Raw genomic sequence first — 144,179 nt, 5'->3', positions numbered from 1 at the left:
ACAAGGGTACTGAGTGGAAGACATTTACATTATGTTTTTATCAAAAGTAATCCAGCCCTCTCCTAACCTTCATTTTAGGAGGCTATATCAGTCAACTCATGGAAATGTCTTTGATTTGCCACTTCCTCTGTGAGCAATTGCTGTATGTCCCTGGCACACTCTGCTTGTGTCCCCCAGGCACGCCAGCCTGCTCACTTTCCCAAGTTCCTTCTGTGGTATAGATACACCTAAGAACATCTGGAAAGCTTCTCCTGCTGAACCTGACAACCTTCTGGAGACATCTGTGCTGCTTCAGGCTAAGCTGGATCAGCAGCAGCTAGAAAACAAAACCTCCTTCAGAAGCATCAGGTGCATTGGTGGCAATGTGAAATAAAAATCGGAGAGGGAGCGTGATCCCTTCTATTTAAATCATGGGCGCTGTTCTTCATAACTTTCTGCCTAAGGGTACATGTAAAAAAAGTTCAGGCAATATTTTTTCTGCAGAACCAGCTATAAGGCCTCAGTGCTGGGGTTAGAAATAGAGAGGTCAGCACTCAGTCCAACAGCAGAGTGCCTCCACAGGTACGGGTGAATTCTGCACTTATTTCAGCTGAATGCCAAGTCTTTGAAAACTGGATTTAAGATTGCTCATATAAGCATTTGCCAACAACTGTTAAAAACCGATCTGCACTCTGCTTTTTACCTTGTTTATCTGTACTCAGGTGTTTAGAGCTCTCAAGCCAGACAGGTCCTACATCCAGATACCTTTGCCAAAAATCATGCCTTGGAGAAAAAAATAGCGTTATTTTTTCCCTTTCCTAAACTTCTGCCTATCAGTTCAGTAAAGGGCAGGGATGTTACTAGCTGGTGACAGGACACTACCCTTCCTTTGCCACGCTGCTCGCAGGCTGCCACCTTCTACTAAACTCCCAAGGTATCATATTTTGAAAGTTGAAGTGCTTTTTTATGAAAGAGGTTTTAAAAAGATTTCTAATAGTTTATTCTAATTCAGTGAGAAACAGCGTATCAGCTCACTTGTTTCACTAAGGTATGAGCCTCAGAATCAACTTAAGTCATTGATACAGGACAAGAATACAAGCTTTGGTTTCTAAAGAAGCTGACAAATCAAGTATAAATTAATGGGAACAAAAGATATATTTACCTAATTTTCTTTCTTCTCAACTACATTCTGTAAGTGCTGGGGCTTTGTTTCATGCATTTTCTCTGGTAGTGAATACTGTCAAAGATGTGGTGATAAGAGAGTGAGGAACTCTCCCGCAGTGTATACCAGTGGTGCTTTTTTACATATACCAGGCGTATCATTTACTGAATGTAGGTTTTTAGACTAAAATATAAATTTGGGTATTTAAGGCAATATAAGTAAAAAGCCCTTCAAGGTAACTAAAGGACTCCTTTTTAATTATAGCTTTATTATGACAGGTTTATTAAAATAATTCTCAGCAAAATTTATTTCCTTCCAAGGAACAGAACACTGAATTAAAAGAAAAGTAATTCTGAATCATCTGCTAAGAAATTTAATCAGCAAGCATTGCATCTAATGAGTCCAGTTGCGGAGCTACCCAATTAATGTATCCTTGTTACGGTGGAGTTAGTCTGAATTAAATACATACTACCAAGGAGGAACTAGGTATTTAATCAGATCTATTAAGATACTAGTTGTTTTTTTTTAACGTATTACTTTCTAAAGCTGCTACATAATGATGAAAATATATCTGTCAGTAAAGACAAGAACCTGATATCAAAGACTGAGACATCTGTTTTACTACAAGTATCCAAACGGCAGCTAAGTTGTGTTAATCAATTACAAGGTAAATTTTCTTTGGTATTGTTTTATCCTAAGTAATTTTTTTAAAGACAAAACAAACAATTGGATGAAACAAACGCTTGAACAAATGACTCCGACGAGCTAACAATGAAGAAATCTTACCAATTTAACATTGTTGAATGGGTTGAGTGGCAAAGCAGCTTGGAAACCAGAGTGAGAGAAACAGAAAATTTGAAAATGCTCTAAGCTTTAAATAAAACATAAAAACACTTTGTGTGTATGTGTGTGTGGAGGACCATTACACATAAGTCAGTGTTTGATATGTGGCGTGTAATTACAGGAAGTTTGTAGAAGGTGCCATGATACCTGTCAATTATCAGCAGGCAGAAAATGCAGACAACATACATAATTCATCAGCACACTGCCCTTTGTTGTTAAGCTGACTGATTTAGCTTCATAACTGCTTATTCAAAACAAGACATTTACATTCAAATGAAATACTGTTACCTCTTCAAAATGTGTTCAGTTATTATACTGATGCATATATATATATGTGTGTGAATTGCTAAATGTTGGCAAGGAAGACTACAACTACACAAATTTATGTGTGCACACAAATCTGTTGTATTATGGGGAAAAAAAGAGGTGTTATCAACATCAGTCAGCCCTTATATATTCTTGCATGAAAGAATATGTTAGTGAGTCCTGACTTTTAATAGAAAACATTTAACAATTAATATTATTTTAATGTTCTTAATATATTTGTTATTTTGCTAGTCTCACACAAATTATTGTAATAATTGCAAATATACTTTAAAATGGATTTTTAAAAAAACAGTGTAGAGTTCAATTCAGCTTGATTTCTCCTGCTATAGCCTTTAATTGTGTCTGCTTGAAGTCAGATGGATCATAATAAAAAAGCCATCTATCCAGACAAGGACTAGCAGTAAGTACCGATCAGGTATTGTGTGGAGGATTTTCATGCTTTTTTCTAAGTGCCCTCACTTAAGATAAAATATGTTAAAAACCCATCTACTGAGATGAAAAAAGCCTAATAGAAGTATGGAGGCTTTTGAAATTATTAGTATCCATTGCTTGGGCATGAAGAGACAGAAAACAGTTAAATGTTTGGAGGGAGACAGATCTGAGATAGAATAGAAATTTGTGTACAGTACAAAAAACAAAGAGGAAAGAAATTAACTGCTTTTATTTACTATTTCAGAATATGAGAAGGAGAAGACGCATTGTGAAATCAAAAGGATGTCAAATAGAAAACCCATGAAGGGAAATGCCTTCTACATAAAGAAAGGCTTTCCTGGTTGGAGTTCACTCCCACAAGGTGACTGGGAGCAAGAAGCTCTTTTTTCTTAGTAGGATTCCTACAAAGTTTGAATTTTTATGAGTGATGAGTGCATTGACATGCATATATGCGGAAGCTGTGAATGTTTTCATGGTGTAAGAAGGTCCATGATGCTGTACCAAAGCTGCCACCATCTGATGGATGCATTTCCCTTTCGAGGAGGTTGTCTGCATTTGCTGGGTCTGCTGGGTCTGGTTCTGGATAGGCAGATGTCCTGTGCACCCGGAACACATTACATCCTGTGCTGTTAATAAATAAGCATAAAAACCTTCCAAGAGGCTAATCCTTTTTATTCACAAAATTATTCTCCTAGGAAGAATAACAAAATTTAGTAAATCAGATTGCATTTAGAGATATGTGACACGGAAGTGATCTGAAAAGGTAGCAAAATTGGCAAGGGGTCTACCTTCTCCTCCTGGGCTGCAGTTAACCAAAGACCCTGGCTGGCAGCTTGGCCTTGGCCTGTGACCTTTTCCAAGCTTCTCTGTTTCCACCACTGGCCTGAATAAGGCCTTGAACAAGAATAATATCTCTCACAGCTGAAGGGGAAATCCTACCAGTGCAGCTTCATAAAATGTTTTGGGTTAAGTTTTCAAAAGGCTATTGATGAGAACAGCAAAAACAAGAAGCAACTGACAACATCCCAGTTCACAGCTTAAAAAAAGGCAGGACAGGCTGCAGAACTAGCTTTGTGGGAGGAGCTCAGGCTGACTCCCATCCCCACCTCTGAAGATTCCCCAGGAGCCCAAGCACTTCCATCCCCAGCTGCCAAGGTGTTTAGCCTTGCTGCATGGGTTCAGGAGCCAACTGATAACTCAGTGGCAGGGGCATCCTTTGGCTAAACCCAAGGAGGAGTTGCAGGTGTTGTATCTCATTTTATATTTTATCACCCAAAGCCTTCTCTGACATAAAATGCTGTCTATTTGTTCTAGAAAATGCAAAATTGAATATCCATAATTAAGATCAAGTTTTGGATATGGTGCTTTGGTTAGCTGCAAATAAATTCAAATCAATGTGTCAGCATGTAAAACAGTACAAAGTGTTGCCACATTCGTGTCCGACACATAACACACACTATTACTCTATCCATAGTAGCACTGCAAAAAGCAAGCAGCATATTTTGAAGCACATGCTGAACAGTCATTTCTCATAAGCAGGCAAAGCTGTATTCAATCATATGCGCTGCATCGTCAAAATATTTATTGTACTCACAAATTATCTGCATACCCTAAATGTACAAATGAATGTACTACCAATTATTTCCCCTGAGTACATATAAAATAGAGCCAAAAGGTAGAAAATTAACAGACTAGTTCAACCACACCTCAGGCTTCCTGCAGGCTCTGTGAGACATGATCTCCATACATTTATTTGTCTTTGTTGCCCTTTCTCTCACCCCTGGTGATCGCTTTGCACACGTGGCCACCAGGTAGGAACAAGATGGCAGGAAGATGACGAGTGACAGAGCTGGAAAGCAGCTGCAGTTTGGGATGGGCAGAGGAAGTTTGCCCTCTGTAGTGAGATGGGAGTCACCCAAGTATGTCGACAGAGGTCAAACAGCAGTGAGGGTAAAGGCACTGGCAGGCTGAGAAAAGGAAGGAAAAGGGAACTTTGGGGAGGATCTTGCTTAAGTTTTCTACCAGCCCACAAAGGACACTTTGGCTGTGCTTGATGGTGTTTTATTTACCTAGGGTCAGCTGGGTAATTTTTGTCATGCTTCTGTTTGTACCTCCAAAAGCCTTCTGAAGGGCAAACGTGTCTCTTCCACAGGTACTAGGCTCTGTTGGTTGATGCAGCCACAGCTATTGCCCACAGCGACTAATCCAGGATCTCCTTAACAAGTCCCATGACTGTAGCAGAACTTGACACATACTGCCAAAATCTCTCTCCCATTTGGGATTGTAAACACTTAGTGTCTTCAGATTGGTGGTTCATAACTCCTTTTTTACATATTTCTAAGAAAATCTGACAGTGGGGGAAAACCCCAAAATATTTCCCCTGCCCTCCTGCCAACACCACCACCATAACTGGAGGGTTTAAATCTTAGTACTAGTTAAAGTACATAGTAGGGTATTGAACAAAAGGGATGATGCAGAGGAAACACAAAACAACCAGACCTAGAGATACAAAAGATGACCAGCAAAAAAAGTTCATCTCCTAAAATTCAGCATTCTGTCATTTACCAGTGCTTCTATTCATGCATAGCAGGGAAAGTTACTGTTAGGTCTAGATGAATGTAAAGTCTTTGCAAGATGTAAAGACAGTCAGCCCAGTGGTTTCTGAGGAACAAGCTGGAATAAAAGTTTATTCTTCTTCTTGCTGATCTATGTAAGGATCTTTCTTGAGCACAGACAGAAACTTCTGTCATGCACTAAAGTGTCTCCACTGGGCAGCAGTCATAGAATATGTCCGAGCCATGACTGAACATGATTTATAGAAAAGGTGGTGTTTACAGCTATGCTCTGTTGTTACTGTAAGAAAGAGCACAAGTATGTATAAATTTTAAAGTAACAGAGAAAATTTGATGTTTTATGGCACAAGTAGTTCTTTACAGGCAAAATTGCACAACATACCCTAGCAACATAAAAATGCTGATTTGATCTGTGTGGAGAGTTAAATCAAGACCCATAAATAAAGAAGACACATTTTCTTCACACTTATAGTGATAGGTACTTTATTTACAGTATCACATTACGGAATAGGTCAGAGACCATGTTTTCCATTAAACACTTTACTAATTTTTACCATATTATTGATATAAATAGTTGATATCTGTGCAATCTCATATTATTTACAAGTTCAAATGGATACCAAACATCAAGTAATGTTCATATGGCATAACAATGGATACAGAAATCAAAACTTAAACACATTAAAGTAACAAACCTAGGTTTAGTGCTCTAAAATATTAATACATATGATATATGTAATGTTCATGGTCAGGATAAAGATAGGACTAGCTTCTACCAGAGACAAACTCACAGGCTTTGCCAAGGGAATATTGGCTTTTGGGCCTCTCAGCAAAGTTGTGGTCAAGGACTACAGCAGTCTCTGTTCAGCTTCCATTTTTGATAAAATGCAGGACACAATCCCAGTTACTCAGATGCAGGACAAAGAACTTTAATTCTTCAGTATGCGGTGGTGTGCTGGAAGCTAAGTAACAGGTATTAAGACTCAGACACATACTAAGCACTTATCATTTTTCAGATTAGTTAAAGTATCAGCTGCTTTTTATTACAGTTTTCAGATGCAGAACCTCAGATGGCATAAATTATCAAATCCATTGAAGTCACTGGAACGATGATAATTTACACCAGATGAGAATCTAAGCTATCATTGGAGATACAGCCTCTCTACAGGAATCTTAAATGAGAAATGCTGCCTTGTGGATATAGCAAAAAGTCTGGAAAATCATTTGATCTGATTGTGTCAGTCAGCCCATATGTTAAAACCAAGGTGTGATAGTCTGGGGAATGCCTGCCATTTTGTGGATATGATTTCATTGTAATTTAAAGTGCAGACTAGACTCACCATTTTGTAGCAGAAAGAAGATTGTATCTGTGGAGCTAAAACACCCTTCCAGAGTACCCCAGCCAAGTACTTTCAGCCTGGAAGAGCAAATAAGATTCCTGCCACAAACAACTGACTGTTACCACAGCACTTTGACATCAGCCTGGTGGGTATCTCAAGAAAATCTCACCAGAAATCTAAAAGACTTGGGCTCTTTCAGAAGAGAAACTTCCTTCAAAGCAGACAGAAAGAAAAACAGTGGGAAGAAGGATGGACAAGGTTTTGCCTCCTTTCCCCATAGTTACAGATCAAAATTGATGTCTTCAAATGCCCCAAGAGGGGAATGATGGTCATGTTGTTGTACATAGACCAGTAAATGCTGTGCTGCTTTGCAAGGTCTCTTGTGACTTTGTCGCAACACAAACAACAGCAGCTGAGAAACAAGACTCCAATAGAAGGCACAAATCAGCTGTGGAGGTGTGAGGTACTAAGCCATGGTCTCATGACAGTTACACTCTGGAGCCTCCTGTCTCAGTGAGAGTTGCCAGGCAGTCTTTATCATGGAGGGGCCGCACAAAGATCCAAAGTTGAAGACAATTCTTAAAAGCACTCAATCCGAAACTGGAGTTCTCAAAGCACAGAAACACAGGACCACCCACTCAGGAGGTTCAGACATATTGACATAAGGCCTACTTAGAAATTTGATGCTTTGCTTACCTGTAGATTTCCAGAGTAGTTTAACTCAGCAGCTGTCTGATGCAAAGATGGGTGAGGAAGCAGTGACACATCACATGTACTGGTCAGTGAGTGGTGACCATTGAAATTACAAAGAACACACAAGACAGTCTGATGAGAATGTGAAAAACTACTCCTAAAAGAGAATAAAGCATCTCCATAGTAGTAAAATACTGTTTGGGAGCTTAGTGAGAAACCTGCTTCATCTGAATAGAGGCTAAGCCCTGGACCTGCTGATACCAAAGGGCAGCAATTAACACAGCTCCATCCTGATCAGTGCTGCAAGGAGGAGGTGACAAGTGCTACCTACTACTTCCATGACACTACTGTGAGTCTTCCTTCTCTTGGTTTCTTGAGATCAGGCAATTTATTAGCTTCTTCAGCATGGGACAGGAAAACACAGGGTCCTTTGTAATGCTTTGGTTTTTTTAAACACATCCCTTCCTTATCAGTATCAAAGTAATTAAAGAAGTTGGGGGACTTGTATAGGATACCAAGGCCAACTTTGCACCAAAAACCTGCTAAGGATTGCTATCAGGTATAAGGTTTCAGCTTGGAGGAAGCTGGAAGAAAAATTCAGATGATCAGTTATACAGAAAAAAGAGCGGCAGCAAAGATACAAATATCCAATTCTTGTTAGGGACTACTTGGAATGCTGATCTCATTGGAACATGCTCCCCCTTGTTTTACATTTCTTACGTAATTGCACTCTGTTTTCAAGTTCTTGTCACTGCACAGAGTCCCTTTTATATATGTTCATATTCAGGTCGAGTTCAGAGAGGTTTCATAGCCATCAGAGACAAGACATTGTCCTTCTGCCAATGTGTTTTTGCCCCAAGCTGCAGGAAGGCTAAAGGAGCCATTGTAAGGGATATTTGCATTTTTTATTACTTGCAGAAAGGAAGTTTTCAGTCAAGCAAGGATATCATTTTAGTCTTCTATGCACAAAGACAGAATTGCTTTGCTGTATATAATGATAAGCTAATGTTACTAATTACTTCTGCACTTTTTATTTGAAGGACTAAATAGCACTTTACAAACAAGAACCCAAACACCCAAACACAAGTTGCAAGTTTTGGACAAGCTAAAAAAGGAAGTGTCAATATGGACATAACTTTGGTGTGTTTAAAATCATACACGCATACAAGAGTTAAGACATGAGCTAAGTCTGTTGATCCAAAACAGTATTCCACCTTCTCTATATGACCACAAGCTTATATAGTGGCAGAGAATCACCAGCTACACTGTTAATTCACAAGACTCTTGCTCAGAAACTGAAATAAACATGAAAAAGGAGTGCTAAAATTCCCTGTCTGGCTAGCTGTTCTCTGTGTACCTCTTTAGAACAGGCTTTTAGGCAGTCTGGATCCCTTGCCACACTATAGCATTTACAGACAATTATGGCCTTTTTTAAACTGCTGCAGCTGCACTGAAGTTCCAGTACAAATGCTAGCATCCATAGGCAAAAAAAATGGATCATGAAGTAAACCCATAGCAGAGCTGAAAGAAGAACCAAAACCCCCTTGGTCTCCATCAAATATAAGGCCGCAACATCCACTCTGAAGATCTGGCTCATCTATTTTGCCATAGAAGTACTTGATTTCCTGAACTACCGCCAAGTTCAGCTAGAATATGCCTTTTAAGAAAAACATCTCTTTAGGTTTAAACTACTAGAGATGGAAAGACCATTATAACTTACATTAAATTGTTCCAATGGTTATCTGCTCATTAGGGAAAACCTGTACCACTTGGTTCTAGTCTGATTTCGTTCAGCTTCAACATCCAGCAATTAGATCCTGTTATGTCTTTGTCAGCTAGATGGAAAAGCCAGGTATTAAGTTTCTGTTTCGTTGCGGATACTTTTGGACTGCAGTCAATACACTTTCTGTTAAGATAAACCAAACAGAAACACTTTCTTGTATCACACCACATGAATCAATGATTTTTCTGGCTCTTTTCTCACCCTTTTCTGTCTACCAAGTCTTCCTGAATCCTAAACCGGACAAAGCAAATTCCAACAAAAATTGTTTCAGTGCCAAACATATAACTAGTATTGTCTTTGTGGTCCCTAGAGATTTCTTTTTGTATAGCCAAGAATTACATGAGGCATTTGGACCAAAGCACTGTATTTAAGACTTCATTCATTGTTATCTTCCTCAACAAGTGCCTCTGTACCTCTTCATTCCTCCTCCAAATCCCCAAATAAAAACTCTGTAACAGAAGAATTTCAACTAGCATTTTCAGTTCTTCCTCAGTCCAACAAAACACACATTTCTGAAGACGAAAAAGGCAACAGCAGCATTAGCTTTGCCGTAATGTGACTGTTGATTAGACTATGGGAATTATCTGCAGACATGGTTTTATTCCTTTATTTGTTACAGCTTTGCCAACACATGTGAAAAGGCTATGCAAGGCAGAGAAAGGGTAACAAAAGTAGTGACGCATCCATGGTATAGGACATATTTAGAAAGACTGGCTCAAGGTTCAAAAATACGGTCAATCTATAGCATGGGGACGCTTTAGCATTACTCTGAGATGCCAAAATAAAGTTGTGTAAGCATGTAACATAACTGAACACCTTAGATATGATCAGTCATGATATACAAGGAAGCTCAGGAGTTTTAGACTTCCTGAAAACAAAAGGCTGTGTTTGCTACAGAATTTTATTTTGAGAACACCTTGCTCAACTGACCTTCAATGGCTCCAAATTTAGTGTCTTCTCGATTCTTGAGCTCTGGTATTTGGTGGGCAGTCCAAATGTGCAGGTGAAAATGTCAGTCTGCTTTCATTGTTCACAGATGTATTACTTTAATAGGTATCCACAAAACATTTGTAAGCTTGCCCCCAACTTATTAAATAATCTAGACTGCATTAATCACTTATATTTGTTCATTACAGCCCCAATCTTATGGGTCATCTATAATTAATAATTTTGTACCATGTTTGATGTAATTTAAAACATACATTAAGTAACACATGGCCAAAAGCAATTCCTAAAATAACCCTAATATAAATATACTTGCTCAGTTAGAATCCTTCATTTACTGTTTCGGTTTTGGCTGTCAGTTAACCAATATTCTATTAATTAACAGGTCATATTGACCAAAGTAGCATGACATATAAAAAACTGCCATCCAGTGGTAACTCAAAACCTCTGGAAGAAGTCTATTACACAAACACTATTGTTGTATAAACACTGTATTTTTTTAGCAAGTGTGTTGTTTAACAAAACTGCAGTGTGATCTGCTTTTCATATACCCATCTTGACTAACATTAGTTCTACTGATTTCCTTTAATAGCTTACATATCAGTTATGCATTTTTTTGCTTACATGGATGCTGGCCGATAATAATGGATTGTCCTCTTACCCTTTTTACTGCCAGTTCTTTTAACTTTGTCAAATCCTCTGGATTGTGTTTCCCTGTTCCAAATTTATTGAAAACAAAAGTAGTGATACAGAGAGCTGTTTGATCAGTTTGAATATAAACACTGAATTATCCAAATATGTTACTTTAAACCTAGCTTTGATGACTAACACGGTCCCGAGTTACTGCTGGAATAGCATGCGTTTTCTCACTTTGTGAACTGATAGGAGTTTGGGGGTTACCCACATGCTTCAAACATAGAAAAAATACATAATCACCCAGTCTTTTGTGTTTTACCAGCAACACTTCCATAACTTCTATAGATCCATATGATTCTTAGGACTAACATAACTTTCCCTAAATGTACCACCTCTATCCATGAGGGCAGCAGACATGAATGATGCTATATTCTTTGCAGACATAATTGCTATTTACAGCACTGACTTACGGAAAGTCTACATAATATATTCCATCAGACTGGCTGATGTGTTATTCCAAGATGGTGTGTTGAGGCAATAAAGAGCAGTCACTGTTCTGAGCATCTGTTGAAAGGGCAGAGTGAGCTTAAAATCTATACAACTTTCAAAAGTTTGTTAAAAGCAGTTCTGTAGTTTCCTACACATCTCCTAAATGACTTGTGAAGCTTGTTTACAGAAACATGTCTTCCCTGCTATGTGACAGATGGACACAAAATAAGAGACTGACTTAGGAACAGCGAAATTAACCAAAGATAAATGTGCAGGCAAAGTAACCAGGGAATTATTTTTGTTCAGCATTACTTGCAACAGCTAGCATGACTCAAATGAGAAAGGTGTAGTTATGTTGACTCTGCTTCTGTCAGAATGAAGTGACCTGTGGAGAGACATAAAGAAGCAAGCTATAATTCAGTCTGCTTCCATTCTGCCTGACCACGACTTCCCATACAAAAGACTTCTGCAAGGACATCACAGGATGCAACAACAAAAGGTATTTATTAGACTAAGTTTATCAACAGTTTATACCTGGGACAGCAGAGGACTAACTTGGAACTAGAATTTCCTTTTATGTTCCCCTCCTCATTCCCATTCATCCCACATGCTTTTCTTTACATGCAGACAGTAGAACCCTCATCTTGTCTAGGATTTGTCATGTTTTATTTTTTTTTCCAGGTAAACTTGGAAAAAAGATTTTAACTATCTCTGTACTACAGCTGAGCATAAAGGGTTAGTAGTATTTGTATTTTTTTAAGTATACTTCATGCAGAATTATGGTTGTTAACTGGGCTAGTCAGAACCACCACTGGCTATTAATATTTATACCATTATGCCTTCACTCATCAAGGTAAGATCTATCAAATGATACCACAAATACTCTTGCTGACATCAGTGTAAGCCAGAGCAATAAATTTTGCATAATTTTCACAGATGCTGAGGTGTATTTCCATCCAGACTGTAGTCTGGAAAATTATTTTTCACTTCTCAAGCTACTTCCAGACAGTTGTCTTCTGAATGCTAATTTTCAGTGTTGTGTTGGCAGATCCATACTGAGCACGTAATGAATGTTGCCATGGTTATGCTCTCCATTTAGTAAACAGTATGAAATAAACCCACATTCAATGGCAATAATGCAACTTAGACCAATCCCCAGGTACTCTTAAAGTGGTTCCTCTTCATTTACACTTCTTAAAATCTGAGTAAGCAGAGATTGCAGTTTCATTTCCAAGTTGCCAGTACAGGGAACACATCCCTTTTAAGAAGTGCTCAAACTCAGCAAGCAATTTTTCACTCCTAAGACCATCACTGCAGACAAGGCAAGAGATTTTGAACAAAGGGAGAAAGTTGCCTTCCTCTTAGTAGATGTGGTGACTGCGACTCATGAGCACCAGATGGAGGTTGTCACCACAGCATCAATTATTGGGAGAGGAAACCGCAACTTTTGCAAGGCTCAGAGCTATTTTCGGAGGATTTTCCTGACACTAGAATCAGTGCAGGGTGGATCCCATTTCCCTGGCAGTAAATGCCATTTAGAGGGTGGAGTTGGCAAGGGACTGGGTTTATACATTCATCTTTCAAATCTCACTTGCATTAGTTCTGCCCTTCTCTTCCTCAGTTCTTCCACTCCTAACTCATATCCTAGTGATTTCTTATTTTCTTTTAAAAATAAAAGATCTCTAGCCTTCCCAGAGAGCTTCAAAAGCAGCCATTCAACTGCAGTCAGTAAAATTTCATTTTAAAAAACAAAAATCAAACCCTTTATGTCTGCAGAGATAAAATGAAAAGTTGAGAGTAGGCTGCAAGTCTACTTCGTACTGGTTGCCCGAGTGTGCATATGGAGAGCTTTGGTGCCTATGCTGCTGCCCTGAGGTGCTGCTGCTGCTGCTGCTCAGAACCACTGAAACCAAAACCAAGGTGATTTTTGTTCTGTCTGTAACAAACTTTGGAGAAGCACATACTAAAATTACTAACTAGGAAGCAGTTTTGAGTGAGGGTACTGGAGAAATTCCTCGATCTCCTCAGACTAGGGAAGCTGTAACATGCATCAGACCTTCATTACATCTGGATGAAGTCAGAGGGTTCGTAGAGACCTGTCCCTGAAAGGCTCCATTTTTTGGAACCACTCAAAAAATGTATTTTACATGAACACCAGAATAGATTTCTACCCCTCCTCCAAATGGATCACAACATCTGCAGGATGACTGATGATGACATCTACCTAAGCTCACAGTCACAGCATCTCCTGGAGCATTTGAAACACACCACACACAGTGCCTATTTCTATTCCCTCTGAAGGTCCCCTACAGCCCAGCAGAGGACAGTGTCTAGCAGTAAGACAGCTGTCCCATGAGTCCTGCCCAATTTACTGAAGCAAAGAAGTATGGATATGTATCAAGCATCAAGGGGTCCCTTCCTTTTCAGTAGTAAAACTGTCACATCCTTGCAACTCCTAATACCCCCTGGAACAGGCTCAAAGCAGTAACTTTCTGGAAATATATGAGTACATTGTGACACTATTTTCCAAATGGCAAAGTAAAGCAGAGGGATACCTCTAAGCTCATCTTTATCCCTGGAGCACAAAAGAGGAGAAAGAAGAATGCTCTCCCTTTCTGTTGATAGCAACTTCAAAACTTAAAACATTGATATTCAGGGCAACTTCAAGAATTAGATGTTGTTTAGTGACAGACCAGTAGAAAAAAAAAAAACAAAACACACATTAAATCCCTGCTCCAAGAAAAGGGATTCCACTGAAACCTTTGAAGCTACTGAGGGAGAAGTAAGTACTGGTTTCCCTGACAAAATTTTACTGCAGAGCTCTAACTATAGCTTCCCTCTTCTGAATTTGACTACAAGGCCTAGCTTGAGATATTAGCTCTGGTGCAATTTCACAGACTGTAGGACAAGAAAAATAGGAAGGAAGAAGGTAAGCAGATGGGAAGTTTACAGGGCGTTAGTGGGGACAAAGCAGTACAGTGTACAATGAACTGGCAGCACCAAAGTGTGGTCAAATGAAGATGGGAAAGAGAAAGAAAGCATAGAAACAGGCAGACAGACAATGAAAACACAGATGAGGTATAAAATAAAGGTGCAAGAATATCAACATGACTCAAGATACACTTGGGTAAACTGTGTTTAACTCCAAAAGTTGACTGCTCCAAATGGATGCAGTATTCCACAGCTCAGTCACTCAGTGTTGCAGGGACAACTTGGTAAAGCAAGTACACGTCAGTCTAATTAGTACCTGGACTACAAAATTTCAAATGCTTTCTAAAGCCCTGGGACGAATGCCCAAGTTTTACTTAGTTAAACCCGCAAAAGTAATTAAAAGGCACTTTGCTTAGAGATGAGAGTTGACACCAAATGCTGGAGATACAATCAGAAGATGAAATGTGGGTGGGAAAAAAAAAACCCAACCTGAAAAAAACTCCTGGAAATGTTACACCCCAACATTGGCTCTTTATTAATTATTCCTCAGTGCATAGCCCTCTTTGACCAAATGAAATTTAACCAGATGGCACAGCGTAATTTTTCTGCCATACAGAAAAACACGTGGCTGAATTATACAGAAGCCCTCGTATTTAGAGTACTACCTCGTAAGTTTCTCTCTGGTACAACCCCAGAAAAGAGTAATCTGTAAATCCCGGCTAGGTGTTTCAGAGCCAGGAAAGATGGAGACAGGTTTGCAATATTGTTCAAACACTTGTAAAATAAGAATTTAAGTACCACTAGAAATCAAATTTTAAATACACTGTTAAGAAAAAAATCTTAAGCTTAGTTTCCTCATCTTGCTAAATGCAATCACTGGTGACTAAGTTAGGGGAAGCAGACATTGTACCCAAGCTTTTTAAAAGAATGCCAGTTGTTCAAACAGGTATCATTTAAGTGTTGCTTAGCTATCTCAGCCTTTTCTCTGCCTGCATACTTTTTGTGCATCCTCAGTTATCATTTATAAAGGCAGAGAATTTCACAGAAGACTGGCAAATACCCAAAACAATTGCTGGCCAGCATCCGGACAATTTACCTCTATACTGACTCATGGATGGTGGCAAATGCCCTGTGGGGGGTTGCAGCAATGCAACCAGAGTAATTGGCAACGCAGAGGTAAACCCATCTGGATTGCTGCATTATAGCAAGACATTGCAGCCCATGTGGAGAACCTGGTTGTGACAGTACGTTACATTGATGCCCTCGTACCTGAGAGTTGGGCCACTAAAGAAGGTCAAAACAACCAACAGGTAGATCAGGCTGCTAAGACTGAAGTGGCCTAGGTGGATTTGGATTGGCAACATAAAGGTGAATTACTTACAGCTTGGTGGGCCCATGACACCTCAGGACATCAAGGAAGAGATGCAACATATAGATGGGCCCAGGAAGAAGGGGTGGACTTGACCATGGACGCTATCGCACAGATTTTCCATGGATGTGAAACATGTGCTGCAATTGAGCAAGACAAGCAGTTAAAGCCTCTCTGGTATGTAGGACAACGGCTGAAATATAAATATGGTGAGGCTTTGCACACCAACTTATCAGTCCCGCAGACCTGCCAGGGCAAGCACCACGTGCTTACAATGGTGGAAGCAACCACCAGATGGCTGGAAACATACCCTATGTCCCATGCCACTGCCCGGAACACTATCCTGGGTCTTGAAACATGGGTCTTGTGGTGACATGGCACCCCTGAAAGAACTGAATCAGGCAATGGAACTCACTTTTGAAACAATCTCATAGACACTTGGTCTAAAGAGCACGGCATTGAGTGGGTATATCACATCCCTATCATGCACCAGCCTCTGGGAAAATTGAACAATGTAATGGACTGTTAAAGACCAAGCTGAAAGCAATGGGTGGTGGGACTTTCACACACTGGGATACTCATTCAGAAAAAGCCACCTGGTTAGTCAGCGCTAGAGGACCTGCCAACTGATGTGGTCCTGCCCAATCAAAGCTTTTACGTACTGCAGAAAGGTTCCTGTAGGGCACACAAGTGTGCTGGGGAAAACAGTCTGGGTTATTTCTGCCTCAGGCAAAGGCAATCCCGTCCCTGGGATTGCTTTTGCTCAAGGACCTGGCAGCACTTGGTGAGGGGGAAGTTTGATGTGTGCCCCAGGGGGATTTGATGATGGGTGAAAATAGCCAATGAATCAAATTGTGTGATGGTAATTGCTACATGACACTGTATATGCCTATTATTGCACTGGGTGCCTTGTGGTGCCCATCTCTACCACTTTTGATTTGGGGATCTGAACCTGACTCCCTTCCAATTGATACACCAACTAAGAATGACAAATGAAACCACACCAGTGCAGCAGTGATAAAATCAGAACTGGCTTCAAGATGCAACAGTCCAACACCTCATACCATCTTCCTGCCTTGAAAGGTTGTTATGACAGATGGAGCCCAATGGCATGGACTAAATGAACTCAGCAGACCTTTAGAGGGAAGGTCCATACACTAAGGGAATTATATTGGTGTGTTTATATTAAAACATAGGAAAGGTGATGATATATTGGAAAACACAGCATGGATGTAAATGGTATGGAATAAGGGGTTGATACTGTCCTGGTTTCAGCTGGGATAGAATTAATTTTCTTCTTAGTAGCTGGTACAGTGCTGTGTTTTGGATTTGGTGTGAGAATAATGTTGATAACACAAAAGTCTATTAGCTGGGGGGGGGCAGTTGGCCAGGCCAGGCTGGTCGCTGCTCAAGGACTGTCTGAGCATCAGTCAGTGGGTAGTGAGCAATGGCACTGTGCATCACTTGTTTCTCCCTTCCCTTTCGATTTTATTCCTCTCCCCTTCTCCCTCCATTTCATTACAATTGTTGTTGCTGTTGTTACTACTATGATGTTATTGTATTTCAATCATTACATTGTTCTTACCTCAGCCCTCAAGTTTTACCTTTTCCCAATTCTCCTGCCCATCCCGCTGGAGCAGGGGTGGGTGTGGGTGAATGAGCAGCTGCGTGGTACTTAGTTGCTGGCTGGGGTTAAAACAAGACAGCCAGTTAGATATACTTTCCTCCTCCTTGCACTGCTGTCTTGGCTGTGCTGGTGGAGACAAGGGGGCACAAGCACAACAAGGGTCCTACTGCTACCCACCACATCTTTACAGTGCATGGGCAGGAGCTCCAGTTTTTGGCATATTTAAACTGTTCCCTTTTAAGTACAGCTCTCTTGCTATCACGAATGAATCTTAACTCAGACTTCCTGAAATGGGAGAAAGAGGGCTTGGGGTTTTTTGGTGCAAAGAAGTCTAAAGTAAAGTGCAGTTTAAAGGGACGAAGCCCAAGAAGACAAAAAGGAAGTTTGTTAGCGTAGGATGCTTATCCACAAGACGGCAGTCCAATAATGTTTCCTTTTAGACTTACCAGCCCACTTTCTGTACGTTACATGTACTGAGGTGTCCCTACACATGCTGGCAGACCAATCAGTGGCATTTTGCACCTTATTAACTTCTGAAATGGCCTATTACATTTTTGGTGGAGGACGTCTGACCAAAAGAGGACAAAGCTTTGAGTAATCTTTTTTTTTTTTTTTTTTTTTTAAACTACTTTACCACAGTTAACTGCATGTGTCTGCAGTAAAGAGAGAGGACACCTATAAGAGAGTTATTTTGAAACCTGAAGCTTTCATCAAATTTGCTTTTATTTTGATATCGGAAAACATAATCCTTTAAAAATAAATTTACAAAAGCCTGTGAGAGGAATAACACTGGTTTTACTTTGAGTGTTCATGAATTTTGCAACTCAGTTCTACAGATGGTCACAACAAACCCAGAGGGACTTTAAATATAGAGCCCTCTCAGAGATGCGGTTTTCTGCTTCTTACTTTCAGCAAATGGTAAGTTAAAACTCTGAAGAAAGGTGAGAGACTTTTATTCTTCTATTCCAAGACTTTGAAATTCTGAACCCTCTAAATTGGTTCAACATGTTTAATTTTAGTAAGTCGCTTGCACATTATCATTTTACTTGTAACAGTGATGCTTTTATCCCTAGTAACTTAGATGTGAGCTAAACTGTCCCAACAGATATCTCAACACAAGGCTCCTTATAAGAAAGAAGTAATTCAGTCACAGGGTCTATTCTCAATACATGTAAACTGAATGTGCTCGTTCCTTGAGGAAATACAGAGCAGCATTAATTCACACGGCTCTGGGGCTATGGCACACACAATGCCCTCCCCTTTAGTCCATCTCAGAATGACTTCATACGTCAAGTATCAAGCCACAAAAAGGCAGAGGACACAGAAATGAATGTCAAGAGGATTTAGCTCAAATTAAGATGTTAGTCTCTTCATTATTCTAGAATACTGGTAAAGCACCCTTAGTATTTCAAGTACATTTTCCTAAATAGTTTTAGATTCTAGCCTCTGACTCCAGTTTTGGAATCATCATGGAATTTAATTAGAATGAAAAGCTCCGCTCTGAAAGGGCTCATTCAGTGCTGCTGGTTTATTTTCACTTTAACAGAGAGATTCTAAAGAGCTGGCAAAATTTATCCTAGAGTACTTGATTTGAAAGGCTAGTAGAAGTCAAATGTTCTGTTTTTAACTCCTTAAATTAAAAATAGTTTCTGAACATAAAGAAGAAAACTATTTTAAGAAAACACTGTAAAACTGAAGATACTGACCGGCTACACTATTTTCTTCACTGAAAAATCTTACGATAACCTTGACGCTCATCACTACTGTCCATTTTTCCTGTATTTGGATTTTCAGAGTCACTACACTGCAAAGTACAGTGATACTCACGACCTCTACCACCAGCAGCATAAGCTTTCAAATGAAAAATGTTAGAATACATTTGGTATCCATAAAACCTGTAATTTTATTTTAAGAACTGAAGTGCCTAGTTATCTAATAAAAAGCTTGAAGACACAGGATAAGGATTTGGTTTAGCACTGCAAATTCAAGTGTTTCAGTAGGTCCAAGAGTCTTTCTTGTATTTGATTAGTGCTGTCACCTCAACCAATTTTTCTTGTTTTTTTTCTTTCTTAAAGCTCTGTCTCTGAGAACTCTCTTGCCTCCCTTCTCCAGTTTCCTCCTCTTTATCTCTGACCTCCTACCCTCCCAGTGTTTAGAAATATTTTATGCAGTGCATGAATCCAGATTCTTGTTCAGCTTCAACGTAGGAATGCTGAGTTTCATCTTTCCAGATAAGTTTTAACCACTAGGGTGACTTCTGTTGGCCAGCATTATGGTGTCTGCCATGCATTTTCCTACATTTAGACCATTATTTGCTTCAAACAAAGAAGCTGTGCAGCTGCATGTGATCTTTCTTTTAAACTAGCACAACTGGTAGAATGCTTAGACTCTGGATGTTTTACTGGAATGAGCAAAAATGACTGCACGTGGACTAATGCTTTGTAAGATATTAAGAAGGCATTTCACTGAGTGGTGGCCAAGGGTATTTTTCCATACAGCTCATAGAATAGCCTTTGATTACATGCAGGAAGTTAACCAAGTATAAGGTTACTGTTTTGTAGCCATTCCTTCCTCTCTGCGTAGCTCTGGAGAATACAGACCTCCCAAAAACATGAGGCAGAAAAAGCGGAAATGAATGCTCAGCTCAGCAAGGTCTTTCCACAAGAAGAACATCCACTGAAAGAAAAACCAACTAGAAATTAAAACACAGTTCAGGTATGGCTTTAACACATTTTAATTTCTTCCCTGGAGTTAACACATCTCGCTTGCTTTCAGGCAGTTAAAGGAACTTAAGGGGAAAAACTGGCCTGACAGAGGAACTTCGGCCTTGGATGTTATTTTGCAAGCTGTTACAGTGCTACACCACTGCAGAGGGAGCCCATGGAGAAGTATGCTTACCGGGGAATGATAAGAGCAAAGATGCCATTACCTTTTCATGTCCTCCCTAGTCCAGAAATAAAAAAGCTTCACCAGCATCCTGCGTAGCTATTAATATTCACAGACTTAATGGGAAGTAGCTACTCCTGCTCAGCAGTAGACAGGTGGAAGAGGTGGATATACGGGCCTTTCACCTGCTTTTCTCTGGGATTTCTTAAGCAAATAAATTCTGCCCAAGATCTGAAAAGACAGAACAACTAAGTTGAGGTAACTGACACATGGGCTACTTCTGCTTATTATGGGTGTTTTGTTGTTCACTGGCATTCCTCTCACTCTTCTTATTTCTCAATTTTTGCTGTAAAGCTTCTTCACTATTACAGGAAGATTCTTCTGGTGGCATTAGTGTGTTATTTTTATTGCAGCAGCTGGCTAAGACCTGGTAAAGAACAGCCATTACCCAATTTAGAAAAGCATTTTTGCTGACTTGCTAGACACTTGTTTAAAACAGAAATAGAACAACAGGGAAGAAAAACTGCTTTGAGATGTGAAAAACTATTAACAAGAGTAAGTGATGGGATGAAAGTTAAATATAACTTTCCTTTGCTGTCATGCAATGCAATCATGAAGTTCTTCTTTCTCCACCTTCTAAGTATTCCATTTCTCTGGCTGTCAGAAGTACTGAAATTGACACCATATTTTCAGTAAAAGAAACTACTGCATCCTCCTCCCTGGCCTGTAGCATTCAGGCTCCCTAATGCCTCCAAAATTTAGTTAGAGGTAGGTTTAGAAATCCAGCAGGTCACCTGTAAAATGAGGGAGAAGCTAATTAATACCCCAGCAAGCTCTCTGTGGAGTTATGAAGCCGGCACCTCAAGAGTAACGCTCAGAAGCACAAACATGATCCCAAAGAAAAAAAGAACTCATAGTATAGACAAAATATAAGCTATGCAGAACACAGTTCAGCCCCTGTCTGTAGTCCACAGTTTAAACTCCTTGGTTCAAAAACTTCGGTCATTTTCTTAGTATGAGCAACTGACAGCTGAAAAGAAAAAAAAATAAATTTATACCGAGATGTAAAACAGTTCTCCTCCGGTGAAATTTCAACTTAGTGCTACTGTCTAAGAGCTGACAAACATACAAAAAAGCCAGTAGTTGCATATTCTACACCAGGGGTCCTCAAACTTTTTAACCAGGGGGCCGGTGCGCGGATGAAGTAGCAGGCAGTCATCTGCGGCTGCTTGGTTCCCCCCAACCCCCGGCGGGGAAGGGTGTGTGTGTGTGTCTGTAAACACCGGGGGCGGATTGAGGACCCTGGGGGGGCCTTATCTGGCCCGCGGCCCGTAGTTTGAGGACCCCTGTTCTACACCATCGTCAGGTTTCTGTGGATCCTTCTTTAAAAATCAAAGCCAGCTTGTCTGACACGGTTCATTCATTTTTTCATTTCCATTTTTAATGGAAAACGCAGCTGCTGCAAAGCTCTTCAGTGCCCTGCTCAGGAGATACGCTGCTGCTCCGGTCTGGGCTTTTGGCCGCCCAGTTTCAGGTCCGCCCGGTGCGGTTTGTGCTGCGGAGGCGCCGGGCGCTGCGGGCACGCGGCTGCCCCGCCCCCCCGGCGCCAGGGCCGGAGCCTCGGCCCGCGATTGGCACCGTCATGTCCGAGCCCGGTAACCGGGCGCCGTTTTCAGCGGCCAGTCGCCAGAAATGCCGAGTCCAAGCTAGAGTTTCGACGTGTTTAATCAGTAAGAAGTGCTGCTCGTCCTGCAGCGACACAGCAGCCCGGCCGCGGGAGGGGCGGTGCGGCTCTGCCGGCCGGGCCCCCGCGCTGCACACCCCGCCAGCGGCCAGGCGGCCCCCGGGGACAGCGGCCCCCGCACACCCCCAGCCGGCACTCGACGTTCACCCAGCGCCGCGCAGGAGCCCGCTGCCCTCCAGCCTGCCGCCGCGGACACATTGCTATTTTTTTTTTTTTTTGAGCGAGGCCGTGTAAGCTGAGGGGTGGCCACGATCCCGAAGGGTACGTGTTTGAACGCACACAGGAAAACGAAGAGGACCCTTCCGACGCCGCTCGCCCACGGCCCTGCGGGGCAGGCGGCCCGCACCGCCCTCCTCGCAGCCCTCCCGACACCGAGGCCAACGCACCGCCTCAGCTGCGGCCGGCCGACTCACCGCGGCTCTGCGGCGCCCAGCCCCTCCACCTCGGGCTGCGGGGGGCGGCTCCGCGCCGGCCCGGCTGAGGCGCGCCCCGCACCGCGCCGGGCACCCCCACGGCCGCGGCAGCCGCATTCCCTCCCGGAGAGGGCAAAGAGCCGGGCGCGCCCCACCCAGGCACCTCAGGGGCTTGCTGCGGGCACGCGTGGGGACATCCGCCCCGCGCGAAGGCGGGAGCCCGGGCCTATTCCCCCGCGTGGGTGCCTCCTACCAGCCCTCCGAGGCTCCCCCGCCGCAGCTCCGAACTCCCGCAGAGGCCCGGAGGAAGGCGGGTGCCGCTCTGCCCCTCGGGTCCGGTCCCCCGGGCGAGGCGCCGAAGGCCCCCGCCCTTCCGCGGGAGGCGGCGCCCGCCCCAGCAGTTACCGTACTTGCCGGCTGCGAGGCGCGGTGCTCCCCGCCCGCTGACTTTCCCGGCAGAAGTGACCGGGCTGAGGCCGCGGCGGCCCCGCCCCCGCATTCCATTCCCTATATGGCGGCAGAGAGCGGCGCCGCCGGCCACGCCCCCTTTTCCCACCACGCGCGCGAGGCGCGCCCGGGCTTGAGCGCGTGACATCAGCGGGGGAGGGTGGGGGGTGGGGGGGCAGGAGCGCGAGCCACCGCCTCCCCCCCCCCGGCCAGCGCAACGAGCGAGCCTTCCTCGGGCCGTTCTATTTACGTTCGTGGAAGCTATTTGCATAAAGCAACGCCCCCCGCCTTCGGCGAGGCGTCCGGCACCGCCCCGGCTGCCATATTAGGGCAGGGGGGAGTGTCCCGGGGGGCTTGCGGCCGCTCGTTGCCTTCCTGGAGCCGTTTATAGGGTACAGCCACTTCCGCTGTCTGCTTAGAAGCGGCGCGATCATGGCGGAGCGCGGTCACCTCCCTCCCCCCGCCAAGCGCCTCTGCTGCAGACCCGGCTATGGCTCGGGGTGCAGGCCGGGCCAGCGGGCGGGCGGCGCCGGACCCGGCAGCGGGGCGCTCTGCGCCGGACCCTCCTCCGCAGCTGCCGCCGCCGCCCTGGGGCTGCTGCCACTTGGCAAGACCCAGAGCCCCGAGTCCCTGCTGGATATCGCGGCTCGCAAGGTGGCGGAGAAGTGGCCCTTCCAGCGGGTGGAGGAGCGGTTCGAGCGGATCCCGGAGCCGGTGCAGCGTAGGATCGTCTACTGGTCTTTCCCCCGCAGCGAGAGGGAGATCTGCATGTACTCCTCCTTCAACACCGGCGCCGAGGACCCCGTCGCCGCCCCCGCGGGGGCCGCCCCCGCGCCCGGCGGGGCCGCGGACGCCGCCGTTGCCGCCGACGAGAGCCGCCTGCCCTTCCGCAGGGGCATCGCTCTGCTCGACGGCGGCTGCGTCGATAACGTCCTGCAAGTCGGTGAGTCACCGGCCGGGGCCGCGCTCCGGAGCCGGGCTGCCGCCACCCGGGCAGGGCGCCGCCGGCCTCCCCCGCCGCGGGTCTCCCCTTGCGTGTCACCTGCCTGCCGCCCGGCGAGCCGCCCCCCGCCTGCCCTCCCTCCGCGGCCCCTTGGGCCGGAGCCTCCCCCCCGCCCCGGGGCGTCCGGCGGCGCGGACAGGGGGCTGTCCGCCGGGGCCCGGCCCGTACGAGCCCTTCGCTCCTCAGCTGTAATGCGGGCCGGGTAACTTCCTCCGCCGGTCTCCTCCCCCTCGCACCCACGACACGGAGTAACTCCCTCGCTCCGTGACACGGCCGCGGACCCCGCCGCCGGGCGGGCCGCCCCCCTGCCTGTCCCTTTAACTCCCACCCCACCCCCCCGCACCGCGCCGTGCCTGCTCCCGGTAATCCATCCCGTGTAATCTCGTTTGGCTCTGCCCCCTCCCAGCGCCCACCCCCGGTAATCCGGGTCATCGCCTTACCCCGAGCCACAATAGCGAGGAGATGCCCCCCCCCCCCCCCATCCCGGGGGGGACCGCCGGTGGAAATGAATCAGCAGAAGGGCGGCCGGCAGGGGAACGGGGCGGGGGGGGGGGGGAGGGATGGATGCGCCGCCGTCCAAAATAAACACATAAAAGCGGTGCGAGACCCCAGCAGCGGGTGTGCGGGGGGGGGCGATCCGCGAACAAAGGCATTTCTAGGGCAGCGGCCGCGGCGAGCCGGAGGGAGGGGGCGCGATCCGCCCCGCCTGGGGGTGTGTGTGCTTTGGGATGAGCCGCTTCGTGACAAGGGGGGGGGGAAGCGCTGCCCTTCCTCCTCCTGGAACAATACCCGGCTCCTCTTCCTCCCCCCCAGCCTTGCCGCCTGCCGCTGCTCTTCACCCGCTGCGGGCGCCCCTGGTTAACTCCTCCCTGCCTGTGTTTAAAGGGCTGCAGAGGTGGGTACCCCCAGCTTTCGGGGGGCTGTTTGCCGGAGGCGGCTCGCCCCCTCCGCCCCGAACGCGCGGGGAGCTGCCTGCGGCAGACAGCCCCCCCCCCCCCCCCGCCGGTGGGTGATGCTCTTTGTGCGGCCCGGCCACTTTGTTCTCGTTTTCATGTTTATTTGTGTCCTTTTTCCAGTTTTCTGTCGCTTCCCCTCCTCCTCCCCCGAAAAGGGGAAGCCAGACAAAAGAGGCTGCTGCTCGCCTTTTGTTGGTGGCGGCGGCCGGGGTGTGTGAAGGGGGCGCCGGGATCCTCCCCCACAGCCCGCCCCCCCTCCCCCCCCCCCGCCTCTTCTCCCCAAAAGCCTGGTCCTGCCCGCTGCGGGTTTGACTTGGCGGGCAGCTTGCAAACGTGCCATCAGTTTTTTTCCCGAGGGGAAGCAGTGTCCCTGCTCCTAGGCTGAGTGCCCTTCCTTTCTGCCTAGGGGGATTTAAGTCTTTTTTTTTTTTTTCCTTTTTTTTTCTTTTTTTTTTTAATCTAATTAACTTTCTTATAAGTTTTATCTTTTGGCTTAATGTTTCCAAAGGTCTGAGATGTATCTGTGGTTCCTCAGGACTGGCAAAACCAGAAGTAGGGCTTTTTTTAGTTTCGTTGGCAGTGCTGCGATTATTAATGATTTTTTTCCCTTTTGCTTGCACTTGATTCTGTTTGTAAGCGATGAGGAATGACAGGAGTGCACATAGGGAGGGTTTCTTGGCTGATTACATTTAAGCCAGGAATTCACTGTGAAAATAAAGCCAAGGGGTGATAAATAAAAGATGCAATCTTCTGTAGGAGACAGAGACCCAGCGTGGGCTTTGCTTCGTTTGCTTTCAGCAAAATAGGCCTGAGTGAGTAGTTGTGAAAGCAAGAAGTAACTTTTTGTATGGCTTCAAAAGGGGAGGGGGCATTGAGAATGTTGGCAAGGGTCAATGTGAAGAAAGAAAATATGCATAAATACAGCTGAAGTGTTGACTGCTGCCTCTGAGGCCCTTAAACACATTCCAAACAAATGCTGTACCTACTGCTGAAAATAACATTGGCTTTGTGGTTTTGTTGTTCTCTGCACTCCCTGCCACTGCACACACCCCACACCCCCCCCATGTGAGTCCTCTTTGGAAGGCTGTAGAAATCGTAGAGGAACTTGGTGATATGAAATATGTCAGTTGTTACACAGAGGCCTTTGGCTTGCATGGTGAGGGAGTTGTGGAGCACTTGGGTATGGCGGGTCCTGCTACAGGAAAGTTCTTGTGTAATTTGGGTAGGTGGCTGTGTCATTAGGGATGGCTCTTGCCAGCAAGGTATTTCTTGTGAAGCAGAAAGGTGCAACTGTTAAAGCCAATCCAAATGGAGTGAGTTGTGTTGGGCAGAGGATGGAATTGGTTCCATATAATACATCTGAATATGTAACATTGAGGAAAACTTAACCCTGAGTTTATGTAAGTGCATGTTTTGTGACCATATAAATGTGAACTTATGTTCTTTGCAGTATGAGTAATGGAAATTCTGTAAATGTTTACTATTGTACTATGGAAAAGTGCAGTTCTTGGACAAAGTACATTTTATTACATATCAGTTCTAACAGCCTTACTTGTAACCCTAAGTGTGCCTATAAACAGGGAATGCAGAATTTGATTTCTGAGGGAGCTGCATAAATTTCAGTTCAGTGGTAGTTAAATGGTTCCATTTGCTTCTGAATTTTACCCTTTTTTTTATTATCACTATTCAGTCCATCCCTGAATAAACATTCAGACAATTTTATCATGGCAGCTCAATGCAAGTGGGAGAATTACAAAAACCTTCTGTCTACACTCAGTAAAAAACTTAATGTGATCCCACTTCGTGTGTTGTGCCCCCCCATATGTGTGATGAAAAGAAAATCCTAAATAAAAGGAAGATGGCACATTAGTGATACACATAAATAATGTTCTTAATAATCAGGCAGTAAAGTTGTCTGCTAGCCTGTTTTGAAGTTGAATGATATTGTCCTGGCATAATAATTACCATTACTTAATTTTGAAAGATCTTTCTCCAAAGCAGTTGGCTTCAAAATTACTTTGCATCTAATTTACTGATTTTTTTTTTTATAACTTTTTGATATGTGTCAGTTAGACATGAAGGATTTTCTTTTTTCTTTATTAAAAAAAAAAAAAAAGCCAGAATGTGGGCTTCTAAAGCAAACCTTTTCAATTGCATAAACCAGAGCTTTTCTACTGTACATGTTTTTCATTTGTTTCAAACCAAGTATTTTTAGTAAAAATAACAGTCTAAACATGAAAGCACTTTGTGAGTAAATACAACAATCTGGAAGGAAAATTAGAAATTGACTGTGTTTCATTTGACCAAATTTGTGAAGATGCCAGGAGCGAGCAGACAGTTTTAGATGGTGAAGTGTATATTTGGTTTCTGAGGTTAGTTCTGAATTAGTATACAGTACTGTATTGTCGTCACAGCTGTGGCTGTCAAGGTTAGGAAGAGGTGTGATCCCTCAATAGCACAGTTGACCTGGCGAGAGCCCTTAATGCAGCTATTCTAGGAGGAGGGGAAAAAAAACCCGCTGTGCCTCTGCTGGTGTGACTTTTCCTGCTTGGGGAGAGACAGACTGCCTCTGCTGTAGTGCTGTAAAGCTTGGCTTTGCTGCTGTGGCTGCATTCACATTAGAGGTACTTGAAGTTTTTTTTTGATATGTCATATAAGTACTCCTAGAGTATCCCTCTCTCTGTAATTTGAGGTCTGTTTGTTGCATAGACCCTGCTTGCTCATGCAAGGTCATCTTTTAAGGCTTTATAGTCCTTTCCAGGGCAGCATGAGGCTTTGTAGTCATGGTAGTTGTGCCTCTTGGGTATGAATGGCAAGGGAATGAGTTGGAGGGAAGAGACTCCTAGGGAAGGAAAATAATGTAAAGAATTAATTGACTGACACTTACCACAGCTCTAGAATTCAGTGTTAATATTGTGAGCTAGAAAACTGCCTTCCCTGTGGAAGAGGGTTCAGCTGAGCAGCATTCTAAGTGCTGAGCTGCAGGCTTGTTTTTCTGATGCCCCTCAATGATGCGTGATCAGAGGATGCAACCAAAACACTACTTAGAGAAAAAGAAAGTGAAACTTCTCAAATGTAAAATAATGGTTGGAGCTCCCTAGATGAAGTTAAAGACCTGGAATTTTTCCCCCCTCCCCCCTAATTTTCTTCTACTGAAAAGTAGTTTTCTGACCCAACTACTTTTATCATGTATCATTGTAGCTTGTTATTCCCCCCCCCCCCCCCCCCCGCCTTTTTTTTTTTTAACATAAGAGCTCAAAGTTTGTGATTGTTTTTAAAACCAGGACAAGCCATTTTTTTCACTGGGAGGAAGAGAAAGCTTTTCAAGACCGTGTTGGTAACTGCTACATGTAATTCAGGTTGAATGGTCATCAGCAAAGTTCAGATCCTTTTAATAGATGATGGTTCTAGTCAACAATTCTTTGTTCTTTTTGAACATCTTTACTCAAAAAAAAAAAAAACAACCCAAAACCAACACCCAACCCATAAAGCTGTGGAGCAAGTAAAACAAATGTAATTTCTCTTAATTTCAAAGTTTAGTTGTTTGAGTGCCAACAGTATAATATGAAACACCTGTTGATAAAATCACACCAAGTACTTCATTTGCAAAGCTGACAGAAATGTTTTTGGGCTGTGAGTTGAAATGCCCCTTTTAGCAGACATGGTCTTCACTGATGCAGAAGATATATATGTGTATATGTATGTAACTGTTGATGAACCCTGTAGAATATGTGGATTTAGTAAAAAAAAAAAAAAATTAATGAAAGTAATGCTAAGTTGTGTGCAAAAATGAAGGTTATCATTTGTGGGGATGCCAGCATTGTGTTTTGTATTAACTTCTTGTTCTGTGTTACCAAACTGACGTTGTATTTGTAGTGACCTTTTTCCAAGGGGCAAACTTGGAAACTGCTTATTTCAGGAGGAGTTTCTCTGCTGACATGCTGAAGTAACAAGCATGGTTTCTTCTGCAGTCAGCCTGATGTTGGGGTTTGGTTAGGAATGTATGACTAAAACAAGTAATCCAGACTTTGTTAATACAATATTGTGGTAGGGGAGTAAACAAATGATGTCTGACTTCTTGCTGGACTTCTTTTGGCTTAGTTCCAAGATTAGAGTCCTGTGAAAATATCGTCATTGATTCCAGTTTCAGTGTGCTCTAAGAAATAACTACCGATATTTCGAAGTTGCAGAACGGAAACAGTAAATGCATTTTTAAATACTTTTTCCTGAAACGGAGATATCTGAATGCATTCCAGTTCTTTTGTTAGATTTGGAATGCAATGCATTAATTAGGGAACACATAAGCTATTTTCAGTGTATGTGCTCTGATGTACTGTCCTTGACCTTGAATAATTCCTTTGGAAAACGGGGCGGGGTGGGGTGAAGAGGGGCTGGGGGAGAGGGAGAAGGAAAAAAGCTTTCTTTCAAGACCTGATCACTAAATGTGGAAAACCTTGTAAACTGGCTCCTGCCTTTTCCCAGTCTTTCTAAAAGTATCTAATCTGGATTTCAAGAGAAAGTATGCATTTTAGAGTGATTTCAAGATACGGAAGTAAAACTTTATACAATCTTTCTATGTAACAATGAACAGTAGGATAAATGTAATAAGGGAGTGTCAGTACTGCTCTAGAATTTTAGTTTTTAAGAAGAAAATTAATTGTAAAACACTTCCCATCACAGTTTTTAGAACAAGGAATCTTTTTGTTTTTAATAGAAAAGTTTTATATTGGGTTGACCTAAGAAAATTTTTCTTTGTTTGTTTTGGGTCATGTTTTCATGTTTCATTCTTCCCCTGACTTCAAGGCTTTCCTCACTTCCAGGAAAACAATTTTCATTTTCAAAGCCTGCTTTCTGTGTTATAAAGTGATTCTACCTCTGTATATGATGAGATGTTTTAGCAATTCTTGAATTTGAGTCAGTTGTCATGCCAGCAACTGATGCCTGCGCATGGTTCCTCTCCATGTAGTCTGACTTCCGGAGATAAACAACTAATTAATAGCAAAATCTGTCTGTGAGGGTAGGCTAGAACTATTTAAAAGTCAGCATTGCACAAACTGGTTTCCTTACAAATCAGTAGCTAGTTGCTGCGTTTTGCGGTATCACTTGCTTTTTTTAATGAACCTGTTAAAATTGAACTCTTGCTAAGACTCTGGTAAAGCTCTTAATTTAAAAAATATAACCTACTTTGAGTGAAAAGTAGTATATTATGATATACAGCATTTTTTATGGGTTAAGGATAAATTATATTAGATGGCATGCTACAAGATACTTCTCCATGGGTTCAATTTTAATCTCATGTGCAGTTTAGGTAATCTCGTTATGTGAAGACAAATCATGAAGTCTGTTAGTAGTGTAACAAAATGAGTACAAATTTATGGTAGTACAGGAATGCAGCTGACATCCCTTAACTAGCTTTCTCTTTAGCTGGTTTTCTTCAGGCATCAGGTGGGAGAATTTACTGCATCTTAAAAAACAAAACAAAACAAAAAGAACTCACCCCAAAACAAACAACAAAAAAAGCCCAACAAAACAAGCAAACGAAAAACAACACACAAAAAAAGAAGGGAAAAGGATCACACTATTTTAATTGACAAAAGCTATCCTAATTTATTAATATGCTGGAACATATGGACAGGAGCTAATTGAAATTTTAAAAACTTCATGTGCAACAAGGATACAGATTTAATGCGAATTCTGATTGCCTGGAATGCAGTCAGCCTGACAGCACGTGAATACTTGAGTACTGTCCAACACTGCACATGTTGTTCTGGGAGATTGTCTCCTTGAACTTCCAGTTTTTCCTCTTCTTTTACTGTGTAAGAGTACCTATGTAAAATGCATCTCTTAGCTGGATGTTTATGCAGCCCTTGACATGGCTTCATAGCCTTCTGTGACCTGGATCACTGGAGATGTCGGCTGGTACTGTGTGCTGGTTTGCATTCTCCTTTGCTACATGTCAATTACCATGATTTATGTGATGCCCTTGCGCTGCATTACCGTGCTGTCCTCCGATGAAGTAGCAGTACGCATCCAGTCCTTGTCGCCTTGGCCCTGCTGTTGAAGACCAGCAGGTCTAGAAAACTTGTGATGTAAGTCACTATCTTAAAATAATTTTTTTTCTGACTTAATGCTGCAAATGTGTGAACAGACCAGTGGTGTGTAGCCTTCTAATAGTAACTACAGTGTAAAGAATTCCTTTGTGGTTAAATCAGAACTGATAAAAAGCTTGCTGTAGGAGCTGAGTAGTCATACAAAAGACCTTTTTTTTTTTTTTTTTTTCCTGGTTTGACACAATTCAGTATAGACTGAAGTGTCTTCTAATGTGGGCTTTTTACCAACACTTTATTAAACCCTTCTGAAAAATGAAAAACAAATTGTGAAAGAGGAGAATCTTTAACAGTATTTAAGGTAATATGTTAAGGTAATTGTGATGTGCACCATCACATGCTTTAAAAAGAAGAGCTTAATTTTTTTTTTACTTTTTTATTATTTTTTTTTTTTTTTTTTACTCTAAGCTTCTGCTCCTTGTTGCAAGTGAGTGCATTTAACAGTCTTGAAATATCTGGAAATTTTTGCTTTGGAAATGCATGGGCAATGGCTGAGAAGGTCTGACGTTGATTGGAAGGATGCCGTAAAACCTGTCAGGAAGTTTAAATTCACACTAGTAGAGCTGGCTGATCAGATTAATTCAGTAAATGAGCTTCTGATTTATGTGCTAAAAATTCAGGTGACTTACCTTTTGTCCTCTTTATTTAACAATCTGCCTGTTTACATAACTCATCTTTCATAGATAATTGGTGTCAGACCTTTAATACATTATGGAATTGTTGGAAAAATAAGTGGGGGGAAATGGCATAGTAGGAAGACATTTCACAGAAGTAGGTGTTAATATTTCTTTATTGTGTCTTTTTTTGGACAAAAGTTAATTGCATTCAAATGATTGTTTTAAAGGCTGGAAAAATCAAATGTTACATAGCTGTATGACTTCTAAGAAATTAGACACTTCGTTGTACGCATGCCAAGTTTAACTGCTAACTGTTTACTGACAGCTGGTAGTAATGCAAATACAGTGCAGGAACTGTGCAGGAATTGTGGAGCTGACTACAATATTTATAGTGACTAATGAAATAAAGAACATTCGACCATTGAGACACTTAAAATTGGATAAACTTTCATACATATAGTGTGGGACAAATTTTGAATCTAACAGAGTAGAGGATCAAGTTTATATGTATTCTAATTTTTGTTTTTTTTAACTTGTGTTAAAAGTAAGGTTTTTGGTTAAACGCTTTTACGAGCACTGGCTCTCAGATTTGTTTCCTTATGCTTAAAGTTTGACTCTTTCTTTCTTTATACTAGTGGCCTGCCTTCTCTCTGCATAGTGGTGTTCAGCTATGTGTGCAAGGCATAGTGGCAGCACAGACTCTCTTCAGCAGATTGGTTTCTAGCTTACCTTTGTTGAGAGCAGCTGGTGAGCTGCTTTATTAGTTTTTAATGTTTACATTCAGCTTTGATATTTTGACTGGCCTCAAGTCCATAGAGCACCAATCCATATTCAGTGATTAATGATGGGATAGATAGTATGTTTATGGAAAGTATAAATAAATGCAGGTAGTGTGATCTTTAGGGTTTCACATGCTCAGTGGCTGGTCATTTTTGCTGTTTACCTGCAGCTTTGTCTATTAAAGGATGGTAAATCACATGTCTGTGTTAAGTATTCATTAATAAATACATCTGTGGATGATCTTTCTGGAGTCTTCTGGAAAATGTGAGTTAAGCAGCAAACTTGAGCAGAGAACTTCACAGTAAGCTATTGATTACTTGCATAGCAATTGCTTCAGTGAAGCACTTGTTTTGCTTCTCCTGTTTATGGAATACAATGCACTACTTTGGGTTGGTGAAAAGTAGTCTTAGTAAAACACTTGTTTGCATATTTACAAAGCTGGCCTCAGTGACCATGTTAAGCATGGGTTATGCCTCTTAAAGACAATTCTTTTGAGTCTGCTAATTTTAAAAGTTCAAGACCAGGGAAAAAATGATAGCCTAGATTAATTGTTTAATATAATAGCTAAAGGAAGGAAACCTGGAACACTTTTATTCTGAAATACTGTGTTACGAGCAATGACAACTGGGACAACTGTGCTGCTGTTGTACATGCAAAATGAGTCTCAGTTCCTCCATTGATTTACGTTGTAAACTGAAACCTTGCAAATGGACTACAGTTAGTGTCTTGGATAAAATATCAGGTCCATTATATTCAGTGTCTGGATTTAGTGTAGCTGTATTACACAGAAGGATGAAACTTAATTTTGCTTCTTCTGGAGCAGATGGGGGAGGATGACATAAAATGTGTACTTTATTTTTAGCTTTTTGTTCTTGGAAGCCATGATAAGCAAGAGAGCTATCATGCAGCTTTCCTGGTCCAATTTAAATGCATGAATTAATAGAAGTGACTTCAGCTAGATATGCTACTAATGCATGAATAGCAGGTAGTGACTAGGAATGGGACTTGTAACAGATGCTGTGGCAGTCTGATGGGATAAGGAAGCTGAGGATAACTTGATTAGTGCTACTTAAAAGTTCTAGAAGCAGCATACCACTTTGGTCACTGGAAACTGTCAGTAAACCTAAATTTACGTTGTTATGTATCCTGGCAATAATTTACAGGCTTGATTTCTAGGTAATTATGTATATAATAAATGTGAGTGGCTGTTTTGGTGGCAGGAACAGAAGTGTTCAGCAGTAAACAAGAGTCTGGTTCATTGAATAAGATGTACTTGAAGACAAAAGATATAGTAAAATGCTAAGTTGACCTTTATAGGTGAGAAGTTAGGAAGGGAGATGGGGAAGTGGTCATGTGTGAGATAAGGTAGAGGTCAAATACCATAGATCCCTGAGGAGATGCGTTCGAGGAGGATCTAGTCTGAATGACTGCTCCTTCTTATGTAGTCTGCTTTCAGTGAGTATTGGGAAAGGCATGGAAACTGATAGTTTCCTACAAAATGAAACAATGCTTTCAAAATGGAAAGCAGGTTGGCAAACTGTTAATTAGCTGTCCTGCAGCTTTTGAAATTGTAAAATGTGTTTGAAGTTATGAAGTGTGTGTTCTTTCACTCTCTCATTTCAACCGTATGCCCCAGTTTAAATTTTATAAATAAGATGTATCTTATGCACAAAGGAAATACTCTGTTTTCCAGAAAGTGCCGACTTCCTATTTGAAGGGTGCTTGTCAGATGGTACTTCAGCAAAAGCTGCTTCTGTTGAGTTGTGGTGGAGGCTCCACCATTACAGTGGTAAAACAAAACCATTACTTCGTTTTGTACAACTGTTTGAAACAGATTTATTCATAGTTAAATATGCATTGATAAGATCATAGAGTATAACTGAATTTGTTTTACTGTAAGCCATAGTCAAATTGTGGTTTAATTCTTTTCAACAGGCAATAAATGCCTTGGTTTTAAAACATTCTATAATGCAAAAAGAATAGATGTGTTTTCTTATCTTATTTTCCCTCCTGCAGGAGTGAATAGTTGTGGTACCTAAATTTGTGAACAACAGATTATATTTTTTCTATTATTTTTTTCCCCAGGGCTGTACATTGTGTGACCTGGGAATAAGGATAGAGTACAGTGAGGAAAGACAGGAGTCTTGGTGGGGAGTGATGCACAGCTTTGTTAGGCACTTCTTTAGACAAAAGTGGGAAGGGGAAAGAGGAAGAGAGTTGAGTTGCTATAATGGCTATCAGAAGAACTGGACAGTTTTTCCTGTGGATAAGTGGCCATGTGGAAGACAAACCTGACATTGGTGGGGTAGAAGATTAAATAGTAAAGTTTGGAAAAGTAGAACAAATAAAGCATTGTAATCTCAATAGCTAAGAAACCAAAGTGCTGTTGGGTTGAAAAGGAAGGACATCTGTATGCACAGGGGGACAAGGAAGGGTGCTGATGTCAGAAAACTGACTTCCAGCATGTAGAGTAAGCTTGAAAGGAGCAAGATGGCAGTAAGATCAAAGCTGCTACTTCCTGATTACTCAGTGTGATGCAGTAGCTAGTGAAATGTTAGACTGGGTGAATGGGAAGAAATGTGAATCATGGGCATGTGCTTCAGTGAATCCTGCCTGTTACGAGGTCCATCTTCCCCTCTCTCCTTGAATAACAAAAGGAAGTTAAGAAGTAGAGATAGTGTTGAGAAGTGCCTACTGAAAGGAGGAAGCAGAGGAGGATGACTGCAATGAGACACTAAACTGTGATATATAGGAAGTAAAAGGAGAAACAAAGCCAGTAAATGTTTAAAGTTCTGGGAGAGGAATCATCGATTTATGGAAGTGCTGAAAGGTACAGGAATCCAAGTCCTGAAACACATCCAGAGAAGATGTCCACAAGGGACCTTGGTGAGAGCCATTGCAGTATGGTGCACTGCACTGAAGCCAGGGAAGGCCCAATGGCAGAACCACATTCCAGGCAAGGGCCTTGGTGTACTCAATGACTTGGCTGTGGGAGTGAGAAGGTGGTGATGTGGGACAGGTGGTATTGTGATATAGCACAAGCCCCTCAGGCAAAACTTAATGGGTGACTGAGGTGGGAGAGTCAGCAGTGTAAGAGCGTGAAAAGAAGCCTGTGCATTAGCCTAGCATGCAGGTAGCTTGATTGGTAGGTGTGGGGGGTTACCTGTAACTGTTTTGGGCCAGGCAGCCTGGGAGGGATAACATAGCCTTCAACCTTTGTGAAGGAATCAATGTCCTGAGCCTGGGAGCAGGGGAGTGTGGTGTGAGCGAATAAGAAACTCAGAGCAGATCCACCGGTATTGCAGCTGGTAGTGGTTTGAAGTGCCAGAAGGAGAGTGGGAAGGGTATGTTTGCAGGGTGGGCTAGAGGTGGGACTGCTGTGGAGGCAGTGTGCAATTTAATCTTCCATCAGTAGCTGTGTACAAGTAGTGTAAGTTGCCAGCAGCATGTTTGGCACAGGCTGGAGGGACCTTTGATGGGCTTGTACCCCTGCAGAGCTCAGTGCCCTTGCACCTTCCTCTCAGCACCGAGCAGCTCCTCTTCCATAGGTAAAAGGACATCTGGGCCTTTGGTCAGTTTGTTTTCCAGCAGGAATTAATATATTTGTGAGCCAGGGGCTGTTGTGAGGATTGGTAGCAATAAGTCCTGTAGGTGTCTAATAGCAGTGTCTAGCATGGTGGTTGCAGCTCCTTAGCCCTGCTGCTGTGATACGTGGCCTCCAGTAGCTTCGGCTGTGCATGGGAGCTGTTTAGAGGCTCTTGTACTGGCCTACAAAACCCAGGCTGTGTTGTAAAGGTGGTGTGCTGACCAAAGGCTGAGACCAGTAGTCTATGGTCTTTGTAAATATGGGTTTAAAGCTAAAATACAAGACTGATATTTAAGGCTGGTAACCTCAGGTTATAAATGACAAAGGCAATAAAGCTTTACTCTGAGAGAAGTTGAAAGTATATTTCCAGTTACAATTCAGCAGTGTTACCACTCCTGCCCCTCTCTTTTTCTAGGGAGGGGGCACATTCCTGGTTGACCAAGGCTGCTGATACAGCAGCACAGTGTGGTTATGAGTGCGCAGTCCTCCAAGAGCCCATTCCAGCAGACCTGCTCCCTCTTGTCACTCAGTGAACTCCTCCAAGGACGGACTATGAAACAGGCCTATCAAGTAAATGTTCTCAATTGTGAAATACTCTAGTCATGAATATGGTAAATAAAATAACTGACTCATTTGCAGTGCTGTGACTCATTTACTGCTCTGTGCCTCATTGTGTAACTCTTCAAACAGAAAATGCACATTGCTGTGCTCATGAAATTGTATTTTGGAAAGGTTTTTTGTGATTTTCATTTGCAAACTTCACCCACTGTGGTGACCGCTGTGTGTTATTCACCCTGAAGTTACGTGGTTGCTTTAGGCTGGCTTAAATGCAGGCTGCTGTCAAAGGGACATAGCAGTTCGCCTCAAGCTTGCAGCTTGTGCCAGGGCTTGTGGAGCTGCATGGTGAGCCAGAGAACTGGTCTGCTTATGAATTCAGGTCTCGCTGGGTGAGTTTTACCTGGTTTATTGGCCAAGAAAATGCTACTGTTGATTCAAGGGAGAGGAGATTGCAAGAGGCGGGGGGGCAATGAGCAGGGCAGGGCTCTGTTGTGTCAATGACACTTTGACTGGCTTGAAGTGATCGTGAAGCCCTGATTGCTGCCTGGGCAAAGGAGGTGGCTGCTGTGCTTGGGAATTCATCCATGGCAGAAGGTGGCCTGTTTGTTCCAGAGACAGCAGCATGGGCCTTTCTTGAGCCCAGATTGTGTGTTGGGCATGAGTGAGCAGTCTTCCACATCTCTTCATCCACAGTATTTTCCTCCAGTACAGAACCTTGGCCAAGTGATGAGTACCCCTCCCACACTCCACTAGTTAAAAGAAAGCTACGCAAATGTTTACTTAGAGTTCAGGGAAGGGGAAGGAAATACCTAACTATTTATTCCAATCATACGTGTTCTTGTCTCCCTATATCTGCATAACTGTTGCAAAAGGTGCTTTTTGTTTCCCAAGTTCGTATCTTCCCTCTTCTTTTGAGAGGATGCTGAGCTTCACTGTACTTATGCACAAGACAGACTTTCAAGGCAGTTTTTTCTACTTACTATGGGTCATTTGGTGACCAAATAACATGTTCTATGATCATTTTTATTCATAGCTGTTGACTTCAGTTGCTAAAGTAAGTGTTCACAGCTCTTGTCTGGTTAGGCCTGCTGAGCCAACTGAGCTAAGAATGAGCTGGAGTCTCCTCTTTGCTTCTTGCACTTTGATCTGTTGCCACTCAGTAGCCTCACTGGACACTGCAGGGTCATGGTGGTATAGCAGAGACTTCAGTTGTCCTGCATGGTCTGTATTACTAGCAGTAGTGCCTGAGAAGGAAATGGTGGAGCATGACTGTGATATCTCAAGCTGAGTTTGTATGGCTGGCACATAGCAGGGAAAAAACCTTTATTATTCGTAAACAGAGTACTCATGGACTCACTAAGAGTCTAAAATAGGTTTGTGGGTTTCCAGTAGCATTACTGCTTCCCCAAGAACAGCAATTGAGCCAAATGTTGATGCTTTTGTATAACTTGCTTAGTATGGAAGCTAAATGATAGACAGCTGCTCCGGTAAGTGAGGCATTTTTACTGAAATTATCTGTTTCCAGGACTCAAAGCCAATGTGTGATCTGTTCCAGATGGACCTAAGTAATGCAAAACTAAGGTTGCCCATAACTGGTGGATGGGAAGTATGTTGGAGACCCTGTAGCATGCTCAACAGTGCAGGCAAGTCTGTTTTCAGGGCAGAAATTGCTTCCCTTTGTCATGAAGAGAGATTTCATGGGGATTTATGTGGGCCAGTCTGGGAGAGGATGCTTTGGCTTTCTCAGCTGCTTGTGCTGGGGGAGATTAAAGCTTATTACTGGCTCACTTTCAACAGTAGCTTGTTTCCATGCAGAAGGATTGATCTGAGTTCCTTACTTCCTAGAGTCCTCCTACAGTTCTGCCTAGACAATTGTGGCTGTTTAAGACTCTTTAAGGCATGCATGAGTGAGAGACCAGGTCCTTAAGTTGTACAGAGCTTAAGCAGGGTAATTTACCTCTCTTTAGTTGACTCCTGCTGGAAGGGAGCCTGCATGATCTCTAACCCTAATTGAAGTGTCTAGTTCCTTCCTAACCTCTGCAGGTGGTGTTTATTGTACATGTTTATCTAGGCTTCTAAACTAAATATTTCATATATGAGGAAGATGAAGTTACTTAGTCTGGTATTTTTCCTGCTCCACTGCTGCACTACTGACTCTCTTACCAAATTAAATGGCTCCTTTCTGTCAAATCATGTTTTAGGCTGTTCACAGGTGTTTAATGTGATACTTTTGTAAGCCGACCATGATTTCTGTAAGCCAGGTTTGTTAAAGAAGTACCAGCTTGAACTCCTCTCCACCTCAGGAGAATGGAAAGCAGTCAGGTGTATCAGTCCTTCAATTTTTGTACCAAGTAGTGTGGTTTCACAGCTGTCTTCCTTTTAACCCCTGCATCTCTACCCCTACTTCCATTTTCCTATTTTGAAGACAAATACAATCATGGGAAACTGGCTGTTCAGAACAGGGTATTGAGCTATACACAGTGTGGTCGCTCACTTGAAGCTAACAAGTAGGAAAAAGAACAATCCCCATGAGTAATGCAAGAGGTTCTTTAACACGGTCAGATAAAATGGTGTGCAATTTTGAAGCTTGGGTAAGTTATATTCAGTGTAGTAAGTACTATTCAAGGAAGGATCAAGGCTTATAGGACCTGAGTGGGGGAAAACAGTGCTTGTCAGGCTTCCTTTATCTTCATGAAATTCTTATTTCATCTGCTGTGGGTGGTGTGTACTTTAATTACTATATTTGCATAAATCCAAGATTGTGACACAGATTCACGTTAGAATAGAAAAAGTATTTTAAGTCAGATTTTACTCATAACTGCGTATGTTTTGTTTTTAATCTGGGGGAAACCCTTTTTGCCTAAGTGAAAAAGCATTATTTTATTGGAGAGGCAGTTAAAAGAGGGCTGAAATCCAGTGATTTTAGTGTACTGCAGTTGAGTGAGCCTCCTCAAACCTGCCAAACTTTGAGATTGATGTTTCTTAATGGAACAGACAGCTCAGAGTAGATGTTCTTACAACAGCTCTAGGGCAGTGTGAAAAACAGTCTACCACCAAAACCCAAAAGAACCTACCTAGCTCTTAGCACACAGATTTGCTCACAAGTTCAGAATTTTGCAGAACTGGTTCAGGAATCCTGACTTGCACTTGCCATCTTTGCCAAAGCCCTCCAGAAGCATTACGTAAATACCTTCACACCAGCTGGAGGTGAGAATGCTGCCTGTGGGTGCATGGCCAAAGGGGCTGTGCGTCAGCTGCTCACTCTAATTTCCTCTCTTTAGACCTTTATCTTGCACCTTCCTGAAAGACAGCTGACCACTTTCCACGAGGAGTGAAGTCCTGTGGATTACTTTCAGTTACTGTTGGGAGACTGTCTACACAGGGCAGTTTCTGTGGAGCAATGAAATTGCCACTAGCTGCCTTTGCATAGTTTTTGTTGCCGCAGCAATGTGTGAAATTTTGTGAGGTTGTTTGGCCTAATAGAGAAGTCTTAAGACAACGCTTGGATTTTAAGTTTTGAAGATACGAGGAAGTGGTCGTACTGAGTTTAGATAACTACAACTACTAAAATTGCTCATGTAGTTTTATTGGTGTTGGTGCTGTTAGAATTCAGGCCGGAGTTCTTGTCAGTTATGCTGTGCAGACAGCAGGTTGAGTTCATCTAGTGGTGTCTTTAAGTGTATTTGTCTTTAAAGATAAAATAGTGTGCAATGTTGAAGCTGGGACTTGGGAAATTACTTTCCGCAGAAGTTTTGTGCTAAATGCATCTCAGAAGAACTGTCTTACGGTGATTTGGTAGGCTTCCATTGAGTTGACTCTTGTTACAGATTCAGGATGCAAGTACTGGATCTGTTTCAGCTCACAATACTTTGCCTGAAACAACAGACACAAAATTGACTAGGTTGTCTTTCAGAGGTGCCCTTTAATAGTACCTTCCTAAAAATAGCGCTGTACCAGGTAATAAAGAAATGGAGGATGTTCTGTGCATAATGATTGGAACTGTGGCTATTGCGAGGCCTCAGAATGTTGTTCACTCGAATTGTGTATGAAACTTCCTTTTGAATAGGAGTGGCTAGTCTTGACTTCGATGGTTGTGAACACTTAGTAAATCAAGAAAGTAAAAGCAATGTGTCAGTTTTGGAAATACTGGCACTCTTACAAGAAGGAAAAATCTATACTGAGTGATGAGTTATGGTGAACATATAGGTCCACACTGTGCTTCATTGAGCTTCATGGTTTGAATTAATTTCCTTCTCTTCCTCTTCCGTGTAATAGTGATGAGAAGGAAGGACAAAGGCAAATCTGACTCCTGTGCTGTGTATTATGAAGAGGCAGTTGATATTTCAACCACTGTTTGTAAGCAGAATGTGGCATTGGCCTCATGAGATGCAATGGATTCTGAAATCCTTCAATTCTTAATTGCTAAAAACTTGAAGTACATTCCTGATGATTGCAAACTTTTAAAAACCTTTTTCCATTCTGGTTATTCTGAATATCAGTTCAGCACATCTTGATTAAGCCTGTTTTAATTTGATGTATACAGAGAGAGTGAACAGAACACAAAGGAGAAACCTCAGCTGAAAGCTGGAATAGCTTCTTCTCTCAACCTGGTCACTTAACAAAAACTTCATCAGAAGATGGGGTAAATTGTGTGCTGTCTCTTGGTCATCAGTTGAAGTTTATACCTGAAATAAAATATAAAACTGGGAACTGCACCATAATTGGCAGGCTATTTTAAAGACAAAACATAGCTGCTGAAGGGAATCTGTGACTTAACCAGTTCAGTGAAAGTTACAAAAGTCTTGAGCATGCCTGGAAAGGTAGAGTAACTTTCCTTTTGTTGACAGTTTTCAGTGTTGATATACATCTGCCCTGTTAGATTTATATCTACCCACCTAGAGTTTCACTTAAAGCAGGCACAAGGCCTGTAGGAAAACCTTCATTAACCTTATGTGCTGCTGCTGACTCCTGCTCCTTTTGCTAATGTTGTCACATTTTGTGTTTGCAGGGTGGTAGCCTATTTTTGGCACTTTTGAGGTTAATTATGTTTATCATGCTGCTTACACAGACTGATTTTGAAGGCTTATACAAAATAGGTCTGAGAGGGTGGGGGAATAATCTCTTGGAATATATTGAAATGCTCATGTGTTCTGGAGACTTTCTTCCTTTGTAAACACAGAAACTACTTGCCAGACTTCATTTTCTGCCCCCAGTAATAGGTTTTCCATACATCCACAGCTGTTTGTTGTGTGAACAGCTGACAAAAGCTCAGGCTTTCAGGGGTAAGGTGAGCTGGCCTCTGGGTAGAGCAAAGACCTTTAGTGGGGGGGGAAAGTAGTGGTTTTTTTCTTCCAGGAGCACAAGTGTAAAGGCAGCTGGCAGCATGACTGCAAATTGGAAACATATCTGGAAACTTAATTCCTCCAACTGTGGTGTTACCGAAGTGCAAGGATTCATTTTTATCTTACTGTCTTTAAAGATGTTAATATTTAGCAAATAAAACTGTATGCTGTTTTATGCTGGCTGCTCTTTGGGTTGTAAACATTGCTGTAATGCACAGAGTAATTCCGTTAAAACAGAGGGAAAGCTGTGCTTGCACAAGTGGTGTGATTTGTGTTGTGGTGTGGAATGGGGGGGGGGTCGCTGAGGTTAAACTAGATTAAATAAACAAACCCTGTAGGTTTTGGAGCTCTTGGGTTTTCCTGAATTCAACATTGTGTGGGAGTGTTATGGAAATAGTCATTCAAAATAAGCATCCCCTGGTGTTTGTAAACCAGTATCTTGATGTGCTTGCTTTTGTAATGCTCCTTCCACAGCCATAGTACCTCTTATTTTGCATATGTGTTATCACTTAGATAACCTGAAAGAATGCTACTCATCTCCCCCTTAGTTTTTCTTTGTATCTAAACCATTACCGCAAAGCCTTGATCAAGCTCTGTGACTGATCTAACTCTTGAGTTGTTTGTTTTTTCTGCCATTTAACCCTGTAACGGCAGCAATGCTCAAGATGACTTTCTTAAGGAGAAATGCATGTTCTGCTTTGGAAGGTAGCTGCTGCTAACATGTGACTGGGTGGGGGGAGAGCTGAGCTGGCAGAAATCAAATTTCTCCAGGGACAAAGAAGAACTTGAGTGGAACAGCATTCTAACAAGAAAGCAGCCTGACTGCACTGTACAGGCTAAATGACATACAGAAAGTAAGCTCTTGTACAAATGGAGCAAGGCAGTGTTGCACAATTCAACTTGTCCATTTGCTGAGAGTAAATTGCTTTGCCTTGAAAAGTAAGATAAAAGTTTTATTACAACCATTGTAATTGGCAAACAGATGTTTTTGTACTTTGGTTTATAAACTGTTAGGAATCTACCAGTCTAAAACCAACAACAGAAACAACTTTCTTCTTTGAGGAGCATTTCTAATGTGACATGCTTACAACTTCTTAAAATGTACACTATTGAACGCTTTGGGAGGCTTCCTGGAGAAAAGAGGTTTAAATATAGCAGAGTTATGTGATCCCAAACAGAATAACTTTTCCATGTTTTAACGTTTCATTTGGAGCTTTAATTGATAATGAATATTAAAAATAAAAATATTTAAATTCACTAATTAGAATAAGCTATTATACTGTATTAGTTGGAGTACATTTTTTGTCTTGTTCAGTTCTTTGCCAGTCATAAAACCTTAAAAATATTGTAGTTCTGAGTTCCATGTATTGCATGTAGTAGATATTGAGTTTAGTTACAGCAGCCTTGAGCACGTAGATTGCTTTTACAGTGGATAAGATGTGCTGTGTTCATTGGCCAATTGGAAACAATTTAAAATTGGTTACAGCCACCTTTTTTTTCTAAAATCTTTACATTATTTTTAAATCAGTCTGCTTTGCAATTATTCATCTGTATTGTCCGTAAAGAGCAAAAGATTATCAGATTTTAGGGTTCTTAAAGAGCATAGTTTATATTTGAAAATTGTTTAGAACAGTTCACTGACTTACATGTAGGTATATCAAAACACAGTGTACTCAACACTAGATAATAGTGCATTACACTATTCAGAATGTTCTTTTGCATTAGAGGTAAACCTGAGCTGGCTCTGATGTGATTGTCATCCATGATCTTCCTACTTGTTTGCCACACCAAATCAAAATGACCTGTCTCTATTGTAGATGTGGCACTACTTCTTATTTTAAATCTTGCTCAGGGCAAGCTTTTTGTCAGCTGTGGAAGGCACCTTTCACATTATGCAGAGCAGCACTACTGGAGTTGAAGAAGTAATCTTGGGTTCCCTTTGGCTAGGTGCTGTTATGAACATGTTCTTTTCCTGCTTTTGTGGGTCCTCTCCAAATGTTTGTTTTGTACAGTGTTCTTCATCTGTTGCAAATTAATAGTGGGATGAAGGCTCTTGTCTGTGCCCTCATCGGTATAGTTTTTTCTCATGTCATTTGAGAGCTTGATTGGGTTCTTTGGTAATTTGATACTTAGATCAGTTTTTTTCTTACTGTATTTATTAGGGGTTGTATTTTTGAAACTTTTCATATGAAGTCTTAAACTTTATTTCAGGGGGTGTCTGCAGTTCTTGAAGCATGGTTCAACCGTAAAGAGCTGTATGTGGTAAAGCTAATTAAAAGTTACAGTTTACTTTTCCTCTGTTTTAGAACTTGGTTGCCTCTGTAGGAAGATGGGGCTAGGTTACTTAGTATGTGTGTGCACAGCTATGTCATTGGACGTTCCTGGTGCTGACATAGCTTTGGTAACATCTGCTGTTGAAGAACATGTGCTCTTTCAGTGTTGATGGGCCTTAAATTGAATTCATGAATTATATGTGCTGTGAGGCATACACTGCTAATGTGAAACCTACTCAAAGCTGATGACGTGATTGCATTTTTTAACTTTTTAACTGAAACCTTATTTTCACCAAAACCAAAAATGGTTGGAGTCAGATTTGTAGAGTATACCTGAGTCTGTGGACAAGTACATAGCTCAGCAGCAGTTAATGCAGCTAGTCACTTGGTGCATCTTTGTATTTATTGGCACTAAAATGTCTTTAAAAGAAGAAACACAACAAAACCAGGTCCTCACTGGTCTCTTTCAGGAAGTAACTGCTTCATGAAGAATAAACTTTTAACAAGAGATTCTTAAACAAAAACAACATTGCCCCTTCTCTTTTGAGCTTTTCAAATCTTTCAGCAGGTGTTAACCACTTTTGATGGTGTTTTCTGGCAGTTGCATTAAAGCTTCAGAATTTTTAGGCAGTGATAGCTTAAGTCTATTGTCTCCTTCAGTTGTGTGGTGGTGTGGTGTGGGGTTTTTCTGTTGTTTTCTTCTGTTTGTTTTTTAAGTGACTAGCTGAGAATTGAAACTTTTTAGTCTGGGTTTTTGGTAGAGTTAATCCAGGGAGAAAACTAGTTCTGTTTCTGGGATTTTGACCTCTCAGTCAAGACTAAACAATACTGACAGGCATGCTTATCAAACTGATAGGTCAATAAATGCAAGCTTTTTAGTAATCGACTATTTTATCTGACTCCTTCCCAAGATTTCTGTGTACTTTAAAGCCATGGCCTGGAAGACTGGTAAGGTGGTCACTCTCACAGTAAGAAAGTATTTCCTAATGTTCAGGAGGAACCTCCAGTGTTTTACTTTGTCCTGTCATAGGCACCACTGTGAGAGCTTGGCTTAATCTTCTTTATACTCCCCCTTCAGGTGTTTGTACAAATTGAAATCCCCCTGAACCTTCTCTTCTCCAGGCTGAACAGTTCCAGCTCTCTTGGCCTTTTCTTCTGTGAGGTGCTCCATTCCCTGCATCACTTTTGTGGCCCTTTGCTGGATGCTCTGCAGAATGTCCATTTCTGTCTTGTAATAGGGAGTCCAGTGCTGGATGTGGCACTCCAGGTGTGGCCTCGGCAGTGCTCAGCAGGGGGGAGGATCAGCTCCCTCTATCTGCTGGCAACACTTCTTTTCCTGCAGCCCAGGATGCCACTAGCTGCCTTTGCTGCAAGGGCTCCTGTTGAATTTGGCATCCATGAAGACCCCCAGGTTCTTTTATGGAAAGCTACTTTCCAGTTAGTTGCCCCATGACCCACAGCTCAATACATAGTGCAATACAAATACCTGGCCACATAAACAAAACTTCTTTTTACAGGCTGCTGATGGAAGAGAATATTACATTTTCTGTGCAGCAGTACAGATACAGCTTGAATTACTGTAGAGCTGAACGTCAGTGACTAGAGGCTTGCATAGCGGGTGGTACATCGGAACTTGATTTATTCTTGGGCACAAGAGGTTTTGTGCAAAGAAGCTCTGACCAAGACAGTGGATTGTGGATCTGAGCCTGCAGTAGCTGCCTTTCTGCTGCCCGTGGGATGTACTGGCACATGATGAGGGTTTGGGCCTTGTTCAGTAAGCTCAGTGATACTGTGCAGGCGCAGCTTAGATTATAGCAAATGGCTACTGGGGCCGAGGAGACTTGTGCTCAGTCCCAGTGTACCGTTAAGAAATATTTTGTGTCGTTCAAGCGTAGTATGAATCACTTCGGGGGGTGGGAGTGGTGGTTTAAAATAAAAAATATCTTCAGTCCCTTGACTCCTCAAATTTACTGAACTTTTGCTTGGGAAGGGGGATAACTGTTGGAGCAGAAAGAAAAGGTATGTAAAATTATTAGCCTTGTTCTTAATCCAGGGTGCAGATACCATGGTGATAGCTGTAAACAGTGGTCATGTATTGAAGGCTTTTAAAAAAATTCTTCTCTTTTTAGAAGTGTAAGTCCCACTCACTTTGTTCAGACTCTAGTTCTTGGTAGAGTAGGACTCAGTGGAAATAATTTGCTTTTTTCACTCTGGAAGGTCAGAGTAGTTAATGGTGACTCTGGCTGAAAGTGGAATACAAATTACTTGCTTATGAGTATACTTTCCAAGCTTGTTAATGAATGAGCACTTGCACTTGTTGGTGAGGTTGGGGTTTTCTTTGTTGTTCTTGTATTGATATTTTTTCCTAATATAGGTGATGAGTTGAAGTATTTTGAAGCTTCTCATTTTTTTAACTAACAATCAAAAGAGCAATTTCATGTTTTCAGATTTCAAGAGTTTCAGACTACCCTTAACGCCAAACAGCAGTGAAATAAACCCAGTGGCTTAAAAAGCAATCACAACTCCTCTTTTTTGACCTGCCTGTGTAATTGGAACGACTTCATTCTTAACTCTTAAGAAGGAATAGTTTTCAAACTTGAATTGGTAATACCAGCATTAACACCAATCTGTTAGCGGATGAAGATTTGAATTGGTGCTGCTTTTATTTGAGAGGAACTAAAGAATTAATTAATGAATTGTGTATTTTGTTTTGTTAGCATATTATTTGCTAACCAGTGTTAGTTTTTTACAGCCGTTTCTGTGATTTGCTTGGATTTCTGCTTGATAGAACTTGGTTGCAGGTGACCTGCTGCTGCTTCTTTGGTTCTTACAAGTCTCTTGGGACATGAGTGTACTAATGCAAGATTCACCTGGATTGCTCCCCCCAACTTTTCCAGTTCCCCCAATAGCTTGAATAGTGCAAAGCATGGCTAAAGAGGATTTGAAAATATCTCTTGGAGAAATTTTGGTTATTCTATCTTCTGTTCTGCGTACAATAGGAAACTGCTGCAGTTTTTAGTAAGTCCTTTCAATACAAGGCCCTTAGAGAGCTTGACAGTAGTCTAACCTTCTGGCTTTATTACTAGCCTCAGCTGAAATAGAAACAGTGATGTAGGTGGAGAAGACTGTCCTGACAGGATCTGTTCCTTGCCCTTTCTTTCCTCTCCCGATCTCCCTTCCACCAACAAATGTCAAGATAACTCTTTCTGACTCTTCCAGAAGAAATATAAAATGTTATGATGAATCTCCCACAACTAGATGATACTTGAAACCAAAAATTATAGTTGTAAAATACACATGTACCTTAAGTGGCTAGTTTCTGGTCAAATGGCAAAATAAAGTATTTTAATTTGGAGCAGAGAATGCTGTGAAAGCAGCAGAGAATGCTGTGAAAGCAAAGTATTAAGACAATGTTTACTTGACCTTAAGCATTATATTTGTGCAGGTTCTGTTTATTGTAGTTGGAGAAAGTGATAGGCAAGAAAAATAGCTGCAAAATTACATTAGAAAAGTGAAATTATTTAATGTTCTTTTAGCAGCAAATCTTTTCCCAAAAGTGGCTAAGAGTCTCTGTCTTCAGAGTCTGTGTGACTTTCCCTTGTACAGTAAGACTTACAAAATAAGCATTTTCATGGAATTGAAGGGGTAACTAAATAGCAAGTATGTACTGACTTTTTTCCTCAAGTTGGGTTTTCTTTTTGCAGTTCAACTCAGAAGCTAGCTTTCAGATGGAGTGGTAACCAACTGATACATGTTCCCCTCTGCTCTCCCATGACGTTTGAGAAATCATTTGTATTTGCAGAAGACAAGTAGTGCAGGAGGGATTTTAAAAAAAGAACGGATTACTACATTTTTTAACAGGTTTGATTTAAAGCTTACATAAAGAGCCTGCTATTAGTTTTGTTGTCATTATAATAAACAACTGAAATTCTCTTTGGTTTTTGATTACCCTTGGGAAATACAGGTAGGCAGTGGTTTAGATAGAAGGCTGATGTATGGTTGGAAGACTGGGAAGTAAAATAGATGTAGATACAGATACAACCTTCCAATCAAAGTTTTAGACCTTGATCTCAGAGGAAAATTTGAAGTACAGTAATGATACAGCTTTATATATGTTTGCAGATAACTCCTTCAAAATAAAAGATAACAAATAAGGAAGTAAGAAAATGTTCTGGAAACAAGGAAGCAATGTGTTTTTTTGACTTTTAACTCCAGTTTATGTGCTTGAACCCATCTCAGTTAGAATTCTAATACAGTTTCCTTCGCAAATTTTCATATTTGAAAATGGTCTTCCTTTGGGGGAATTCAGGCAAAATTTCTTACCTCCCCCCTGCCCCTGCATCCAGTGAAGATCTGCTTATGTCTTTGAACACTCGGTGGAAAACCTCAAGCGTTTTCAGCCATCACCTCTGGATATGTAAGGATGGAGTCATAGCCACAGCCTAGTTGTCAAATCTCACTTCTTGTTGGGAATATTCATTTAGGTGGACCTAAGCTGACTTGGAATTTGTAAAGCTGTAGCCTTCGACATACTTTTGAGGACATCTTGCAGCAGGTGGAGATAAACATGCAGGAAAAGGTCATGGTAGAGATTATATGGCTGACAGTGTTTTGTTTAGAATACATTGCAGAAATACTACTGTTGCTTTTAAGAGTATGTTTAAAAAGATTAAGTTACAGAAAAAGACATGGAGTTCATCTTGAATGTAATACAAATGATTTCATGGTAGTTAAAGATGGAGTTTGTATACTGTGTAATGGATCATTGAAGATTTGTGACTAGGTAAAAAAGTAAAATGTTTAGGATCACGCCAGACACAAGAAAGTGTCTCGTACAGCCAGAGGACTCATGATTACATCAGTGACAAGTGAGTTATGCTCATTGATGTTCCTTCCGTGCCATTAACATGTTTAGCAAAGTATTCATTTCACCAATCCCATCCCCACTAAAATTTTGCCTTGCATCTTGTTTATTTTAACCCAGTCTTTGAAATTAATAAGAAGATGTCTCTCAGAGTATAAGGGAGCTAGAATAAATTGAATTCTTCTAAGTAAGACTTAATTAGAGAGAATTCAGAGGTTTACAAGTCCACAGTGAAGTGACATAGTGTTGGAATGTAGGGACTGAAGAGCATGTTGATGGGTTTGAATTTAAATACCTAACCAAATGAGGCAAGTGAATGCTTTCAGTCCAAAAGGCAAAGCTATTTGGGTCTAAGCAACTTGGTCTGGCAGGGTTTTTGGTGCAGATATGTGGGTAGGGTTTTTGGTTTTGTTTGGGTTTTGTGGTTTTTTTTCCTGACAGGGAAACTGCCAACCAATAAAGCTATTTTGGCTCCTGTTCCTGTCCTCTGCCTCTACAGTTCACTGTCACTGTAGAGCAGTATGACTGAGACAACATTGGCATGTTTGGGATCTTCTTTAGAAGTTCTGCACACGTCATTTTTCTGATCTGTTTTTGTCAAGATGACAGTGACAGAAGAGTTCTTATCAGCAGAGGATGTAAGCAGGCAAACCACAGCCTGTTGGCTCTGCCTGTTTGTGTTTCAGATCTTTTCCTCAGTAATTAAGAGGGGCAGGTTGGGCTAACCTCTCTTTCCTAAAATTTTTGGAAGACAAAATAGAGCTGAGTTTAAAGCTTCGGTGAGCAGATGTGCTTCCATTTTGCTGGAGCATGGAGACTCTGTCTTCCCTTCAGTGTCTTTAGGTTATGAAGTTATTTTGTCCAGAGATTAGACCATGTCCCGTGGGGCAACTAGGATGAAGCCATAGTTCCTTCTCAGTTCTTTCATTCTGTGCAGGGGCAGTGAAGCAACAGCAGAGACTGGCTTGCAAGAACATCTGTAGATTCTACCTAGCCATTTCCTTTGACAGAAAGGGAAGAAGTTGTTCTGACCAGCACCATCCTGGGGGGGAGATGATCATGTAACTTGAAATATTTTCTGGCTCAGAAGTAGATGTTGCTGCAACCAAATCTGTGACAGGATTTAGTTAAATACTTTGGTTTCACACATAAACCATTCATGTCTTCACCTTCTACAGTAATTGCTAAGGTTGTCCCTTCCATTAAAAGCCAGCTTCCTTGAAACATGAGATAGGAGTGAATTCTCAGTAGGAGTTTTGGCATAGCTTTGGCTTACATGTTATCATATGTGCCCTTATGTGATGACTGAAGTATAGTATCAGGTTTTTGGATAAAATCTGAGGTAACCACCACCACCTAATTAAAAGGCTGCTCTTTGTAAAGATAACTTTTTAAAGTTGCATTCCCTGAAGTAACAACAATGAAATAAAAGGGCTTGAAGTAGAGAATTTTTATTATGACTTAGTCTTTGAGAAATGGTATTTTAGGAGCAAGGAGAAGGAAATTCTGTAGAAATATTATTTGTATTTCATTGTTGCTAAATTCTTTGTATTAAAACTGAAAGGAGACTTCAACAAAGTTGGCCATTCTGAGGAAACAGATACTCCCTGGGGATCATTGTCTTCCCTAAAGATCTTTGGAGGAGATGACTTGGGCAGGGTTGGATTGGTTTCTGCATCTCAATTTTGCAAAGCCAGTTTCTGTTGTTTGGTCCATTAGGAAGTTTCCAGGAGGCTGCTGAGAGGTTAGGTGACTGCTAATCTGCTTTGGCCTTCACTCTCATGTTTGCAGAGAGACTGCCCCTTTATAAAGGCAGTCTGGATCAAACTCCCTGGGACCTCAGAACAGTGTTGTTAGCTAGGACAATCCTCCCTGTTTTTTACATCCCCATCCTTAACTTTGGGACAAAATCTTCTAATGCATCAGGATACAAATGAGAACACTCACATGCACCCACCTGACCACGCCCAGCATTCTGTAAATACAATTAGAGCCTGGAGGCTTTGTTAGAAACTGCAAACATTACTGCTGTAGGCGGTGTTGTTGCTGTGATGTTTAAACAACCTGCAAGATTGACATTACTTGTGTCTCAATTTTTTTTTCCTGTAATGGTAGCTTTTCTTGGATAGTAAATATATTACCCACTTTTTTGGCATTTGATGGGGTAGCTTTGAGTCACTAATGCCTCTTAATTTTGCCTGAGCAGTTACACTGCAGTGTTTTGATGCACTTGGCAATCCTGTTTGCTCATTATATTTTATTTTGTCTCTGGAATACCACTGTTTTAGCCCTGTTGGTGCAAGGCAGGAATGTTTCCAACTTTGTGATCCACTGTATTCTTCAGAGCCTATTTTGAACAGGAAATTGAGTAGCAGCTTATGAGCTATGTTTAAGTGTCTGAAGATCCTTCTTTGTGTGATGGTTTGTTTGATACACAATTGTAAAGACAGTACTGCTGGAGCATCCTGATACTGCCATTGTATTTTTAAGTTTTGTTTGAACCTTGTGATGACGGTACTCCTTGTGTCATCCCATTGCTAGAGATGCAGTTCTAATTCGATGATGATGCTTCCTTGCAGGTAATTGCATTTTCTTATGAATGATACGTATGTTGTAGGCAGAAAATACAGGAAAGATTGTAGCTTAAACTAGAACAGCTCTCTGTAAGGGCTTGAAGATAGCATAGTAAGTTCCAGCATGTTGTATAAGTAGGGTTTGTGCCTCTTCTTGTTAGGGGCTTGACAATTTCAGTAAAACTGGTTTAACCCTTGCTAGAGGTTTGCAAAACTGTTCTGAAAGAATAACTAGCAATATATACCCTGAACCATATCATAATGAAATACAGAGGTTGGAACTTAGTGTTTTTTACTTCAAATTGCATGGAGTGCAGTATTGCATATTCAGAGTGCTTGTGAAAGACTGCTTCGTGAGTGTTTACACTGTGGTGGCTTGGTAGCTAAAGTAGTGGTAAGAATAAAAAAAAAGTTCAGGGACTGATGTTTTTATCAGGTCAGCGGCTTAAGTGATGTGTAGGTTCTGAGCTCTTTGACAGTTTGAAAGTGCAGTGGGCAGAGAACAAATGTTACTGGTGTGTGTGTGTGTTTACCTACGGTCTTTGTATGGAAGCTGTTGCATTTTTGGTTTAGCCAGTTTTACTTTGAAACTTACAGTTTAAACTAGTAAAAACGTATTTAAAAATTCCTAAGATGGGAATTCCTAAATGTTTGCAAGTTCATTTTACCTTGTGCTGTGTCCAGCGGGGGGAATTCAGTGAACACTATGATTTAAGCTGCAGTTTCACATGTTTCTCCCAATGTCAGTATGAGTTCTTAGCTGCTTCTTTCTGCCTTTGCCCTATTACTTTATTTGTGCCAGCAAAAGTGGGGGTTTTGTTTTGTGTTCAGCCTGATGTGGTGATGTGGGTTGGGGAACTTAGCCAGTGAAAGATAGGTTTGTGTCTTCTTTGGTTTTTTGCTGCTAGCTGGGTCTGTTTCTTGATTCAGTTCAGGATGTGAGGCCACAGAGAGGCATTTCACCAAAACTTGAGATGACAGAGTAGGGGGTGAAAATGAGCGCCAGTGGCTGGCACCACCTTCCACAACTTTTGCCGCTTCCTTAATGCTGAAAGTAACACAGGTGAGGTCATGCCTGTAGGTATGTTAGCCTGAGGTGCTACGGATTTCCCACTGCTAATCATAAACCATTAATGGAATACTTCATTACCTTCTTCTAATCTGTGCTTATGCTAAGGCAGCAAATCTTCGACCAAGACAGAGTTGGGGAGTCCCCTTTGTATCTGGCTTATCTAGTTTCTCCCAGCCAGCTCTTACATTACATTAGGCCTAGCCGCTGGAGAAGTTTCTCCAAAACACAAGATGGAAGGAGGAAACAGCAACCACCCGTCACCACCCAGAATTAAAAGGAGGAAGAAAAAAAATGTGACAGCAAAGTGTCCCTTTCCCCCATGTGGCTTTTTCAAGGATGTGGTTTATCCGATGTAGTTCTGCATGTAAAAAAGACCATGTAAAGCCTCAGTGGGCAAGCTTTTTCAAATTCCTGTGTTCTGCTGATGGAAAATGGGAATATATGCTGCCCTGCTTACTGAAATATATTGTTGGCTGAGAAAATGGAAGGAGAGGTGTTCCTGCAGCATCTGTTGTTCCTTAGGTCTTTGTTGTAGAGTTCATGAAATAGCCTGATGATCAAAGCTTCATTGATACACCACAGCACAAGGTAGTAACAGCTGCTTGAAATCGCTTGGTATCTGTGCACTTTACATTTTGTGCTGCAGTGAATAGTTAAGGTAGGTAAGGGACAACTTAAGGTAATCTGAAACTTTTTTTTTGGTTTAGGCCTCTTCTGAATGAAACATGGGTTTGTAGAGACGACCAAGAATTAGATCTTTCAGAAGTGCAGAGCTCACAGGAGAAAACCATGTCTTAATCTACATAAATGAAAAATAAGAGTGGAGTTTGTTCTTGAACAGAATTTGTGTAGAGTTGCTAGCTTTAAAAAGGGTGAAGTTTAGCACTAGAGTTTGTCTCTAAAAATGGTTGCAAGGCTAGTAATTTATACTTCAATAAAAATAGAGATGCTTATTGGTTACAAGAACCACCTTAGCTTTTCTCTTGAAATGGAAATTTTAACTGTATGATCTTTTTTGCTGAATTTGTCCTTCTGCTTCTCCTCACTTCCTTGTTCATGTGTTAGAGAAGTTTTTCCTGTGGATTTTCTCTTTATTATTCACATTTTGAAGCTTTTTGGTTGTACTTTCCCACCTTACAAAAAATGAATTATTTGTTTAGGGTTTATAAAGTCATCATCTTTGGTTGGTTTGGTAGAGGAAATGCCTGTAGATGACTGAAGGATTTCTTCAGAGCTTGTGTACACTGCCACCCCAGAACTTCCCTGCCATCTCTGCCCTTATCCACCTGTACTTTACTGCATGATGTTTTATTATTTTTATCTTGTTTGTGCTAGATCCTGTGTAAACTCATGTTACCAGTTAGTCAAGCTCTTAAATGCTTGTTCTTAAATTATGATGCAAAAGGCTGTAGCAAAAAATAGGAAGGGGGAGAGTGAATGAGAGCAAAGATGTGAACATGTGGTTTCACAGGCTAAATAGGTGCATAATTATTGTGCATTATTTTCAACTGAAGTCTTAAAAAACCATGATTTAACTTCTTCTGAAATCAAAAGGCTTAAAAAAAATAATAAAAAACCCATAGGAAATAATTTTGAAGTTCCATAGCTGTTTGCCTCTCTTGACTGCAAACCCCTACCCTAAAGCCTTTTCAAATTGCCCCCTGGAGCTAAAAAGAAGCTTAAAAAGAATCCAAAGGCTAAAAAGCAGACACAACTAAAACTTTACTGGTTTAGTGAGAGAAGGCCAGTGGCAAGTAGAAAACTGAGAAATTTAAGAGTGGGATTATTTGAGGACTTTTGAAGACAGCAGCAACTGCCACACTAGTACTGAGATGTTCAGCTTTTTCAAATAGTAGGCTAGTAGTGATACACAAACATGGTGATACTAAATGCTGCTAGGATCGTATTAGCCTGTAGACAATAGTTTTTCTGTTTTCAGATTCCTGAGAGGAGCCAGAAATGATGTGCACATACTGTGGTGGGCTTCTGCGCCGATGACCTTTTTTCTTTTGAGGACTGCCTAGATAATTACGATGGAGACATGGTAAAAACCACCCAAGGGATATCATTCTCAATGAGAGCACTACCTGGAATCACCCTGGCAAGTGTTACAAATGTGGCAGAAAGTTAAATCTAAGTTTAACGTGTCTGTCCACTTTACATCTGAAAGTAATTGTTAATTTCAGTTTTGTAACACTGTAGTGTCTAAAGGAAACACTAAACGTTTCTCAATTTGTGGGTCTTAGTTATCAGCAAACCTGATTCAAGGGCATTACAGGAACCGAAGAAATGAGGGAGGCTCATGGGGAGCTGTTTTTAGTAGTTCATGCAAGTAACACAAATGAAAACTTAGAACTAGGAAGGTGGAAGCTCAATAACTGAAATCCCTTTAATGCTGCTGTCAGTTACCAAGTGGAACATTTTAGTCAGTTTGTGGGAATTGGCATTGTTAGGAGTACTTCAGGAAGATTAATGTCTCTAGATCTGTGAATTGTACACTGCAATGATAGATCAGATAGAGAAACAGATCCTTTCCAACTCAATTGTCTATTAAATGTAAAAGAAATACAGATCTCACATATTTAAAGCACAGACCAAATTTTTAAATGTCGAGAAAACTAAAAGTTATGGCCCCCACAGCAAGTATTAAGTCATTCCCTAGTGCACTTGAGTTTTTTGTGTTGCTGTATACACTGATAAAGTCTTGCCTTAAAATATGTATGTTGTGGCTGTTATAGTAGCTATGGGGAACTTTTATTCAAATAAGTGCCCTGATGCTTTTAAGGCATTGAACTGATTCATTCCATGTGTTCAGGATGTCAGTTATGCATTCAAATAAAATGCTTTTGCACATTGTTGTTAACTCTTCCATTTGTCCAGTTTATTAATCTTGCACAGATTGCATGTGGCAGTAAAACTTAATGTGAAAGGAGTTGCAGAATGTCAGGAATTTGTTAATACTTGAAATCCTTTACGCTATCTGTTAAAATTTTAAGTGCCACATGTGTTGCAGTCTTGTAACTATGTAAAGCTTGTGCTCTGGAGAGTCTTGACGTCTGGAGCTTCTACACTTCCTAATGGTGATGGTTACAGAAGACTGGAAAAGCGACTGTCCTTGAAACCATGCTGTAGATTGCATAGATTCACAGAGGGAGTGTGAGGGAAGGAACACGCTTTCTTTTCTCCTGTCCTGCCTGCTCATTTAGTTTAGGAGCACAGGTTGATATGATCTCTTTCAAATTAAAATGTAGTGTGAAAAAAATCACAGTTCAGAAGTCAAAGCTTTTGTTTTGTTTTGATGGTCCCAGAGCAATGTCCAATTCTTAGGAATGCTGTATGAGTTGGCTATCTTCCTGTTTTGTTTTCTTTAAGTGGGGAACTTAAAAATTGGAACTTGTGTTTCTGATCAGAAACATGAGCATCCATTTTAGGAAGTCTAGTTTGTCATTTAAAAAAAAAGAGGTAAATTTAGGAGTCCTTGCCGACACTGTGCTGGCTCCTCTTCAGGAAGAATGCAGATTTTTTTTTTGTCTTTGGAGTTGGGTCACCTGACATGCTTACAGGAGTATGATTACTTGTGATAACAGTATTGGAGATTGGGAAACAGCTCATCAAAACCAAATATATGTAAAATGCTTCCTGCATTTTGAAAAGAATGTTCTCTAACAGTTACGTGTTGCCATCAATCTACTTGCTAGCTGAATTAAAATTTACTTTTTTTAAAAAAAAATTACTTTCACGATGATGTTTCTCGGATTATTTGATATATGGTTTGCCGAATCAGCAATGCTGTGATGCTGATGGCCAAAACTGAAGAATTTTATACTGGTATTTCGTAAGGTGATTGTTATTTAAAAATGAGTGCCCCTTGCTGGGCAAGGCAGCGTGTACTGGGTAGGTCTTCATGTAGAAGGGCAAAAACTCTTCAGGTTTTAGAAGAGTATTCTTGTGTGGCATGTGCTCAGAAAATTGGTGCTGAACTTGGTACAGAGCAGGGACCTGTGGGAGAAAGTTAGAAAATGGCAGCAAGTATCTGGGAATTTGTTGCACGCTGTTGACACTTGCACTTGACAGTGGTAAACTAGTTCAAGCTCATGTGCTTAACTTCACTCAAACTTTTTCAAAAAGAGGTTCATGGACAGTGAAGCCTTCTTTGATGCCTGTTGTTTGTGGTGGTAGTTGCAACACAACTGGTGTGTGTTTGGAGGGGGAGTTCTGAGCGGTGACAGTCCCGCGGCTGTAGCGCGGCTGCACTCTGGGTGCAGAAGGCTAAAAATGGGTCGGCGTCTTCCGAGTCAGAAAATAGCATGGGAGAGGTGGTGCGATGGGATTTACTACGCCGCACCGTCTTTGCAGCTTTAGAACGGGAACCGTGCAGCCTCAGAAGTAGCAGGGCGTTGTGAACGAGCTGCGGAAACTACGGTTACGTGGCCGTCAGAAAGCTCCCTTCGTTTTCTTCAGATTTGTAGCGGTTATTGGAAAACACTTGCATGGCAGATGGGGCAGGCCGTGACCACAGCTATTCTTAGCCTCCTCCCCACCTCTGGTCTCAGATCCGCGGGGCGCCTCCTTGGCCGGCTGGGCCCGTGGGGGCCGCAGGGGCCGCGCCTCCCGCTTGCCCGGGGCGGCGGCCCGCCCGCCCCTCCGCCGTGCCGGGGCCGCGGGAGCAGCCGCAGCCGGGCCTCCGGTGTAGGGCCGCACACACAAACCAGGCTGCGCTCACAGCTGCCGTCAGTACGGTTTCTCCGTGTCTGGCTGTCAACACACGGGCTTGGGTGGAACCTGAGGAAATTTAAGGTAGTTTTTTAAGGTGGTTTTTCTGGCTGTGAATGTTACGGCCCGATTTGCATCCGCTTTGCGGTATTTGTGGCGAGTTCCGCTTGTTTTTCCGACACGCAGATTTGAGGAAACGCGGCGGTAGCAGCCCGGTCGCTGCGGCCTCTATCCGCTTGTTTCCCGGCGTTTCTGAGGGAGAGCGGCCGGGGTCGGGGGGGGGGGGAGGCGCGCGGGTGCGTAAGGGGTTAAAGGTGGAAGGGGCCGAGGCATTATGCAAGCTGTTAAGTAAAAAGGAAGTGCATTACAAAATGCTGAGCTCAGTCGTCTGGCTCCCGGCCAAGCCTTCGCTTGCCTCACTACAGCTGAGGGCTTTGTAAGCCTCCCACCAGTGGGTTCGTCTGAGCTGTTGAGGAATGCCGCCGCCGCCGCCAGCTGACGTCAGGCGGGCGGTTCAGCTGAGGGCCAGGCGGGCGGGGGCTGGCGCGGCGCGGCCGAGGCGGGACCCTGCCCCACGCCCCCCCTCAGCCCGCGGCCGGCCGGCCGTGCGGAGGTCAAGTTGCCGTTGTTTAACTGGAAGAAAATACGCGCGTGCTGCGCAGCCCCGCGAGTTCCGCGTGTGTGTTTGGTGTCCGGCTGCAGGCGAGCCGGGGATGAGGGCGCAGAAGCCCGCCTGCGGCTTTGGAGGCCGCGGGGGCGGAGGTCCGGGAGGCCTGCCTGGCCTCCGCCGTCGGAGCGCTTCCCCGGCCTGCCTGGGCGAGGAGCGAGCACCGCGACACCACGGTGCCATCGCAGCCGCTTTTCTTCTTAAATTAGAGGAAATTTCTGGGAAAAAAAAAAAAATCGGTTTGACTGTGGAAAGTTGTCAGACTTTCAGGTAAAATTAATGAAATTAACCTGTTCCTGAATTTGGTTGCTTTCTGGGTGATGTTGTTTTCAGCCCTGTCACAGATTCAGTGCAGCTCTGTGATTCTGGATGGTTGTGGCACAAATATAAAACCCGATCATATCTGGAAAATACGCAGGCTGCAGAAATATGACAGAAAGTGTGTTTTACTGTGAGCCTTACTGGCACTATAGGTAGATGGAGTATTACTTAACTGCTTCTTTTTTTTTTTTAAAAAAAAAGGCTTTTGGGAGAAGTGTTGGATTGCAGAGGCTTCTAGGCTGCCTGGATGCTTGCTAAGCAGGTCCAGGCAGCTTCTTTGGAGCCCTTCCCTTGGCTTTTTTAATACGCTTGGGGTTTTTTTTGGAGGGGTAGGGGGCTACCTTTTCTCCTATAACCAGTTCAAGTCTTCACTACCAGATCTGCCAAACTTCTGGGACAGTGTTTCTCATCACAGTTCTCTGGTCAGTGTGTACTTGTCACTAAGTCTTGTATAGAGCAGTCCAATCCTGTTGTAAATTAGAGATAAACGTTTCAGGACTCCATTTGGAGTTTAAATGTAAATACAGGATGGAACCGATTTAATTGTGAAGGAGAGGGGCGATAAAAGAAATCTCAAGAGAAGGCAGTTTCTCTTTACTCTTCCACCTCCTGTCCTGCAGATGATAGATATAGCAGATGTAGGTGGCATCAGTATAGTCACCTCTTCCAAATAATAACGAAGACAAATGAGAGGGCAGTCAGCAGACCGGAGATAAAACGTTTTGAAGCTGTTAAAAAGAAATACTCGTTTGTACAAGGCAGGTGTCTAGCTCATTAAATTCTTTGTCAGATGGTAGTGGGGGGCCAAGTCTTAAGCAGAGCTAAAAAAGACCAGATGTGCTAGTATGGAAAACACCTTTAAAATTTGTTTGAGACATAACCTAGTCAGTGGTTGGGGCTTTAGGAGCTGGAAGAAGCAAATGTCTTATGTACTACTGAGGTACTGCATGACTCGGGGTGAGTCACTTTGCTTGTGTGTTGCTTTCTCCACTGTCCTTTTCCTGTCTTGTCTGTTAGAGATTGTTATTAAATTTCATGAGTGCTGCTGGACAGTGCATACCAGAGTGGTGCCTCAGGTTCTGTCTGGGGCATCCGAGCAGTAGTAACACAGTAGCATGACTACGAGGAAGCCTCTGGGTTGCCTCTCTGACTCAGACTAGTTTTACACCTCATTCCAGTGAGCACAATTTGGGATTTCCTCTTGAGCTGTAAAATGACTAAGTCTGGTTAAATGCAGCATAGACCATATAAAACAGGAGTTTGGAGCTTTTAAGCTTCCTGAACGCTGCTGTGCATTGCAGAGAAATTGCATATACTGGGTTTGAGCCCTGAGATACTCATTGAAGTTCTGCATTTCCACAAATAATAGGCACTGCCTAAAGCTTAACATATTGCCTGCTTCTGGAATTGTCAGAAGCTTAATTTGATGTGTGGAGATGGATTAAAATTCAAGGTTGTGGGCTTCACTAAAACTTCTATGTAAGCATGAATTTATAGACAGTTTTTAATGTAAAATCTTGAATTAACATGGTAGAAGCAATCTTGGTTGTTTAGTTGGTTTTCACTGGTGTCACAGTAGATGGTGTACCTTGCATTGGCTGTTTCACTCTCTTTGGAGCCTGTCTTTTCAGGTGCAGTGCTTGTTGCTCTTGTACCTTGAAGTTCTTCCTCATCACGACTTTCTTTCGGTGTGGAAGAGGGAGGCTCTTTCCCTTGTAAACTGAAGGAGAAATACACCCAGTAATGTAATGTATCCACTAAGAAATCCTGCGCAGTGTAGCATTTACTGTCATTTTGAAAAACAACAAACCCCCGTGGAAACCTGGAAGTATAAAGCAAGTGCTGCAGTATCAGTACCCAAATGGGACATTGTTTTCCCTTTGTGCTCTGGTGGCTGATGGGTCCTGTCTTGTACAGGTCTTGTCCATCTATATGGTTGCAGTATTAGCAATTCTGTACGATGCCAGTGTAAGCACACAGGAACAAAACGCCAAAAAAATCTTCTAAAAAAGCTAAAACAATGTAGCAGCAGCCCCTTCGCAATTACAGGTGTTGTGTCCCTCTTAATAGGCAGAGAGTAATAGTCAAAGAGATAAAACTCCTAGTAAATGTCATGTGTACTAGCTGCTTTGCCTGGGTGACCCTCTTTTCCCTGACACGAGTATTAAGTATCATGTTGGTTTTTTTCTGTATCGGTTGTTTAGGCAAAGGGGTACTGGCGCTAAATTTACATCCTTACCTTGAGTTTTAATAACTAAAGAAATACCAAACACAACATGTCCTTGCCTCACTTCTTTCCTAGAGGCATTCACTGAAAGGCAACTTCACGTACAGCTTCTATAGAAACTACTTTAGTAAGGGCTGTGATTAAGACACCACTTTCTCTTCTCCGGCTTTGCCCTGCTGGGTCTGTCTTGGGCATACTCCTCTGCCCCTCTAGTGAACTCCTGTAGACAGAGAGCCAAGAGCAGAGCACTCTCAGAGTTGGTAGATAAATTAGGAGTAATGAATTAGTCAGCTTTTTGATTAGGTAAGAAAGTAACACTCAACTAGTTTCCTGAATATTACAAGTAGCCAAAAAATTTTGGTTTTAAGTACAGTAAAAGGCATTCCTAGTGTTTCTGAGTAGAACTCTTTGTAGAACATGTAAGGATACCAAGTGTCTCCCCTTCTTGCTGCCACCCCCACTCCCCTTCTCAATGTGCCATGGCACAAAAATGGCTTTGTTTTGCAGCTTTTTCTTAATTTTCACAGGGTGGGGATGGAAATGCCCCTCTACTTTAAAACAGCAGAGTTTTTTTGTCGTTTTTTGTTCTCTCTTCCCTCTGGTTGGGTGAATCAGAAGAATGAAAATCTCTCTTGCTTGATGCTTGCCTTCATGGGATTTGGACATGGTAGAGGTGACAAATAACCCTTCTGCCCCATCCCATTTGCTGCATATTGCTTCCTTTGCCATGTCTCCTTCCCCAGACACTTTGCTTTAAGTCTGTCTGCCCAGTGTCCCGTATACTCTCTACACTAGGACATGAGCCATAGTGACAGTGTAATTTGTGCCCTTTGCCAGGAGATCCTGGGGGGGGGGCGCTGCAGGAGTCTCAGCTGAGCAGCAGTAGGGAGAAACTGGATATTAATGTCTCTGGAATGCCCCACAGCAAATGCAGTGTGTGGCTCAGAGCTCCGCACAGCGTAGACTTGACTGCGAGTGGCTGGCTTGACCATCGTAAGTTATTTGAATTTTTCTCTTAATGCTTCCAATAACAGTAAAATAACTGTATCCACCAGGGACTGTAGCTAAATGGGTGAATGGAGCCTTTTCTTTAACTTTGTTAAAACGTCTTTTCAGTCCCCCTAGAAAGTTTTTTGTATCTGAGTGTTTATTTGAATCTTGTCTCTCTTTCACTTGAATTTTGATTTGACTACATTCTACTCTTTTTTTAACCTTATTTTGCAAAATAGAAACTGTGTTTTATTAACTGTAGTATGTAAATGGCACACCTCGTTGTGCTGAGTCGTGTCTTTTGTCTGCATACTGAAAGCAAGGCAACAGTTGGAGTGGTTTGGATGTGGCTGGCCTGTGTTACTAGAAGGCCCTGCTCACTTAGCATTTGGTTAAAGAGGTTTTGCGTCCTCACTGTTAACTGCTTCTGATAGCTCAAGTACAGATGATTGTTTCCCATGAAACATGATATAACCTTGTTCTAGCCTTGAAAAGTGTAACAGAGCTGTTTTGTACAAGATGACAAATTCTTGCAACACAGTGGTATTTGTCACAATACTGTAGTAGTACATGGAGATGCAGAGTCATCTGCATTTTTCCAGTGCTTTGAGATTTGTTGCATCTGTAGGAGCGGATTGGAAGAGTACAGGGCTTGGTTTTGGCCAAATTCATGACATTTTGGAAACTTGAGGCTATCTCAAAGTATGCTCTTTGATGTGATGGTTGCTGCACAGATCTTAGCTTTCCAACGACATGTTGACTGTAAACTGAAATGAAAAATAACAAAGAAAAGAATTCACCAGTTCTGACATAGTTGCTCCTGCCTGTCTGGAATTATATGGTGGTTTTAATAAGAGTTTATTAAAAAATTATTAGCTGCAAATTGATTGCAAAAAGTGTAGTATCTGGCTTCTTGTGCTGATAATGCACACTCAAAGAATAATTCCTCTGCATGTGGAAGTAACTCTGTACAATACTCTTTCTTTTCCGTGCACTGATGTATCAACAAATAACACAAATAACAATTACCGGAAAGTGACAAAGCAGCATTTTTATAAGCGGATTTAGGCAGGCTGGGTTTTTTCTTTGTTCACTGCTCTTTTCCCTGTTTTGACATAAAGCACTGAGATACTTCTCACATCGACAGGTGGAAACATGAAGAAAACTTTGACTTCACTTGCCTGTGTGAGGATCTGTTGTCTGAAATTTTTTTTCTGCCTTCAAAACAGCTGGTTTTGTACTGGCAATTTACAATAGTGTTTGCTATGAGCTAGTGCCTAGCAACTTCTAGGCTACAGATTACACTTGTCACAGAATGAGTACTATCTAGTTGATTTTTTTTCAGATTATGGGTGTATGTGTAAGATACCAATAAGTGCCTGGAGTTTCTGTGAGTCTTGCTCTGGCTGGAAATGAATTGTTACACTTGGTAATAGGTATTTGAGCTGTCCCTGATGCTGAGTCTGAAATGGTTCTGACTGTGAAAGAGCAGATAGGAGGTTCTTTTTTTGGCTGAAAGGTTTGGACGATTCCTAGAAGTTTATTTTATGGTCAGTGTGGCTTGTCATCCATAAATACAAATTTGCCATTGAATGGAGCATTAAAAACCAATCTCCAGTGAATTCTGGGTGATTGGTTTTGGCAAGCAGGGACACTTCCCAAGGAGGTTGCCAATGTTAACATCTTGTGTGTGCCCTACCTTGGGCTCCTCCCGCTGCCCCCACCTCTTTGAAACAACTTAGTAGCCACTGGCTTTGCCAGCCACTGCTGCACAGGCTGCTTGAGTTGAGTGGGTGGTGCTATTGTTTGGGAATTACTGCCTAAAATTAGAACCTCTTTATCCAGCAAGACCTCCATGTGGCAGAGAACATTATCTGCAGTTTGTCTTCCTGCTTCCATCTACTGGGAGGGGGGGAATGAATACAACAGAGCTGAATATGTTTCAGAGAGCTGGAGGAAGCAAATGACCAGATATGAGCTTTTGCTCAAACTCTACCTGTTTAGAATAGTTTGAGTTCAGCTTGATTGTTTTAGAAGAATTATTTGTGGGTTTGTGAATGTTTTGTACACTTGTAAGGTTTTCACAAAAATGCAGTTCTTAGCTGATGCTACTTGTGGAAAGTCGAAGAAAACCACAGATACTTTCAGAGATGGGGAGTGGAAGGCCTATAGTATTTAGAGAACCTGGTCCCAAAAGTTACGGTTATCTAGTCTGAAAGCACATAAGCTTTATTTATTTTTAAAACCCCAGTCCTCATAAAAAATTGTACTTGTGTTTTGAGTAGGGATGTAGTTTATTAAAATCGGGACTAGCAAGATGAGCAGTATTGTATTAACGATTGCAAGTCAGTGCAAAGCATGCCTGGAAGCTGTTGCTGGTAGCGGGAATTTCACATTGTGAATATTGGAGCTTGCCTGTGTGGGGGAAGGGAGAAAGTTGTATATGGTATGCCAAAAAGTATTTAATCAGTAATAAAGCAATATTTTTGTTTGACACCACTTGAACTCCCTGTTTAATTTGTGAGGTTTAATTAAGATGTAGTCATCTTGTGTTGACATGGATGCAAAATCAATGCCTAGTTTGCCTGAGGAAAAGGCTCTTTTTCGTTTTGGGGTCTGGCTATGTCTTTTTCTTTCTTTTCTTTTTCTTTTTTTTAAAAGAAAAAATCATTAGTATTTTAGAGAGCAGAATAGCCAGTTTTAAAATTCATGTCCTCAAATGTTAATTTGATGCTTTGAGGCATAAATGACCTTTCTAACCAGCCCAAACTTGTCAGACAAAGGAACGATAGAAACAAGCTGCTTTGTTCTAATACAACAGGCTGCTTTTCAGGGAGAATTTCAAAACAATTCTGCCTCCCTCTTCTCAACAACATTAAATTAAACTTTGGCCTGTGCTACATTGAATTTAGATGTGTCTCTATTATTGGAGAGATGGTGATGGAATCTAGACAACCTGTGCAAATTCAACCATAGACATGGCTCCTGAAGCCCAGGGCAAATGAATAATGCTTTCATCTATAGCTACCCCAGCTGGTATTATTACTTAGCACTGTAAAAGCAGTTAGGTGTGGGTCAGAAGCTGACGGGATTATTAAAAGGGGATTTCTTCTTGTCACAAAACTGAAGATTTGGGGGGGAAAGGAGGGGAGAGAGAAATAAAACCAACACCACTTTGTGAAACCTTTCATTTAAGTGTTTAGATTGCTGTATACACCTTGGAGGTCAGATGGAAAAACTAAATATAAATCTTCTTTAGCTCCTGGGGATTTCACTGACATTGGAACTGCATGTAAGTATATGCTATAGAAGCAGGAAGAACACTTAGTGCGTCAGTGCCAACTCTCTGTCATTATCAGATTTACCAGATAAAAGAAACACATGAAAGGTCAGGGTGGAAGATAGAAGGCAGTATCAAAAACCAGTATGTCTTTATACAAGGTAATGCATTCTTCTTTTCTGTCTGTTTCCAAAAAGAAGTTAAACTAAATTTGGTACTTCAGTACTATTCTTCTGTGTCAGCTGTGCTTGTAGCATCTGAAATTAATCTCTTGAAAGACTGCAGTGTTTCTGAAGCAAGCGCTGCAGTAGTAGATGTTTTCTCTAGGAGATAAGTGGAGTTAGAGTAGTAATTTGGTGTTGCAGTTCTTCTATCTTGTCTTCTTTGTGTCTTACCTGTATTTTTTGTCTGCTCGCTCATTGGTCTGCATCAGAGAAAGGAATACGTAATTCTTGAATTTGTTCAAACTTTAGAAATTGAAAAGCAGCCTTTAATTGTTCACTGGTTTTTTTGTTACTTACCTGTTCGGAGATTTGCATGGCATGTTCTGCTGTATAACCTGTATTGGTTTTGTTTATCTAAAGCACAATCCTGCTTTAAGTTTCCCAGCTAGATGGGAGAAGGAAGCAGTGGTCACCTTCAAATACTCAGGGGCTAAGCTGTATCGTAAAATCTCAGGATCATGTTATTACTGTTCATTAATATTTTGTTACTTGAATCTTTTATATGAGGGTTTATTTTATCTTAGGGATGAAAAACACAATGTTATTAAAATATTTGAGGAGAGCTAATGTGGTTCCTTTTCTTATTAGATGATCTTCTGAAAGCAGTTTAGTGTAAAATGGGAAGAGAAAATACTTATCTTCTCAGTATCTCTTTTGGGCCTAGTAGATGGTTCATATATAACCCCTAATGATCCTGCAAGTGTCAGAAAAGTTATGCATTTGTGAACGTATTTTACTTTATAGACTCATTGATTTCCATATGTATTGAATGATTTTCTTATAATTGGGGACTGTTGGGTTTTTTGATTGTTTATGGATCAAATATGTATGGTGGGTTTTTTTTTTTTAATTTTCCTTTTTGTTTTGATCCCTAGCAAGAGGAAGCTGCTCTTACAGCCTGAAATCTTGTGTAAAGCACTTGAGTCAGCTCGGGCTAAAACTTGGCCATATTCTTGCTGTACCTTTGTCAGTCACGGTGGACCGTGAAGTGAACATATCACTTACAGGGAATGGGGTAATCCAGCTCCAGAGAGAGGAGAAACAGAAGTAAAAGCCTAGTTAATGCTTGCAAATGTACGAAATTCTTTCTAAAACATCAACATGTGAACAAACGGTAGGACATAAAATTCTGCTGTATGGATGAGAACAAAGAGACCCTTCTTTTCTATTATAGTGTCTGCAAAATCATCCTGCAGAGCTGTTCTGGACTGTAAAGTGTTTTATCAGTCTGCAGTCTTCATTCAGATCTAGGAATGAGCTGTGACTGCCACAAGGAATGCATATGCATGTACCAAACTTGCAGAGAGTTGCTAGTGGAAAACTTGGGCCAACAGCACATAGCTCAACATATTGACATAAGTACAAACAGTGCTTGTTAATTATCCCATAGCTTATTAAGTTTGCAGTTGATTCTGGTAGTTGATCCAAATTGCTGTCAGGCTGTATCTTCTTGCACACAAACACATGTGCTTTTGCTTCAAATTGGTACAACTATTTCAATTCTAGTTGTGCATATTTTAAGCAACTGCTAGATTCTTTCATATCTCATTATTTGAGTATTGAAATGAGTAGGTATCTGGATGGAGCTTTAGGTGAGGTTTTAAGCACAGCAGAACTTTCAGAGGGAAAAAAACCACAACACACACCCACCCCACCCCCAAAAACTCCTGTAATTATACGTCACTGGCTTTTGTGTGGCATTTATCTGCTGTCTGAGGCCACAGCCTTTTTTTCAAGATTGGAATTCCTCTATATGCCATACACTTACAAGGTACTGACACAGTAAGCTGCTGAGAATGCTTCTTCACCTGTTTGACCTTAAGTGTGTTTTGTGCTGCTGTGACAAATGGGTTACAAAGAGCCTTGGGTTTGTGGTTTCCAGGCCTGATTAATACAATGTACTGTAATTAGGAATAGGAAAAACTCCCACAGGCTCTTTTCCAATTTAAATATTCCCACTGCTCCCAGGACTTCCCCAGCTTTCATTGTGCATTGTTTCAGAGTAGTCATAATTGAAATATTTATTTTATTTAGTGTGGCCCAGACACTGGGAAGAGCCCTTAGAATCTGCCATAGCTTTAAGCCTCTCAACAGCTTGTTTTGGGGGTCTCTTTGAGAGGATTGTGTGATTTGCCATTTACCCTAAGAACAACCCGAGATACTAGTATAACAGCATTTCAGTGTCATACTTCTATAGCACCAGTACTTATCCAGAAGGGAATTACAGATAATACAAGCAAGACTACTGATTTCACTCAAACACATTCCTCACTAACTTTTTTCCTGTGATAGTGTAGATGGCAAATGAGGAACACTGAAGCACTGAAATAGGAAAGAGAGCAAAGCACAAAGCTATATATATTTGATTTTTCTAACTACGGTAGTAACTGGTTTGATAAATCGTTTTAGTTTTCCGTTTTTTTAACGTGAATTGTAACTTAACCAAATGACATTACTTGAATTTTTTTACTACAGCTGCTGTAGAAATGTGAGCGCAGCTACTGTTTGGTAAACAAAGCCTAGTAGCCAGATGGCAGTAATATTTAAGAAGTTGAGCGATATGGTTTGGGAAGCATCCAACTGGAATATGCCATGCTTTGCTTAGGTACCTTAGATTTAGTATACAGTGGAAGATTTTAATGTGTTATCACTGCAGAGGCTTGAAAGAACAAATAGACTATTACACAGAATACAAATAATGCTTATTAAACTTGCAGTTGATTCTTTCTGATCGATGATCCAAATTGCTGTCAGACTGTATTTACTTACACATAAGCAGATGTGCTTGTGCTCTAAATCAGCATAACTGTTCCAAACCTAGTTATGCATATTTTAAACAACTGTTAAATACTGTTTCAAGTAACTTCTGGTTTCACAAGGTTTAAATTTTCTAATAGGTCCGTTCCTCACCCTTACTCCATTCCATCCTCCTACCTGAAAGGCTCAAACTTGAGACATTTGGCTAGCTGCTGTATGACTGGAGAGCTAATGTTAAGGGAAGAAGAAACAGTTTTACTGCAGAGTATGGATGCCCAGGGTACTCCGCTGTTCTTTGTATATTTTTAATCTGTTGGGTAATTGTTTACCAAGGTGCATTAAAATAGTCAGCATAGTAGTTTTGCCTAGTTCCTAAAAGTAGGCTATAGGCTAGGCTGGAAGATTCTTAGCATCAACTTAGCCAGCATCAAATGTATTGGTAGATAATAAACTGGATCCAGGTCTTTGTGACACAGCTATGGGAAAATACGATCCTTGAGCTATTAAGCAGTAAAATAACCTTTTCTAACACATGAACTGAGTATCATTAATAAATGGTGGCAGACTTCTTTCTTTATTAAAAAATGTGGTTGCTCTTCCTGCAAGGCTGCCTGCATGTTCCCCTCCCTCCCCCTGCTTTTGATGTGGGGAAAGTTGTCATTGTGAAACAGTTGTAGCAAACAAGATGGACCCTACGACCACCACCACCCTAGACCCCATCCTGTCTAGACTGCCAGTCTCTCGTGCACTGCTCTTCCTTGGAGCAGACATTAGTCACGGGGTGTGCTGCTTGCTCTTCCCTGAGCAGCAGCATGGGCTCTTTTCCTACTCTTCATTTGGAGTTGACCTTCTAACGGTGTTAGACATCAGTCTTGTCTCAGGGGGTCAGTTTACCCTGAAAGCATTTTACATACAAACTTAAGCTTTTCAGAGTGCTGCAGATAGGAAGCATTTTTTGGCAACTGCAGCCTGATTTTTCTTTGGGGCTGGAAAAGCCAGGTGTCACACACAGAGGCATTCCTCAAGTAGGGCTGTCAGCCTTGCCGCTGGCTGAGCCCACTCAGCCTTTGCACTGTGCCTTTACTGCACTTCCTCAACACCACCCTGTGCCATCCATCATAGAGGGAGAAATAACTTTCCCCACTGCCAGTGCAGATTGTTTTTATGGATTATGAATATGAATAATACTCCACTGCTGCAAACATTAGCACACTGCTTCTGGTGTGTTGGAAGCTTTTCCTCTGCCCTTTGAAGTGATGAAGTGGATTAGTGGTGTGCAGCATCCACATGTTGGAGTGAGCAACTTCCATACAGCTGTGCCTTTGAGTCCTGGGGAAAACCAAGCAAAACAAACTTCATTAGGTAGGTGGAGGCACAGGTACTTGGTGAGATTACAGTGATTTTCTGTCTCTTTCTTACCCTTACAGAACAGTAAGAAGGGAAGTTGCCTCTGCTTTCAAGAAAGGTTTTGTTAATGGAGAGTACCAGCCCAGGAGCTCTAAATAAAAATAATTAAAAAAAGTTTGTCACCTAACAGGTAATCAGGCACGAAGAAATTGTAAAGTAGTTCGTTTTCAATAACTTCTCTGATTTCAATATTAACTCTGAAAGAATAACTATAAGTAATATTTGTTTTGGACTGGCCAGATGGTAGAACAACCTTAAAGTACTATTCCTTCTCTTGCTGTAATTAAGTGGCTATCAAGTAATAGATCCTACAGATGTCCTCAGAAGTATTTTGTTTCACTACAAAAAAAACCAACCCATGAGTTCATATGAAAATTCCCTTTCCAAATGTAGTAAACAAGAAGGTTGCAGGGACAGGTAGATTACAAACAAAATCCCTGAAATAGAAATATGCGTGTGGCTTTTCCAGTCTTCATTTATTTGGAAGACAACCTCTGTACTGCCTCTTCAGTCTACTTCTCTTAAATATCCTGGCCAACTAGACAGTTGTGGGTTTGTTTAGATGTTTCCAGAAATGAAGTATTATCATGCTTTAAAAGGTGGTTTCTTCAGCTGTCTTGTTTTTCATGGTCTAGAAGATTAGGAATTTGCATTGCCCTCTCATGCAAAAAGCAAACATCACCTTTCAAAACAAGATGGGTGGACTCTGGCATACTTACTCTTAAAAAGAAAGTAGGTTCTTTTTTTTCTGACCAGTTTTATCTCTGGCAGGAATATTTTAAGAGCATATTAAATTTGCAAAACTAGAGTGTAACAGTTCCAATTTCTACTTCACAAATTTTATGTAGATAAATAAAAAATAAAAATATATTAGCTTTTTTGGAAGAATCTTGGTTCTGCCTTATGATTTTGGTTTTCAGGGTGTTTCTCTTCATGTGGACTACAAGGGGGTTGTCTTTGTTAAATATGCCTGCAGTAGAAGAAACAAATTATTTTTTTGTTCTGAATCTGGTATAATTCTTTTGAGAAACTACTCTGCTTGCTCTCATAGTCTTAATAGAGTTTAATAGTTGTGGTGGTCCTTCGTTACTGATAGGGTTGCCATTGCCTCATCTTGAGGGATATTGATGTGATGTTTGAATAGTTTACTGCTTTAAAAAGAAAAAACTTGTATATTCCTGTAACAGCGCGCACACACAAAAAGGATTAAATTATTATTCTTGTTTTATAGAATGTCTTAAGCACACTCAAAATGGAGAAGATTAACTAGTAATTTTCCTGTTGTTCTGATTGCATACAAGCTCTGTATATATGTGTAAGGGGCAGGATGTTGGTCTTTCCTGCTGCAGTTCCTCCCTGGTACAGTCTTCGCAGCATCTGCAGTCCATACTTTGATCAGCAGTGCATAGCCCGAAGTAACCTATTTCAGCCTGCTGACTTTTCTAAGCTGTCAGGGAATGCGGTATTGCTCTGCTTTGCAAAATTCTTAGGGCTGCCTTTGGGTTGCGCATCAGAGCAGCCAATGTGTGTTGGGTGAGCAGAAAGGCCCAGTCTACTGGAGTGCTTTGGTCCTTGGGAGTGAGGCTTGTCTGCTGTGTAAATAAAGCAAGCAGGGATAGGAAAGCCTTGGGCATCCTTTCGTGTCCAAACAATGGGCTATTTGACTATCACATGCTCATAGCAGGTAGGGGAAGACTAGACTGAGGCTTGATCTGGCCAGCAAGGGCTGTTTCTGCCATTTCTTGCTCCTTAGATCTGCTTGTAGCTTGAAACAAGAACGAATGAGTTGGGGTTTTATTCCTAACATTCTAAAGCAGCCTGTGGGGGTACTTCAGTATTGTCATAGCCCACAAATCTTCCTAACATCAAAATGATCTGAAAACTAATTCTGGAGCAAATGTCTGCCTGCATATTCCTGAGTGTCTAGTTGAAATAAAGCTTGTTTTAGCTAAGTATATGGGAATCTCCTTTGCCTTGCATTACATTTGCCCTCCAATAGAGAGCTTATTGCTTGCAGATTTAAAGCAGTGCTCCCCAGAGGGCATCACTTCAGTAATGCAGAGTACTACATTCATTACCTTTACTTGGGCTGCTTTGGAAGTATGTAATTCCAGTTGCAACCCGAGCTAGGAACCTTACATGCTAGTGCTCACTGCCTTTTAGACGAGTTGGCCAATCATTTTGCTACCTGGAACAGCCATGCTAATAATCAGCTTTCCTTGACTTAGGTGTAGGGAGGGTGGGTGATGCAGTCTTAACACAACATTTGGCATAGTAGCATATTGAAGCCCTTCCTAAAGGATATGAAACGTCTTATGTGTACTGGTCCAACACTTGACTCCAAATTGCTTGTTTCTGTAGTTCAAAACTTTGATTTCTTTCCTCTGAGGTAGTTTAGTGTTGTGAACAAAATGATAATAACTGCATGTAAAAAACCTTAATATTACTGCTTTGAATGTCCTCTAGTAGAAAGCATAAAATCTGTTAAAAAGGCCACTGCTCTAATACAGGCATTTATATTTCCACTGGGAAGAGTGGCCTGCAGTAAGTTTCCCACCGGTTGTCAAGTTTCCCTTTCCACTTCCCTTCATATCAAAACAATGTAAAACTATAGACTGGGAAGTAAGACCCAGGAAATAAAATAGATTTTATATTGGTAGTTGCAGGCCAGAAGCTTGCCATGTTTGGTTATCTCGCCCTGAGTCCTGGGTTTTTTTGGTCTGGAAGTCTACAAGCTGCTCATTTGGGTCTCTGTTACAAGGAACACCAGGGAGATGGCCTGATAAAAAGTACATTGTTTTTCAAAGGGAATAATGCTACTTAAGAGTACATGATATCTGAACAAACAGGCAATGAATAGCATATAATTCTGCACGTTATGCAGCGGCATTAAATATACATATTAGTAAGGTAGCAGATGCTGTAGTTGTGAAATTGCGATGTAAAGTAGCAGTCTTTAGCAGCAGGGTGCTGCTCTATGTGAGACTTCTTCTCATGTAATGAATAGCTAATTTGAGCTCTATAGTGCATGAGAGACCAGAGGGGATTGGGGAGGGGGTAGAGCGTTCCAGCAACCAAAGCCAGCAGGATGTGCTGAGATGGGCTTTTAATGGAGCAACATTTCTGAGCTCTTGGGGGTAAAATCATAAAGAGGGATGCTCATCTGTTACTTTGTATTCAAACTGAGGAATTATTGCTGTGAACGGACAAGCAGGCGTGTGAAATGCGCATTGCAGGAGTGGGATGTTTAATAGGTTTCAGTGCCTCTTCTGAGGTGGTGGATGTCGTCTCTTTCTTGTGTGCATCCAACAGATGAAACAAAACCAAGCAAGAGTATACATGAAAATTGGCACTAAAAAGGTGAGCAATGTTTTCCCTCATCCCCTTTCAGAGTGTGTGAGGATGCTTGTTGATCCTTACAGACTGGAAGATTCAGCTAGCAACTGAATCTGGCACTCACACATCTCATGGACATTGGCTTGAGAGAGGTGGGAACTAGGGAGTTTTCTTGCTGAGTAAGCAGGGGCCAACAAGCTTGGGGTATTCCAGGTTTGTTACTAATATTATTCTGTGTTTTAAAGTATTTTGAATGTAGTTGGTCTGATGTTTAAATATTTATGTAGGAAAGTGACACCATTTGACTTTAAAACATCATCGTTGCTTTTTAGGACCAGACTAGGTTTGTGAATCTGAACTTATAAGACATGCTGAAGAGTTTAAGAAGGGCAGGGGAGGCATCATGTGGACATCTGTCACACTTTAATCCAGAGATCCAGACTACAGAGAGGAGAGGCAGATTTCTAAGGAAATGCAGCTCCTGGTATTTGTCTCCTTATCAGAGGAGTAAGCCTCCCGTTTGGCTAAGTATACAGGAAAAAGCAGATGTAGGGAATAGTAATCCTTGTTTACATAGTCTAATCTGTCATGGTACAGTGAATTATCTATTTAAACCATTTCCCGAGAGGTAAAAATAACCTAAATCATAGTTGACATCCTGAAAGCATGATGCTAGTTAAGCAGTCCTTTACCTTCCCATTTGACTGAAGAGGTATGGATGGATGTTTTTTTGGGAGTCATTTTAATTTTAAAAAGTGGACAACTCTGTCATAGTACTCAGCTGCTTCCTTCAGATTATTCTGAAAGAAAGCAGGGGAGATCTGTGAAAAGGGATGGGAATGTTGTTATAGGGGACAAGACTGAGATTGTTCTTTCCAGATGCTTTTAAATTTATTTTCAGCCATTTAAAGTATAAAGAAAAGAAATCAATAGTCTATGTCAGGGGCCTGACTTTGAAATATTTCAGTTGATTTTGAGACTTGAGATATTGAGAGTGTTAAAAGTCAAAGGCACAGTTTTCAATTTACGGTTCATCATTGTAACAGAGGCTAGATACAGAATTTAACTCTGTTCTGTTTCTGCTTTTCTTGTTGTGATACAAAACTACTTCAAATACTAGCAAGTTTCTCAATCTGAGTATCTTTTCTACCGCCAAGAGCTCAGAAATGTTCCTTCATTAAAAGTATCTGAAAACTGACTTATACGTAATGTCTCTATCTTGCTATTTAAGTGCACCATGACAACACAACCTTAGGCAGGTGACAATAGTAGGATGTAATTGTCCAGTACATCACTGAATTTAATCTTAATCTAAGACAGAAAAAAAAATCTTTAACCATTAGTGATAATATCAACAACTGATGTTAGAGGCATGATTCCTGCTCAGCTTTTCTGCCAGCAAAGGGCACCCTCTGTCTTTAACTGCATCTGTGTGAGAATGAGTATAAACTTGTTTTTTCTTCAAGAACTTGCAATGGTCTTCCTTTTTTCCACCCTCCCAATTATGTTTATGTAGGATATGATAATAATTAAGACCACAGACAGAAAACCTTTTCTTATTACAAAAGGTAGCCCTGCAGGCATGAGACCTGTATCAGAAACTAGGCTTAGTACTGCTACAAAGCCGATGTCTAGTTTGAGATAAGTAAAATTGACAAACAACCTTGAGACACAAAATCAGTCAGCAGCGCACTTGGTCTTGTGGGCTGGGTTTCATGTTCGTCAGCAGGCCTAACCCTTGACTATAGTAGGCAACCAAAGCTAACAAAATGAGTCATTTACCATGCTTCCACAAGTACACCACCTACCAATTTACCACAGATGCTAATAGTTGTAGTATAGATAGGTTACCAGAAGCTGAAGCCCAAACATAAATGGCAAGGGAATGCAGGGATCTGGAAGGGAGAGAGTTACTTCATCAGTGCTTGAGAGCAGTGTTGCTTGGCTTGCTGGTAAATAGATTCTCCATCCTTGAGGCTTTTCTCTTCTGTCTCCTTGTTTTTGTGTCTCCCCACAGCACACTTTCAGTAAAAGTGGAGTAAATGATGGTGGTTTTGTAATTGTTTCCTTTTCCTCTGTCAAAAAGTAGTTGTAAGGTGTTCTTTGGCTCATCACTGAAAGTTGGAAATGTTTTATGTTACCAGACGTGCTTTTAGTTGGGGTGCTCAGTCTAATGGCTTAGGTACTGTAAAACCTGGTCTGGAGGCCAAACCACAGCATGCTGAATTCCAGTAACTTGCTTAATAAGTCTAAACGACAAGTTAGATTCTGTTTAGCTGTATAATTTGTCCTCCTTCCTTTGGTTGATTAATCGGTTGTTTAAATGATCCTGAAAGTTTTGCTTCCTTGATTATATAGTTCCATCTTTTTCTTCTTCCGCCTGCCTTTCCAAACTTTTCACTCTTTCTGTGTTGTCTGGAAAGCTTTTACTTAGTTTGTGACACACCTAAATTAAAAAAAAATAATCTCAGGTTGCATTTTATTGTTCAACCCCATGCGTATTAATAGAGGCTTGGTTAACACATTTTGTGTTAACATGCAATCTGGAATCAGATTAATAGTCAGAATAACTATAGCTTGTTAAACTTCTGGGTGCCGCAGGTTAGAGGTAGATATTCCTAAGAATTTCTTGGCTCTGGCAAGGAAGAATGGTATGCCTTGCTCATTTAAGGAGAGTTACTGTGTGGCTTTAGAGGAAGGGGTGAGATCCTTTATTACCTTCTTTAAGAAAATTGCATATTACTCTTACCTGCAGTGTTTGAGGAGCAGCAGTGTGCTCTGAATGTGCTGACATTGGCTTAGAAGAACATACATCAGGCTCCCCCACCAGCATACACCTACCCTTACTTATTCCAAGTGCTTTCTGTGCACAGAGCTCCCAGAAATCAGGGCCTGGGAACATAAATAATGTTTTGGTTTGAACTAACAGATACTTGTATCATAAATATGAAAAGATAATGTGAGTAATTTACACTCAAAATCATCTGTGCCTTTGAAAATCCATTTTTCTTACATGAAGCCTATTAATTTTGCATCCCGTATCTGGGGAGGTGGTGCATGTCTATATGGTGGAGTTAATAGTACGGGAGTTCTTAGCATATAGTTTTGATGATGGGGTGCACTAGCCATGAACTGTATATTGATTTGTTTTCGTCAAGTAGTAATTGCAACAGCGAGAAGTGATTAGTCTAGCCTGGCAACACTTAAGTATGGAAAAACTGTGAACCACAAGGTTCATAGAGTATCTCTACTTGTGTGGGTTTAGGCTGTGTGCCAGTGTCATCCAGGATATTCTGATGTGTGACCTTTGCATGACCTTTTTTTTTTTTTTTTTCCCCCTCCAACAGTTTCATTGTTACTATTATAGTTTCTTGGGATTCCATTCTTCGTTTGCAGCTCCGCTGCAGTTGGCCCTGGACAGCTAGAAAGAAGATGCTTCAGCCGTGCAAGGGTGACTCAGTTGTGATGGTGGCTTTTTAGACTTTCAACCTGGAACTCTTTCAACACTATGGTTTTAGTGGCTTTTTATCTGCTGCTTTGTCAGGAAATACTACATCATACTTCATTATTTTTGCTGGAATTCCTTGTAGTGCTCTGGTGACCAGAGGAAGTTGCTGAAAACATTTATCTTGTAAAATTTACTACCGAAAATCAACAGAGCCCCTCCCAAAGTCCTATGTAGTAACTGTTTTTTCTACATTTAAAAGCCTCTTTTTCTCTTTTTTACTTCCACTTTGATTATGAGTAAAACAGTTTAGTGAACATCCTGACTCTTGCAGTAATGCACAAACATTTGTTGAAAAGGTAAAGTAATAAAACCATTTGGTAAATGTGAAGGATTAAATCTTTATGAATATTTAGCATACAAATGGAAGAACAGAATCATGGCCATAAAGAAAGGGTTTCCCCTGTTTTCTGGGAGTTTTAATGCCATTTTTCACTTGGCACAAGTACAGCATTGATACCTTTTCATTTTTTCCTCTCCTTTTCCAACAAAAGAAAACTATTCCACAACTAGTAATGGAAATGGGAGGGGCAGTTTCCTCTTTTAAGCCAAGTATAACATTTCCTGATGGAAGGTCAATTTAGCATAAAATTACAATGGCTTGTTTCGCATAGCTTAAACTTGAACTGTTTCAGTGCAATGTTAAATTACTTAATCAGTTAAATATTTTGTGTTGTTGGAATGACCTAAATACCTTTTACTGCAGGATGCCTGTGTTTCAGACATCCTGTTCTGGGTTGTCCCAGACTATAAGTATGGCTGTGGAAATGTAGACACATCCTCTTTTCAGGAAGTAGTCATTTTCTAATCTTTTTAAAATCTCTTCCCAAGTTTATATTGGTGATTGCTGTTGTCTTCCTCCTTAGGATTTTATCCACTTCCCAGTAAAAAAATAGTGTGAGTTTGATCAAGCCCTTATCCAAGAGGATGAGAAACCAGTTTTTCCTGATGACAGAGCAGTGTTGAGGGTCAAGCAGGATGTAGTTTTTTAAAGATTTTTCCTTCTTGCTTTCACCCGTCTCGTCATGAAGTTCTGTGCTGTTCTGTGGCCTGTCTTAGTTGTAATCAGTTTGTCTTTGAAAAGCCATGTAGACAGCAACTACTAATGATATGCTGTATTTGTATTTGCTGTACAAATTAAGTCGAAGATGAACCTTAACCTAAGACAATGAAATGAAGCAGATAAGCCTGTGTGGGGTAAGCAAGGGATAGCTGGGTAGCAGTGGTAGCAGCAGTAAGAGTGTGAAAAAAGCAGAGATGTGGTTGGACTGGTGGAGGGACATTTCGAAACAACAACAAAAAATTGGTTAGACTAGATTCTTCCTCTCTTTGCCTCCCTTAAAAATGAGCATGTTTTGCTAGAGGTGTTCTTCAGTCTCAGATGATTTAGTTTCTGTTACTTCCTTTTTTGTGGAGACAGGTGATTCTTAGTTGACGCTAAGCCTTTAACTGTAGGCATGCAATACAGAAAATTTGTGTTAGCAATAAGAATGTAAATAGTAACTTCAAAAAATAACCATATTCTATCTGACAGGCAAGGCATCTTCTAAGTTGCTTAAAACAACTGATAGTCTGTAAATATTTAACTTTCATGAATGTAAGAGGAGCCTATTTGTTGTTGTATTGCTTTAAGTGTATGTTAATGAAAGCAGGAGGCTTAATCTGCGTTCGGTTTTGTTGCTCTTCCTTATTTGCAGTCACTTTCCCATTTGTGATATCTATACTTGTACTGTAGCAAGTAAAAATAATTTATTGCACAAATGTAATGTGAAAATTAAGTAGCAGTAAAAGCTGAAATGACATCACCTTGGGAGGTGGATAGCTTGGGCTGTGGGATGAATCTGCTGTCTGCTTCCTGCAGGAGGGATGCCAGCTTCTGCTCACCAGAGCAGAGTGAATTCCTCCTTGAAGGCTAGCAACAAATGTCTTTGCAGTGATCCTCTGGAGACTGGTTGTAATCAGTCTTTGCTCTTGGGCACCTCTGCATGTTCCTGGGGTGCAGATCCTTGCAGCATGTTCCTGGGATGCAGATCTTTGTAGACTGTGTGCGTATCCTGCTGTCTCAGTCTCTTCCCGTTGCATAGAAGAAGGGCCTGTGAAGTTCACAGGCCCTTGTTTATCAAAATTTAAATGTAGATTAGTAATCTGGTTTACCTTCTTGTTTCCTGCCTTTGTTATGGCTGAATGTAAACTTGAGCCTGATGCTGGCCTACATTTATATTCTTTTACAATTGACCTATAAACATTTTAGTACATTAGCTGGATGGTCTGGACAGCATAGTTAATTAAAAGCTCAATTATTTTGGAGTAGTTGCACTTCTAGAAACTTTCTTGAATATTAATTACCCTTTTTTCCTTACCCTTAGTTTTGAATTTACTTCCAGTTTCTCTTCAGCACTGTTGTAGTTTTGATGACTCCTATTTCACACTTCTGCTGCAGCAAACTGCTGTATGGTGGATCCAGCCAGTTTCCCTCAGCTCAGATAACCTATTAAGCCTCTCTCCAAAGTTTGAGGCTTACTACATTCCATGTGTCATAAGTCGTAAAATGTTAATTTGCTCACATTCTGCGAAGCATTTTTATGATTTAATTTAGCATTCCTGATATGTTTTTTTAATAGCTGTCACATGATCTCTGTGGGATATATTACTAGAAAAATTGCCATATATATATATGTAAACAAATTTGCCTACTGGTCTCTCGTGGTGAACTGTACTTTTTCACGCATCAGCTTCTGGGTTTCCAGGCTCACATTGGGATTTCTTTTTTATTTTGTTTACTGGTGGTCTTACAATGTATTGAACTGAGAGAGCAGCTGTTAAACTCTTACCATAGAGGAGCAAACTGATGCCCTTTTAAAAAAACCCAATAAACAGGCAACAAAAAGGCTGGGTGTATATAACTATATAAAGTTATATGTACTCTCTCAGGTACATACATCTGTATACCTGATAAAGGGTGACCTGCAGCCATAGATTGCTAGCCGCCTTGGCCTGACAGGAGTCCATCATCATTCACACTTACAGCAAATGGTTGGCACTGTGTTAAAAAACTTTAAAACAGTTAAACTGTGTTTGCCTGCTTCTGCTCTTGGAGCCATAAGCATAATTTGCCATAGCATCCTAGATCATAATTTGAGCATCACTGTGCCAGAGGTAGGGTTCTTTGTTACTGCTGTTTAGAAGGCATTTTTTAACGTCTGTGCTGTTTATGCCAAGATTTTGCTGCTTTTGCTTTGCCTACAAAGCTAGTGCTACAAATGCCTAAAATGGGCTTGATTATATCCATGTTAAATGAGTTGGAGTGCAGATGACTTTCAGGTTTTGCAGACATGTGATCTGAGGTTGTGAGCAGTGCTGGTGAAAATGTCATTCTGTAGTTTATATGGGGTTCCAGTGGGGTGGATTGAGAGTTGTTTAACCACAGGGATAGCAGCGAAACCTTGAGGAACCCTTGGGGCCATGCTCATGGGGTACATGTTTTGTTCAGCGCCCCCACCTCCAGACAACATGAGCTGCTGAAGCCTGCATCTGTTTTAAAACAGTTGGGTTCTTACATGGCTGTTAGGCAGGGGAAGGCATTTTGCTGTTATTGGCTGTCTGAACAGCCTTACCTTTTCTTTAGGGAAGAGTAGTCTGGATGGATGTATATATCCCATCCACAGTTGTTCATGTCCTCTGCTTGGACTACAGTGTTAACCAGCCGCTTTTGAGCAGCAGAGATGTGATCAAGCTTGGTTTGAGGTGTTAGTGGAAGCCTTCATGTAATAAATGTAATTAGCTGAACAGTCTCAGACTTGAAGATTTGGGCTCTTGGTGGAAGTCCTGGAAGCTGTTTTTTTTTTGTGAATGCAACTGTTGAATTCACAGTGCTGGGACAAATAAATCTTGCTGTTCAGGTGATTAGTGCTCTCACCATTATAGCATACACGTTCTTGGTCATGTGCTAGCGGTAGTGAACTTTCAAGTTGTCAGTGGCATGTGTGCGTGGAGTTACTTAATGCTCCTTCCCCTTTCTCTCTTGCTTGCAAAAGTCCCAAAATATCAAATCTTGACTACTGCCTTCGTGAAAAGGAGTTGTGAAATCCAGGTCCTTGTGACGGGTCCTCTGTTAGTGTTTGTGTACATGGTAAGGCCAATTTTTTTTCAAGGTGGCAGTGCTCTCAAAACACAAGCTCTTCTATACCCTCTGCATCCATTATACACTGTAAACAATCTATGTGCTGCCTTTGTTCATTAATATCTTTTTCCCACTCATTCTTATTACCTTTGTACTGGCATGTTCAAGGGTATTTTCCATTTTAAATCAGTGTTTCCTCTGGTTTATAAGTAGGCTGTTAACATTAGCTTCAGGCTGAGTGGTGGTGGCATGCAAAGTTTTGACTTCATAATAATTTCAAAGTGTGTTGTCGATCTGTTTTTAGAGTGTTCCAAAGTTCAGACAGAATTGAATGTAGGCTACTACTTTGCCATCTTGAAAGAAAACCATTCTCAAAAGGCAAAATTTGAATGAGATAAACATGGTTTAGACTTTCGCTTGTCTTGGGGGAAAAGAAAATGCAGCCACTGATCTAAGTTGTGAAGAAGTAGCTAATGGGCATAGTTGGAATCTACTTTCCGTAAGCATTTCTTCTTGATGCTCTTTAGGCACGATGAAGCGGAGGAGTTTTTCACTTTTTGCAGTGATGATGTGTTTGCCAACTAATATAGTAGTCTGAACAAATCTTAGCTGGTAGGCCTGCAAGTTAATTTAAATGACTGTTAAAGGTAGAGGATATGATTCTGGTTACCAGTGTGAGGTTACCTGCATAGGTCTTACACACTGAAGATTCCCCATCTCCCAGAGCAAGCTCTTCCATCTTTCTTCTCTATAAGTAACCCCCTTTGCTGGTCTCTTATTCTGTGAATGTAGAACAGCTTATGCGTTTTCCTGGCTAGGGGTGTATATATAGGTCTTGTAAACTACTTGGGAAAAGGGTCAGTGGGTCGGTCAGTGGATTAATATTAAGGAAACATCCATCTTCCAAATATAGTTGGTAGTATATTTCCTAATTTTGTGTGCATAGTGAATGAGCCATGCATGGTGTTCTCAAAAAGGTACGTAGCAGAAAGCTATTCAGAAGCACAATTTTTTAAGTTTTACGGTATTTATGTAATCCAGTTCTGATGTTTATCCTTTAAAGAAAACATAAAAGTAATACCCAGTGGTGATGTATGGTTGCATTTCAAAGCTTTCAATTGCAGGTGTGAACCTAGTGAGGGTTTTTTTCATAACCACTAGACAGCATAGATATATCTTTAATATATGCAGAGCAGGTTTGCATTTTTTAATCCCTTTTCTTAAAATACTGTTACTGTATGTTCATCAGAATAGCTTGCCATTTTTTAAGTTTGTCGTGTGTTTGTTTTGATAGCGTATTTTTCGTAATTTTGAATGGACAGCAAAAAAGTTTGAGAAAGAACTGTTTTTTTCAAAGTTCACTCCAGAATAGCTTGCTGTATTGATGACTGAATGACAAATCAGTGCAGCTCCCCTTGAATGAGCGATTTTTTTCTTTATATTTTTCTTATGTGTCTAAAGGAGCATCTTAGAATTGTGAAGTTTAAATTACTGAGAGAAAATAAACCAGTGGTCTAACATTTTGGATTGAATTACTATTCACAGTTAATTCAGAAGTTATATTGTACTTGTTTTATTTCCTTGAACCACACCACCATGTTAAGTCAGCATAATCCCCACCCCCAACACTTTACATAGCTTCTTGTTCTGATAGTTTTCGTTCATTTTGGCCCGTATCTTTCTAAAATGTGTCTTCAAGTCTATTTGTGTATATTGAGGAAGATGCTCTGTAACACTGGGAGACAGTAGAAATGAATTAAGCATGTGAGATGTCATTAATGCTGCTTATTTAGTGCAGTAGCTTTGCTGCTTAATCCACTGGATTAGTGGAATTCACTGTTTTAGAACTTTTGACTTGAGTAACTAAAAGCCATCCTGTTGCTGCTTCTCCACATGCTACTGTTGTTTCTTTTCTTCAGTACCTTACATTTCAAAGTTTCTTTATTCTAAAGTACTTACTTTTTATGACAAACATACATACTTACGTGGGCAAATATGTGGTGATGTGAATTTTCATGTATCGGGCAGCTTTACAGTTTGAAAATGTTTTTAGTTAGTGGATTGGATGCTGTTAAACAGATTCTGGCAAAAATTGCTTTGTAAAATTCACTGACTTCTTAATATCTTCTTCCTCATGACATCTTGGCTCAGTCCCCTTCCAGAAGTACGGCAGTTGAAAACACTGGTTTTTGGCTGTTAAATAATTCTTGTGGTCTTTGAGGTGAACCTTCAACAGAAGCCAAATCACTATGTAAAAGAGCTTCATTTGAGGCATTGTCTTAATGCCACAACTGCTTTTCTAAACACATTTTTGCAGAATGCAAAGCCTCTGCACATTGAACGTGTCAGCAGAGCTTGAATTACTGGTCACATGCTGGTTTGAAAACAGTAAAACCTACCGAATGGCAGCAGCTGAAGGGAAAAGGTGAGACATGCCTGCTCTATAAATAGTTTCTGTAGCGAACATAGTTTTCTGCCTGCAATTCTTTCATTGTTTTTAGGTAATGACAAATGAGCTTTTTCATTTAAAAGTGAAATGTTAGTATTCTTGGTTGGGTTTTTTAATTTGTTTGGGTTTTTTTAATGGATAAGTATTTGCAGCAAGGTTTGTAACTTTGAGTAAAAGGGGAATTTTCCCTTTGAAGGGGAATACCTATTTGTAGTGAGGGCTTGCAGGTTTTATTCTCCTTCAGATCTGTTACTGAAATGTCACTGAGTCCCCACACAGGTGGTTCCTTTTGCCTTCTTCCAGGAGCATGTAATGCCTCTGTCCTCGGCAGGCTATAAATTACTGTCGGTGAAAGCTTCCTAGCAAAGCACACTATGCTGCATTTTTACCTGGTCCTAACTTTTCATACTTTATTTGGAGAATATTAAATGATTAGGTTAAGGTTAGGTTAAAAGAGGTTAAGGCTGTGTCTTTGGGAGGGGACCAGCCTTCCCGGCTGAGTACTCTGCAGTGCTGGTAGCAATAGAGAAGGTGGCATTTGATGTCTGGTAGGTTAAATTGTGACAGGCCTGGCAGGGCTTCTGAGCTGAAACTTCCCCAGTTGTTTTCTGTAGCGTATGGAAACCTTTTTGAAGATTGTATGTCCTAACAACAAATTCTTTCTTCTTCAAAAACAGAAAAAGCGGAGAACAGTCTTTCACAGTTAGCGGGTGTAGTCCATCATTGCAGCATAGTTAATACAGAGCTGCTACATTTTAGCCTGCAAGAGCAGCTGATGTTTCTGTTTAAGCCCTCTGTAATTTAAGAAGGGTACGTTAGGTGATTTGATGGTACTGCTGTTGTAATTGTTTGGACCAGGATCTGTGTTTGTAAATGTTGCTGCTTGTAATGTGAATTCTCAGAAAATGGCAGTGGAGAGGGAGGGGATGCAGTGAGCCGTGTTTGCATCTGAACAGTGCAGTACTTAAAGGCAGGCCTGCTGTTAACTCGGAATATTTCTGGAGACATTCATCTTTCCAGGAAGATTTTAACTTTTTGAGTACTTGAATTATATACTGACAAATCAGAAGTGATACTGTTGGAGTAGATGGTAGGGCTTTTTATTTTTTTAAAATCTGTTCAGTAGAAAATCTATCACTGGGCCTTTTTCTGTTGGAATTAATAGGGGCTCAGGTAGTTACTGAGAGTAGCAAGGAGTGGGATAATGCCCTTTCAGTGTCCAAGTGTTAGGCTTTTCCTCAACTCACAGATGAGAGACAATAATTTTATGTATGCTTTAGAGGAAAGGGACATCAAGGAGAGAAATCTCCCCTGCAGTTTCTTTGGGACCACCAATTCAACTTACACGTACTGAGAATTAAACTGAAATAGAGATGGCTAAGTTTTAACAAAGCCTCTCTTTTTGAGAGGAGGCACTTACAGGAGCATGCCATGATTACCTAAAAAGCAAAGGGAAACACAGAGGGAGGAGCTCATGCTGTAAGGGGCAATTGCACTCCCCTTTCCGTGCAAGTGTCGAGTGGAGACAAGAACAAGAATATCATGTATTCCTGGGCCTGTTAGTCCACCCCCCTTCCTCTCTGTGCACTTTACAGCTTACTGCCTCTTCAGCCTTGGCTCTTAACTACTTTAACGGGTAAGCATCTTCTTGCAAAGTTGACGTTAGTGTGTGCGTATGACCTTCTTCAGAGTAGAGTATCAGTGTACCTGCCCTTGAATGTAATCCAAACAATGATGCTGACTGCAAAACCTGCTCTGTAATGTACAGTATAAATAAATGGAAAAAATGAGAGATCTTCCTCTGTTTCCTGTAACTTGAGCGTTTTTAAAAAAAAGGGAGATACAATATTTTGGACTAGATTTATGTATGTATTCTTTTTCCACTTAATTTTCATGTGATACTGCTGCCTACAGTACACTCTTCTGGTATTTAAACAATACCAAAAAGTTTTTGACTTTGAGGGGGTGTGGTTTTATAGTATTTCCATTATGAGTAGTTAATGCATAACACCTTGTAGTGTCCATCCCAGACTTTTTATGTGCTATATGTTCGAGTTTAATCCTGGTATGGCATATGAAACTTGGTTGTATTGCCCTGTATCTGTGCCTCTAACTTAATGCTTGAGCCAACGATCAAGGTCATTCTTACATAAAATCAGGAAGAAACCCCCACATTCTGCTATTCAGTAATAAGGTGTTCAGAGCCAAACCTGGGACTTCGTGGTGCACAAACAGAGGTGGGCTTAGGCCTTATCTTCAGAGTTTGAGACCCTGGTTCAACAGGGCTTGGTGTCAACTAGGGCGTCTTTGCTGAAGCAAACATCTTTCTTGCAGTACTCCATATCTTCTTACAATACAAAAAACCCAAACCAGAAAACCAAACAAAAACCAACAAGCTCTTTTGCCTTGTGCTTTACTATGCTGAATGGAGAACAGGACCGTAATGCAGACTTCTGAAATAGTGCACATGTGTCTCATTCAGTATTATAAATCTGACATCCAGTGTATTGGAAACTGCAGCAGTTTCCATCTCCAAAGAGCTACACAAACATAGCTGTCATACCGTATCCCTTGGGTGAAGGTGAGCTTTAATGTGAACTCAGTGGTGGGAGAGGTGCCATCGAAGAGGTGAAGTGATTTGTGTCAGTGAGTCAGTGGCAGGGTTGGGACCTGGGTTTGTGCCACTAGAGTGCACTACTTCCTTCATACTTACCGAGAGAATGGTTAAATTTGCTGGTAGGTGCCGCAGGCTTCCTGGTTGGTGGGGTTTGGAAAACTGCTGCCAACCTGCTGAGGTACCAGGAGTTCCACATTGGTCTTAATTGGATGCAGCTCTGCTTCTGCAGCTATCGTTTACCAAATAAATGTTTTTCTTACTATCAGACTTCCAGGAATGTTGTGATAGAATGGCAAAGAAGGCTTGTAAGCTAGGATTTTGCCCCCCTTTTGATTTTGTTGGAGACAAAAAAGTGTACATATGAAAGAAAGGGCTAATCATATTTGTAATTAAACCAAGTCCTTTAAAATACTATTTCTCAGAAATAGATGATGTCTTTTACTTTATTAAGGAAAGATTCTTGATAAGGAGATACAGTATTTTATTTATATTAAGTTCTCTTTTGGTTTTTTTCCTGCACAGGTTTCCACTTGAGTGGCACAGTGACAGAGCCTGCAATGCAATCGGAGCCAGAAACTGTTTGCAATGTAGCTATCAGCTTTGATCGTTGCAAGATTACCTCAGTGACCTGTAGCTGTGGAAACAAGGACATATTTTACTGTGCCCACGTTGTGGCACTTTCTTTATACCGGATCCGCAAGCCAGATCAGGTCAAACTGCATCTTCCCATTTCAGAGACACTCTTTCAAATGAACAGAGACCAACTACAAAAATTTGTACAGTATTTGATCACAGTGCACCACACAGAAGTTTTGCCAACTGCCCAGAAATTAGCAGATGAAATTCTTTCTCAGAATTCAGAAATCAATCAAGTCCATGGTGAGTTTGTTACTTGTTCTTCCTTTTGCTTCATTCCCTGTTTGGTTTGGAGGGGTTTTTTTGTGCCTTTCAGAAGTGTGACCTGCTGAGGTCCCTTCCAACCTGAATTACTCTGTGATTCTGTGTTTACTGAAGAGAATTCTGTTATTGACCCTTGACTTTAAGATGTTTAGAAAACCGTACTTTTTGGGAAAGAGAAAAAAATTCATAAGCAATGGGCTTGATATGTCCAGCACTGGTGATGTGGCCTGATTGGCTTCACGCTTGTATTTTCCAGCTATGAAAAACTGAGTAGTGGTGTTCTTTATATAGCCACATTGCATAAAGGAACTATCTTACCAACTTACCAATGGCATCTTTTTGGTTTTGTTCTTCTTGAACTAACCTTCTGATATTTTGATTGTGTAATTTTGTTTTAGTGACAAAGCATAAAAGCAAGTAGGTGATACTGGTTTTTAATTCATTAAATATAGTTTTGTTATCCTTTGGGATTTAGTTTCTGTATGAAGTCAGGGGGCATATAAAACCTATATTTCACTACCTTTTTCCTGTTAGTGCTGCAGCAGCCTACAGCATCAGCAGTGGTCTTAATCTGTCCTGATTTTCTGCTGCACGTGGTTTTAATGGCTCTCAGGTTCCTTTCCTGAACGTCTTATGTTTGTTAAAGTGTGCTGGGTGTGATGAGGCTTCTGAGGTGGCTTTTACATGGACCCTGCAGAACTGAAAGTGACTAATTGTGGATTTAAGGTGACCCAGCTAGTTTTAGTCCTGTGTTCCTGCAAGGTCACTTAATAGAAAAGACCTCTCAGGTGAGCAGAGCTGTAAGCATATGGGCAGTTTACATGGGAAGAATAAGTTATCCAGATATCCAAGAACATCTTTTTTGTTTGTTCATTGACAGGAACAGTTCTTGTGCATTGATATTTAAGAGAGATGACTGCTATGCCAGAGAGTTTGTAGTACGTACACAACCAAGCTGTTTAATATTGGAGTAAGAAAACAATGTGTGTTAGATATAATGTAGGTGGAACAAAGGAAGGGAGTGTTTTCAGTAACAGGACTCATCTGCAGCCTAGCCCCTCTCCTTAGGAGCTGGTGACCCTGGCAGACTCAGGCAGGTGGTGCTGCAAGAAGGTGAATTTCAGGAGCATCGCTCTTTTTGGCTTTGGGAGCTACAGGAATGTGGCTAGAGGCAAGGCAGTTGCTCTAGTTGTTACTGGACCTAATGGGAAGGTGATTGGCAGAGCTGCCTGGTGACAGTGGAAAGAAGGGGAACCTAAAGCAGAGCAGGATATTAAGCAATAGAGGAAGATTCTCAGATGTTGTAAACTGTAGGCATGTATTGCATGAGAATTGGTAATAGCTTGAACATGAACTAAGGGGAAGGAAGAAGTATGGTGAGTATGAGTGTCAAGGGTGATGAGAAAAGGGGAAGGCAGGGGTGGGAAAGGAGGGGCAGATGATGGCTATGTGTGGCTGTATTAACTACACTATGGGTAATGTAAGAGAAATGACAAGCTGTTGCAGAGAGCTCTTAAACCTGATCAGTGTTAAGTCTGTAATTATGCTGATCTTAGGCCTGTTAGTCTGTCAGCTACTTTCTTATTGTCAAAATATCTCCTTACTCATTAGTATCTAAAGTGTTTTTAGAGAGGATGTTTATATCGCAGCCCAAATAGCAAAAAGAATAGGAAACCAAAAAACTAAGTTAATTTCATAAATGATCAATGATGAAATTTCACAATGAATTTGAGTAGGGTTGCTTAAAATTACCACAAACCTAAAATGTTTCTTACACGTTGCTGTTTTCCCAGTAAATGAAATTGAGGTATGTCTGTATTGACTGTGGTATTTCTTAATAAAATACCAAAAACTGAAATAGAAAATCCAGACAGCGTAAGAAAGTAAACTGCTATTACTAAAGAAAGCTGGCTTACAAAAGAGGATCTGTAATGTCCTGCTTTTTCTCTCAGACTACCATAAAACCATGGTCTGAGGGTTTTTTAAAATGTTTAAGGTGTTACTACATTACAGGATTCTTTTAAGGAAAATAGAAGTTTATCTAGTTATATAGCAAGTAAGTGTCCTGCAGTTTGTACTGTAATTCTGTTATTTTGACCTTTAATCAAATTCCTTACATTAACCAAAAAAAAAAATAAATTACAAAAAATAGACCCCAAAAAATCTCTAGCTGGCTGTAATAGCACAGGCTGGTGAATATAGGATCACCATTCACTTTTTTATATCTCCTGTGCTGCAGATGTTCAGTTTGTAACACAAAACTGCCTAGTAGACCTATCTTGCTTTGAATAGTTTAACCTCACTAAACTAGTGTTTGAAGAGGATTTATATTGAACGCTGCTTGAAGGCACAGGTAAGCAAGAGGAAAAACTTGAAGACGTGCTTGTAAAAGTAAGAGGAGACCTGGTACAGGAACACCAGAAACAGCTTTGATTAAGTGAAGTCCTGAATCTGGAGTTGGATGAGGAAATAATTTTTCAATGTTGTCTAGAGGTGTTTTAATTTCAGGGTTGTCTTATATAAAACTTCAACTCATACATTGTTTTTTTTTTTTTATCTCGTGGTGGCTGTACTAGTTCTGGTTTTCATGTATTTCTAGTAATAGGCAAAAGAAATCAGCTGTAGGAATGACCCGGGACTTTGAGAAGCTGTGACCAGAGCAGTCTTGTTGACTTGCTTATGAGCTGGCTAGGGAGATGGAACAACTCTGCAGTATTTTCCTTTTACAAAAGGTGAATTTGGTAAGTGTTCATTTGCTCAAAATTCTGTCTTAGGCAGTGTTTGGCTTTGGCTACCTCCCTTGTGAATGAGGTTACGGGGGAACAAGTGAAGTGACTTACAATCGTGACATGGGTTTTGAAATGACAAATCTTACTTCTTTGGTGGATACAAATGATGCACTATCCTTTCTTGCATCATAACTGAGCCTCACTGCAGGAAAAAATAAGGGGATGCTGTTAAAAGCGCAGGAATGTGTTACCTGTTCAGTGACTTCAGGAGAGCAAAGTGATTTATATGGAAACCTCAGCTGTATCTGCCACACTAATTTTCATTTGGTGGTGATTACACTACAAGAGGGTTTTGCGTGTTTTTAGAGTACAAAAACACCTCTTACAATTGAGAAGATTTGTTTTGTTTTGATGTTCTCATGTGACACTGCTACAGCTGCATGTGTTTCTGATGATTTCAAAACTGGAGATCTGTGCGGTCTGATCTTCTGTGCTGAAGAACACTGCAGGTATTCGTGCTGATACCCTGTCATCTGCACTGTGCAACTGGTGGCTTCACATTGAGTTTCAATTTGGGGATGCTGACTCAGGAATCTGGATGTAAATTTGGACCCTGCTCTGCTGAGGCGCTTTTCCTCCCTGTTCATTTTTGTACCATCATAGCAGAGGGAGCTGTCAGGCGTGTTAGGCTAGGAAGAGAACAGTCAGGATGACGGATTATCAGACGGGTTTGTCGTCTTGGGTCTGTCTTTTCTTAGATATGAAACTTTCGCTTAAATTGGTTGGAAGGTCAAACTATGTTCCTGAGAACTTGCATGGAAATAGGAAAGTAACTGTAAGGTGCTGGTGGGTGGGGTGCGGTGTGGGTCTGTTGGCATATTAATCTCCTCCTAGCAAGCATTTGCTATTATGTACAGAGTGAAAAAGGGTCTGCCTTTTACTGGTTTAAGGACAGCCTAGCAAAAAAATTTAATTTCTACCTTTTAAGCTGTACTGTTTCTTTCCTGACTGTTTCGTGCTGCTGTTGCAATCTATGCCTTTAGAAGAACTGTACAAATTTCTCCAGACCTTATCCCATCCTGTGATTCTCTGACTCACAATACAAAGCACTCTACAAAACCAAAAGCAGATCAACTCCAATTTAAGAGGGAAAAAGCAGTTTAAGTATATTTGTCTCCTTAGAAGCAGAGGTACCTGGGTAGTTGGTTTTGTATTTGTCAAGGCAGATTTAGGTGCATCCTCTGTAAATGTTAGCCTGTAACGTATTTTGGGAGTGCTGTTGGAGGCATCAAGGAAGGAAACATCTATTAGAAAAATCACTTTCAAAGAAAACTTCCTAGTATCTAGCATTGTTCCAGTATATTTTAAGTTCCAAAAGGTAATTCAGAGGTACAGGTGAATCTGTAGGAAAATTGTAGGGTAGGATAGGGCCAAACAACAAAATATGGTGTATTGCTGATCTACTAGAAAAAGGAATGTTTAATGTTAAGGATACTTTTTCTTCTTTAAGTAATGATGGAATGTTTCATATGGCCCTGCTTAAACAGACAATTGATTAAGAAACTAGTTGCAAAAGAAAAATGGAGGAAATGGCATTTGAGTTTCCTTTCAAGAAGGATGAAAGTGAAGTGCTCCAGTGCTTAGTATGAGAACTGTTTAGTGAACCGGATTTGGGAAGGAAGTAATTTGGGAAGGAAGAAAAAAAAACTAGAGAAATTTTAGAAACGCAAGTAGAATTAAATAAGTAGTACAATGTAAAATAAAATGAAATATTACTAATTGCAAAATAACATTAAAAATACTTTATAAAACTTACAGCTTTAAGAAAGGTTTTCTCAGATACATTAAACATTAAACTAAAACTTGTTATACAGAAGATAAATGGTGAGATTTTGGTTTGAGACATAACAGGTAAAAATAAAGGGAAGTAATGCATGCTAGTCTGTACTGTGAAGGAAGTTCCTTTATCTACCACACACAAGTAGACTCTGAAACTTACTGCTATATAATGTTTGAGATAACTGGATTTTTAGCAGGAGAGGTTAGATATTGTCAGCAGGTAAGTTTATGCATTTTGCTGTATGTGCAGATGGAAGGTCAAGAATTTTCTCGACGTTAAAATTGTTGAGGGTTTATTAACTTTCCTCAGCAACTTAGCGTAGCCTGTCCTTGTCTTCGTACCTTTTGTTGTTAGCACTGGCTGCTTCACAGCAGTAGTTTTTCTTGATGCTGTGCACTGCTGAACAGGTGTTAATATTCCACTCAGGAGTTCTGAAATTAAATGCAAGATTAAGTGACTTATGTCTAAACTTTGAATCATTTGGGGAATCAAAGGCAAAATAATATATTTGAATCATTAATTTTATGATCTTTGGGTTTATATAATTATTGTTTAGAATAATTCTGAGCATACTAAGTTTATAAAATTAATCACTACTCTGTTGTGAATCAGTGTACAGCAGTATTGGTTTCTAGCTGGGACCATTCAGTCTTTGCATAGTACTCAGTAAGTAATGCTTTTTATTTGTAAGCATTTTCCCATATCTTCTCCTTAATGCTGCTGTGGGATGACATCTAATAGAATTTATACAAATGAACTGTAGACCAGTTAAGTAAGATTTTTTTTTTTTTTTAAATGAGGTTCAAAAAATTTCAGTATGGATATGAATGAGTAATTTGGCATGGTTTCATTTAAAGACAACTTGTGATAATTCAAAAATAAGGATCAGGGAAGTGGGTTTGCCTTAGAGACTCCTTTCTGTTTTAACCACATTTAACTGTAGATCTGCACCTGAGTAGTTTGCAATACAGGCAGTTCTTAGCCTATTTTATTCAGTGCTTCTTGCTTTGCTTCTACTTACTTTTGTAGGTTAAGTTCTCCAACACAGCATCAGTTCTTGAGTGTTGTTGTGCATTTTGAAAGTTCTCTTAAAATCGCTGTGTAAATGATCTGCGTTCGTGGGGTTTTTTAATGCTTTTGCTGCTTAAAACTTGTGAACCTGCTACGACCATAAATGTAAAAGGCTGTTACCCTGTTTTCAGATTTTGAGTGTTCAGTGTTACAAAGTGGTGCACAGTATTCCTGCTTTGATTGCTAAGATTGCAGTTTAGTAATTTCAGTAAAAGAGCGTAAGTATGTATGGTTGTATCTATATACTGAGTGTAAATATTGTATTTAACTCCAAGTACATAATGTAAAACCTATTAGAAAGAGCAGTCATGACAGAAGTTAAAAAAGCCAGAGGTTGGAGGGAGGGAAATTAATATGTTAGTGTCTATAATCTGACACAGTTTAATTACAGGTTTAAATATTTAGTATAATTATACAGTGCTTTTCACTTTCATAGTTCAAATGTGAACTAATTTATCCTCATGACACCCCTCTAAAGCATGTAATACTTAACCTCAGTTTACAAGTAGGGAACAGGACTTGATCTTGAAAGCAAACAGCACTGCAGAGATTAAGTTCAGGGCTGCCCATGTTCCTCTGCCCAGCCAAATGGTCCATCTGCTGAAGCCTCAGTGCCCGTTCATGGCCACACTGCATCCTGAGCGAGGCCACCACCTTTGGGCTGAACCTTCAGCTCCGCCTGGTGTTGAGCCCGAGCCTTCTGCTGGGTATTGCTAGGGAGGCCTTCATCTCACAGCTCCTAAGGCAGCTCTCTCCTGTTGCTTGTTCAGATAGTTTCTTGTCCATTCACTGGCTTCCATGTGTTCAGAAGGAAAGTGGTAGTGTAGAAATCCTGTCCATTGCCCAGGAGTCATCTGTGTTCGAGTGGGAGAGGAAACATAGATAGATCAGTGTTCACCTGACTCTAAGTGAACATAGTGATCTTGAAAACCGCTTAGTTGAGAGGCGTGGAGGTGGTCATGTCTCAACCCCAGAACAAAAATGATGTGGGCAGTGGAAGCTGAGGCTTCCCCAGCAGCACCGCTAGGATGCCTGCCTGCTGCCGTGGTGGGAAGGTGGTCTGGGCTTGTGCTTGATCGGACACGTCATCTCCATGCCTTGTTAGTCCATGGCTGTTGCTGAGGAATGCCAGTAGTGTTGAAGGATCAGTGAATTACAGCTGTAGCTGGTGCCGGATGCATTAAATTTCTTTACACATCCCAATTAAAATTTTGGATCACACTGAGCATATAGCCTATACAAGATCTTATAAGAAAGAATTGGTCTGTCAGGCATATCCGTAGTACTGTGCTGAACACCCTTGTAGAGCTCAGACCCTTGGCTTGGTGTCATCAGCTTTTACAGGCTCCTAGCCTACTGGCATGAAAATAAAGCTGGTATAAGTATAGCGATGCTGAGCTCCTGTAGAAGGTGTATGTAGAATCTTGCTGGGAGGATAGGCCTTGGTGGGGTCAGTGTTGCTGGCCTGGGGCAGCGGGTGCTCTTGTTCCCATAAAGGAACGCTGTTAAAGAATCTGCAGTAGCTGTGTTGAAATTTAACCTTGTAGCACAAACTGACCGATGCGCTTTTGATAAAATGTAAACAGTTCTGGAAGAATTTTTGTTTTTTTCCCTAAATAGGGAAGCATAGCTGAGGAATCTTGGGCTATTTTTAATTCAGTTTAGAAGTAGTCATACCGAGATTATTTAAAGATAAATCTCCATTGGAGTGAAGGGTAGATGCAAATGTATTTTGTGTATTGTTGCTTTTACGTAGCTCCTTTTCAAAGGTCTTTTCTCTGTGCTTTAGAGCAATTAAATATTTAAACTATTTGCAAGGTGATACTGCAAACCTAGGTCTGTGCAACAGCTGCACTGCTTGTTCTCATGTGGGTTGATTCTCCTCCTTATCTCTTTCTTTGCAACTGAAGAGTTATCAGTATGTGTTGCATGTAGCTGACTGAATTGAAAGCCCCTTAAATAAAGATGGAAGCACTTGCAGAAGAGGAGATTTTTTTCATTGCTTGGGTTTTGTACTGTCCTGGGCTTGACTCCCGTCTTCTCACTATATTTCCTGCTGCTGCAGTTCCTGTGGAAGGTGGGAGGGTTCACTCACATCTTTAATACACAATTTCTTATTAATCTAAATATATATGTGTGTGTATATATATTTATGCACACACAGAGCAATGCAGTATTTCCAGCTGTAGGCTCTGAACTTGGAGGCAGTTCAGAAAGTTGCTGACCTGGGGATGTTTTTTTCCTCTCAGCAGCTAGTGGACAGGACATCCCTCTGACCCTTTAAATCTTCTGGTTGTATTTTCATTGAAAAATGATTCCAGCATTCTCTGTGACCACTTAAATCTTCATCTATGTGATAGAGCTGCAATTGTGAAATAAAGGCTTGAATCAATAGAATTAATGTTTAATTCCTGTACATCTGAAGAGTTGTAGCTTGCTTTGCCTTTCAGGTTCTCAGGGCTGCTTGGAAAAGCAAGGTTTTACAGATCTGATTATGTAATGTTCTTTCTCTGCAAGTATCCCTTTTTTTTTTTTTTTCTTTTTTGGGTTACAGAGGTAACATGGACTTGGATTTAATTGATAAGATTGTGTTACATAATCCAATTTCTAATGCATTCTCAAAACCTAATGAAGATAGAGATTACATGGTTTTGAGAAGCCCAGAATCAACATATCAAGTCCATTGGGTCTTGGGCGTGCTTTAAATACCTTATATCTGGTATGGTGATGCACTATTTGAGATGTTTCCTTGACAATCTAGATACATGCTTCTCAGTTTGAATACCTTCCAAAAAACTTCCAGCAGAGGTGCAGTCTTCAGAAAAATGCAGATTGCTAGATCCTGCAAGAACTTGTTCTGGTTAATTTTGCCAGCCATTAAAAGAGGCCATAGGTACAAAGTCATTGATCTCTGCTGCAGAATTTGAGTTGGAGCAGCCTGTGGCCAAAGTACTGACTGATGTAAATCCAGTCACTTCAGTTCACACTAGGCTAATTCAGGTAGAGTTGCTCTGAATTGCTTCTGTGCTGATGACATTGCCCATGTAAAAATGCTCCTTTGGAAGCACCACAATCTTACACAACTGTGCCTCTTATCATGGAAATGCCTTTTAGTGCTTTAAGACTTTGGATTTGTTTGGGGATTTATTTGTTTTTTTAGCTTTGCAGAGCCATCACAGCTCAGAGGCACAGAGGTGATGATTTTCCTCTTGGTCATCAATAGCTGTGCTCACTAGCAGTCAAACCTGAGCAAGATTGCTGAAGGTACAGGAATTACACAAGTGTTTTGGGAAGAATGGTTTTACATCACACTTACGGAAATACTGTGCAAAGTCTAACGTTCTTTGTAAAAGCATTCTGGTGTTGCTGCTGAGATGGGAGGAAAGAACCTTGTCTTGATTTTAATGTTTTGTTACATAATACTTATTTAAATACCTTTTCATAGGCTATAATTTCTAAGTGTTTAAGACTACTGAGGAGAAACTTAAGTCTGTTTTAAACAATGTTTAGATTAAACCCAAGACATCCAAAATGGACAAAACCTCCACAGTAGTCTTCTCCCCTGGACCCATGAAACTCTCTTCTTTATATAGAACATAATGATTTCTTTTCTTGCTGTTTGCAGGTGCTCCTGACCCAACAGCAGGTGCTAGCATAGATGATGAAAACTGCTGGCATTTGGATGAGGAGCAGGTCCAAGAACAGGTTAAACTCTTCCTCTCCCAGGGCGGCTACCATGGATCAGGGAAGCAGCTCAATCTGCTTTTTGCAAAGGTGTGTTTAGTACTCTAAACCTTCCCTTGTTTCTCTCCCCCATTCCCCAGGCCAGTCTGTACTTGTTTGAGTCTTGCTCAAAATCTCCTTGGTCTAAAACAAGACAAAGCCTTGGCAACATGTCAACTTAATAATGAGTTGTACAGCAGTGGACTGCTATCTAATGTGTCTTGATCAGTGTAAGGATACAAAGTAGCATTTCAACCATCTGCAGCTTTGCTCTTCTCTTTCTTCCTAACCCCAAAATGTTGGAGAAACCTGCAAAAAATTAGTGTTGCAATGGTTTGTGTAATACACCTGTGGATTATATGTGCAAGTAGTGTCTTTGAAGAATTGCAGTGGGATACTGAAACCAAAAATTGTTAGAACTGGGAAGGCGGACTATTTTTTTTCTACTAAAATTTCACATCACATATATGAATCACATTTCTTATTTAACAAAGGTGGAATATTAAACATTGTAGTATATTGTCTGTACTGTGATTTCTTTGTTTTTTCAAGTTTGTATTAAAAGACTAATTTTCTAGGTGCGAGAGATGCTAAAGATGAGAGATTCAAATGGAGCTCGCATGTTGACATTGATAACAGAACAGTTCATGGCTGACCCTCGTCTGGCGCTTTGGAGACAACAAGGAACTGCAATGACTGACAAGTATAGGCAGCTCTGGGATGAACTGGGTAAATGCACAGACTTCTAAATCATTTAGGTGTTTATATGTGTAATGAAGAAACAATTACATATCTGGGCTCAAAAAACCCTTTATTTTCGTACTAGGTAAAGCAGGTTAGAGTTTTCCGCAGTTTTGCTTGTTTGGTTAAGGTTGGGTGAAATTGAATTTCTGATCTACAGTGTGAGACAAGTACAGTTTCTGGAGAGGAAGCATGATATGAAAGAAATACAATTGCAACCGTTTGTTAAGTAGCAGAGCATCTAAAAATAACAAAGCAAAAAGAGAAAACACAGTGACATCACTAAGGGTAAGTATATAAGCCAATAGTGCTAAAGTGCAAAGGTTAAGGAAAAAATTGATTTGCAACTAGAGGGAAATAGAAGGCAAAAAGAGAATCATTAGGAGTATGGTAAGATACTAACAAAGGAAGGTAGAAGTCCATTACTGAGCAAGATAGGAGATCAAGTAACAGAGGGCTAAAACAATTAACACCGCTTTACAGGGAGGGTCAGTTGTGACCTGATACATGACTTAGTTGTGCAATGGAGGGAAGAACATAGGCTAAAAAGGAAGAGAAATATTTAAACGGGTATGGTCTGATGACACTTGCTCTGAAGTGTTGCAGCAACTTGCTAATACAGTTTTGTAGTACTCCTTCAGAAGTTCTCAATCTGTAGTGATCTCTGGTGAAGGGAAATTCGAAACAACTTGAATTGTATAGATGTCACCAGTATTTTAAAGGTGGGTAGGTCAGTGGAAAGAATATTAAGTCATCACAAGCGTTGCTTTCCTAGGTATAACGTACTGGAACAAACTACTAACGAGCTGGCATCTAAGTGCCAATAAAAGACAACCTGAATTATTTAAAATACAGTGGTAAATGTAATTTGTTTCTGTAAGAAGAGGATTTGCTGAGTGTATGAGTGAAGGATTAAATGTTTGTATCTTAGCTGTAGTAAAGTTTTGGGTGCTGTCTTGGAGACTCTCAAAGCAAGCTGAAGACAGTCTTAAATGCAGTCATCTTGTGGTTCATGGAACTTGGAGTAGTTACCTGTACTCTGGCTTTAATCTGGAGAGACATTTCAAGTCTAGACTTAAAGGACTCTGTCTTGAGGTGTTCTGGTCAATATTGCTATGTCTGACTTATGTGGCATGGAACACAGAAATAAATGAAAATTAAATGAAACAAAAGAAAATCTTTACAGATGGTGGCCTATGCGACATCATGTAAACACTGCAGAGAATAGAGCCAAGGACTTTAATGCTCTTGATATATTTTAAAGTCCAAAATCAAGCTACATGAAATTAAGTCCAAGCAACAATAACATACTTCATTCAAAAAGGAAGCATCAAAAGCAAAACCTATTTTCTTCTGTTAGGAGTTCAAGATGACCATGATTGACTGCAATATTGTCTGGTGGGGCTAAGACTGGATATAACCTGTTTAGCATAAATTATGTTCACTCTAAATGAAGCATTAGGCTAATAAAGCACTAGATATCTAGTTGAGATATAGACTTCTGTGGTGGAAAGCCTTAATATCAGAGCAGGCAAAGCTCTGCCAGAGAGAGTGTAGATAAACTACTTGTCTTCAAGTGTTAACAACCCTTTTAGAGTGTCATTCTTATGATGCCTTGGCTTGTTGGGGAATAACAGCTTTTACCAAGCAGGGCATGTGCTTAGCTGGACATGTACACAGCAAAATTGTATCCCACCATACTGAAAACTGGAGGGTCTCATGCTTCATTGCTTATGTGGGTTGAGCTGGTAGGTGGTGGGAGAGGCAGAAATGTGTTCTCCATCTGTTACCTGTAGCAGTCTTATCATGTGCTGCCAATAAACATAACAAGTTTTGTTAAATTTTTAGTGACTCCTCTTCTTGTTTCATTGGTTTCATATTAATGTCACTTTCTTGACAGCACCTGTCTGCAGGTAGAGGAGGTGGACTCTCTGCCTGCAGCATCAAATAAGCAATATTTTAGATCAATCAAATTGATTTGTTTACCTCTGTCTAAGCAAAATTACAGGTGCCACAGTAAATCCCAAAAAGCCACAGTGCGACCTCCAGCCTCACTTCACTACTGCATCAGCTGCTGTACTTGCAATCTGAGCAGACCCTGTTGTTTCAGCCCTGAACTGCACTGCTGCTCTGACAGTATCAAAATATGTTGATTGTATACCATAGTTTCAATTGCAAACCCATTTGAATCATTTCAGGTAATTTACTTTAGAAGATGCACAGCAAATATCTGCTGTTGCCTGTTGAGCTGATATTTGAAGAAAAGGTCAATTAACATTTTTGTAGTCTAGAGGGAAAAGATGGACCATGCAATATTACTACAGCAGTAATCCATTAATATTCATCCATGAAAAACTAAGGAGAAGTTTCTTGGTCTTTACAAAAGTGAAAAGATTTCCTTAAAAAGCGGGGGAAATTTGACTTTGTGCTCCAGCTGAGGGATCATGATGACTGTGAGGCTCTGCTTTGGAATTAAACGTTGAGCACTGCCAGATGCCAGACATTGGGAAGAGGCTGAGGTTTGTCGGCAAATGGGATCTGCAAGTTAATTGGTGTTTTCTGCAGGCTTCTGGCTGTGAAATGAAATTGGAAGCCCTTTAGCCACATGGATAATACAGGACCTGAATACAAATGTCACATGTCACCATCAGGGCCCACTGTGAAACAATAGTGTTCCCACTCGAACACTACGCCATTACAGATCATTTAAATATGGGGATTACATTTAAACTAAAAGCCCCATTTGCCTTTTACTGCAATTTAAATGTCCTCTTAGCAAAAGCTAAGTGACAAATTAAATGAAAAAAAAGTGCCCACATTTTTAAAGCTGTAATGCAAAACAACCTTTTATTGCTTCTCATGTGCCACGAATGAATCATTATACTTGTCAACCCTAAACCAAGCCATAATTGGAGCAGCTACTGTTATCAAAGCGGGGCTGCTCTTGTGACAGCTTAATAAAGCTGAAACTGTTAAATTAAATCCCAGATGCTTAATCTGATGAAAGCAGTCAAGTAGAAGAATCTAAGACAAGTATCTACTGCTTGGTGTAGTGATAGAGCCCAGTAGCTTGTCAACATGTAGATTACAGGATCGGATATTTTTTTTTGTAAGTACAATTTTCAGTATTTTTATATCCTCTTGCCTTCATGGTGAAGAAACGTCACATAATTTGCATGTTTCAAAACAAACATTTCTAGTAATTTCCTCCATTTTGATATTTAAGAACTGTTTAAGGGGGAAGAGAGCTGTTTTAAGTTGAAGATTAGTTTCTTGTGGAGCAAAACTGTGATGGCTGTGTCATGGGGAGGAGGGTGTCTCCAAAAAGCTTGCAAGGCAGGGCAGTGGATAAAAATCTCTTACTTTATGATGTCAAGGAGAACTTAAAAAGTATTCTGCACTTCCAGCTGCATTTTAATGCATAAGCCTGTCCTGTCTACCTCAACTACTTGTTGGTCTCTAAAGCTTTTAAGTGTAGGAATCTTTCATGATATCACCATGAGCCTCATTCTTGGGATAAAGCTTTCCTGGGTGACATCCCTTAGAATCTTTTCTGTTATGCATACTAAATAGGTTGTTGTCATAAAAGTAGTTCTAGTAGTCTTAAGCAGTTTTTCACTAGCACTTTGCCCTGTTGTGGGCCACTTCTTAAATGTTGGAACAACCTGATGGTCTACTTTGAGTTCATGTTTGATGATATTTTGGCCACTTTCTGGATTAGAGTAATACATTTTTGTGTTAAAATTTAAAACTAAAATATCATTTTACAAGGTCGTGTCACGTAGAGCAATAGAACAATGTATTTTCTGAAGGACCATGCCTAAATTTTTATTAATAACACTATGCTCCTCATCTCTAGATCTTAATTCTAAATGTTGAGTTTAGGCAAGGTATCATTATAAATTAGTTAAGAAAGATGTAGTTGTCATTTTCCCAAACTAATGGGGGTGTTAAATCCTTTTTTTTATTTGAAAACCATTCTGAATTTTTCTGATAAAAGTTTATATTCATCTCTAGAAAATGCCAAGTTAGATTCTTTTAACCTTAATGAAATGAAGCTATTACTCGTCTATATTTCTATATCAGGCATTCATTCCCTTAGCAATTAGAGGCAAACTTGTATGAATGGGACATGCCAGCTGTTCTAAACAGCTTATCTCTGCTTAGTACTTAAGTGGAGGGGGGGAAAAAGGACAAAAGTAGCTAGGGTTGTTGCCAGTATGGCTCTAGAGAAATTCCTTCCTCATGCCAAATTTGATGAATACTTCAGAGCTGCCATGAAAAAGAATCCTAATTTTTGTGCTCTAATACCATTTTTCTGGAGCTGCGTACTTTGTGCAATCCCTATTTAGGATCAGCTGTGCAGTAGAAACATTCACATTTCCCTATATTTAATGGTATTTTTAAAATGGTACTGCGAGGCTCTTAAGTTTCAAATTTGGGTGCTCTTTGGCGCTTATATCCATATTGTCATGATTTCTTTGAGTATCCCACGTTCTAATTGCATCATGTTCTGCCTTAAAGCTAAGGAGAGTACCCATGCCCTGCACCTGTAGAAAATAGTTAACTTCAAATTTCTAAGTTTAGATCAATTGATTGCACAGAGTACATTTTTGGCCTTGGAAGTGAAAGCTGTAGAAGACCTTTGTTTTAAAGGAGGTGTAATGCGCCATGCTTTGCACCATTTCCCTTGGTCTTTCATCATGGGCCTTGTAGATAGTGCTGGCTTACAACTGAAGATACAATATGTGTGTCATATCTAGTAGTCTGTCTTTGCTTAATTGATAATCTTTCTCTCTTTAGTTTTGTTTAGTCTTAGCTGCTGTGGTGTGGTTGCCATACAGGTATAAAACATGTCTGCATTCAGTTCATGCACTTAAGGTACATCTGCCCTTTCACAGAATGAGCTGTTAATGCATGTCAGTGTATTTGAATGATTTGTGCTATTGGAGGCACTAAATTAACAGTGCTGGTGAGTTAGCATCACAAGACAGTTTTGCTGCTCTAAGTTATGGATGACAACTTAAAGAAATTGCTGTCATGGCCCTGGAGTGTCTTGGCTGTTGCTGTCACCTTCATTTCCCCTGTGAATGAATCCAGGCTTCATTACATTCCGTTTCTGCAAAGGTGGGTTCTGACAATCTTCTCCGAGGAAGATTTCCTTCCTCTTTCATTATTGGCATGTGCTATAATGGTATATGAAATGAGGGTATATGAGGCCAGAGTATGACAGTAAGTGGGAGCTATTTTCAAAGAGGGTATTCTTTCCTGTGTCATTTATCAGATTTGAGGAATAGTGATGAAAATAATTAACTTCAGTTTGTAAACGTAGCTTGAGGGGCTTATTTTTAATGCCATAGAGAAAGTTTGGGTTTCCATTTAGTCCAGTTGGATGGAAAGTACTTCTACTACAACAGGAGCCAAGTTTCTTAAAGTATCTACGTTAAAATAGTTTTTGATGTTTTTATTCCTAAGATGTTAGTCTGATTTACTTATAAATGTCCTAAAAAATTGTTCTGTATTGGATCTGGTACAGGAATCACTGCAGCCCTTAATTGTGGAATCATGACTGCCAAGATTACGGCAGAGTTTTACTGTAAGCCCAAGCTGGTACTTTGCATTATTTTTTTCCTTCTTCTCACTCTTTATTTTTAATATTTTTAATTCAGTAACATTAAGCTGCAATTTAATTTTCCAGCACCACTTTCAGTAAACACCAAAGCTAGAGAGAAGTAATAGATTTCTGGAGAAGAATTACTGAATCTTCACTGACTTCTCAGAGTTTTACTAGTCAGCAATCTAGCCTTGTGATATTTTGCAGTTTTCTGTCTTGAATGGATATTGAAAAAATAATTTAAAAAATGGAAATGTAAAGTGAGAGGTGCAGGAATCTTGAGTCTGCTTGGGTCTGACAAAGCAAGACAAAGGAAATCCTTCAGAATTTTAAGATACCTACGTAGACTTAAAAATGGATGGGGAAGAAATTTCTGCCAAGCAAACAGAAGACACCTGACAGTTGTAGATGGATCTGGACAAATTCAACTAGAAAACTACAAATAAGCTTAGAATTTAGAGTTGTGGTAGCCAGACAATAGATCAGCTAACCAGGAGCTGTTAGGTTCTTGTATTAGAAATACTAATTAAAATATTGTGAATATTGTTCTTGTGAAAATTCAACAATCGCTTTTGGACTGGAAGATAAAAGTAACTCCAGAAATCTTGGAGTAGAAAGGATTTGAGACTAGACAATCAGTGTGTTCTTCTGGCCAGTTACAGTGGGTTATTTGCATTTTGTGAGCATAGTTGTGGCAATCATACTTTTTCTGAACGTCCCACTGTGCAAGCAAGTATTTGCGCTTGCTCCACTTTTTTAAAAAAATGAGTGGTATTTCCATCTCTTTCTTTTTTTTTTATTAATACATTGTTTTGTTTGATGAACTTCTCAAACTACAGTTTTGCATCCTCCTAGAAAAATGTACTCTGAGAGGAACTCATTCATCTCAGTGGTAATTTTATATAGAGGTGGGTTATTGTATTTATAGTTAGTAGTCAAATTTAGCAATTTTCAGAAGAAAAATTAAGTCCTTGAAAGTAGACTGTGACTGCTGAGAGTGTATTACCAGTTAAAAATTTGATAAAATATCTGATCTCTATTATGGGCAGGAGCAGACTTCGTGTTCACTACCTAGCTGTAAATATTACCTGCTACTTAAAATTGTGAAGCACCTTATTCAGATAGTCATAAAATAGTATTTTTGTACTATTTGTGCTGGTATTAACAGTTGCTTTTACCTTCAGTTGATTATGAAGAAATGAATAGTTTTGTGAATATTGGGGAAGTTAATCAGGGAGATTAATTTGCATATGCTTTATACTTCTGGCTTTGTAGTGGAAAGGCATAGCCCATGTCTTGTTACAATGGTTAGGTTACAGGGTACTTTAGGTGTACAGAGGGGCATCTAATGGATATATGACAGCCTAAGTGCTATTTTAGGGAGATTGTAGGTACTGTACCTTTCAAGCAAATTTCTGTTCTTACGTGAAGCCTTTTGGGCAAACTGGCAGAACATCTGCAAAGATGCAGCAGTTTTTAAAACAAACTCAAAGCATAGTCCAGCACAACAGGCTCATGCAAAATGACAGAAGTACTTGGTTAGTTCCTTTTTCCATTGTGCTAAAAGTTGAAAATATAGGAAGGCGGGAGCAGGAGTTTTTCATTACTTGACACAGAGATCAGAGCATGTCGCTGATGATGGCTTCAAATGGAATCTCAATATGTAAATACTCATTTCCTTTCAGCCAAATACACATGCGCCTTTAACCCTTGGAGCAGCAGCATGCAGCAAGAGAGAAAGGGAAGCTTAAGGAATTAGGTATTTTTTTTGTCCCTGAGTTACACCTCCACTCCTTCTAATGCACATTTGGAGTTTAGTGTGCAGAAGGGCAATGATTCCCTCTTGCCATCAATGCTGCAGGTAATCTATTGCATTAATCAGCCAGCTAGTGTGAAATGCATGGGGAGTGATTATACTATCATACACAATACAATCAGCATGAAGCACTTGTCAAGACCAATACATCAAAGTTTAATTCAGTAATAGAATGAATTAGAGCAAAATGAAACATTCTGTTCTCCAAGAAACACAGCACCCATAGAAAGACCTTTATTCTGAAGGCTGCAGAAAGAAATCTGAATGCATTAAGGAATTGTTTTTATGAATAGAATTGCAACCTGGATCCAGCTGAATGCTGGGAGTACTTTTCCTTGGGGTTCTTATCAGGGAGAGAACAGCGCTGAAGTGTTTCGCCTATCTTCACTATTCCATAAAATTAACTGTTTAATTGGAGCATTCTCCAATGGGACTTCTGATTATGCTTTGTTCTGATGGAGATCTGTCCATGCCTGAAGGAGGGAAGTGGCTTTACCACTCATCCTGAAAGCACTTGTCCTTCTCATTTAAAAGCAATAAATCCCATACACTGCCGCCTTTGAGGTTTCAGAGTGGCTGTCCCGGTGAAAGTGCATATGTGTTTAAAAGCCAGATGTAAACCACTTTAAAATCTTCTGCTGACACTTCTGCTTTTTAAAGGGGTCATAGGTTCTGTCTCCTAGTATTGTTTCTATTCTGGCACTTCCAATGCTGGAGAATGATGCCTTTGTGATAGAACTGATCAGACTCAAATGGGGCACAGTGGCAAGTGTGCGGCAAGTGCTGAAGCTGATTTGTCTGTTGCACAAAGGGAATGATCTTGATTACCTGGCTCCATTTTGTTTGAAATTATCAGATGCTGCTAACATTTGTTATGTGGTAGTTATGGGGGTTTATTTTTTAAGAAAGAGATGTGCATTAATAGGAAGGGCAAATAAATGTCACTGTAGATGTGCATCTGTTTCTTGCATATTTTAATTCTGTAAATGAATGGATTGATCTTAAGTGTGTTAAGTGTAAAATTCCAAAGCAAAGGCCAAGTCTCAGCCATTGATTACACAGGTATTGTAAATGAGGAAATGCTGACCCAAGCTCTAGCTACACAGCAGCCCTGAGAAGGTAGCATAGTATTTCTGGGAAAAGCAATTTATTGGGAAGACTGTAATAAAACAGTCAAACAGACTTGTGTGCTGGATCTTCAATTGTGGTCAGTATCCTAGCCCCATATTAAATCAGTTTCCATCACCACCTTCCTGTTTATTGGGGCAAGAGTAAAATATGAGGGGTTTATGAAAACGGAGCAATACTTAATCTCTCGGCAGAGTTTGCATACAGGCCTTGCGTTTCCTTTGGCTTCGTGAATACATGTATATACAGGATGTGTAATTATTACAACATCTACTTTTACTGTGACTGAATACTTCTTAATGTTTTTCAGTTTGCATTTTTAAATCCTAATAATTGTAAAGGCATGCTGTCCCTTTCTCCCCCATGAATTCAAAGGTATGGATGTCTACTGAGAAACACAGAAGTACTGATGTTCCCATGTATGCACAAGGAAGGCATGCACTGTGTAAAACAGTAATGTAACCTGTTCTTTTTTAGGGTGTGAGGCATGCTTAAGACGAACAACAGCCATGCATTTTCAAAAGGAGGGCTGTCAGAAGTCTGTTTTGGCAAAGCTGGCTTTTTTGAGGTCAAGAAGGATCAGTATTGAATCAAAATAGGCAATTCCTCATTGGAATATGACAGTTTTGATATTTGTTCCCTTGTGAAATTAATATTAAATTGTAGGTGCAGCATGTCTTATTTTCCAATTATCTTCTGGGAAAAAGATTTTGTATATTTGGTTGTGACCATTTTACCACTTTGCTGTGAGGAGTTTTACATTGGAAAGACATAGTCAAGGGATTCAAAGCAGAATTTTACTTTTTGTTCAGTACCATGTAGTTTGTGGGCGGAAGATGTGTCAGCCTGGTGAGAATAAGTATGAAAAGGTACCTGGTGCCTGGGGAAAGGGAGGCAGGAAGAAGGGTGAGATGTGTTAGAGAAAAACAGAGTATGTGAACGCAAACGCATTCTCTGGTGGATTTGGGTGGGGATGTGTGTGTGTTTTCGGGTTTTGTCTTTTTCATTTAATGATACATTTGTTCGTATTGCAGGTGGCATTGGTGACATCATTAAATCTAGTCAAACAGGTAAACTTGAGAATGCCAGGAATGTTATTTTGGGAAACTTCTTTTTAACTATACACTTTCTCCAGCAGCAGTTTCCAGGCTGAAGTCACTGGAAATTAATTAAGATACCATCCCCTCAAATTACAAGTAGCGGCTCTTCATTTTTCTGTAAGCCTTATCTGTAGTAGAGGGTAAGTGTGATCAGCAGTTCCCTGTACGGGAGCTATTAGGCAGAAAAGGAGAATCTCTTATTTGAGGCCAGTGTAAGCCTTCAGGTTGGTGGTGGCATTTAAGGGTGAGCTCAGGGGGGCTTCCACTGAGCAGCATCAGAATGAAATAGCAATAATATCCTCCAGGCTCCTTCCAGTTGTCATGTGGTAAAAATCTGGGCCAAGTGGATGTTTTCCTCAGACGTTTCAGTGCTAGGACAGGAGGAGAACCAGGGAATTGAAAGATCCAGAATGGAGCAGATGTCGGGGGAGGGGAAAGGCATTTAGAGAGCAGGAGGAGGAAGAAATATGAACACAGGCAAATGCACAATGCGGGGGGGCGGGGGAGGAAGAAACACGCACACAAAAACCCCAAGCAAAAAAGCCTAGAAACCCAAATAGGCTGAAGAGTGCAGGGTTATTGGCACTATGCATCCTTTCCCAGATGGTAGCCTTTGTAGCACTGCAGGAGCTGAGCCTGAGGCTCTTTCTGTTCCCTTCTCTTCTCATGGGGAGTTTTGCCTCTCTCTCCTCCTCCTGCAGGGAATCGGGCAGCCGTGAAAGCTGGCCGAGGTCTAGATGTGTGTGCAGCTCACCCTGGAGTCACTGGGAGCAGGGTGCCGTTGGGCTCTGTTGAAATTTTAAGTGGTTTGTATGGGGTTTGGTGGAAGTACACTTGTTCTTGCGCTTAATTTCCATAAAAATAGCCTGGGTTTCTCAGTCAGTCACTGCTAACAATGTATTTATGTGTGACGTAGCTTCTTTCTAAGGGAGTTGAAAACTTTGGTGTATCATTTCCCTCTCCGGCCGCCTAGATGTGCTGTGTACATAGTGGAGGCCCTTTGATGAGGGCTAGTGAATTCCTTTGCCCCTGGTGGTGTTTCTGAAATGCGGAAAATGAAAAGACCACTCACTTTGTAGGGACGTGGTGCAATCAGTAGTGTGTGTTCCGCCTTGCTGGATGATGGAAAGGAAATACTTATCAAATGTGGTTCAGGTCCGCTTTGCTTTTGCTTAAGTCTGAAAACACTGGCGATCTGGTTATGAAGTATTAAATGGTTTTTTTGTTGTTGTAGATGTTGGAGAGGTACAGTGTCTCCCTAAGGAGTCTCCCAAGTGATACTTGATTTTGAAAATAAAAAAGCCAGCAGAAGCTAACTTCTCCAAGGCTTTCCAATATGCCCCATCTTCTGTTTTATTTTGCAGACTGCAAGAAATGTAGTTGTTTTTCTTGGGCAGTGCTGAATACGTTGATAATTAATAACAAGAACCAGTTGTAACTTGACTCTCTTTGGAGAGTGAAGTGTGTTGACAAGTGTGTCTAAAGAAAGTCATATGATTTGATTTCTTTAAAAAGAAGTTTTTAAAAATAGTATTGGCCTTGTTCACACCCATGGTTAGTTTCAGGCACTTAAACAAACAAACAAAAAAACGAAAAGATAAACACTTGCTGTACTGTATTTAACTACTTTGCAGTAATAATCCACAGTAGTGTAGTCTCTCTGGTGTTCTGAACTGCACCATATCATATTTTATTGTGGTTTTCAGGTTTTTTTTGATATTACTTCCCTGTTCCATGTTGTTCTGAATACCAGCGGACTGGGAACCTTAAGGATCAAGCTGTGTTTTCACTGGCTCCTGTGCTGTGGCATACCGCATGCCGAGTTACTTTAGGAATGAATGTAATGTGGTGGCCTGTGCTCTGGGTATCCATTTTGCATTCTTAGTTAGCAACGGAATACTTGAGTGTGAGAATTTTATTATCCTAGAAGAACCAGCTGCATTTTTATTCTTTTTTTTTTTTTTTAGCCTGTCATGAAGATTGCATCATTCAAGCGTATTCTCTGAACCTCGTGCAGTGTATAAGGCACGCTCTTAATGAGCAGATGAACTGTTGCTAAACAGTATTTTCAGATGTCTTCATACTTCTGTCAGAGTTCACACTGATGAAAAGACAGCTGATCTAGAGAAAAATATTTCCATTTGAAAATTGCTGCTAGACACCCTGATGTATTAATGTCTGCTCTGCTATATAGTCTCAGGGAGCAGGTTCCAAAGTGAGAGTATGTGTGAAATGTCAGTGTAAATTGTCTTTCCCTTTGAGATCCATAAACAGAAATTGTAAAACAAATTTTCTAGTGTAACCACATTACTGAAGTAATTGCAGTGAAAATACCTTACTTAGACTGCACAAAACCAGTATTTGCTGGATTTCTGAGACGCAGATGTATCTGGGAATGATCAGCAGTACTTCTGCAGGGTTCTGAGTGTGGAGGTATATGTTTACAAAATACATGTCTTACTAATGTAATTCTTCTGGTTTCTGTGGTGTGAAACTGGAAGATACATAGTTCTTGTTTGTAGAAAACAAGATCTGCTTCTGGTACAAAAATAAGAAACACTGGAGTAATTTCCTGCTGTAACTTGATGTGAATTTTTGTTCGCTTTTGACTGATGAGCTACACATTGTGAACACTGTATTTTCTAATGCAAAAGACCTCTTAATGCCTTTTAATTGAGAAAGTTGGCTTGGTACCGTCTTTCAACTGCTTCAAATGGGCCACTCTGGCTCCAAGATCCTGCATCAGGAATTCAGTCTGATGTCAGGTGTAGCTAGGAAGCAAGCAGTGTAGCCTTTTAGGGGAGAAAAAGTGTTACAGTACAGAAGTTTGCAATTAGTCATTGGCTGCTGCATTTTTAATAGAATACATAATTTAGCAATTTTTTTAAAATCAGGTGCTCTGTGGATGTGTATAGTCTTAAATCCCCACTGCAAGTTGGAGCAGAAGTCCAGTTGGCTAAAACAGCTGAAAAAATGGAACAGTGTGGATGTTTGTCCCTGGGAAGATGGAAACCATGGAAACGAGCTGCCCAATTTAACCAATGCTTTGCCTCAGGGTGCAAATGCTAACCAAGGTGAGCCTAAACATATGCACTGATTGCAACATATAACATAACCTCTATATTATATACTCTAGCCTTGCGGAATTCAGCATTCTTTCCTGGGACAAGTAACTTTCTTGTTGAGGGTAGACGAGCCAAAATTATTTTAACTAATACTATCTTTGCAGTAAGGGTAAATAGGTGTTTTTTTGTGCTGGGGCTGCAGTGTTTTCAAAGCAAGTATTTGTGTTTAGATCTTACAACTTTTCACTTGGTGCTTCTACGTACGTGTTGCATGAAAACTGAATGTCCTTGAAGTATGTCATATAAAGGGCTGTTGTTTCTTTGCTGGGCTATAATCTTGTATTCCTTCTGGTGTTGTTTTTTTTTATTCTGTTTGCAGTTATAAAGCCTTTGATGCTTATTTAAAGAGAGATCTGTGGCAACTGCATTAAACTTGTGTGTGAAAAACTAAAGCAGCTGTCTGTGATATGCTCTGTATGTGCAGTCTGCATTGCCAGGTGTGTGTGGGGTGCAGACGCAAGACTGCTGTCTTGGAGGAGGTGTTTTTTCTTATTTGATATCATGCTTTCTAATCTAAAATGTGATTATCAAACCTGACAGAAGCCTTGTCCAGTCCTCTTCAAGGAAAGATGGCTACTGGGGAAGATGCAGGGTATTTACCTGGGAAGATAACCTCATAATCCTCAAAAACCCTCAGTATTTTGATACGTATTTCATATGATTATGATAAGATTAAAAAGTAAATGCTTGGGAGGTGGCAGATTCGGACTTAAATGTTTTTTTCTTGTTTCTTTTCTTGAAAGATTACCTCTGAAAGAAGTAGACTTGGTTCATTTTTAAATCTTGCAACTAGCTGGGAACAGAAGTTCTTCCAGCATACAGATCCCTAAAGAGGTGTTTTGCTTTCTGTTATCCCATGATGTTCAGCCCAACCTGGGCAGGCTAGTGGTAACTGACACTGCATCTCAACGTTCATAGACACAGTGCCATGTGGAGGGTTGCCATACGTATATATCCAGTAAGGATTATGTCCAGCCCATGGCCTCAGTATCTCACTTTATGGCATTTTTATGTTTATGACAAAAAAAATTTACACAATTCCTCAAAAGTTAATGTCACTTCTCAAAGAGAACAGCTAAAAATCTTTCATGCGATGTTTATCCATCCCTTATCCTGGTAGCTCTTGGTCTGAGGAGGGGAGAAGCTGGGGGTGCTTGAGTAGCTGCATGCCATATACTTTCTGGTATGTTTTTAGAGGAGTCCATATGTGCTGTTGAATGTCTTTCATCTCTAGCTGTTCCCTCTGCAATGTCCTCTTTGGCACCAGTCAGGCTGGTTTGTAGGTATCCCTCTGAACGCAAAGCGAATGGTACGCACCTGGTGTGAGCTGGTGGGTACTAGCAGGATGTGACATGTCATCTGCGGGCTGCTCGGTGCAGAGGGGGGCAGAGCAGCCTGCTGTCGGTCGGGGCTGGTGAATAGGCAGAAGACAAGAGTACTGTGAATGACTGATTCACATATGAATGAGTAAAAGCTGATGCAGTTTTCTGTACTTGTGAAAATGACAGATTCATCAAACAGGCCACATCGGACGGTGTTCACTCGAGCCATTGAGGCGTGCGATCTGCACTGGCAGGACAGCCACTTACAGCACATTATCAGCAGTGACCTGTACACCAACTACTGTTACCATGACGACACTGAAAACTTGCTCTTTGACTCTCAGGGGTGGCCCCTCTGGCATGGTAAGTGGCTAAACCGGAAAGACGTTTCCATGACTCGCTGCTTTGTTCAATTTCTATGGCTTTATTTTTGGGGGGATGGTGGGGTGATGAATGAAAAGCCTGGCAAAAGGAACAGAAGCTCCCTTGAGATGCTGGCTCAGAAGTAAGCCTTTAAGTCTCTTGTGTAGTTTTAAAAACAAAAACGAAAACAACAACAAAAAACCCCCACCAAACAAAAAAGGCCTTTTGAGTAACCTAGCAAAACAGGCCATTGCAGACACGGAAGCATTGCTATTCCTCAATTATTTTCTCCATTTTAGAACATGTTCCTACAGCCTGTGCGAGGGTGGATGCATTACGATCTCATGGATACCCACGAGAAGCACTGAGGCTAGCGATAGCCATTGTTAATACACTAAGAAGGCAGCAGCAGAAGCAGCTGGAAATGTTCCGGGCTCAGAAGAAAGGTAAATGTGGGGAAGAGAGAAGGGCGAAGGATGAGCAAGGTGACAACACTGGACTGGAACTTTGTGGTGTTCAACCAGTTTTGAAACTAAAGCAGAAGAGGTGACTTAACTCTTCAGCCCAAACAATCATAGTGGTGATGTCCTGTTCTGGATGTCAGAGGTTTTGTGTAAGCTGGGTTGTGTGCTGTGCAGGGCAAGGGCTCTGTTCCACCTTCCGTAACAGCTCTGGCACGATGGGGCCTTTATCCAGTCAGGATTTTTGGTTACACAGCAGATACCCTGTGTAATTTAGGGGATTTTAAACAGAGCTTTGCATTTGGTGTGTCAGGTGTGTTAAGATTATTTTTTTTGACACACAATTCAGCTTAAGTGTGTATTTCTAAGGTTGAAGCATAAAGTTGACATTGAGGCTAACAATAAGGCAAAGTCTGCACTACAGAAATTCATCAGATTTAGCAGCTTGTTCCAGAAGAGTCTCTTAAAATGCCTAAAATTTTGAATAGAGGTGGATTGGTTGTTGGTTTTTTGAGTGGATTTGGGGGGGGGGGGGTTAATACTTTTTTTTTTTTATAAAACCAGAATTACTTTCACAGCTGCTACAAGAAACCCTTCATTCAAATTTTATTTTAGATCCTCTTTGATGCTCTTAACTATGTTTATCCTCATGCGTTGTAGGCAGAAATACCAGTGTGAAGTCATGTGTAAATTTTTCAAGTGTGTGTGCAGATGTTTTCCCAGAAATGAGCATTTAGAAGACAAGGTAGATAATTGACTCAAAAAAAAAAAAAAAAAGACCTAAGAGTTCCTGTGTGCCTCCATATTTTTTTCCCCCCACAGTACCCAAGGAAGTAGGGGTTTTTGAGCACTATTATGGATCCTGGATTTGAAAAAAACTTAAAAGCACTTTTTATTATTACTTGGTAGAATCTTTACTTAACAAGTGGTCCTTAAAAGCATTGCAACTTCTCTAGCTTCTCAGTCCTGGGGGTTAAGAAAGGAGGGCCTGTGTCAATGTGTGTGCGCGTGTGTGTACGTACCACTGGCAAGTGTGAAGGGTCTGCTGTGAATAGGCTGGTCATGGTAGTACTCCTTTTCATTCCCAGTTGCTAATGCAGTAGCTAGACATTCAATACTTTTGTTAAGTTCTTTTTCCCTTTGAGCAGTTTCTATAGCTGTCAACTAATATTATGATATCTTAAATAAAAAATGGAGTTTATGAAAAGCAATCCATCTGATCCCGAAACAGAGGTTTGTCATTTCTGTGTTGTCACTCCCTGGCTTTTGTTTTTTGTTTGGGTTTTTTTTTTTTTCCGTCATATGTGTGGAATTATTGAAATACCTCTTTGAATACTGAAAAATGTGCTGTCTTCTCTATAAGCAGATGAATTCTGCAGCTACAGACTAGCTTTAGATTTTAGTTCATCAAACACCACAGGCTTCTACTTAGCTTATCATATGACTGTTCTGATGTCCATGGAATCACTTGTGTGATTTAAATTTAAATGTCTGTGACTGGAGGACTGAAGCCTTTTTTTGGTATGACAGGAGTGAAGCTCATAAGTAAGCACAGTAGAATATATGGAACATAAGTGAGTCAGTAAGAAGTCACTGTGATTAATCCTTTTTGGTATTATTACTTGCTTCTGCCTGTTGTCTTTAGTACTTGCTATTTTTTAGTAAGACCATGATTTACTTGTTTTTTGTATTATGTACTAGTGGATTCTTTGGGGGGAAAAATACTAAACAAAACCCAAAAACCCAACACCCTCCTCCATTGTGACTGTTTCATTTTGTAGCCCTACACACTTAAATGGGCAAGAATCAGGATTTAAAAGCTCCGTGATGGTACATATTGTTACTTAGGAAGATGGCACTTCATGAACAAGAGAGAGCAGAGGCAGGTAGAAGTTGGGGAGTAACAGACAGAAACAGAGCATGTATAATGGGTTGTACACAGTTTTTAAATGGTGACCCATAATGTGTCTGATCTCTCATAGTCCAGTCATGTATGTGTCTAAGAGGGAAAAAGTTGGGAGTTGGAGTCAAAGGGGAGCTGTTGCTATAAGGTTCTTGGCGGGAGGGGGGGGGGAGGGCACAGAAATTTGGGGAATCTCAAACATCTATTACCACAACACACTTCCTTCAATTCACTGTGCTAAACAATTTTTTCATGTTCTAACTGAATGATGGGTAAGGGCTACAAAAACAAAAGTCTCTGTGAAGATACTGAACTGAAATTTTAGAATGACAAAAAAAAAATGCAATTGATCCACTTAAAGGACAATCTTTTCTTGTATACCTCATTTAAACATTTTATTATTCTTTTTTTTTAAGGAAGCTGTCATCCTGAGTTTATTACATCAATAAATATTTAGATGCAAGATAAGCTCATATTTTATTTATGGAATTGGAACATACTTTAGAATATTTTCATTTATTTCAGTGCCATCAGGTTAACCTGAAATGTAAAAATGATGCTGTGTCTGGGTGAGGAAACTGTGGTGAATGTTTTACCAAAAAAAGTCTTTGCTGTAATTTTTCAGGAGATGTTTTCAGAAGAGTTGCTGGTATCAAGTAAGAGATTTCAAAAGACACTGCAGCTGAAATTTTTGACCCGTGATTCACTTGGCTAGTACTTAACGTGTTTGGCCTTTGTTCTTTTTGGTTTTTTCCCTCTTTTAACATATTTACAAACAGCAGTGAATTCACCCTGAAAGATTCTGTTTTCTTCTTCTAAGCAGAAGTTACTGGGAATACTTTGAATTCTGTACTGAGCATTTTAATTAGTTTTAATTTTATAATTGTTTTGTATGGCTAACATACACTCTTTCCCTCCCTCCTCCCTCCGTCTTTTCTGTCACAGAACTTCTCCATAGGGGAGTAACCTCAATAACTAATCTTGAAGGTTGGGTGGGACACCCTTTGGACCCCATTGGCACCCTTTTCAGTAGCCTCATGGAAGCCTGCAGGGTGGATGATGAGAGCTTCCATGGATTCTCAGACTTCACGGGTAAGACCAAGCAAAGGGAGCAGTCTTCCATGTGTTTGTTTACCAGAGGCATTTTTCTATCTTGCCTTTCTGAGCCAGCTTCAAAGCCAGTGTTTTTATAATATAAGAACTCACATGTACATTCCTTAAGAGAACAGAAGGGAGAGAAAATGTTTAAAGTAAAATACGAAAGCACTAAAAAAAAATACCAGTTACTCATTCTTGAAGACAATTCTGTATTTTCATACTTGAAATAAAACTAAGACTTTATAGCAGCAGCCCTCTCTACATATGTTGCTGTGTTCTCTCTCCGAGAAATTGCAGAAAATCACAGGATCACAGAATTGATGCAATTGGAAGACACCTCTGGAGATAATCTAGTACATGTATTCTTACTCAGAGCTGGGTGGCATAGAGCAGATTGCCCAGGACTGTCCAGATGGGTTTTGAATAACTCCAAGAAAGAACCCTGTACAGCCTCTTTGGGCAACCTCTTGCAGTGTTCAGCAGGCCTCACAATAGAAAAGTGTTTTCTTATGCTCAGATGGAATTTCCTGTATTTCAGTTTGTGCCCATTGCCTCTTGTCCTGTCACAGGATACCACTGAGAAGAGTCTGGCACTGTCTTCTTTACATTCCCCCATCAGATATTTATACATTTTGGTAAGATCCTCCTGAGCCTTCTCTTTTCCAGGCTGAATAATCCCACCTGTCATCTCACTCTTGTTATGTGAGAGATGCTGCATTTTTTTAATCAACTTTGTGGCCCTGCATTAGATCTGCTCCAGTATGTTCATGTGCTGGGGAGCCCACAGCTGCACATGGTGCTCCAGGTGTGGGCTCACCAGTGCTGAGGAGAGGGAAAGGATCACCTCCCTCAGCCTGCTGGCAGCCTTCCCCCAAATGCAGCCCAGGACGTTACTGGACTTACAAGTGTACATAGTGTACTTCAAATTGATGACAGAACACTTAAAATTGATCACGTATATGATCTATAATGATACAAGTTGCAGTGTTGCGGTATTGCTACGTGATTTAGGATAGGATGTGTATGCCCATTTTAATTTCAGTATTTGATTCCCAGGAGCTTAACTGATTAATTATTTATTCTCAGTCTCTTTCCACCTCTGCAGTAGCTTCTTACCACCTCCTGTGTGGACAGGAACTGTGGATTCATCCCTCTACCTGCAGCTTTTTTGTAGAAGACAGAAGTGCATTACTGATGAACTATCAGCAATCTTCTCAGGGCTTTGCCTCAAAACTCCTTTTATTCAACTAGATTGTCTGTAATAAATTTCTAACCCCATATCCACTGATTCTGGAAGAACTTCTAAATTAAAAGAAATCAGAAGTCAGATTCTTCACAATTATGTATATAAAAACCAAAACATCAAATCAATCCCATGAAATAGAAAGTGTGTTTTGAAAAGTAACTTTGTCCTGTGCATGCTTATGCAGTGTACCAAATGCATTCAGGCTCTCCATTTGCTGCAGTTGTCCATCTCCTTACATCTGTCCATTATAAGTTTTTGTTCCCAAGTTAGACTGTAAGCTGCCACAGGTTGAAATAACATTTTGTGAAATGGTGTGTCTGTGAAGTGCCAGATGAATTGGTAGTACTCTTTAAAGCAATTTGGGGCTTAGTCTGTGTGGAATTTACATGTAATCTTTACCAAAAGTAAGATTTCTAGTGTTAATAATAGACATTTTTATCATATATACAACTGTAACAAATAAATAAACCTGAAAAAGAGCACTAGCAAACAAGGGATGTTTTAAAGTTGCGGAGTTCTCAGGGCTATGGTATTTGCATAGTCTTGATAGCTTCAACTCAAATCTATGCAGGTGTATAAGCACCTTTCCCTTCCCCTTACACGTACAGAAATGAGTGGAGGAAAAAAAAATCAAAAGGAATCTTCCAATTTTGGCCTCATTAACACACAGATGGAGAAACTACCTTTCTCTAAATTGTGCAGTTTAAAAATGAAAACTTTTATTATTACTTGAGTGGGTTATTTAAAACTTAATTGCTTTGTGTATTTCTGCCATGTGGAATTGGATGGGATATTTTAAATGGGGTTGTTGGATTTTGAGATTGTGCTAGTAATTTAAATAATTTAAAATACTTAATACTAACAGAGGAAGCACTCTTACATGTTGTGGATTATGGGTTAGAATGATTTGATGTGTTTTTCTTTCTGCTTCATTCCTTACAGAGAACATGGGGCAATGCAAATCTCTGGAGTATCAGCACCTGCCTGCACACAAGTTCTTAGAAGAAGGGGAATCTTATTTAACGCTGGCTGTGGAAGTGGCATTGATAGGGCTGGGACAGCAACGAATAATGCCAGATGGCTTGTATGCACAAGAGAAGGTTTGTCGAAATGAGGAGCAGCTCATTTCTAAGCTACTGGAAATTGAATTGGATGATACTCTGGTGAAGATTTTTCGAAAACAAGCAGTCTTCCTATTAGAAGGTAGCTCAATATATATAGATGCTAACTGCTTCTTTAAACTCTCTTCACTTACACAAGCACAGAACTAGTATTCATGTGGAAACTACCTTATGTACTTCAGATGTTTCTTTGATGGTGTTTTGTTTCCAATCTCTTATGAAAATCAAACACACTTCAGAAATGATGTGACTGTAGAGATAAGGCATCTATTGACCTATAAGCCTTTTGTTTTAATGTTGATTACATTTTGTTATTTAGATTTGTTGCTTGTCATAATCTCAGTATCCTGATTATACAACCCAGGCTCACAATTAAATAGTATAGGCAATTCTCAGGTAGCAAAATTTTGAGTGTTCTTGTATCCTGAAAAAGGGACCAGCAGCTTTGTAAATGTGTGAAGATTTTTACCTCCGTTCTGAAGTGAAGACCTCAAAATTAACTTAAAATTGCTGGGACAGAAGTGTAACACTTTATTTGCAGCAATTAGGAAAATTGCTTGCCTGTGAAGTTTGTATCATATGTGAAAATTGAAATATGTCATCAAATATTGAGGCTTAAGGTCTGGTCTCATGTCATGGTTTAACTGCAGCTGGCAACTCAGTGCCACACAGCCACTTACTTGCTCCCCGCTTCTGCTGTTGGGATGGGGAGGAAAAAGGTGTAAAACTAATGGGTAGAGAACAATTTAATAAATGAAATAAAGTAATAATAACAACAACAATTGTAGTGAAAAGTATAAAGACGGGAATGAAACCCAAGGGGGGGAAAAAAGTGATACACATTACAGTTGCTCACCACCCTCTCATTGATGCCCAGCCAGTCTCCGAGCAGTGATTGGTGGCCCCCAGCCAACTCCCTCCAGTTTATATACTGGGCATGACGTTCTATGGTATGGAATGTCCCTTTGGCCAGTTCAGGCCAGCTGTCCTGGCTCTGCTCCCTCCCAGCTTCTTGTGCACCGCCTCATTGGCACAGCATGGAAAACTTGAAAAATCCTTGATTTGGAGTTAGCACTACTTAACAACAACTAAAACATCAGTGTGTTATCAACATTAGTCTCATATTAAATCCAAACCACAGCATTGTACCAGCTGCTAAGAAGAAAATTAACTCTATCCCACCAAAACGGGGACGTTTTGTGACTGAATCTTGACCAAGATAATTTGTGTTTGGGAATTAGCTGGTGTGTTGCAATAAAATCTGTATGAAGTGCATGCTTTTGCCTTAGCCTTTTTTAAAAGGCTGGACATGCTCAGAGAGTAGTCTCATGCATTCTGAGGTTGTCTTTCTGGTTTTTGTTTTTTTAAATGGAAGAGAAAGTTCAGAGTAGACAATTAGCCAAAGGTATGGTTCAAGCTTTTGAGTGCTTGCTCAAGGGATGGTGAAGTGTGTGGTTCTGCTCTAGGTAAGTTGTGAAGACAGTTACACAGCAGTCAGGTTTTGCTTTTTTTTTTCTGTAAGACGTTTGTCTTTTAAAACTTCCTGTTTAATGGAAGAGGTACAGTATGTTGTTTAGGGTTCTCAGTTCTGGGCCACTGTTTTTGCCCAGATCTTTAAAGCCTTTGGGTACCCACTAATGGTGCCATTTGAAACTGCAGAGAAGCTGCACCATGGAGAGAGTTTCCATTATGATGTGGCTGTACTGCTGCTTTATGACTTTTGGACAAGAGCAGCTGCTCAGTGGATCCAGCTATTAACCACCATACAGGGATCCTATAGATTAAAAAAATCAATTTGCTGCATCTATTTACTGCTAAGGATGCTTTATGAGGAAATGGCAGGATTTCTCTAAAGTGTTCTCTGATAATTCTAGTTCACTACTTTGATCACTGAAATTCTTTTAATGCTTTCTTATAGTAGTAAGTGATCATAGCGGGAAATCTGCTAATATAACTACTCACAAAATTGTTGTGATGAGCAGTGTGCAATGATGGTCTTGTATTGCTGTGGGCTGAGAAATCTGGCTTTCCTGCAGTAACTTCAGTTTGCTTCAGGTCAGGCAGAAACTGGCAGCTCACATGGAGGAAAAACTGTGCAGTGATTTAAGGTGCTAATCATATAAATTGTGTTTTTATGGTTAAAGTTCTGTAGATACAATAAAGAAAGTTTAATCCAATATTAAGCTGATTTCTGTGCTGTTAATGCAGATTAATGCATGCTGTATGTAGCTACCATTCAAGTGCGTGGGAAAGCAGAAAGTAAGACTGTTTTGCAAGAACTGTTAGAATTTTTTTGATTGACTGCTAAGTTAATGGCAGAATATATTTTCCTATAAATGCTTTGTCATGTGTTCTTCATGTCCTAACTGAGTTTTTAACTGGAGTACCACTGGCAAATATACAGGAAATGGCTTCTTTTATTGAAGCAATGCCATCTAGTTTTCAATGGTTTTCAACTTCGTTTTAAATTGAGACAGACTGTCACCTACTAAATCTTCATTGACGTTTCCTTTGTAATCAATCCCAGTCTTCAGAATTGCCCACCTATGGAGCTCAGAATTTTTTCATGCCTAGTGATTTTTATCTTGGCACATTGTGCTGAGGCAGCAGTCAGAAAAACATTGCTGAAACAGCTTGGTGGTTTCTCCTTATCTGCTTCTCATCTGGTTTGCTGTAGGGATGGCTATATTGGTTGAAACACTGCTGGAAGCAGTTTAAATGGCACATGTGACACTGCAGTGAAGAAGTGTGCTTGTACAGCCATTTGTTCATCCAAGTGTGGTGTATTCTGTAGTAGAAGCAGTAGTAACTTCTAGGACTGCTGGCTGCTCTCTGTGCCATAATAGTCCAGTAATACTTAACGTAAGATTCTTATTTTGTACATGTAATCTTGCAACATGTAATGCCTGAACCTCTAGTTTCTGGAGTCAGAAGCTGTTTGGTGCAGTTTTTCTACTAACAGGAAAAACAGTCTTAAGATGGCATGAAAAATGTAAAAATGGGATTCACGTGCACTGTTAACATTCAGAACTCGGGAAGGAAATATTTGTGTTTAACTTTGTTGTTGTCAATCCTGACGCTGTTGTTGTGAAGTTGAAATACTGCTCAGACTGCACTGAGTGTGAGCAAAATCCCATTGCCTCAACAATGGGGGTAGTTTTCCCACAACAAAGATAGTTTTTAAGATCATGTGGCTGTAATGGACTAACAAAATCAACATTGGTGCAAGGTCTGACTTAGTCTTCTCTGGAGACTTGAGTCCAGACTAAATGGTTATTTAAATCTCATGTCAGGTGAGACATTAATAGGGATCCAGTACTGCTGTGGTGATTGGTCATGTGACTTCTGTTAAAGGTGCATGGTTTTCCACTCTAACTACTCTTCTTTTTTTGTTGTTATTTGGTTTTTTGTTTGTTTTTTGTTTTCTGGTGGATTTGTGATAAAGCAGTCACAGACCAACAGGGTGCATAGGGATTCATGTGCACAATGTAACTATGTGGAGGCAAAGCTAGGATTATCACTTTCTACTTGTGTGTACCATAGGCTTGCTGAATGAGCCCCATGGAGCACTGGAGCCACTCTGTCATTTGTATGCACATTGGCAGTGTGTCTAGTACTGTACAATTTGCGGTCTGTCTTATTGTCTCAAAGAATATGTGGTATTTAATATATCTGTAATACATTGTATATATGTGATATCTGTATAAAATATTTCACAGAAAATAGCAATATAACTTGAACTTTTATACGGCAGACTGTCTCTGAATACCATTTCTAACTGAAAGTATAGTGAATGTTTTTAAAGGTCCTGAAGTTGGGTTTTAGTAGTATGTAAAGACTGACATTCTCCTTCACTTTCCTGCAGCTGGACCATATAGTGGTTTAGGTGAAGTCATCCATCGAGAGAGTGTTCCAATGCACACATTTGCCAAGTATCTCTTCACCTCTCTCCTACCTCATGATGCTGAATTGGCATACAAAACTGCACTGAGAGCCATGCGGTATGTATTCACAAATTTTCTAGAAAGAGCACAAGTAGAGGCTGGGAAAAGGGGAAAAAGCTTGGTAATCAAGACCTAGTCTTTTTTTGTAAAAGAAGCGTTCTTCCCTTTGAGGAGAAATTATTTTGCTTCTGTGATCTGTAAAAAGCAATCGATGCCTGTAGTAACTACAGTATAACTTTACAGTCAGTGTTTAGCTACAACTGTAAAACAGCATTCTCTACTACAGATTTCTCTAGAGTCCCAGTCTTGGGTTTTGTGTTACATGACAGCTTTAGCACATGTATTCTCACCCATGTGGTTTGTGTGTGTGATGGTATTGGTGATAAAATGGTGTAAGAGTTGTCTCACCAGCAGTCTTAGGATCATCTGCTGCTTAGCCTGTTTGGTAGGACTATTTGTTCCACTTGCCTTTTTATAAACTAACTCTCAATGATAGATTTGAAACCGTATAATGTGGTCTGAGCCAGTACTTCTTTCTTCTGCTTCATAACAAAGCAGTCTTGTCCACTTCTGGGTGAATGCTGGAATTTAAATGGCATATGTCATATGACAACGTAATGTGTGACTTGCATTCTGTTTGTCTTCAATCGTGAGGAAGAAGATGTTTCTCGGGGACTGCTCAGTGTGTGCTAGCTTAATCTCAAGGCAGGCCAGATTGGTAATGGTGGCTAAGAAAAGCCCTCTGAAGGAAACTTGAAGGGCTTAAATGATCAGTGATAATTCTGTTGTCCCCATACAATGCAGGGAAGAAACTGGTCCCATTTGAATTGTCTAGTCACTGTCAGGAACCTTGTTGCTGATGCTTGACAAAGGAATAGCCACAACTGAATACTAAGAGCAATCAAGTCCCAGATACTTAAAAAATAATAATAAAAATAAAAAAAGAGTGTTGGGTTTTGCTGGTCATTATGATCAAGAATGATTGCACTGTAATTGAAGGACACACTACCCATATAAGTAGTATTTAACGTCATCAGACAGGTTGTGTTCTAGTGGTTTGGAGGTGTGTATTCTGGAGCTAGTTTCTCCAAAAAGCTAAATGAGGAGAAAATAATTCTGTGTTCAAAGGACTGAGTGGGAGGGTATGCATAAGAATAAAACATAGCTACTATTGGGTCAGGCCAAAGCCCTGCTTAGCCTGTTTGGTTTTTTGCTTCCAGGGGTGTCTAGTAATGAATGCTGAGGAAAGAGTCTGAGAGATACGAAGAGTGACCTTGCATACTTGCTGTTTATGGTTAGCATTTTAGGAAATAGATTGAGAAGACAAAAGTGCATTACTGATGAACTGTTGAGAACATTGAAATATATGATCAGTAAGCTGTCTGGCCTATCTAGGTACTCCCTCTTGTATCACAAGTGCATCAATAACCCTGGTCATACCACATCAGCAAGATAGTTCACAATGTGGTGGATGACCTTTTTGTCTGGTTGGTTTTTTGGTGGGGTTTGGGGTTTTTTGTTTGCTTTTTTTGCTTGATTGTTTTTTCTAGGAGAAAAGGTCAGTTTTACAAAGTAGACTTGTATCCTTGTATTTATGTTCAGTTACTACCTTAAAGTGTTCCACAAGTGTTTGTGGGGACTTTTTCTTCTTAAACTAAACTACTGAAAGGCTGGAATAGACATCCAGCAGCACTTTGCACAGTGCACTGAACGCTTCAGTGAATGTGATGGCAGCATGCCATTCCTTTTGAATGAGGATTTGGGCTTTCCCCAGAAACCGATCATAACTGAAAACTTCTTTTCTGGAAGTTTCCTTTCTCAACTGGAAAATGAAGCAAGAGTGTGAAAGATCCAAATGATGAAATCCTCAGTCAGTTATGGGGAGCTCCAGCCATCTTTTGGTATGAAGCTGTCATCTCAGCCAAAGATGTTACTTCTCAAACAGATCAGTTTAAGGAAAATTGTCTGTTTCCATTTGGTAAAATCACAGGAGACATCACCGTAATCGCAGCTGTTCTCCATAGCCCTTTTGTCATTGCTTTATAAGACAGGTGAGGGTTCAGCCCTAGAAAATAACAATTCTTTCTGTATTTTGATATTTTGCTCTCTTCAGAAATATGGACTGGGATCTTGAACTGTGGTGAAGGCAGGTTTAGATACTTTATATTCCATGTCTGTCTGCATTCCTCAGCACTTCCCAAATTCTTTTGAAGAAGGTTGATTACTCTTTCCATTTGCACCGAAGTGATAGTTCAGTGTATGAAGGACTCCCAGTACAAACCAAATGGAAAAATAACCTGTTGCTGCCTTGAGGGAGGAAGAAGAAAGCAAACATGAAGATTGAATGTCTGTCTCCTGGTTATGAGTTTGAATGGATCAGAAGAGGAAAAATTGAGCATGTTTTCTTCCATGGCAGGGAGGAAGTAGCTGTTGCAAGGACAAAAATCTCATGTAGAAATTAGTGAAGGTATTTTGTAGAATTCTGTGCAGTTGCTAATGATTTTAGAAGTGAAGCATATTTCTTTATTCACTTGAACATTCATTAAAGAAGTTAACTTCCCCAGGCTCTAGCTGCTTGCTCTCCAGATACAAGTGTTTAGTGTCAGTCTGCACAGGTCAATGACCTATGGTGGCAGCCCTGGAGTGTTTTACTTTTCTGTATTCAAAATCATCTGTTGCTGTTTCATTTTTTTAATTCCATTTTAGTGGGTGGAACACTAGTATGAGATCAGTGGAAGCTGACCATAAAGCCTTTCATGCATACACCTCAGGTCTTGCAAGGACAGCGTTGTGCTGTCCTTGATGGTCACTTCTGTCTGCGGTTCTCTGCTTGCAACACTGAAAAAGAGAAAGTGGAGCCTTGGAGAACGTGGATCTCCTATGACCTAGTTGACTGCTCACTTGGAATCTGAATTTGAAGTTTGGCTTCGTTTGGCTGATCCCTTGTTAAGCCTGAATTTCACCCATGCTTCGAGTGCCAGACTTTAATGGTGTTGTTCAATCACAAGGTAGCTTTGCTGGAACCTAGCTAAATAATTGATATTTGAAAGGAGCGGGGAAAGTGAAGAATGCTAAATCTGCTTGTGCTTGTTCTGATGTTCCCTAATCTTGCCAAAATTCTATGAAAGCCACCAATTCACAGCAGCAGTTATTTTCACAGCAAAAGAATATAGAAACTGGCAATGAAATTCAGAAGTTATAAAAGATTTCCCCAAAAGAGTCTCTCTTTCATGCTCTTTGTCTATTTACTGTTGCTCATAACCTAATAATCCCTTTTTGTGTTAGGTAGTTGGGATTTTTACTGTTGTTTGAAACTGTCTGATAATACATCTTTCACCCCACTCTCTCTGCTTGGAAAAAATCAGCTGAAGAGGTTTTATGTGTTTATGTATGTAAAGCAGTATAGAGAAGTGTCTCAGTGGTACTAGGGAAGAGATTAGACTTTTGATACAAATCAAAAGCGAAGTCTTTATATTCATATTAGCGTGCATATACATGCATCTGAAAATGTTAATGTAACTGCTAAAAGTTATTTTCATGGTGTGTTGTATTTGTATGTGCCTGCTAGATACATTCCTGTATGTTCAAGATTACCTTTCTGAGGGAATTCTTAAAGATACTGTCATAGGCTTCAGGAACCTGCGGACAAGTGATGGAATTTAAGACTATATTACTGCGAAAAAAGGGCACGCAGTCCAGTCACCTGAAGAACTTAAAGTATTTAAGTGCAAGAAATGGTAACATGTTTAAATGAGCTTATTCCATAAGAAATATTCTATCACACAAAACTACAATGCATTGGATTTTCAGTAGTTGCAATTTATTGACAAGAGAGATCCAGTTTCCTTTGGCCTCCCAGATGTCTCCCTGCTAGAAAATCACTTGCAGATGAAAGCTGGTAGAAACAGAACTCAGTCAACTCTGATCAAGAACCTTAGTACCAGAAAGGCTTTTCTTCTGGACATTGCCTTGTCTATCATTTGATGTCTTATTAACCATTCATGTCCTGAAATTATGCTTTATTGTATTGAATAAAAATGCCTGGGGTTTTTTCCACACCTAGTTTTGGCACTGGCCTTTATATAGTGTATTTTAAGGGCCATCAGCTGAGTCTCTGTTGTGGGCTGTCACTTGTGTTCTAGTAGTCAACAACAAACATGTTAATCTGAATTTTCTCAATATGATTCCACTTGGTGGATAAGGCTGTTGTAGATTGACACATACTCAAAGAAACTTGCTTCAGGATTAGAAAATAGAGTTTGAAAAGTAATTTTAAAGGTACTGTCACTGCTTTTTGAGACCCTAACTTCAGATTATGGTACGTTATAAAATGTTGGTAGGTGAAAGTTTAAGGACTTTAAAAAGTAGTCGTAGTTGAAATGCAAAATGACTCTTTTGGGCATAAATTCATGTCTGAATTTATTGCAAGGTGAAAATCTGAATGACTTACTGAATATCCCTCTCCTTTACTTTCATCATTTGTAAGTGAAGAAAGTATGTTCCAAATACTGAAAAATATTTACATGTTCTCAGTACAGTGGAGAACTACTGCACTTTCCTTCCTGAGGGCTGTGTTTAAAGACTGAAACAAGGCAGGGAGAAAAACTTCAGCTCTGTGCATGATGCAGAAAGTCTCTGCTGTCTTGACTAATTGGTGGTTTAATTGTCCTGTTAGCTCCTGCAGATGCCCACTGGTGTAGGCAAGTTTGGCAAATGGACTTCTGAGATTCCCCAAGAAGAGGTGGTTTTCCAACCTTTTTTTTTTATAATCAAAAAGGCACATTTCATAAACACATTCAAGTGTTCTTGCAGTTTTAGTTTTGCTCATGAGTAACCTAATGTATAACAATTTAATGAAAGAGGATTTCTTCCTTATTTCAGGTTGCTAGTATTGGAATCTTCAGCTCCTTCAGGAGACATGTCCCGCCCACATCACATTGCATCAGTTGTTCCAAACCGGTATCCCCGCTGGTTCACCCTAAGTCACATTGAATCCCAGCAATGTGAGCTGGCATCAACGATGCTAACAGCAGCCAAAGGTACATTATTGTCAGTTATGTACTCAACTAAATGTATGCTTTTAATATTGCATGGAGTAAACAGATGATAAAATTTGTGTTTAGGAATCCAAATTGCATTCTGACGGGAGCTTGAAATAGGTACAACAAACTGAACTGGCTTAAACCTTTCACTTAATTTTCTAGCAAAGTAGTTAAGCTAGCTACATCGTAGCCAGATGAGCTTGATTTGAGACTGATGTTGACAGCTTTTTGTTCTTCTGACACACAACATAGACTGTGAGACCCAGGAGTGGACAAATCACTTCTAAAATTCACAAATTTGGATGACTTTTGGCCACGTACTGCACTAACACCATCAGACACTAGAGGAGTTTGTGCTGTCTTTTACCTTTCATTCATATGTGATTTAATTACGGAGAATTTCTAAAAACAAAGTGTGTATAACTGAAACGTCATACTATTGCATAGTAACGGCAGGCTCGATTATAGTGCATCTGCGGATGTTTTGGGAGCTTGTTCCGTTTTGGTGATTCTCTTTACACCTTGCAGGTGATGTTCGGAGGTTGGAAACAGTGTTAGAATCCATCCAGAAAAATATCCACTCCTCATCACACATCTTCAAACTTGCCCAGGATGCATTTAAAATAGCAACACTCATGGACAGCTTGCCAGACATCACTCTTCTGAAAGTGTCTCTGGAGTTGGGCCTTCAGGTATTTCCCTCGTTCATTATTACTACAATAGAAGAAAGGAATTTGACCCAGTGGTGGGTACAGCTTTTAAGCACTGAGGACCATACCCTCTGGGGTCTGTCTGGAGTTCTCAGATTCTGTTTTCTGATACAAAGCTCAATGGACTGGTAAACACAGACCCAGGGTCTTCTGTTCAGGGGTGAGAGAGGACCAGTGCAATGGGTTCACGAGTATATGTAGGGCTGGCTAGAAAGCAAAATTACTCTGCTTCTAAAATTACTACTTCTAAATATAGAAATGCACTTTATTTTCTGCATGGCCTTGAGTGGTTTCTTACCATTGCTTCCTTTCCTTTTCCCTAAATGAGATTTAGTAGGTACTTGTTGATTTGCTACAGAAAGCCCATAATGACATGCTTCTAAGGCAGACTGTGCTGACAGCAGCTCTCTCACTTCCTTCATCAAAATCCTGTACTCTGCAAGGTGTGGAATGGTCAGGTGTATCAAAATCAGCTTGAGGTATACAAGAACCTTAGATCGGTTTTCAGGCTCTTAGGAGAGACTGCAGTCTAAAAGGAGACAGCCAGGTAGGTTTTAGGTTTCTGGAGTAATATTGCCTGATGCTGATGAGGCTTGGAGTTTACACAGTTCATTTCAACAAAAATAAATTTCTCCATCCCTCTTCAGGGAGTTCTTCAAAAAAACCATGCAAAGATCAGAAAACCATTTATTACTTTGCTTCAGTAAACAAAGCTCCAAAGACTTCTGGGGAAAGGATATTATCCCAGTTGCTTCTCATGCCAAAGAAAGGTACTATTTGCCTGTTCTAGACGTTTAGAAGCTAAAGTCATTAATCAGAAAGCTGAGATCTGTGTGCTTTGTTAGCCTTTTATATTCCCAGGGTTGCTGTGGAAATCTTTTTTTTCACATCTTTGTATGTTTCTGCCTCAAATGTTTGTTTACTTGAGAAAGATCCTTATGATTGACCTCTGTGCCACCTCAGGCATTCACCAAGTATCATTTGGTGGTAGCAGCACACTTCGGATGTCACTGTATTCGTGGCTACCCCTTTGTGGTTGATGGTGTCATCAGAATGTTTTCACTGAGATCTGGTGAAAGAAATGTCACAATCCCATACCTTCTTCTTAGTCCCAGGAATTGGAACAAACTGGTGTAGAACTTGTCCACTGTTTTGTCCCAAGCTTACAAAGGTGTTTTAAGAATCTTAAAGGTAGCTTGCTTTCCAGAAGGAAGATGCATAGCAGTGTTCTGGTAGTAAGTCACTGTGTAGATTTCTGCAGTAAGCTTTGCCTGCAAATACCTTAGTGTCAGCACTGTAGTGACCTACAGGTGCTTCCCCCTTCCCCGCCCTGTCAACTTAATGGCAGTTGGGTTGTCTGTATTCACTGTCTAGTATCTGACTACTTACGACATCTGTGTGCCCTAGGAAATTCTCCCCTCCTGTAGTAAACTGAACAGCAGTGTCCTTGCGGGTATGCTGTTCTGCCTCAGCTACAGCAGTGACAGGTTCGCCCGGCTGGGCTGATGAGGTGATACAAACAATTTCACAACTCTGTCACTGGGGTCTCTGTGGCAGAAAAGCCTCTTACAGAGATTCTAGATTTGGGAGTAGTGTATGGAGTCCTGGGTTCTTTCTCCCTAAATCCGATGGCAGCTTGTGTTATGTGACTCAGCAGAAGGAAGGCTTTTAAACTGGCTGTGGAAAGAGTCATTGGCATGGCCAAATGGACACGTAGCATCTCAGGGGTATTTCCTTCAGAACTTAACTGGCACAAGCGCTGTAAGATCTGCAGGTACAGGAGGAGCTCCTGTTCCTCTTTGCCTGTTGTACACTACATTAGTGCAAGTAAGTATTATTGCAGACACACGCAGATGGGTATTGCTGGCAGAACTGATAAGCAAATTAGTGCAGGTGATCACTCAGTGTGTATTTGGCAAGTGGTATCCTTTTCCCCCCAGACCTGTGAATGAATAAATAAATTTATTACTAAACCTCCTTCCAATATGCGTGAAGAAGAGGTTTCATACTGGTGCAACAGTTCATGCTTGGCTGGCCATTTCTTCTATCTCTTACGGGTGGTGAGATCTTCTGTTCCTCTACAAGAAATTGCTATGGAGGTACGTCAAGACAAAGTGAAGGTTATTCCATGTGGAAGAGAGCTTGGCTTTCAGATAAGCTGCGTAATTCCCAGGGTCCTCTTGTCATTTTCAGACTTCCTGACTTGTTGAGAAGCTTTCTTCAATTGATAGCACAGATAAGATAGATCTTGGACAGATGTGGGGCTCCATTTTAGGAAGAAGGTAGCACAAGAATGTATTGAGTAGAAATGGAATAGGTGCTTGGCTGCATGCGCTACAGCATAAATTAACTTTAGCTCCATCTTGGTCAGGACAACAATACATGCTGTGTTTGAAATCCTTGGGGTTTCTATTATGTATAAATGACCCCTCTCCTGCTTCTCTAAGCTTGCCAGTTTAATCAAATGAAAGGAACCTAATTCCAGCGTAGCTTGTCCAGAAACTTTTCGATGTCAAGAAGCTAGGTGTGGTCTTGATTTTTTGCTCTTGAGTCAGGACTGTCTAAACTGGAACTATCAATATTCCCACTACATGTGCTGAAGGCTTTTGTGACTGCTGATCCTTTTACAGACAACCACAGTGAGGGAAGTCATCACAGAAGACTTTCAGAGAAATCATCATTCATACCAGGGTTTTTGGGGGGTTTGGTGTTTTTTAACCTACTTCCCTCCTTCACCAGTAGCAGAATTCAGTCCGTAACCCTGTAATCTCTTGGATTCACTCTACTTGGGGGAAGCTGAAAATTCATCATGGATATTGGAAATGTGTTGGCCTTCAACTTGTGTGTGCATCAGTACGGGAATTCATCTATACTCCTTCCCTTTGGTGGACAGAATGGGACCGATAACTGCACTCCAAAGCATTTTGACCTGGGGCTGTCTGTTGTTCTTCCAGAAGGACTTAGAGCCAAGGCTGGTTCCATGATTTACCTTAGGCATGTTCTCGTATTTTAAAATGTGTTGGGTTGGTCCTTACAGATCAGTTTGCTTTCTTTCAAAAATGGTGTTCTCCAACCTTGTACTTAGATTACTGTTAGTTAAAATGATACTGCAATGTCTGAGGCCAACAAAGCTGGTCTTATCCTGTAACTTTGGGATGTACAGCCAGTCACCAGGGTCTCAAGGCGGTAAGGAGGACAGTTTGGAACCACTTATAGTCGCTTATAACCAGACTTCTCAAAGATCATCTGTGCATTTGTGCTCCTCAGCAATCTCTCCACCTTAATTATCCTACCTATAGTGTAGGATTAAAGGAGGTGGCAGGAGTAACAAATATGACAGGGGGCTACGTGCCATTTTGAAGTCACCTTAGCGTTGGGAGGGGATATGGGTTGAGAACCCTCTTATGAATGCGGCTGACTCCAATCTGTTTTGTGAGTGCATTTGTTGAGTTTAATATGTAAAGATCATCGCTGAGAGCTCTGATTGACTGGTTATGCTCTTTATGGCTACAAATGGTAATACCAAAGTATGACCACTGATACTGTAAGGGAAAGACCACTTGCTTTCTTCATCTGGATATCTGTGGAGCCTGTCCACGTAGCTGAAGCAAGCTTTACATGCTATTTCCATGCAGTGTTTGTTTTATTGAATAAACATTATTTGCTCATGTTTTGAGACACTACATAGGCAATAACCACAAGTGGTGTAAAATACAGGCACTACAATCAAGGCTTAAAAGTCTTTTTTTCTAGAATTTTAATGGGTTTATGATGGAACTTCTTTGCAGGGAGTCCTTGTTCAAAGAGAGAAATCATCACTCTGGACTTCCTAATTAATATATAACAATAATAAAATAAATAATAATAAATAACCTGGATATACCTGGGACTATATCTATATCTTTGCCAAATAAGCAGCCGGTCAAATCACAGAACACTAACTCCTGTCTATATTGCTGAAGTCAATGAAAAGAAATGCAGACTAGGGAAAAATCAAAGGGGTTAATTTGCTCAACAAGAGTTGATAGTTTCCACTCTAAAGACTGCTGTGCATAGAGGGAGGAGACATGATATGATTTAGTTTGAGTAGTTGGTAATACATTGGGGGGGTGGTTGTTGTTGTTGTTGATTGGAGGGGCCTTTTATGTGGGGTGGGTTTTTAATTCCCCACAGATAAAAAGGTCTCTCTCCTCTAGCCTTGAAGGATCTGCAGTTGTAGCTACTCTCTGCATGCTACGCCAAGATGGCTGAGCCATATTTTTCAAATTTTTTGACATATCAGCTACAGAAGAGGTAACAGAGTGGAGAGGGCAAGATACTGCTGTTTTGAACCTTAGTAACTTTGAGTAACTTAAAATCCCTAATTGTTGGTGTACTGCTTTGGTTTGCAATAAAATTAACTTGTATTTTGTTGTTTTAATAGGTGATGCGAATGACACTGTCAACACTGAATTGGCGACGTCGGGAAATGGTGAGGTGGTTGGTAACATGTGCAACAGAAGTAGGTATGTTCTGAGATGCTTCTCTTGTCAGCTAGTCTTAGAGAGCTTGATCTTGTTTCAACACACAGGTTCTGCAAGTGTCCCACTTTCTGTTCATCTATAAAATTTCTGTGGTGACAAGATGCTATGGCAATGATGAGTGGGTTTCTTTAGGCACAGACCAAATAAGATGACAGTTGAGTAATGCAGTGTGACTTCTTTCTCCCACAAAGTGTGAGTCTGCATAACCTATGGGAAATAACCCAGATTTCCCCTTGTTCCCTCCGTGATGGCTTTGGGTTTGAGGCTGCAGTAGAGAAAAGGCTCATGGTTACGGGCTGTAGCACTATGCTATTACTTTGCTTGCTCTGAAAGGCAGGTGGGAGTGCTACCTGGTCAGCTGTGGGAAGAGAAACCAGAAAACAGGTGAATGAAGTGCTGAGGATGTCTCCTACTGTGTGGCAGGCAAGATCTCATGAACGAGTTCTCATTGTTAGGGGTGGGTTTTTTAAGCCCCTGGGTAAATCCAAGTTTAGAGTGTGGTGCATCTTTGTAATGTGTCTAAGATGTACAGGCCTTCTGTTTGCGCTGTAAAGCAAACCAAATGCCAATGCACCCATCGTTAACCACAAAAGGTGAAAATATGGTGGGCGGCAGAACCAGCCTTTTACACTTAGAAGACAGCAGAGAGAGAATGGTTTACTGAGCAGGATGTTCAGCTCATTTCTGGGCTTCACCATAGATTTCCTGTGTGTCTTTGAGGCATCCGTTAGCTTCTTTGAGGCATTCCAGTTACCATCTACAAGATGGGAATACAGAATCTGAGAGTGAAGATGAGTACATTAAAAACTGTGTAGCTATTAAAAAAACATCAGCAGCTGTAGTAGTGGGGACAACATAAGTACTTATGACAAGGGAGCAGTTTTAATTGTCACCAAAGCTATTTCTGGAAAGCATGTTTCCCTACTGTATTGATTCCTTCTTCATACATCTGAGTTTGATTGTATTGTGTAGATGCTTCTTGAGTTTCAGAACTTAAGAGGATTGCTGCTGCTTATTCTCTAGATTAGTTCATTCTTTGCTTTGTGCTTAACTAGGAAATTAATGTTGTCAGTAGCATGGGAAAATACAGCTTGTCTTTGTTTGCCCTCAGCCAGAAAGTGGTTTGTGTCTGCAAATTTTAATGCAGTGCCCTTGTCTTTTTGCTTTTATATCTTTGCTAGATAATTATGGCTGAGGCTATCTAACAGATATTAGTGCCTGGGTATTATTTTGTGCAGTTGCATATTGGCAAGTAAAATGCTGGGTTTAATACTGCTTTAAATTAGTTTACATATTCTAATAGAAGTATCCCATGAAGAACCTACGATGTCATGTAAAGTACTCTTGAGATGTAGTCATGTTGGTAAAGCAAGGAACCTGTTTAAATGAAGATCTGTTACTTGTTGGCTATGCTGAATTGTTGCACATGAGTGAAGGGGTCCGCGGGAAGCATCAGAGCCCTAAAGAGAAAATTAGGACCTCTGGGTGTGGTTTAGGTGGGCTCACAGATGTGTGTAAACTGCCTTTAGCATTAATAAGGCACTCTAGCTGGTGATAAGGTTCAATTTATGGAACCTATTTGTCACTGGTTCCCCCTTCCTCCCTCTGCCAAACACACACATGTACTTGTGTCAGGAATAAAGTGATAATAAGGAAAATACCTATTTCAGATAATATCCACATATTGCTCAGAGTATTTGCCTAATGAGCGTCTTGATGTTGGGACATGTATGAATTTGATAGAAGATGGACGGAGGTGTGAGGCAAGATTTTACTTTTTAAGGTCTCCTTAGTTGTGCCATGGTGTTCTATTAGGAAAGCCATTTAGCATACTTTAATGTTCTTTTGTGCGTGTACTGTGCTTTGAGATGCAGAGTGAGAAAAGAAGTTAAAATTGCCTTCTAAGGGTATTCAGTGTGAGGGTTGTTTTTGAGTGATGTGATGAAATCAAACGAGCCAGAACTTGTTATCCGAATTGTCTGAAATAACAAGTAAAACAGCTCAGTTGTCACACCAGGAGATTAAAGCTTATCTTGCAGGCTTTTTTTTTGTTACTCTTTGCATTTCAGTGATTGCTACAGCGTTTGCACAGTAACCTTTGTTTTAATGTAGTTTTCCAGTCATGCTGTCTGGTTTAGCCCTTCTTGCGAAGTGCATCCCCTTGGATATACTGGCAACTTCATGTACTTGGCTGCAAACATAGTCTCTTGCTGAACATCTGTATCTTCTAGGTTTTCAGCTGTAGCTAATCATTTCTTTCTCTCCCCAGGTGTTTATGCACTGGATAGTATCATGCAAAACTGGTTTACACTTTTCACTCCAACAGAAGCCACTAGTATTGTTGCTACAACAGTGATGTCCAACAGCACCATCGTCCGTCTGCATCTGGACTGCCATCAGCAGGAGAAGTTGGCCGGCAGTGCTAGGACGCTTGCTCTACAGTGTGCCATGAAGGATCCTCAAAACTGTGCTCTCTCTGCACTTACCTTATGTGAAAAGGATCACATAGCTTTTGAGACCGCTTACCAAATTGTTCTAGATGCTGCTACAACTGGCATGAGCTATTCGCAGCTTTTTACTATAGCACGATACATGGAGCACCGTGGTTACCCCATGCGGGCCTACAAGCTGGCCACTTTGGCCATGACACATCTCAACCTGAGTTACAATCAGGACACACACCCTGCCATTAATGACGTTCTGTGGGCATGTGCGCTCAGCCACTCCCTTGGGAAAAATGAGCTAGCAGCTATAATACCTCTGGTGGTCAAAAGTGTCAAATGTGCAACAGTACTGTCAGACATTTTGCGTAGATGTACTTTGACCACTCCTGGCATGGTGGGACTTCATGGAAGGAGGAACTCTGGTAAGCTCATGTCACTGGACAAAGCCCCTTTACGGCAACTCTTGGATGCCACGATCGGAGCATACATTAATACAACTCATTCACGTCTAACTCACATCAGCCCGCGACACTATAGTGAGTTTATAGAGTTCCTCAGCAAGGCCCGAGAGACCTTCTTAATGGCTCATGATGGTCACATCCAGTTTACACAGTTTATTGACAACCTAAAACAAATCTACAAAGGTAAAAAGAAACTGATGATGCTGGTTCGTGAGCGGTTTGGTTGACAAAAATGTGTGAATGGGGGGTTAGGGGCAGAAGGGGATCTTTTTACTTGAGCCTGCCTTTGTACCCTTTTTAACTTAAAGAAAGAGCCACACCGGTATTATATGTGTATAGTTATATTGAGTTTGCAAACTAAACTGTCATGTTGTGAAAGTTTGTGTGTTTATTTTTTTTCCTTTTTTCTGTTTTGTATGAGAGAGGTTAAAAAAGGTTTGGTTTACACTGAGTATATGTTGTCAAGTGGCAAAAGCCCACATTGCTCTCCTGTTCTTTCTGTATACGTTCACAGCCTCAAAAACAAACATATTGCAATGGCTTTAAAAACCAAACAAAACACCTCCATCCTGTGATAAGTACCTCGAATGGATTCAGCTTTACTCCTTTGTAACTCATCCTTACATTTCAGCATATTTAAACAAACCAACAAATGAAATACTAATAGTTAAAGGCTGACCACGTGGCTTTGCAGTGCTGTTCATCCAGAAGCATGGCACACAATGCTTGTGCATGTGGAAACTTAGCGACTGTCAACATACATTCTCAGGGATTTATCAAAAAAATTAAAAAAAGAATGAGAGCATTTATTGTACTGTATATATATTATAGTATATGTCTGAATATTGAAAAATATAACATTAACTAATTTATAAAAAAAAATCTATGTAATGCAAAATACTTGAAGCTGCAGTAGCTTGGTTTTAAACAAAAAAGAAAACCTATCAGAAGGACTAAAGTGCGCCTTGCTTCAGGGTTGGCTCAGGTGGTGAACTATATGCTGGGCATCTATGCAGAGCCACCTTTTGGATTGCATGGTTGGACTGATACCTATTGGGGGAAATTTTATATATATATATATATATTTATACAACCTGTGTATACATATATATGTATACACACATACACACATGCTTGTAACAGGCACTATAGTAAAGAGGGACAACAAAAAATACACAGCCAGAGCAGCAAGCCTTAGCATTAAGAATACAGTATGCCAGAATCGGGGTTTGTGCCTCCTAGCCTAGAAGACTTAAAGAAATATCCTTTTTGACACAAAACGCAAAATGTTTTCCAAAATGATTGACATGATACGTTACGCCTTTGCAGTGAGCTAATGATAAGCTAACCTTTGTGCACAAATAACATATATATATTATATATATATATTCTGCATAGGTATTTTGACTTTGTGCAGGACAGAAAGTTGTGTAGGTATGACTGTTCTACTTTTCAGTTTGTTTTTTTAATATATTTTATTTTCTCTAGAATTACTCAAACAAAAGCAGCCTTCTATCTTGCCTTGTCTTAATGCTTTAAAATAACCAAACTGGAGATCTAACTACCAAACTGTTCATTATATTATTAAATACCAACTTTGGTTACAGTATAGTGTCTTTACTTTAGCTGATGGTTCTGTATCCTTGTGCTTTTTAAAGCAGTTTTTATGTTTTGGTGCAAAAGTTGTCCAGTGTCTCTTGTTCCCTTCATTAGAGAACATGCTAGAGGTATGTTTGTTAGGTATTTTTGTTTAGAAAAACTATTTCATGCTCTCCATTTTATTTATTATTATAGGTAAAAAGGTTGTACTTCATCACCCATGTAAACATGCTCATGAAGTTGAAAGTAATTAAGATTTGATACACTGATATCAATTTATTTATGTAACTAAATCACTGTTTTATAAACTTGTTAATGATCAACAATTTTTTTTGTTTTGATTAAAATTAGTTTTTTGAAAGTTGATTCTGCCTCCTTTATGGTGTCTGCTACTGGAATTGAATTGTGTATAGATAGTTCGTAGATCTTAGATGCCCAGCCTGCAGCTTTGGTACATTATGGTGGTAAAGCAGTATGACCACCAAGCCCAGGAAAGAAATGTTTTGTTCCTCAAACATCTGCTGTGGAATGGCAATGATCAGAGTTGCCGGTGGAAGATGACCTGGTGCATCAGAGGAGGAAGCAAGTGCTGCCTGTGATTGGAATGCATGGTCTGTACAATGAACAATAAGCCCTGACGTGTTGCCATGGTAGGATGGTAGAGTGTTGGGAGGGATGTTGCCACTCAGAGGATTATTTGAGTGGCCATGAGAGCTGAGATGCGCTGCAAATATATACGGGGACAGTTCTTGCTGTTCTTGAATCGGCTTTTTCTGTGTTTTGAGCCATGCTGCTTACTCTACCCAGCATGGAGTTCTTGGCTGACAGCCAACATTTCTGCTTTTTTGGAGCCCTTGCTCTGTAGATAGAAGCTCTGCAAGTTTTCCAGACCTTAATGAAGAATGGGATATGGCATTGTTAAAAATTGAAGAGGAGGTTTCTGCTTTACCGACATCTTTATCATCTCGGGAATGTTACATGATGTCATATTTGACTGTGTGATCTGAACACCTTCACTTTCCATTTTTTTATTATTCCCCCCCCCCCAGCAAGCAACTGTCAACGATGCCAGTGTAACAATTCTGACAGTGAGGCTTGTGTCACCGGAAGATTTAGGCAGGAAAGGTCTGAATCTTTGTACAACTTCTCATGTAAAATGAGAGCCTTTGCCAAGCCTTTAACAGCCGAGTTGTCCTGACCTAATCATTCTAACCTGTAGCTTCTGCAACTCCTGTCCCTTCCAAGTACTGAATTGACATTACGTTTTTGCTTTGTTACTTTGTCCTAGATTAATTTTCAGCTACAAACAGTAAGGAACAAGAAGGAAACTCCATTCTGCAATAGGGGGTGTGTGGTTTTGGGGGGTTGGGGTTTTTTTGTTTCTTGCAAATTCTTCAGTACTAAGGATATTGTGGATTATGCAGATTGCAAAACTGAAGCCTATTTGAAGACCAGGCTTTAGAACTACATGCAGTCCTGATAGCTGACACCTGATTTTGATGAGCACAGTGGCTTATTCTTCTTTCAGAACTGATGGACATTTATTTGGCTTGTTTTCATGACTGAGTAAAATATCTTCTGTGTCCACAGTGGTGCTGCACAGCGTGCTCACACCATGTTGAGAGACCAGCAGAGGTCTGGCCAGTTTCTCTATGTCTAGATATGTACTGCTCTTGTTCTGTGGAGGTAGGAAGAGCCCAGGAATGCGACTCCATAAAAAAGTCTGAGGGCTTTTTTTGGTGAAAACTGATCACATATTTCTATAATTCTGAAAACTACATATTGCAATTAATTCTGAAGTATAAGGAAGCCTAGTCAAAATACAATGTCTCAAATTTCTTCTCTTCAGAACCATCTATCTGTGAGATGCAACTGAATACCACTGCTATCATTGTCTCCAAGTGTTTCAGTGCTTTTCAACACTCCTTTGGTTTTTTTAAATCCAGAATTGCTATTCAGTAGTGAAGGGAGCCGAGCATGATTCTTTTGTATCATAGGCTACCACTGAACTCAAACTTCATTGTTTTGAGTGAAATCATGAAAGATGTGCTGTTTCTGTATTATTAGTCTGTCTTGCAGCTGAAGAAACTTTTATCTGCTTGTTTTCATATTTCCTTTGTTGATTTGGCCAGAGAGATTTTCCTTACCCAAATTACATTACCTTAATTTAGGGTTTTTTAGTGTTTCACATCCAGTTTTCCCATTAGAGAAAACTGCACAACTTTTCAACATGAAAAAGAGAAAGACAGGCACTTACAGGAGACTTGGACTTTAAGGTGTTACTGAAATCCCAAGACCACTTCCTTTGGAGTACTTCATATCTTATTCTCCAAATCCTTTGGTTTTAATGCTGTGGCAGTGGAACTAACCCTCCATGTACATGACAAGAAATGTATTAGATTGTTTAAGCGAAATTGCAGGAAATTTCTGAGGCTAGAGCTGCAATGAGAAAACTGGGACTGTATTTCATTGTCTTGTCCAGCAGAACAGATAAGGCTGTTTGAAGACAGTACAGCTGTTAATAGGTGCAACCAGTCAGTGCTTTGGATGACCAGTTTTTAAGGATGGGAAGATACTCTGAGTGCTTTGTATTAGTAAATTTCTCTTTTATAGAAAACCCATGTTCTATCACTTTCTTTGTATATCCATACAAAGTTTTGTCCTGCAAGTTTTCAAAAGTCTCTGTGAAAGTCACTTTTCAATAATACTTTAGTGTTCCATCAAATCAGTTTGAGCTACGATTTTCATTGTTTGCCTAGTACCAATGAAGTTTTTCATGTATATGGGTATAAGTAACATAAATGCATCAGAACTGGGTTCCTGCTTACATAGAGGTGAAATTTTGCTTTCTGAGTTGTTCCAATTTACATCTATAGTTCCATAGAATGAAGTTGTACTAGAAGTAAATTTATTTCAGTGAGATGCCTTCAGTTTAATTAAAATACCATTTTTCTGCTGAAAAAGTACCCAGCCTTCTCTTTCTGCATTAAAAACAAAAGTCCTGGTAAATCATCCATTTTTAATGCAGAATATAGTTCAGAAAAACTGTAATGTAGCTGATACCTTTACAGAATTGGGAAGTACAATACCCTCAGATATTCTGCTCTGCGGCTCTAGCTAGAGATAAGGTGTTCACAAACATTCTCCACCTTTTTAAGTATTTGTACTCTTGAAAGTATATGTTTTGCAAGGATGAGTGTGGAAGCAAGGAGCACAAACCGGAAAAGTGTTATGTCCAAACCTTGCCTTGTGACAATGCAATGTGTAGTAGAGATTTAGGGATATTACACCATGTTACAAACTGCACTGAGTATGAGGTTAAAAGCTTTGCAAGATTCCTAATCAGAGTGACAACAAAGTGTCAGGGATAGCTTTACTTGAGAGAAGAGGTTGCTAGGATTTCCCTGCCCTATAGAAGTGTGCACTCAATACCTGGGCTGTCAGCATCAAGTAGCACCCAGTGGTCAGCTGAAATGTTTGTGATCCATCCTTACAGGTATTATCAATATCCCTAACGTTAGCAAAAGTAGAGCATTGCAAGTTGCGAGAAAAAGAACTTCCTTAAAGAGAGAATTGCATCAGCTGCTATATTTTCAGACATCTGCAGGGTCATAGGATCACAGATTTCCATTAAGGTGTATTGGCTACAAAGCACAAGTTATTCCTGTATGTTGTTGTGGAGAGTGATTATGACTAGAAAGTACCACAATCATAAATTGCCCCAGGAGCCAGCTAATGAGTAGCCTTGTACTGAGTTTTCTACCAACTCCATCTTATTGTTACAACTTTCCTTTTCTTCCTCTTTAGCCTTTGTCTTTTTGTGTATGTAATTTCAAGAGCTTTGTATTTGGAAAAACACTTACCTGGAAGATGATATGCTTGTGGTCTGATCATGTAAAATGAGGACTTAAGCTATTGCTTGGTGAGCGTGGTCCGTGGTGTTGTTGGAGGGAATGAGAAGGGTGAGCCGTTCAGTCGCACTTACTGTAGGGGCCAGCGAGCTGAGACCTCAGGCAGCAGCTACAGCTGGTGTGCAGAACCAGCTCTGCCTGCATTCTACCACTCTGACTTTGGAATTGCTTGTCTGACCACAGAGAAGTCTTGGTTTGGCATCCCAGGATTCAAAGGCAAATCACTTTGTGGAAGGATTCTGGAAACTCAAAAAATGGGTGAGGGTGATAAAGGATAGAGCAACTCCTCTGCTGAAGTTGCTGGAATTACATCAAGGCTAATCTTGGCAGACTCTTGGAAAGCCTGTTAGTTATAAGAACAACAGTGGTGAGAGAAGTGCCAAGTGCTGCCCAGTCAGTGGGCAGGAAACTTCATTTGGGGCTTGTGACCTCCAATTCCAGGTGACCCGAATCCCTTTAAACAGCTCAATGACTATTTGTAATGCTTGCTTTATCACCTAGCTCTTACAATTCCCAGGGAAAAGTCAGGCAGACTGCAACTATCCCTTACCGGCTGCATTACAAATGGTATCACTGAAGCCCTCTGTCACCTCTGAAAGCCAAAGGTCTGGACAGAGGTTGGCCTTGCTTGGGTGGCCACCTTGCCTACATGTTAAGGAACCCTTAGCAGCACAACCCAACCACCAGGAGGTTATGGCTGCAACAGGGAAAATTGAAACATCTTTCCCAGAAAGATCCTATTTGTAGAGTGCTTAACAGCAGTTGTTCACTTAAGTGAATGGAAATCATGGTTTCTATAGAAATAAATTCTTTTGTGCCTCTGACACTTTAGACATGTTTAGTAGATCAGTATGGTAACTAAAAATATTCCAGAATAACCGCCAAAGAGGAAGACATGATTGTCTTGCCAACCTGTCACTGAAAGGAGTAAATGTGCTTGAAGAATCATTTCTTCAAGCTTGCCTCACTGTGCAGGCAAAGCTGTGAAAGGCAGCTCTAACTGACAGCGCTGTGACAACCATCACACCTCTCTGGCTGGTTTTGGTGAAAGAAAGGGTAAAAAGGTATCTTCTGAAGGTGTTTTGTTTCCTGAGTTTAAAAGCCTTTATTCTCTAGACATCTGATGGCTGATTTCCAGGTAGGGTGTGGATGCAGCAGTAGCTACGGGAAGATGCTGCCTGGTTGCTCAGGGTGTCTTTGCTCCATCACCCTTATCTGTCACTACAGATGTCTGACCTGATGCATACTTTGGTCTCCAGCACAGTGCAATTTTTACATCCTTGAGGAAGCTGTCTCTGCTCCTGTCATGCTGCGAGGTCTGGGGACTTCCAGTTTTGAAAGCTGGGCTTCTCCAACCATTTGCAAGAATCCAGGGTCCAAATTAAAAACACTAAGCACTGCAAGATTTTTAATAGTCTGTGGTAAGCAGTATTGCTTGGTTGCTATTTAGTCATTTAGGAGGTCTTTCATATACTATGTCTAAATTATACAGCAGGCAACTGAGGAGTCTAATAGGTATGCCAGGAAGTTTTAGTGTGAGATGACAGCTAAACACTGAAAAACTTCAGCATTGCCTTATGGAGAGGTGATTGTAGAGGGAAACTGTACTCACAGAGTTTTCAAGCTGCTCTGAACCTATTGGTCTTTTAAGGGAGTGATATTCCATATGAGAAAGAATAACTTGTTGCACTAGCACGGTGGCTTTGGTTTCACAGCCTGCATTTTGCCAAATGTTGCTGTATTCTCCATCTGGAACAATCCAGGACTCTTTCCATACCTCTGCAATTCTCTGTTTTTGTTTCACCACATGAAGGCATATGCAGTGTTATATTATGTTACTCATGCTGGGCTCCATCACCTTAATATAGCAAACAGTTTTGCCAGGTTTGGTTTGGTTGTGCCTGGAAACCTTGAGCCTTACACGGATCAGTGCCTGCCTCTTGCAGGTAACCAGGGACTATATATGCTGTTCTCTGTTGAGGATGAAGTGGCCACGGCTCATGAGGAAGCGAAAGGATGCTATTCAGAGTTTGACGCCATTCATTTTGTGAGCCTATTGACTGACTTACACTGGAAATACAGGCCATAAAAGCCAGAAGCTAACAAGAAACAATCGGGGTTTTTTGGTAAAAGGCAAAGATTTTCCATTATTTGGTCTCCCATTGGAAAGAATTGAATGAGGAAAACATTACTGACAAGTAATTGGAATTCACCACTAAGCACCTACACTGCCAAGGCACAAGTTCTCCACTCCCAGAAAAATCTAGACAAACCAAACAGGATGATTTGGTCTTTTAGTTGCCTGTTGTTTAGTACCCAGATGGTCTGTTTAGTTTGGGGGTGTGTGTGGGAGATCTAATGGGATGCACTAAAATGGCACCGACTGTTTAGCCCACTGTGAAAATGCTGGCTTATGCACCTGTTTGTCCTGCGGAACTGGAGAGTAACACGTATTTTTGGCATGCTTGCCACAATGGCAATCTCCCTGTGCTCTCTTGTTGCTCCCACTGTGTTACTTACAATACATCTAGGTTATCTGTTACCAGCAGCAGTCCTGAGTCTGTTTTCTGCTGATGGGAAATAAAATGAAAGACATTTCTAGCATTTGGGCTGGTGCTTGAGAAGTGCAGCTGCACTGATAGCTCTGAGCAGAAGCGTGAGCTTTAGCAACCGCTGAGTTTAGGGCCTGAATTTGCCAGTAATATTGCAGGGGTTTTGTCGTTGCTGCTGTTCAAGTATGCAGCTACAGACAAGCATGTTCGGTGGGGGCAAACATAAATGACATCATGATGTGGGGACAAGGAAGGTGTCCAAGCCCAAACGTGGCCATTAAAAACAGGCCCAAGCTTTTCTTCAGGTCTTGCAGTTGCATGAAACATTCATGGACTGATGCGTGGTGCAGGCTGGCTTGCCAGCTGATACCCATAGCTTTGATCTTTCCAGGCAGCCTGCACATCCTGCAAGGACACGCCAAGGCTGAGCCAGAGGACAGCAAGGAGGACAAAAGAGCCAGGCAACCATACAGCTACACATCCATAACTACACATCGAGATAAACCACAGGTATAGGTAGCATCTGCTTGTTTCCTCTTCCCCTAGTAATAAATGCTTCTCTGCTGGGCAAAGGATGGTGAGGATTAAGGCAGCAGGGTGAGCCCTGTCAGGGCAAGTGAGTGAGAGGTCACAGACCTTCCCCAGAGCCTCCCTTGTGTCGTGTCATCCCATCCTCTCCCCCGAGTGACTGCTGCCTCTGCTTTTGAAGTGAACACTCTTTTGTGCAGCTCTTGGCTTTCTACAGGTGTTTCAACTTACCAGAAATTCTGGTAATTTTCTGTATGTAAGAACTGTGAGGAATTAAACTGCTTGTTGAACTGCTACACTGTGGATTTGTGATTGAATTCAGAAATGATAGAGTTTTGGAATTCTGCTATAAAGAGTACTCCTGGGCTTGTTCAGTGGGTCTTTGATGTCTAACTTTTCCAGCAGTGGTTTTCAGCTTGCTGTGCTTATTTCTCAATCAGCAGTGTGACTGCAGAGCCCTCTCGGTGCTACAGAAAGCACATACAAGACACAGGTCTCTGGAAGCTGTAATTCTGAAGGACGAAATACATCTGACTTTTGGGGTTTTTTTGCACAATTTCTTATGCTATATACTGGGCGATAGGGATCCCTAACTTGAAGACCAGGTGTAAGTCTGGAATGGTCTCACTGACTTAGGTCTCCGGATTAGCAAGACACAGGAGCAGGCATCTGAGTTTCTGTGCGTGAGTAGTCCCTGCAAGGTCAGTGGTGCTTCTCAGTTCCTTAAAGTACTTGACTAAAAAGAGGACTTGGAAGTGGTGGAGTGCACAGCCTGCTCCTTCAGCAGTTGGCAGGACCCAGGCCACCTGTACAAGGTGCATCGTCCTCGGGGGCAGCCGCCCAGCTGCTGGGGGGACCCTCCACTCACACCCCACGCTGCCAAGCTCTGCTGGTGGGTCTGGGTCCGGGAGGAGCCTGTCCTGCTCTGATGGAGACCTTGAGGGAGGCAGCACTCTTCGGAGGCTCAGAACGGACACAAGGGAGTACGCAAGGGAGGCTGCGGAGGGAACGGCCAGGCTTTCTGAAATGGAGAAGCTTTTCATTTGATTTCCTTTGCTTTCTTTTGAACAGCTTAAAATAAAAAGTGGAACAGGAGTGAAAAATAAACAATTGCTTCTTGGCAGCTCTGTTTCGCTCACTGATGTTTTGCAAATGTATCAAATGCACTCTAGCGTTTAAAAACTTCTGCTATTTAGAGGTGGTCTTTGTAAAAGCCTGCTAAAGGAGGTTTCCAGACTGCTGCTTGTTCACCAAATAGCTCATTACAGGCCTGCTGCAGAAATGCGCATGGGGAGGATAAGGGAGCCCCCCTCCTTGGGTGAAACTCCCATGGCAGGAACATTATAACCCTCAGGAGAATGCATGGTGTAACAGCAGTTGCTTTTAAGGTTTGTAATGTAAGTTGTAACTGACTACAACAGGAGAGCAGTGAAAGTAAAGAGCTATGTCAGAGGCTGACGGCAAATTATTCTTTTGATTTAGATAATTCTGTGCTACAGAACTGCATTAAAGGCTAAGATCCTACAATTGCTTTTATATGTGTGTGTGTGTGCGTGTGCTCAATTTTTAAAGTCCTGTTATAGAAACAGATTAATTCTATCTGTCTCTGCCAAGTACCATATGTCTACAGACAAGTTATAAAACACTTTAAAACAGGGGTTTGTAACGGAAACACTGACACACTCTTAAATATGTTGATGCTAATAGGCACCACCATAATAAATCCCATGGAGGTTTTAGAAGATACATCTGTTGTTCTGGAAGAGGGTGTATTGGCTTCTGCCTGAAGTGAAGCTTGTTTCTGTTCTTCTAACTTTTGAATCTTCAATGGCATCTGAGGAGCCCGGGATTACATCTAACACTTCAGACACTGCCACTATGTAGTAAAATAATGTGTCTGATGTCTAAAATCTTCTGCAATTGCAATGTGGGAACCACAGGCCTTTTCAGAACATGGAATTTTACCTATGTGTGTATGATACAGTGCATAAAGTCATTTCAGCTTTTTCTCTATTTTTTTTTTTTTCCTGAAATAAATCCCAATATGGAGCATCTGTTTTAGGTTTTTTTGTATACTGGGTGCAGTCACCAAACTCTTGCTTTTGTTAAAATTGCTCACAGGAGAAACCTATCTTCTTGTCATTAATTTTAGCCTTCATCATTTTCTTACAGATTTTGATAGGATTCTGACTTTCCTATAG

General features: G+C 40.7%; 1 protein-coding gene across 2 annotated transcripts; it reads left to right on the top strand.

The window, feature by feature from the left end:
* Positions 1-23,016: 23,016 nt before the first annotated feature.
* On the top strand, positions 23,017-135,353 carry ZSWIM6 (zinc finger SWIM-type containing 6). Of its 2 annotated transcripts, XM_056324757.1 has the most exons (14): positions 23,018-23,562; positions 85,486-85,842; positions 95,129-95,277; positions 95,805-95,955; positions 108,520-108,699; positions 110,259-110,435; positions 110,735-110,881; positions 113,745-113,891; positions 116,086-116,346; positions 120,130-120,265; positions 125,090-125,247; positions 125,779-125,942; positions 130,384-130,465; positions 132,753-135,353. In XM_056324757.1, the coding sequence occupies exons 1-14, from the start codon at positions 23,052-23,054 to the stop codon at positions 133,613-133,615; spliced, it is 3,483 nt and encodes a 1,160-aa protein (XP_056180732.1). In that variant the 5' UTR covers positions 23,018-23,051; the 3' UTR covers positions 133,616-135,353. The 2 variants fall into 2 exon arrangements, with proteins under 2 accessions (XP_056180733.1, XP_056180732.1); XM_056324758.1 differs by lacking the exon at positions 108,520-108,699 and having other exon boundaries at positions 23,017-23,562.
* The last annotated feature ends 8,826 nt before the right edge of the window (positions 135,354-144,179 follow it).

Source organism: Falco biarmicus, chromosome Z, assembly GCF_023638135.1.
Source record: "Falco biarmicus isolate bFalBia1 chromosome Z, bFalBia1.pri, whole genome shotgun sequence".
Classification (NCBI taxonomy): domain Eukaryota; kingdom Metazoa; phylum Chordata; class Aves; order Falconiformes; family Falconidae; genus Falco; species Falco biarmicus.
Note: the sequence above shows the minus strand (reverse complement) of the source record. Positions and strands in the feature narration are given on the sequence as shown.

Excerpts from the sequence above, each read along its gene's own strand:
- ZSWIM6 (XM_056324757.1), top strand. The coding sequence starts at position 23,052 with ATGGCGGAGCGCGGTCACCTCCCTCCCCCCGCCAAGCGCCTCTGCTGC. Across the intron at positions 95,278-95,804 it reads TCAATCTGCTTTTTGCAAAG|GTGCGAGAGATGCTAAAGAT; the intron begins GTGTGTTTAGTA and ends CTAATTTTCTAG. Across the intron at positions 125,248-125,778 it reads GATGCTAACAGCAGCCAAAG|GTGATGTTCGGAGGTTGGAA; the intron begins GTACATTATTGT and ends TACACCTTGCAG.